Source organism: Lemur catta, chromosome 6 (assembly GCF_020740605.2).
Source record: "Lemur catta isolate mLemCat1 chromosome 6, mLemCat1.pri, whole genome shotgun sequence".
In the NCBI taxonomy this organism is placed as follows: Eukaryota; Metazoa; Chordata; class Mammalia; order Primates; family Lemuridae; genus Lemur; species Lemur catta.
In genome coordinates, this window is record NC_059133.1 from 9,930,052 (window position 1) to 10,059,561 (window position 129,510).

General features: G+C 58.9%; 2 protein-coding genes and 1 long non-coding RNA gene across 4 annotated transcripts; 2 read left to right on the top strand and 1 right to left on the bottom strand.

Annotated features, from left to right (window-relative positions):
• Window positions 1–5,868: 5,868 nt before the first annotated feature.
• Window positions 5,869–49,141, top strand: ELFN2 (extracellular leucine rich repeat and fibronectin type III domain containing 2). Of its 2 annotated transcripts, none has more exons than XM_045552932.1 (2): window positions 5,869–6,053; window positions 43,218–49,141. In XM_045552932.1, the coding sequence occupies exon 2, from the start codon at window positions 43,642–43,644 to the stop codon at window positions 46,105–46,107; it is 2,466 nt and encodes an 821-aa protein (XP_045408888.1). In that variant the 5' UTR covers window positions 5,869–6,053; window positions 43,218–43,641; the 3' UTR covers window positions 46,108–49,141. The 2 variants fall into 2 exon arrangements, with proteins under 2 accessions (XP_045408888.1, XP_045408887.1); XM_045552931.1 differs by lacking the exon at window positions 5,869–6,053 and adding an exon at window positions 33,880–35,228.
• A 40,666-nt stretch (window positions 49,142–89,807) lies between these two features.
• Window positions 89,808–90,891, top strand: LOC123639291. Its single transcript, XR_006735679.1, has 3 exons — window positions 89,808–89,914; window positions 90,118–90,188; window positions 90,496–90,891. It is a non-coding gene; the product is annotated as an uncharacterized LOC123639291 (long non-coding RNA).
• Window positions 90,892–97,080: 6,189 nt separating this feature from the next.
• On the bottom strand, window positions 97,081–127,678 carry CYTH4 (cytohesin 4). Its single transcript, XM_045552933.1, has 13 exons — window positions 127,467–127,678; window positions 118,020–118,102; window positions 116,132–116,196; window positions 115,079–115,145; window positions 113,437–113,555; window positions 112,121–112,201; window positions 110,603–110,715; window positions 108,602–108,750; window positions 103,434–103,545; window positions 101,817–101,893; window positions 101,376–101,447; window positions 100,689–100,843; window positions 97,081–99,410 (listed from the first exon to the last, which is right to left on the bottom strand). The coding sequence occupies exons 1-13, from the start codon at window positions 127,483–127,485 to the stop codon at window positions 99,338–99,340; spliced, it is 1,185 nt and encodes a 394-aa protein (XP_045408889.1). The 5' UTR covers window positions 127,486–127,678; the 3' UTR covers window positions 97,081–99,337.
• Window positions 127,679–129,510: the final 1,832 nt, after the last annotated feature.

The window sequence follows — 129,510 nt, forward strand, 5'->3', positions numbered from 1 at the left end:
CCCTGGGGCCCAGGTCTTCCCTCCTGTCCCCTGACCCTCCCGCGATGGTGTGCTGTGTGGGGTGGACGCCAAGAAGTGGAATTGCCTCAAAGCTGAGCGTCCTTAGCAAGTCAGACCTCTTCAGGGGCGGCGCTGATAGTGCAGAAGGTTAACCCAGTCCTCTTCCTCCTGCTGTCCCAGCCCAACCCGATTAAATTAACCTTCTCCTGGCTCGGTTAGCACCTGGGGCAGAGGCTCTGCCCTTATTACTGGTGACAACGTCTGGGGGGTTGGAATAATAGAGCCCTCTCCTTCGCCCCAGCTCTGCAGACAGTCCCCAGGGAAGCCCCGGAGAGGCCCTGAGGACCGGGAGCCACCTGGGCAGCCTTACGCCTGGGGTGCCTGAGGAAGGGTACTGGCGGCACAATGCTGAGGATTGCAACAGTAATAATTATGGTGATGATAATAATAATGATATTAGCTAATATTCACTGAGCCTCTACTGGGAGCCAGGCCCGATGTGAAGCTCTTTATAAGCAGTGCTCATTTAATCCTACAAAAGGCTCCTGCAGCAGGAACTATTATTATTCCTCATTTCACAGATAAGCAACAGAGAGGTTTCAGACCAGCCGGGACCACACGGTGATGGAACCGAGAACGGAGCCCCCGCAGGTGGACTCTCGCAACAGCGCCATTTGCTGCTGCACTCCTTTGCCCTGTGGGCCGGGAGGCCTTAACCTCTTGGGGGGCCTCTCTCAGTGTGGCCCCCTCTGGACCTTGCTTTGCTCATTTGTAAAGGGGGGCAGTGACCCTGCCCTACAGAAGCTGTGGGTGGGGAAGCCCTTTTTGGTGGCTGCAAGGACAGAGGGGTAGGAAAGGAGAGGCCCTGGGGACGGCTCCTGGGTGTCAATCCCCTCACCCTATGTCTCCTGACCCTATGTCTCCTCACCCTATGTATCCCCCCACCCCCTGACACCCAGTGACCTGTGACGTTCCTTAGGGCAGCTCCTGCTCCCTGGCCCCCCAGAACAGTGCTTGCAGGGTGGGGGTGCTGTCCCAGGATCAGTGTCTTCCCCAGGTCCTGAGTCTGTTGTGGCCTCAGCTGTGGCCCCCTGGACTCCCTTCCTAGGCACACTCCCCGCTCCCCGCCCCGTCGTGCTTGTGGAAGGAACAGCATCTTGGCCTCTTTCTGAGGCTCCAGTTTGTCCCTCTTTTCCTTATAGATGTGTGTCCTGGGCACGCCAGTTCACCCCCCTAAGGCCCTGTTTCCTCGATGCAAAGTGGGGACGATGGTAGGGGCCTAAAGGTCATGATAAAGGTTAAGTAAGAGAAGGCCAAGTGTGCAGCAGTCTGTCTGGCACATAGGAGGTGTCAGTTCGAGTATTTTCCTCCCCCTTCTCATCTGACCCCTTCATTCTTTCCTGGTTCCCTGGCGTGGCCTTGGCTGCATGTGTGTATGTGTGTGTGTGTGTGTGTGTGTCTGTCTGTTTCCTTCTCGCCCCTTCCAGCCCCTGCTTTCCAGCCCCTGAAATGCATGAGAATAGTTTCCTGGCACTCAGGCTGGGGGGCCCGAGGAAGCTCGAGAAGGCCTGGGAGCTGCTGGCCCCCAGCCACAGCGTCTGTGATTGTGTGTGTACAATCACACGGAGGCCTTAGCCTCTTGGGGTCCTCTCTCCCTAGGGCCTTCTCCAGCAAGAGTCTAGCAGTGAATGGCCTGATTTGAGAGTCCACCTGTGGAGGGTTCCGTTCCTGATTCCACCACGGTGTGGTCCCGGGCTGGTCTTGTCACCACATCTCTCAGCGGGGAGTGGGGTTGAATCCCCGGGGCTGCCTGACCAGCCTGCTCTGGGCCTAGCCTGTGACTAAGGCCTGACTTGGTTTCCCTCCTTCATCTCTCTCCCCCTACAATTCTCCCTGCGTCTTAGGAAAACGGAGGCTGTGGGGTCAGCCTTCCTGCCACCCAGATCCTTTCCAGGAGCTGCTTGTTGATGGTTCCCTGTCTGTCTGTCCCACTGCGTCTGAGCTCCATGCAGGAGGAGGCTGGTGAGCCCTCAAACAATACTTACTAAACAGAGCCCTTCCATCTGCACACCCCTGAGGGTGGAGCGATGCATTTCACGTTCAGACGGTGCGCCCAGCCTCCCCTGTAAGCATGTTTCCCCCAGGGAGAAATGCTGGCCCCCAAGGCTCAGGCAGAAACCCCCAGAGAGAGGTCCCTGCCTGGTGGTGCTCAGGGCCCTGGAGGAGCCAGCCCCAGCGTAGGGCCTGCACACAGTAGGGCTTGCTTGACAGATGGTTCTCATTACTCGGTGACCTGCCTGAAAGAGCCGGTGCTGCAGGCCGGAGGCCAGGTGCTGAGCAAGCCTCGCGGGCAGGGCTGGGGCGGTTGGAGAGTCCTGCTCTAGGCATTGCAGAACTCCCTCCATCGCGCACCTGCCATGAGCCAGGCGAAGGGCAAGGCACACTCAATTATCTTGTTTAATCTTGGCTGGAGGATTGCGAAAGAGATCCCACTGGCCCCTGGGCGGAGGCACGCCAGATGGAGTGACTACGTGAGCAGGGTCCCAGAGGCAGGGGATCCTGGCGTGGATTTTGAGAAGATGAGTTTGGACATGTAATTTGAGGATCAACCACACAGGACCATAAACGCTGGGACAATAAATCGTATAGTATTGTCTTTGTCAGGGAGCATCAGCATTGCTCGTGTTTGTTAAAATGCAAATTCTTGTGCCCTGCTGCTGGGATTTGGATTCAATAGGATCGATGAAGGGCCCAGGAACCTGCATTTTTGATGCTTTTCCAGAAGATTAATGCACCCATGTTCACTGGTTGGGTGGCAGCTGAGAGGGGCTGCTGCGTGTCCGGGGGGGTCTCGGGCACTCCCCCTGGACTCCTGGGGAAGCAGCAAAGCCATGCTCATTTTCCAGAGGAGGAGCTTGAGCTCAGAGAAGTGCCTCACCTTGAGTGACACAGCAGCAAGACAGAGGCCCATACTGACTAATTCTGCTTCACACTCCTCCGCGTTCATTGACTGCTGTTCTAAGCCTGTTCAAGGAGTCCCTCATTAAATTCCCAGAACGCTCCTCTGTATCCTTCCTACTGCACGCATGAGGAACCGGAGGCAGAGTAGCGGTGGCGGGTTCGAGGCCGCACAGCGGTAAAGCTTGGCAGGGGCTGGAGAGGGCCTGCCCCAGCACCTTGGACAGAGCGAATGCCCTCCCTCTGCCTCCTTTGGCGCGAGGGCGGGTGGAGCCAGCCTGCGGCTGTGCTGTGCTGTGAGCAGAGGCCACGGGCGGGGGTGGCGGTGGGGGCAGAGAAGCAGCGAGGAGGGCGGAGAGCAGGGAAGGCGTCCCGGAGGAGGCAACGCAGAGCCCGTAGCCCACGGCCGGCGTCGTCCATCGGTTGGCGCTGTGGCCGAGGCCAGACTGGGTCTGACCGGCGGCGGGTGCGATGGGCCGGTGCGCGCGGGCAGGAGCGCGGTGGCGGGCGGGGTGGGCGGGAACCACGGCCGACCGCGCGCGGGAGGGGGGCGGGCGCGCGCTCAGAGCCCTGCCTGGGGCCACGCGCCCCCCGCCCCACCGCGGCCCCCAGCCCGGCCGCCCGCCCGGCTTTCCGCCTTACTTCCCCGTGCTTAGAATTTGCAGCCGCAGCCGCTGACGCTCGCAGCCAATTTCACGGCCTCTGGGCTCGGCGCGGTGCGCGGGATCCCAGAGCGGCCGGCGGGGGCGGGGGCTGGCGGGGAGGCCGGGCCGCTCCGGGCAGGGGCGCAGGGGGGACGAGGGCCCGCGAGTTGTTGGCGAGGGGTGCATGTGCCAGGTGGTGTGGACGGCATGGGGGACCGCACCCTGAACTGCCCTGGGAGTTCTGTGGCGGCGTGCAGGCGAGGCTGTGTGTGCTAGGGGTGTGCGGGCACATGTGCATTGGCACGTGCGTCTGGGAGTGGTTCCGTGTGTGTGGGCATGCTTGGGGCATGTGTGTTTGGCGTGCGAGTCTATGTAGGGTACCGCTCTGCACCTGAGCATGTTTGGGTGTTTGGTGAAACCTGGGGTGGGGGCAGTCCATGGTGCCAAACGTCAGTGTGTGTCTGTGTGGTGTCCCCATGCATGTTGGCACAGGTGTGGGCCTGCGTGTTGGAGCGTGTGTCTGTGTGGGGCACCCCTGCATCCAGGCTCTGTGGGCAGCTGTGACCTGGGTCACTGGGCATATGGGTGTCTGGGTCTGTGGTGTGCGTTTTTTTTGCAGGGGTGTAAAGTTCTGCTGTGTTGGTTCTGTCTGAGTGCACCCTGGGAGGACAAGTGTGTGTGTGTGTGTGTGTGTGTGTGTGTGTGTGTGTGTGTGTGTTGGTGTTGGGGGGTAAGGTATGTATCCCCGGGTGCTTTCCCATTCTTGCTGGCTGCGGGGCTTAGGGTCAAGCATGTGCCCCCATCTAGGGCTGGGGAGCCCTTCCTTGTTCTCTGCCTTGGGTGGCAGTGAGGGAGTTGAGGCAGTGCAGGGCCACGTGTGTGTTTATGTTCTGTCGGGCGCCTCTGGCTGCCAGCACTCGGTGGGTCTACATATGTTTGTGAATGGCAATGCTGAGGGGGCCGAGGTGTGAGCCCCTGCCTGCGGGGGCGGGCCAGGAGTACCATCTGGACTGGTGGGGGTGCGGGGCGGGTGGGGAGAGGGGCCTGCTCGGGAGGGGCTGAGTGTACGTGGTGCACGTGTGTGCACAGATGGAGGCCAGGCCCTGCCGGCCCGTCTGCCGGGGAGCGTGTGTGTCCGCGCAGGTGGAGGTCAGGCAGGTACCGGGCTCTGAGGCTGTGTGTGAGCACACATGGTGGGGAGGTGGGGCGCAGGTATTACACCTGGCAGGGCACTGGCTGGGCACATAGGGGAGGTGTGTGCCAGTCCCGGCAGAGTTCTGAGTAAGAGGGGATGTGCCGGGCTGGGGGTGTCTTTGTCCCTGCAGGGGAGGAGACAAGGCCCAGCTGACGAGGGGAGTGGGTGGTGCTGGTGCTTGGAGTGACCAACAGAAGGGTGACGTGGTTGGGCATTGCGTGTGGGCACTGGGTGTCAGGTGAGTGTGAGCGTGTGTGTGCACACACAGGTGGGTGTGACATGTGTGACCATGGCTGTGAGTGCGGTGTGGGCTGGGGCCATTACTTAGGAGGCCCCTACAGGCTGTGGGGCCCAGTAGGGACTGTGGGACAAGGTAGGGGGGTGGGGGCCCCTCAGTTCCCAGAAAATCCACCCATGTGTTGCTGCCTGGAAACTTGAAATAGGTCCTGTGGCCCCTGGCTTCTCCCCTTGCCCTGAGCCCTGTGGGTTATGGTGGGGAGCCCCCGCCCTCCCTCTGGGTCTCCAGGCCCTTCCCCTTCATCTCTTTCGCCCCGTCATCCTTCTCTCTCTCTTCTGCCATCTCTTTCTATCTCTCTGCCCCACTCTCCCCATCTCTGCCTCCATCTCTTCCCATCTCTGTCTCTCTCTCCATCTCTCCTCCATCTTGTCTATCTCTGTCTCTGTCTCTCTCATCTCTCCCCTATCTCTGTCTCTATCTCTCTCCATCTCTCCCCATCTCTGTCTCTATCTCTCTCCATCTCTTTCCATCTCTGTCTCTCTCATCTCTCCCCATCTCTGCCTCTGTCTCTCTCCATCTCTTCCCATCTCTGTCTCTCCGTCTCTCCTCCATCTCTGTCTCTATCTCTCTCCGTCTCTCCTCCCTCTCCCTCCATTCCTCCCCTCCCTCTGCCTCCTCCCTCTCTCTCACACTGATATTCATTTGTGGTATTTTTGGTTGCCATGGGAAACCTAAGAAAGAAGTGAGTGTACCCTTCAAGACTCCAGCATTTTTCCCTCCTCCCTCCCTCCGCTGCCCCCCTCCTCTCCTCCTCTCCTCTCCCTCCCCTCTCTCCCCCTCGCCTCCTCGCCTCCTCGCAGGAGAGGACTTGGGTGAGGAGCTGCTGCCGCCTGAGCTGGGCCAGGACTGGAGACCCCATTGCTGCTGCCGCCGCTACTGCCTGGGGGACCTACCTGAGACCCAGGCTGGGGACAGAGCCTCGCTGGCCGGAGGGGCTGCCTTTGCCTGCAGATATCTGGTAAGGACCGGGTCCTTTGGACTGTGTGTGTGTGTGTGTGTGTGTGTGTGTGTGTGTGTGTGTGTGGCTGTGTGTGAGCACAGCTCACATGACCTGGCCTTGCAAACCTGTGATGTAGCCCAGCCTCAGCCTCCTGTGAGTCCCTTCCTGCTGGCCTGGCCCCTGCCCCCAGCTGTGGGCACCCCCTGGCTCTCCCTAGCTTCCCTTCCACAGGGCCTTTGAGGCAGCTGGCAGAGTGGCAGGCCCGTTGGGGGCTGGGACAGGTGGGGAGGGTGGGAAGGCAGCCCGAGTTGTGTCAGAGTCCCCAGCTTCTGCCCGGTCACCCAGCGGAGAGGCTGCGCCGGGCCTGGTCTGCACCCCAGCAGGGAGGGGGGCGTCTGTGCACCTGCTGGGGGCTGGGGCTGGCTTCCCGGGGAAGGCCTGGGAGAACATGGCCTCTTCTCCTCCCGCAGGTGGGGGTCTTTCCATTGTAGAGGGGGCAGGGAATGAGCTGGGAGCAGGGGAAAACGCCAGCTGCATTGATGGGGGGCCTGATCCAGTGTCATTGAATTTTGGAGGTGCAGGGAGAGTCGGCTGACACTAGGAGGCTGCAGGCAGGCAGGCAGCAGCAGGAGCTGCTCTGTCCTGGTTGGGGCTGGTGGCTGCCCTGGAGAGGAGAGACTGGGGCTGTCACCGGGGCTGTGTTGGTGGTGGCCACGTGGAGGGAGCTGTTGTCCAGGCGGTGCTGAGTGACGGTGGTTGCCGTGGCGAAGGAGCCGCCTCTGTGGCATTGTGGTCTCCATGGAGAGAGGAGGAGACAGAAGGAGGAGGCTGGCTGTCTGGGCACGGTGTTGGTGGTTGCTAAGGATGGGGAGATGCTGTCTCTAAGGTGCAGTGGTCCCCACGTGGAGGGGCTGTGGCTGCTGAGGTGTGGAGGTCCCCAGAGAAGGGGTGGTGATGGGTGCCCTGGAAGGGGCTGTGCAGGGAGAGGGTGGGGGTGGTGGGTGCTCCATGGAGGATGGTGGAGATGTGGGGGGAGGGACTGCTGCAGGGGACTCCCTGTTACTGTCACAGGCTGAAGTGGGGTTCTTTGCAGGGACGTTAAGGCAAGGTAGGTGGGTCCGAGCCATGCTCATCTTGCCTGTCCTTGTGGCCAGGATGGAGACCCTTTGGCACCGTCAGTGTCCCTGCTCCCCAGGCTTTCTCCCACCCTTGCCTCTGACTTCTGTGGCCACGCTCTCCCCACCTCTGCCTCCTCAAGCCCTCGCCCTCTTCCGGGCCTTTGATCACACGACTCCCCCATCTGGACGTGTGCTCCTTTCTTGTTCCCAAATGACTTCGTCCTCATCCTTCATGCTGACTGGGCGCCGTTGACCCACTACTGTGCTCCGGGGAGCCCAGCATTGACATCTGCCTTTGAGGTATCAGACAGGGGAAGTGACTTGCCCAAGGTCACACAGCAGGCACTGCTGGGACTAGGATTCAGTCCCAGTGCAGCCCCTGCCCCAGCGGCCAGCTCACCAGGCCCAGCCGTCCCCAGGAGCTTGCCCTCCTAGACCATTCAGAGAGAGAGTGCTTTCTCTCCTCCTCGCCCTGAGCCCCCAGGTGTTCTCCTGAGGCGACGTGATAAGACAGGAAGCGGCACGTAGAGCACAGGGTTCTGCGTTTGGATTCTGGCTCTGCCTCTTACAGCATATGGTCTCATGCCTCAGTTTCTCCCTCTGTAAGATGGAGATGAGGCACGTGCTTCATCCACAGGGTTGCTATTATTTGGGGTAATGTGTGTGATGCCCTTAGTGTGGTTCCTGGCAATAGGAGACTCTCAGTAAGTGGCAACCACCACTGTCATCATAATTACTCTTATAAAGGATTTAAACATGATTTTCTGATACGCCTGGGGGACCAGTGGTGCCTTCTCCCCAGAGATCTGCCTCACTGTACCCTTCCCCATGGCCCTTGAGTGGTGGGTGCATTGTCCTGAGTTGGTGGTAACAGGATGGGGCCCGGAGAAGCAGAGGGACTCTGGGTGGCCATGCAGCGCCTTGGTCGCTGAGCCTGGTTGGGACCAGGTGTGGCCGGTCTGTGTGTGCACATTAATCAGGGGCCCTCCCCCCGCCCCAGCTGCTGCCTGAGCCCCCTGCCTGCTGGCTTCCTTCAGGGGGCTCGGGTGCTCTGGCCTGGGGGACGGCGTGTCAGGCATGTGGCTGGTGTGTCCTGGGAGTAACCGATTCAGGGCAAGTCCGTCCTGTCCACCTCCTTGGCACCACCAGGGCCAGGCTAGGCAAGGGGCAGAAAGGGTTACCTAAAGAGGGCCGTGTGAGAGGCTGGGGGAGAAATGGGGCTGGATGCCTGTCTTTCAAGTGACAAGGGTCTGAGTTCAAATCCTGACACTGCCACTTTCCAGGCACGTGCCCTTGGGCACATTTCTTCACCGTTCTGGGCCTCAGTTTCTTCATCTGTACAATGGGGATGATAAAATTCCCTACTTCACCTGGCTGGGGTAAGGCAAGGGGACAAAGTAAAACCTAGGCCCTGGGCTGGGAGGTGCTCCGGGTGGCAGCTGCTCACCTTTCAGGTCGACCTGGGGAAGAGGAGAGAGGGCTGTCCTGGGTGGCCCCAAAGGGCAGACACAAGCCAGGCCAATGAGGCACAGACCTTGGTTCATCATAAGGAGAGACTTTGGTGTTCGACGCTGTCATGGGACGGGAAGGGGAGCTCTAGTGGGTGCTCTGTGAGGTGCGCACGGGTGGAAGGAGCATGGGTTTGGGACTGCTGGACTTAGCTTCATGTCCTGATGTTGCCCTTTATGGGCTGTGGGATCTTGGGAGCCTTAATTTTCTCACCTGCACAATGGGAGGACTAATAATGGAACTAATAATGGACTAATAATGGAACAGGGTTACTTTAAATGAATTAAGTGTGTGGATGAGACCAAGAGACCTAGAATTCACTGGAACCTGCACGGCAGCCTATTTTCCAGAAGAGGAGAGCAAGGAGTGAGGGGTTTAAGGGGTTCCTAGCAGTAACGCCAGCAGCTGCTGTCATCAGGGCATTTGCCATGTGCCGGGTATTTTCCCACGGGCTCCGGATCGCATTTGATTCACTGGGCTTTGCATTCGCTGTTCCTTCTGCAGGAGCTGCTGTTCCTGCTGTGCTCCTTGCTGCGGCCCTGGATGGATGCGTGGCGTTCTCCTGTTCTGGTTAATTGTCACTCCTCGGGGAACAGCTCACTGCCCACCCTGTGTGTTGCTCTTGGCCTCCTCACCCTCCTGTTTCCTTAGAGCCCCCTGCCCGCCACCCTGCTACCGATGCTGTTCTGCGTATTTGCTTGTTTGCTGTCTGTCCTCCCACCCCTGTAGAGTATCAGCTCCCGAGTTTTCTGTCTTGTTCCCTGCCCTGTCCCAAGTTCCTTGACTGGGGCCTGGCACATAGTAGGTGTTCAGTAAGGATGTGGTGGATGCATGGATGGGTGACCCCACCAGCCACCATGGGAGGTCAGTCTTGTCATTCCCATTTTTCACACGAGGAAAGTGAGGCCTGGTAAGTTGCTGTGGACCCGCAGCTGGAAGTGGGTGGCAGGCCTGGCATCTGACCTCAGGCTGGGCTGGCTTCAGGTCCTGTGCTTTTTTCTGCTGCACTATGCTGCCCTGCTAGTAGGCCTTGCATTTCAGGGTAGGGAGTTGGGACTTGACTCTGAATGCAGAGTCACAGAAGGTTCTCAGGTCGGGAAGGCTCATGCCATAAGGAAGAGCTTTTGGTAGCAGCCTGAATTGTCAAAAGAAACCAATGCTCACATGCTAACTAGCTGTGTGACCTTAGGTAAATTACTTAACCACTGTGCACCTCAGTGTACTTGTCTGTAAAATGGGGATAATATCTAGATTGGCTTCTCGGAGGCAGTGGGCTTTGAGCTTTGATTTGCAGACTTGGCTCTGGGGCCTCCTCCTTAAGGTGGAGAAACAGCCTCTGCTGAGCCACTCCAGTCCTGGGAGGCCTCACTTCCAGCCCCAGGGCTACTGGAGAGTCTCATTTCTGAATAGGGGACATTTTACGTGCATGGACAGGCCATTTTCCATCCTGCCAGCCTGCGTTCTCTCACCCCTCATTCTACCGGCCCCACCTCTTACCCCTCCAGGTCGGGAGAAGGAATGAAGGAGAGAGGGGAGAGAAGGGAACTGGTTTTAATTGAGCACCTACTCTGTGCTGAGACTTTCGGCCTCTGCTCCTTCCATGGCCCAGCAACCCTCGCGGCATAGGGATTGTCATGCCCATTTATAAACAGCCAAACTGAGGTCTGGGGAAGTTCGCGGTTAGGGTGCACAGCAGGCGTGTGGACCTGGGCTCAGAGGGTCCTGCCTGTGCTGTCAGGGGAGGGGAGAGAGGAAAGGGGGCGCCTGGGATGGGCCTGCTCTGGGGTTACCTGGGGAGTGGGCTGTTGCTCTCAGCCGTGACAGGATGGAGCTTAGAGTGCCTGGTCCCCAATTTCACAGGCTGGACCTAGAGGGGTTGTGACATGGACAGACTGCTCCCCCAGCCTGACTGCCCACCCCTGCTGGCAGCCATGCTAATCCAAGGAAATAGATCTTGCCTTGTGTGTCGTTGTGCCAGTGTCTTGCTCAACACTCCATTTGTTTGGGGAGGAGAAAGGGGGGTCTGTGGTACCCAACAGAGGTGGGATTCATGGACAGGGCCTGGGGGGGGGTAGCCTGCCTGGTACTGGCCAGGCCTGGAGGAGCGCCAGGGGGGAGGGAGGCCGGGGAGGGGAGGGGCTGAGGCGCGGCCTGGGGTCCTGCTCGTCCCCTTGGGGCAGAGTCCTGCCCCCCAGGGGGCTGTGTAGATGGAGGTGCTAGAAGAGGGATGTGGGAGTCCCACCCTCCTGACTTCCTAGTCTGAGGGAAGGGGAGTTCCCTGTCTGAGGGAGGATAGAGCCTCAACTCCCAGGAGCCCCAGTCTGAGGGCGGAGGTGCTGTGGGTTTCTGGCTCAGTCTGCTCTCTGCGTGTAGGAGGCCCCTGAATGGGGCCCCCTGAGTTCTGGGAAGACTTTTTGAAAGAGGCAGTCCCTGAGGACTAGCAAGGGGTTGGGTTTGGGACGGGGGCTACAGGAAGGCCTGTTCTGTGGTTAGAAGCAGGGTATGGTGGGTCAGATCCCACTGCTGAGTGGTCACGTGCACCTGTCTCAGTTTGCACATCTGTGAAGTGGGGATACTGCCTGGCTCCTGGGGGGATGGCAGGAGATGGAGTTGGAAGGAGGAGCGCCTGCGCACAGTGGGCCCACAGGGCTTCTGGGGCTGCGGGGTAGGGCCCGAGGAGTTCTAGAACCTACCAAAAACCCATCCCTCCACTCACATCTCCACTCTGGATTACCCTTCAGCCAAGCCAGCTGTCATCGTGACAGGCGCAGGAGGCAGAGTGGACTCTGTTGAGCTGTGAGGCAGAGATGCAGGCCTATAGGGCTCCTTCCTGCCTCCAACTTGCTGTGCAACCCTGGCGTGTCCCACACCCTCTCTGGACTTCAGGCTGAGATCCGGCCCCTCTCTTTGAGGACACTGTCTGAGGCCTGTGGGGCGACACAGACCTTCCCTTCCCACCCAGAGCTGGGCTTCAAGGACAGGGGTGGGGGTCTCCAGGGACCCCAGGCATCCTGGGAGGAGACAGGCTGAGGGAGGGGTGAGCAGAGGAGTGTGGGTGGCCCAGCGGGTCGTGGCTCGAGCCGTCCGTCTGCACAGGGCTTCCAGGAGAGAGGCCTTTCCTGCCCCACCAGACGGACTCTTGGCGTGGGGGTGGCGGGTCAGCACAGACAAAGTCCTGGGCTGTGAGGTGGTGACAGAGTGGTCAAGCATGTGGGCCCTGGTGTCAGCTCCCGAGTCTACCCATAACAAGTTGCTTCACCTGTGTGTGCCTCAGTGGCCTCATCTGTGAAACGGGAAGACAACTAGTACCCACCTCATGGGGTTGATAGCACAAGGTGCCTAGCACCGTGCCCGGCGCACGGTGAGTGTTCAGCAGGTGCTGACTCCGCACCCGCTGGGTTTCCCGGGGGCAGGCAGGCAGAGCATCAGCAGCCGCGGCCACCACGCGCTGAGGCTGCTGGAGACAGGCCCTGGCCCGTGGAGTCCCGAGGCCTGGGTGCTGGGCCAGGGAGGGGGTGTGTCTGCCTCTGGGGTCCCTCCCGTCTCCCCACTGCCCGCCGAGCTTCGGAGTGAAGCATGGGTTCCACCCAGCTCGTTCACCCGTCGCTGGCTGCGCGGCTCCGGGCAGCTTACCCCTGAGCCTCGGTTTCTTCACGTGCAAAATGGGACCCAGGGCTGTGCTGAGGATTAAGTGAGATGATGCGGGGGGACAGTGGCCATCTGCTCCTGCTGTTTCCTGTCACTGTCTTGCTCTCCTCTGTGGCGCGGTGCTGGGGCTGAGGCAAGGGAGGGAGGGGCTCTGGGAGCGGGTTCCCAGCTCGGCTGAGGTGGCAGCTGACCTGGAGACTGTGTCCTGGATTGCAGAGGGTGCCGGGCGCTGTCCTCGGGGACCATCTGAGCCCGGAGGGCAGCTGCAGACACCAAGGGGTCTGGGGAGAGGGGGCTCAACAGGGAACCAGGACCCCAGATGCTGGATGTCACAACCAGGGGCCTCCCACCTGCTGTGCACTTGTGGGCAGGCTGCGGCCCGGAGAGGTGAGGCGCTGGCTCAGGGCCACACCGCAGTCAGTGGCCAGGCCGAGGGCGGGACCCGGAACTGCCAGCTTTCAGCCTGGCCACTTTCACTTCCCACAGCCCCTGGGCCAGCCTGAAGTGGCTCCTTCTGAGCAGGGTCACCCTGGGGCCTGAGCTAAGCTTAGCTCTGTTTCTGTCCCTCTGTCTCGTCTTGTTGTCTGTCTGCCACCATCTCTCTGGCTCTGCCCTGGCTGTTTGCCACGGCCTCCTGTCGCTTTCTTGGGCCGCAGGAAGGACCTGGCTGGACTGAAGTTGGCGCGGATGGGCTGTGTGTGTTTGCACGTGTGTACTGGCGATCTCTGTGCATTTGTCGCGTGTTGGAGCGTGTACATAGAAAGAAACGTGCGCGTCCCTGGGCACATTTTAAACTAGGGAACTGGCACGTGCTCTCTGTGTGCAACAGAAAGGATGGGCAGCTCCCTGTTCCTGAGGCCCCCTCCCAGAGGCCATCACTGGCCCTGTGTTTTCAGCACCTACAAACACATGCACACCGTCTGTTCTTACCCACGAGGGGTGCAAAGCCCGTTCTGCACCCTCACGCAGCCCCTGACTCTGCACCCTGGGCCTCTGTCCTGGGGGGCACAGTAGGAGCTGGGTCCAGACCCACCTTGCCATGGGCCTCCCTCAAACGACCACTTCCCTGCTGTGGGTGGCTGGGTTGTTTGCGCTTTTCCCGCTTTTACCAGCAGTGCGTGACTTCAAACACAGGCCCCTCTGACCCAGTGGGCTGCCTGGTGGCAGGGGCGGGGTGGTCTGTGGGAGTCTACTGGGAGGGTTGAGTGTAGACGTCTGGGTTCGTCCTGCAGTGTAGGCTGAGCACTTTCGACAGGAGCCCGTTCTGCATGGGATTCCTGCCTGTGGGGCTCCCTGGGACCTGGGCAAGGGCCAGGCCAGGAAACCCCGACTGTAGCAGATGCTGGGTGACTACGCTGTCCCTCGCAGTTCCCACTTGCAGTGTCCTGGGATCACTGTGCATTGTGCCCCTCAGTGCTAAGGGGAGCCGCTCAGGACCCGGCTGCCCAGGGCCCCCCAGCACCCACAGGAGTGCTGGGGCCTTCCGGAGCTGGGGGTGGGGCATGGTAGGCGAGTGCCAGCCATGGAGGGTGGGGTGCCAGTGGCTGGAGCGGGCCCTGGGGCCCAGCCCTTGCCTGTGCTTTCGTGCCCATCCTGCCCCTGGTCTTCCTCATTGCCTCTCTCTCCTCCTTGGGGACTGAGCCTGGGCCAGTGCTGGGACTTTTTCATTCTCTAGGCCAAGTTGGAGATCCCTTGGTGCTGTAGGGAGAGAGCACTATACAGGGAGTCCTGAGTCCAGGACTTGAATTACAGCTCTGCCCCTTACCCTCTGTGGGACCCAATTCTCAGGCCACCCACAAAGTCAAAGGGAATCATTTATTTATTCTTCTTATTGAACAACACTTAAGTAACACCATATGCCAGGTGCTGTTCTAAGAACTTTACTAAGAATTAACTAAATCCTCAAATCCAATGAAATAGATACTATCATTATCCCTATCTTACAGATGGGGAAACTGAGGCATAGAGAGGTAAAGGATCCTGCCCATGGTCACACAATGAGTCGGTGATGAAATCAGGATTTGGACCTGTCTGAACCCGTCTTCCTTGCTGTGCTGGGTGTCCTTGGCAACCCATGGAAACTGGTTCTCGGGCAGGGCCTGGGCCAAGCTGCTCCGCTGGCTGGAGCCTTGAGAGTGGTTCAGGAACAAGATCCTGGCCCATGGCCTGCGTCAGGCCAGATTTGAGTCCTTGGCTTATCATTTACTGAGCAAGTCACTTGACCTAGCTGAGACTCAGTTTCCCCATCTGCAAGACAGGGTAACAGTACCTTCTTGGCAGTGCTGTTGTGAGAATTTGGTGCAATGAGGCATGGGGCACCAGGCACACAGTAGGTGCTCAGCACATGGTGGGCAGCTGTGATGGCTCCATGACCGGGTATGAGGAAGGCAGTTCAAGGGACACTTGTGCCAGCAGAGTTGAGTGTGTCCCCTGGACTATGTACCGCAGAGCCCGTGATTGGGAGCGGATGGGACCCAGGGCAGCACTACCCGGGCTCTCTCATCACTGGGCACACACCGGTCTGCCTGGTGCATCCACTGTGCAGCTGGCCCAGGACTGGGGACACAGTGGTCATCTGTGTGTGTGTCAACGTGTGGGTATCACACACACATTCTCATACACACACCCACCATCGAGAAGCTACGAGAAACTTGCTTGTGAGGGCTGGAATCAGCCTTGGAGACCACCTCATCCTGTGCTCCCATTGCCGCAATGGGGAAACTGAGGTTCGGGGGGAAGGGATTTGCTCTGGGGCCCATAGTGAGTTCTGATTATCCGAAGTGTAATTGCTGGGTGGGGCCTTTTCTAAAAAAGTGCTTTGACAAGCCCTTCCTATGGTGGCCCCATCACTGGCCCGTATCCCATGGGTTGAGCCCCGCAGAGCACGTTTCTCCATCTGCCAGTGCCGAGGCCCTTGCTTCCTGGTTTAGAGGCTACTCCCTGGCTCCTCCACCGGAGTGGAGCTCCGGGAGCAGAGGGACCTTATCTGTCTTATCCGCAGCTGTGCCTGTGGCGCAGGACAGCGCCTGGTGTGTGCATAGTAGGTGCTCAGTAAGCATTTGCTGAAGAGTAAGAAATTGCTTCTAAAATGACTTCTAAAAATCATCCCCTCCCCGCCACAGTGCAGCCTGCATTCCAGAGGGGCAAGGACTTTTCCAGAGCCGAGCAGGGGCTTGAACCCAGTCCTGAGTCCTCCTGCTTTGTGCACTAATGTACACATCCAACACACGCACGCGCACACAAACACATGCAAATGCAAACACACTAGGGTGCGATCCAGAAGCTTCCCTCTGATCATTGCTCAATTTTCTAGCCTAAAAGTGTCCATCTGTCCATTTCTCTGCCAAGGCCATGGGCTGGACACCTACTGGGGCACTTGTTCTGGGGCCTCCCCCAGCCTGTGGCTGTCCCCAGGATGGGGCGGGAGCAGGAGCCCTGGAGGGGCCCTGGGAAGGTGGGGCTGTCCAGGGTACACCTGACATCAGGCACCTTCCCTGCTGTGCCCAGTGGACTCTCTGTCTCCTGCCCCTTAGTCCCACCCACCCAAGCCTCCTGGTCACCCCTCCACCACCACCCTCCCCTTGCTGGGCCCTCTCAGGCTTTGGGGAAGGGGATGTCATTCCCAGGGAGCAGCCTTCCCCTCCACCTCCCCCAGGAAGTCTGCCCTAATGCCCAGGAGGATGGTAATTAGTATGAGGCAGGCTGATTAGCTCAGAAATTAAGTCTTTGTTTCCCTCACTCCCCAGTTTCCCTAATTGAGCAGATGCAGAGCGGGGCAGGGGAGGGGCTGCTGGGTTGGTCACGGGGCTGGGAGGGCCTTCGTGGCTGTGCGCTTGCTGCAGCAGGAGGTGGGGGTGGGGGTGGCATAGATGGGGGCACAGTCCAGGGGTCCCTGGCTCTCTGCCCTCAGGATCCACCCCTAGGCGCACCCTCCTGGCACTCCCCCGCCCTCTGGGGGTGTCATTGATCCCAGGGGGGATCATGTCCTGGTAGTCTGTTGTGAGTGCTTATATGCATTTGTTTGCTCCTGTGCTCTGGGTCTTCGTCTCCAATCACTGATCAAAACTGCTGTCATTTATTGAGCACCTACTGTATGCAGTCACTGGGCTGGGCACCTTTCATTATCACCTGGTTCAGTCCTAGGATGATGGTGCAGATATGGGACCCTTGTTTTTTAGGGGAGGAACCTGGGGCTCAGAGAGGTGAGGTGACTTGTGCAAAGTCACACAGCTTGGAGAGGCCAGGGCAGGGTTCAGAGCGAGGCTGTTTCATGCCACTCTGTCCTGAGCTGAGGGAGTCACTGGGCTGGCGGAGGGGCATCCTGGGATCAGATGGTGGTGGGTGCAGGTGCCAGGTGCCAGAGTTGGGGAGGCCTTTGTCTTCATTTGTTATGTGGGGATCAGCACACCCACCTTCTTGGATTATTGGGAAAGGTGGTCACAGTAACAGTAATAGTGACAACAATGGTGAATTCTTTAGTACTTGCTGTGTGCCAGGCAGGTAACAAATGCTTCACATGGTTTCTTATTTCATGCTCACAATGATGCCATGAGCCATGGGGCCCATACCTTTACTATCCCCATTTTACATTTTTTTTGAGACAGAGTTTTGCTCTGTCACCTGGGCTAGAGTGCCGCGGCATCAGCCTAGCTCACAGCAACCTCAACCTCCTGGGCTCAAGCGATCCTCCTACCTCAGCCTCCTGCGTAGCTGGGACTACAGGCATGCGCCACCACGCCTGGCTGATTTTTCTATTTTTAGTGAGAGGGGGTCTTGCTCTTGCTCAGGCTGGTCTCGAACTCCTGACCTCAAGAAATCCTCCTGCCTTGGCCTCCCAGAGTGCTAGGATTATAGGCGTGAACCACTGCGCCCGGCCCCCACTTTATATTTTAAGAACCTGAGGTTCAGGGAGGTGAGGGGCCTCACTCTGACCCTACAGTTAGTAAGTAGGGGACCCAGGCTTCAGTGGGGCCTGACTGCAGGCCCCTCCTCCTCGATCACCACTCCCTATGGTCTGTTTATAGCACATAGGAGGTGCCCGGCACATAGTAAGTGCTCAACAAAGGTTAGTGTCCTGACGCCGTCCCTGAAAGAGCTGGTGCTTGGAGTTCCTGTGTCTCTGGGACTTGGCCCAGGGATCCGGAATGGGGCCCTTCTCCCACAACCTATGTGCTAGGTATTGCTTTTATTCCCATTTTAAAGATGGGGAAGTTGAGGCTCAGAGAGGTGAGATGACTTGCCCAGGATCTCACAGCTGGTGAGGTGTTGGGGGATGGCTTTGAACCCAGGTTGTCTGGCTCCAAGTGCTGTTGTGTGGCAGGCTCCTGAGCACCAGCAGTCACTCCCCACACACCTGTCCCTGAGGAGTGATCCTCCCAGCCTGGTCCTCAGCCACTGCTCTCAGAGTGGTACCTTCACGTCCCCGGCTGCTCTCAACAGCCATGCCCAGGGGATGCCTGAGTCTCCATCCTCTGCAGTGGCTGGCCTCTGGCTGTCGGCAGTGGGTGTGGTCACCTGCTGACTGGACACTCTTTTGAGGTGTTCCTGTGGCCCCTAAAGCCAAACCTGTCCCATCATGGACTCTTCCTCTCTCCTCCTGCACTGCCCACTTGCCCCTTCTCTGAGGCTCCCTGTGCCAGGGACACCACCTCAGCCAGCTGTGCAAACTTTGGGAGTCGTCCCTGAACTCCCCCTTGGCTTCCTCTCTCCATCCTATGGGCCACCAAGCCCTGCTCTCAAGCCCGCCCATTGCTTGTCCCCCTGCTGTCCTTACCCGCATCGCATCGAGTCACCATCAGGCGGGGCTACACCACCACAGCTTCCTCCCGGGCTGGCTGCGGCAGCGCCTGTCCCTCTGATTCGCTCTGCACCCTTCCACCTGCTCCAGTCCCCACTGTCCTTGGGCCAAGATCCAGCATCCTTGCCCTGGCTTCTGAGACCCGCCAGGAGTTGGCCCGGCCTCGGGGCTCCTGCCTGGGGCTTCCGTATCCCTCTCGCACACCACGATACAGTCCTCCTGGCCTCATGCCAGTTCCTCAAAAGTGCCACCTTCTGGGTACCGTGTATGTGGTTTCCTCGCCAGGATCACCCTCAGCAAAGCCTTCCCTGACCCCAGGATAGATGAGGCCCCTGAGATGTCCCTGCATGGGGGACGTCCCTCTCATTCTCCTGCGAGCCCTCTGAGGGGAGTGATGTTGCCCATTTCGCAGATGGGGACACTGTGACTCAGCGGGGCTGGCATCTGAACCCGAGGCTCTCTCATTCGGGGTCCTGTGCTCTGCTCGGTGTGCATGTGTGTGTACACGTGTGCGCACATGGCAGGCCCTGCTGTCTGTGCGAGGCCGTGTTTGGGCCGGGAAGATGAGCTGCCTCGTCGGGGAGAGGAGGTCAGCGATGGTCTCTGGGGACCGAGCCTGCCTCTTGTTGTGCCTGGTGGGATGCTACTCATGAACTCGGGTGGGGTTGTCAGCCCCTTTCCTAGACCCCGAGACCACAGCCTCCCAGATCCTCTCACTTCTCTCCCTTTGCTTCCAAACAAACACCCGCGAGCCCAAACCGCCCATCCGGCCAAGGCGCAGATGGAGTCAGAATTAATTAGTCCTGTTGCCAGGGCAACCAGGACCCGGACCGGGATCCAGTCTTCTCTCTCAGCCCGCCCCCACCCTCCTGGCCCCTCTCCTGCATCTCGGGGCCCCACCCTCTCCCCTGTAGCAGGTGGGGGCATTACTGGGGATTCTTCCAAAATTGGGGTGGCAGTGGTAGGGATGTCTAAGAGCTGGGTTGGAGTCCCCACTCGGCTGCTCTTGGCTTGGTGGGACCTTGGGCCAGTCCTTGCAGTGCAGGGGGCCTGCTTTGTTCAGTGGAATGGATGGATGGATGGGTGGACCTGCCTGGGGGTAGGGAGTTTGGGGTCCTGCAGTGGGGGCATTGGAGGCTGGTGACAGAGGGAAGAATAAAAGTGGCCTCAACTTGAGATGTCGTTGAGACTGTAACGGGGATGCACACTGCTCAAAGGCAGGTGTGCAGCAGTGGTGCTGGTTAGGGTCTGGTAGCCTCCTCATGCCCCAGGCCCTGGGCTCCCTCCCTCCTCACCGCCTCATCCTGAGCCCGCACCCGACCCTCGGGCCTCACGGGGACACAGTAGCCAGGGCCTTGTTCTCCATCAGTGCCCACTGCTCTGTCCGTCACTCCACCCGGCTCTGTTTCTTCCTGGTGGCCCCGGGCAAATCTTAGCTTCTCTGTGCTCTGCTTCGTCTGAAACATGGGCGCAGCAGCACCCGCCTTGCAGACTCGCCACGGGCTGCTCAAGGCTCCTGGTGTTAGTCTGTGTGGCCACTCAGGTGCTCGTGCTGCTGCTGGGGGCAGGCTGGGGCGGGGGTGCCCTGGGAGACGGGCTCTGGGGAGGACAGAGAGCACAGAAGCCCACCCTCTTCCTGCGGAAGTTGAGGCATGTGCACAGACGGCCACGTTGCTGGGTGCCCCCTTCATCATCTCCCCTCCCTAAGAAGAGCTCACAGTGTCGGAGCTCACCTCATGGCAGGTGGGGACGTGGAGGAAGAGCTCAGTGTCGGAGCTCACCTCGTGGCAGGTGGGGACGTGGAGGCCCGGAGGGGCTCGCTGTGAGGCAGGGCTGAGCTCTCCAGTGTGGGTGTGGACACGGCTTTCTGGCTCTTGCTGGCTGGTGCTGGCTTCAGGTGAGGGCCAGGGCTCGAGTCTCCCTCTGTGTAATCTCAGGAGTCCACTCCTCCTGCCTGGGCCTCAGTTTCCTCTTCTGATGGCTGAGGAACGTAGCTGCTAGTAAGTGACTGACGTAGGCCGGGGCCCTGGCTTTTTATGCCTTGAGCCAACAGAAGGGGACAATTATGGGCAAGCGAGGGGCAGTTTCTGGCCTGGGCCATTCTTGGAGGTGGACTCAAGTAGAAGATATAGAGGGGACTTGAGGGGGACAGGCCACCTCTAACCCCTGCCCCCTGTGTTTCGGAAGCCCCCAGTGTTGGGCTTGGCACAGAAATGCCACCCTGGTTGGGCATGCCCGGGGTTGGCTGGGACAGGGCCGGGGCAGGTGCTGGCTTCCACTCAGCCCCTCACCTGGTCCCGGAACACACTGAGCTCATGGAGGCTGAACACTGTCTCCTGCCACCTGCTCCTCCAGGTGCCACGGAGGCATCTTCCAAACTGTCATGATGGGACGGGGGCTCAGGAGAGAAAGTGGGCCAAGACTGGTGACTAGACTCTCTCCTGGGTCCCACAGCCCTGCCCTTGGGGACCATGGGCAAGTTGCTGCCTGTTTGTGAGCCTCATTTTCCTTATCTGTTAGCTGGGCCTCATGATATGCCCCTACTGAGATCACCAGCTGGAAAAGCCTCTGAGAGACATAAACGAGGGTGGCCAACTCAGAGGCTCACAGGGGCCGGGTCACTTAAAGGTGCCGTCTGGTCTGAGTAGGGCAATAGGGTGTGGTGAGGCCTGTGACAAATTCCAGCAGTCAGTTTGGATGGCAGTGAAACTCGACTGTGTACCAGCACTGAGCCTGCCAACAAAACTGAACCACAGGCTGCACTTGGAGCTCCCAGCTGCCCCGGAAGGCAACCTACAAGTGGATTAGCTGGGAGGGGTGATGCTTAGCTCTTCTTTACATAATCACAAGGGCTAACGTGTATTGAGGGCCTGCTCTGTGCCAGGAGACAACGAAGCACGTTACTGGGATTATCTCCTGTGATCCTCGCATGGGGTGAGGAAGGCAGTGTGCAATCGCTGTTCCTGCTTTGTAGATGAGGCAGTTAAACCACAGACAGGTTAAGTCTGGAACCCAAGGTCACACAGCTGTGGAGGAGGGAGCAGGGCTCCCCCTGCACCTTCTGATCCTTACCCGGGGCTCTCTGCTCCAGCCCCGCCGGGGCAGGTTGGGGGAGGGAAGGGCAGACCCACCTGGCAGGGAAACACCAAAATTGCAGCTTTCCTCTCACCACCAAGCAGGCTGGGGGAGGGAGGAGAAACAAAATTAAACAAAGGAAGGGTGTTGCGGAGCTCAGGAAGAATAACTTATTTTTTATGAGCTTGTTAACATTTGTGAAGTTAAGTAAGCAGAAATTTATGCCCCTCATTTGCATGCATTAAAGGGAGGGCTGCCAGGGCCATTGCGGTTACTGGGAAACCTCACGTACCTCCCAGGGCGCAGGCCCCGGGGCTCGCATTAAGCAGCTCTTGTGCAGGGAGGGTTGGTTTGGGCTGTTTTAAATGATTTCTTCAAGTCCAGCTGCGGCCCTGTTTCCTGAGGGCCCACTGTGTGCTTGGCGCGGGCCTACTGCGGCTGTGGCCTCCTTTCTCGCTGCTGGGCTTGGGGGCAGCCAGCCTGGAGCCATCCGTGGCTTGGCCCTTAGTTCAGAGGCTGAATGTTCTAGAAATTGTTCCCAGCCTCCCCAGGGTCCTCAGCATGTGCGGGAGGCCCAGAGACCACCAGCTTTGCTGCCCGAGAACTGTGGGCGCTGAGGCAGGTGGCTTCAGCTCCCTGGCCCCGGTGATAGTACGTGCCTCCTAGCTTGTGTCCCCTCCCCAGACACCGGCTTGTGGGGGATCCGTGGCTCCTTTGCTCGTTGACGTGGCTTTTTGGGGACCCTTTGTCTCTGACAGGGCTGAGAGCTAGAAGACCCTTCCTCTAGAAGGCCTTACCACACAGCCCCCCCGTCGGCCTAGGCCACGCTGTCCTGAAGCCCCACGGCCCCCTACGCTCCACCCGCCATTACCGTTCTCCTGCACCACTCCCTTGGAGCTGTGAGCGTCCTCCGGGCAGTGCCACGTCTGTCCTGGTCATCGTGGGTCTCTGTGCCTGCCCCAGGGCTTGGCATGGAACTTGGGCTTGAGAAATGGTATTGAATGAGTGAATGAAATACTTAGCCTGTGTTAGCTTTCACTACTTAGGAATTAGAAGTCTCCTCCGGGTGTGCAGTGGTTTATGGGCTAAAAGCACTTTCAGGCTGCTGCCTCGTTTCATCTCCGCCTTTTGATCCCCTGCAGGGGGGCAAGGCAAGGACTGTGTTCTGCCTCCCTCGCTCACCCTTCTGCTTGCTCAAGGAAACTTCTGAACTCCTGCTCGGGCTGCGTGTTGGATCCTGGGAGGAGCGAGACCGCATCCTTTCCTCCAGGGGCTCAGAGGCTCTGGTTGACGGGCAGGCACAGCGAGGCCAGGGCCAGGCAGCTGAGGGACTCTGCAGGCCTCAGGCTCCCTCCTGTCGAACGGGTGGCAGGAAGAGGTTCACAGCCTCTTCCAGTTCTGACAGGTTGTGGTTCTCATCGGTTCAGGTTTTGTCACCAGCCACCTGCTAGGAGGCCTGAGATGTCAGGACTGTGCTTCCCCCAGCCCTGCGCATGCAGCCCTGGCCCATCTAGGAGGCTGAGGGCCCCCTCGGGCGCAGACAGGTGTCCGTGTGTCTGTACAGGGGTGGGGGGTGGGGTCCGCCTCTGGACAGAAGGTGCAGTCAGACTGGCCCCGGGGTGGGTGCGGTGGGGGAGCTGGTGGGATGGGGGTAGACACGTGGCAGGAGGGTCATCGTCTCTGAGTGGATTGGGGGGAGAGTGACGACCTCACCTTCCCTTACAATCTCTCTCCCACCCTCTCCATCCCTGCCCCTTTCCCAGGGAGCTGCTGGCTGGGCTGGGGACATGGAGGGCTTGGCCTTAGGAGGCAGGGAGGGGGTGGTTACAGGCTTTGGGCAGTTTGCCCTCTCTGTGCCTTGGTTTCCCCATCCATGCCTTGGGGCTGATGCTACTTTGAGCATTCAATGAGCAAATGCAGATGAAGCCTTTGGTCAGGATTCTGCAAATCCTTCTTGCTTTCATTGACGGGGGGTGGGGGGGGTGGGGGGGGTGGGGGGGGGGTGGGGGGGCAAAGCGGCCTTGCGGGTGGCCGCGGCATGTGAGTGAGGAGGAGGTGGAGAAATGAAGCCTGGGAAGGTTTAGGGTTTTATTCTAACCGATGGGAGGCAGGTGGTTCAGGTGACGCTAGAGTTGGTGGAGGCTGGTAGCTGTGGGCCGATGAACTTGCTGGCTCTGCCTCCAGGAGCTCAGGGAAGGCACGGGAGGGAAGAAGTGCGTTTATTCAGCAGACAGTTCTCAAGGGGCCTGTATGGGCCAAGGGCTGTACAAGGTGCTGGGGTCTGGAGCTGAATGAAAGCAGTCCCTGCCGTCAGGATCCCACAGCCAAGCGAGGGGACAGACCTGGAGGCCAGTCCTTAGAGAGTGACTGATGCCTGGTGGGCTGGAGGGCTTCCTGTAGGAGTCCTGTGTGAGGAGGAGCACTCGCCAGGTGGGGGTGGGACAGGAGGGTACTTCAGGCCGTGAGAATCTCCAGGGCAAAGGGAATGAGGCTTGAGAAGCCTCTCTGAGTTCAGATGTCGTGAGAAGCTCACGTGGCAGTGCCTGGGAGTGGGGAGGGAGGATCCAGGAGTTGGGGAGGAGGGCAGGGCCCCTGAGCTCCCAGCAGGCCCAGGAAGGAGCCTGGATGTTGTGACTTCCAGCAGCAGGGAGCGTGCCGGCATTTAGGAGCCAGGGTGTGGATGGTGTGTTCCAGGGCAGGGAAATCCAGAAAGATTTTAAGCAGGAGAGGCAGCGTCAGAGCTGCCCCCTGGAAGGCTCCTTTGGGCTGCTGTTCAGAAGGGCTGGAAAAGAAGGAGGTCCCCGTGGGTGACCAGGCAAGTGATGATGGTGGCCTGTCCCAGCAAAGTAGGGACAGCCGTGGCAGGACTTAGTGGCTGGTCTGATCCTCATCTTCTGGTGGGAGTGGCAGGAGTTGAAGATGATGCTGGTGTCTGTGGCCTGAGCAGCCAGGGGGCAGTGGAGACCTTGGCCGAGTGAAGACGCTCGGGGAAGTGGGCTTCGGCGAGATGAGTTCTGGCCCAGCTGAGCCTAGAGCTTCTGAGGGTTGATCCGTGGAAGCATCTGGCAAACAAGGGTGTCCAGGGGCCACCCTGGAGGAGAGAGCAGATGAGGGCACCATAGGCCGAGGACAGAGCCTGGAGGAGCTGCCGGGCTTAAGAGGCCACGGCAGGAAGGGGTGTCTGGGAGGAGATGGGGCGCGGCTCTGAGGCCTTGGTCAGGGCATCACCTGTTCTGGCCTAAGGGATCTGCCAGCTCTGACCTTCTTCGAAGTGGCCAGAGCGTCTGGAAGTGGCCGGAGCAAGCTACACCAGGGGTCCCGGCTCACGAGCAGCTTCGACGCTGGGGCTTGGAAATGAGCGTGCGAGCAGGGTTTGCCTCGGCAGTGTTTACTGAGCACCTCTGCATGCTGGCCCGCATGTTGGGGGCTGGGGACACGGGGACGTAGCCATCGTCCCCACCCTCGGTGTTCATACTGGGTGTGTAGTACGGAAGCACCCAGAAAGTCAGGAGTATTATCTCACTTTAGGCAAACCCAATCGGAAAATTCAGACTTTTTATAAGAGAGTCTGATTATTTATTTTACAAGATAGTTCACAGGAAGTTTTCCTTAAATAGCAGAAGTGTCCGGTGCATTGGTGAGGGCCTCCAGTTGTCCGAGTCCTGCACGTGTCTGTGAGTGCCTTGCTCATCTTCGTCTCCTCTGCTGTGTGCCCGAGTCCTAGGCCAGGCACACGGTTGTGAAGTTGGATATGGATAGGTGCTTGTTGGATGTGGAGTGTTGGTTGGCAGGATGCGGCCCCCTCGGGGGTCCCCAGCCCCCTTGGGTGGCGGCAGGTCCTCAGCGGTGCCGAGCCTTCCCAGTGGAACACCAGCTTTAGGTGTCGGGGATTAGCCGCACCCACGGCCTCTCTTCTGGCTTCCTGGTGGCTTTGTGGTACTCTTGGTGACAGTAGGCAGGGGCCCGCACCCCGCTTGTTCCCTGAGCACTGAACAGGTGGCTCCCTCCCGTGTCTCCTACCCCTTGGTGATGTGCTGCAGGCCAGAGACTAGTTTGCACGTCTTTGCGGGCCTCGGTGCCGAGCCCGGGCTGGTGTGTCGTGGGCCCATGGGCGCGTGGATGCTGCGCCATTGCTGAAAGGGCCCGTCACAGGTGAGGAAGCTGGAGCCCAGAGACGGAAGGGCCCTGCTCCAGTCCTTGCTGCCACAGAGCCAGCAAGGGGGCGCCTCTCACCCCAGAGGGGCCCCGGCAGCAGAGGGGCCTGGGGAGATCTGGGCAGAGTAGTCTGGGGCTGCGACTTGGTGTGTGTCGGGCTCTTCCACGTCTTAGCTGTGTGCCTTTGGGCAGGTGGCTTCACGGCTCTGGGCCTCAGTTGCATCGTCTCTCAGATGGGTAGAATACTAGTGCCCGTCTCACAGGGCTGCGGAGAGGGTTTAATGACTTCATTAATGTAAAACGCTTGTTAGGGTCTGGCACGTGGCCAGTGCTCAGTGCTGCTTAACTGCTTTGAGGACTTTCCTTCCAGTTGCCGGAACCAGACACGGCCAAAGCCGGGTTCCCAGCCCCACCACTTGCCAGCCGTGACTTGGTGAGGTCACCTTGTCTTTCTGAGCCTTGGTTTTCTCCTCTGGGAAATGGGTCCGGTGATCTTTACCATGCTGTCCTGTGCAGTGGGGTGGCTGTGTTTGCAGCAGCCAGCCCGGTGATGGCCCCAGATGAGGAGTGAAGAGTTCATCATGTACAGTGTGCAAGGTGCCCTGTTCACGGTCACCACAGCCCGGGGGGTGGATCACTCTGCCCTTGACAGAGGCATCCCTGTGTGCCACAGTATCGCTCTGCTGACGGTGAGCTGCGCTGGAGCTGCAGGGAGAACATGCTGCGCTGTCCGCCGCGTGGCACCCACAGTCCGGGAGGGACAGACGCTCGCCAAGGAGGCCGACGGCATGGGAGCATCACCCGGGAGAGGCGAGGCTGCCAGGGAGGACCGCAGGGGGCAGGTCTGGAGCAGGAGGCTGGGCCTGGCCCTCGAGTGGCCTCAGCCTTCAGGAGGACTCTGGCTTCAGCCTGGGGACCATGGAAGCTTCTGAAGGGGCGTTAAGAGAGGGGCCTCGGTGGGTCCGCGAGAGACTGCCATTTGAGAGGCTCTCTGGTAGCCAGGCAGAGGGGGGGAACCCAGGGGATGTCGGAGACCCTGGGAGGCAGTTGCTGCCGTGCAGACAGGAGCTGCTGGTGGCTCGGACTGAGGGGCAGCAGTGGACACTCAGGTGTGTGGCCTGTACAGGTGTTGGGACGGACCGGAGATGAGGGACGAGGGAGAGGGCGGAGTCAGGCATGATTCCAGTGATGGGACTGAGGCACAGAGAGGTTTGGTATTGAGCCCATAGTCACATAGCCAGTGGGTCGAGAGCAAAGCCTCTGGCCCAGCATCCGTAGGATGCGGCAGTGGGGCCTGCCGATGTCGTGGCCCTGTGGCCTGGTGAGCACACTCAGTGGAGGCAGCAGGCGAGTCGGAGCCAGCAGGGTTGATGCCCGCAGTGGCATCTGCATGCTTCATTCAATGCTCTGCTCAGCGCCAGGCATAATGGAGATTGATTGGGGTGTCTGCCAGCGAAGGGGGACCCGTTCTGTGCTGCCCGCAGCTCCATTAGGCAGGAGCAGCATATGGAGGAGGAGTTAGGGACGGAGGTGCAGGGGGAGGGACAGGCGGGTGGGGCGGCCAGGGCAGGTTGGCGGCCAAAGTCAGGGCCTCCAGGTGGTACTTGTGATGGAGCCACTCAGGACCTCGAGTAAGAGAGCCTGGGTTCACAGCCAGCTCCAGCCCTTGCCGGGGAGATGAACTTGACCTCGCTGGCCTCAGCTTTCCCCTCTGTTAGGAAGTTGCTCAAGGAGGGGACGGTGCAGGACTTAGCACAGGCCTGGGCGCAGCACGTGCTCAGGAAGTGCTGGCTGCGGTTGTTGTTGTCTTCCTCGATGCTGTTGTGCGGCGCTGGAGTCTGCCAGCTGGTTGTGGGTCCCATTGGCCTCTCTGGTCTGGGACATGTCATGGTCTGCCAAGCCAGATGAGCCCGGGGACAGATGGTGGCCTCAAGGTGATGGGCTGGTGCCGGGACCTGAGGCCCACTGGCTCTGAGGCCCCGGGCCCAGGTGCAGTAGGGGCTGCTCGTTGGGGAGGACACGGAAAACTCCAGAGATGACAGCACCCCCCTGCCATTTTGAGGAGAGTGGGGGATTATGTGAGTCCAAGAAAGACACATGCAGAGAAGGGACAAAAGATGAGATAGGGCCACTTTGATGAGGCCAGGTAGTGCTTAGAAACTGTCCTTTGCCTGATCGTACTAGGTAAACATGCTGGAAGCCCAGAGAGGGTGAGGGCCTGGCTCAAGGTCACACAGCAGCTGTCACTGGGAGCAGGCCTGCCAGCTGTGGGGCCTGGGTGCTGTTCCCCTCTGTGCAGGAGGGATGTAATCATTTATCAGGGGAGTTTAATAATGAATGAAGTTGAAGTGTCTTTAATGCAGGCAGCAGGCCTGAAGTAATAAGGGACCCTGTATTAATTCGGAAGTTAATGAATATGCAGGTGTGTCTGAATGATTAATGGGGCTCCCGAAGGCCTTGGAGAGGGGTGCCTGAGCTGTTGCTGATGGAAATATGAATATTGCATTCATCTGGGAAGTCGGATAAAGCCAGGAGCAGGTGGGTGTTCATGAACCAGAGGGCTCTCGCAGCCAGAGAGCCCAGTGTGCAGACACGCGGGGGCAGATAGATGATGTCATGGCTAAGCACTCTCACTTTCTTGCAGTGTGATCTTGAGGAAGTCACTTAATCTGTCTGGGCCTCAATTCCCTCATCTGCAGAATGGGTATAAAAATAAGACCTGGTTTCTGGGATCCTGAGCCCTCAGCACGGGCAGGCTCATTGAGAGCGTCTGATAAACACTACTGTAGTCTTTTTAGAGAAGTGGTTGAGGAGAGCCAAGGAAAGTACACCAGTGACAATTAAATTCCCTTAAGATGGACGGCACTTTACCGTTTCTATGGAGATCTCTCATCGGTCTACCCTTTTGCTCCTTGCAGCAGCTGCGTGGGCAGGGGATGATATGGGTCTTTGGGAGCTGAGGCTCAGAGAGGGCTGGTCACTGCCCAGGTCACTCGGCCAGCAAGGGGCAGGGTTGGGCCTGTGGATGTCAGAGGGGGTGGAGGTGGGACTGAGGCTCTGCCTGGGTAGGGCCTTCGGAGTGTTTGTCAGGCCCAGCGCTGAGGGCAGGACCCTGCCTCAAAGCCTCAGTTTCTCTGCCTGTCATGCAAGGGTCTGTCTGCTGCTCCAGGTGATTTTGAGGCTTTGACGAGAAAATGGGACACTGACCTCTCGCCTCTGCTCGGCCTTCGGGGAGTCCCAGACATTCCTTTGATGGTCAGACTGCTGTGTCGTGAGTTTGCACACGTCGGCCCGTCTTGTGCGTGCCTAGGAGCCGTGGGTGCTGGGCTATTGGAGCTGCGGGCCCTTGGGCACATCCCTCATCATCTCTCAGCCTCAGTTTCCTCATCCTTCAAGTGGCGTGGCGGCGTGGTTGGCATGTGTTAGTGCGCAGGGCCTGGTCCTGGCCTGGGCACGGGCGCTCTCGCTCGTGCTCCCAGCGTTCCTTACTCCCCCTCAGCCCGGGAACCTTACAGAGAGCTGCTGGGTGCCGCGTCGGGCCCTGGGGTGACAGGCTGAGTGAGACTGCCCACTCCGTCCCTGCCGTCGATGAGGCCTTGGTCTAGGCAGAAGGCAGGTGTGACACCAGCATCCTGTCACGCAGGCTGGGACGGGGCATGGGAGCTGGAGGACGGCCCCCACCCAGACCTGGGCCGGCGGGGGAATGGGCGCTTGTTCATCCCCCCCCTTCTCCCCCACTAGAGCCCCGCCAGACCCAGACCGTGCCTTTGGCCGTGAGTCCACAGCTCCCTGCAGGAGGTGCTCAGAGAAGGGCTGTTTGAATGAATGAGGGCGTGAACGAGTGAATGGCTGGCTGCTGGGCCCCTTCCCCGCCTCTCCCCGGCTGCAGGTCAGTGAGCTGGGACGCAGCCAAGCCCCTGCCTTGGCTGTCCCACGTAGATCCAGGTCTCTGCCTGGCCCTCAAAGGCCTCCCCCGGGCCAGGCTGGCTGGGGTCAGAGAACTGTGTGTAGTTGGGTAAAACCTAGCAGTCTCGGTCATGGTGCAGCTTGCTGTTGACAGATGAGGAAACCGAGGCCCAGAAGGGAGAGGGGCTGGGGGCAGGGCTGGGTGGGAGCCTGTGCCTTGGCAGCTCCGGGTTGGCCCTGCAGCGTCCCGCCTGGCGTGTATTTATATCCCCACTGATCTATATTAACACCGGCCCTGCCCAGGCCTTTGCAGCCTCTGGCTCTGAGGATGGCCTTGAACCCTCTGGGGGGCTGTGGAATCAGAGCTCACACCCACAGGGAGGGGAGAATGCGGCTTCTCACCTTTCCCTTCACAGCCAGGGGCTCCTGCTGGGCCCTTCACCTGGAAAATCTTTGGCAGCCTGGGCTAGGCTCTGGCCACCCTTCGGCTTCTTTGTCTGGGGTTTGTTGTCACACTTCGCTTCCCTCCAGCTCTGCAGGGAGACTGTGCTTTTGGCATGAGATCAAGAGCACAGGCTGTGTGGCCTTGGGCAAGCCAGGCCCCTCTCTAAGCCTCAGTCTCCTCATCTGTAGAATGGGCATCATTCCCAACCGACTCTTATGTCAGGTGCTGCGCACTCAATGCTTGTGAGCTGGGAGTCACTGTGTACACTCCTCACATCTCTCTGGCAAGCAGTCCTCACTGCCTGGAGGGACTGGAGTGTCATCTCCATTTGACAGATGAGGCAGCAAGACCCTGGGGCAATGTGACTTCCCAGGGCCATGCACCTGTTGGGGCAGAATTCAGACTTGTCAAAGTCTGAATGTTCCAGCTTCGCAGGACCCCTCCCCAGGGCCCTTGGGTCCTTGGGGCAGGCTAGACTCCTCACCCCACCAGCTTGGTTCCCACCCCCTGGTTGCCATGGGAACAGTCCACTAACTCTATGCTTCTCTTACAGAGCAGAGACGACTGGCCGCCCTGAGCGCAATTCAATTCAACAGACATTTACTGAGTGCCTACTATGCGCCAGGCCTTAGGCTAGGCACTGGGAGGGAGGGGCGCAGAGAGGAAGATGGGGTACCATCCTCAGGCACTGGGCTAGGGGGCACGGAGAAGACAGGCAAGGACTGAACAGCTCAGCAGGAGAGAAGCCACTCGGAGGGCTGGAAGCAGCAGAGACCTGAGTTCAAGTGTGTTGCTGCAGAGCTGCTGTTCCCTGCCTGCACCTCAGTTTCCCCACTTGTAAATGGGGGAGGTGGGGTGTGGTGATCTCTAGCACCCTTCCAGGATTTCGTGGGCCATGCCTCAGGGGGTGGGGGCAGAGCAGGGAGCCCATCACTCTCCCTGACGAGGGCAAGTCTCTGAAGGCTTCTCAGGGGAGGAGGCGTAAGGTCTGGGCCCCAGAGGGTGTGCACAGGTGGGAATGGCTCCCAGGCTTAGGAACAGCATGAGCAGGTCTCGAGGACATGTGGGTGGCATCCCTGAAACTCCATAGAGTTCTGAGGAGACATGGGGGGCTGTGAGCTTAGGGATAGAAGGATTCGAGGGCCACAAGTCGGGGAGGCGTGGGCTCTATTTTGGGGCCAGTGGGAGCCATTGTGGGCTCTTGAGGAGGGAGAGTCAGGAACAGAGGGTCCTGCTCTGTCCCACCCACTTCTCCTCCCGCTCTCTCTGGGTGCACTTCAGGGTCATGTTCCTGTGAACCTTGCAGCCACGTGGCCATGGTGGCGTCCGCGCTGTGCTAGGCCCTTTCCACATTGGCCGGCACTGCGTGCCCCCATCAAGAGGCATTAATGGGCCCAATTCACAGAGGAGGACACCGAGGCTCAGAGAGGGAAGCTTCTTGCCCAAGGTTATGATCTGACCCCCAAATTCCCCCTGCTTCTCCTGTTACCTCTTGTTGAGGGATCCCTGTTCTGTGTGACCTCCCCCATCCTGGGGACCCTCCGCAAAGCCCTGGGGAGTGCCTGCTGAGGGCAGCGCTGTTGGGTTTGGAGAATGAGCATAGGAAAATCCCCGGATATTAGCGGGACTGGCTTTCTCCAAGACCTGAGTTTCTGCCCTGGCAGCTGCCGGTGAGATGGGGAGTGAGGTGGGGCTCCTTCCCACTTTACAGATGAGCAGACTGAGGCCCCGAGAGTCATGTGGCTAGTCCAAGGTCAAAGTCAAGGGAGTGACAGCCTCGGCTAGGAACCTGTCTCCTTATCATCCAACTAAGGCTGGAGGGAGGTTCGAGTCCCCTGAGATGTGTGCAAAAGCTGACCCCCACAGACCTCCCCAGGCAGTGGGAAGATTGACATTAGAGTCACAGACCTAGGTTCAAATCCTGGTTTTGTCTGCATGAACTGTGTGATCTCGAGCAAGTCATTAATTACTCTGAGCCTCGGCTTCCTCATCTATAAAGGGGTGAGCAGGCCTCCTTTAGCCAGTCATTAGCAGATCTGAGCACCTGCTAGGTGCCTGGTGCTGAGGGAGAGTCAGGGCCCTTTCTCAGAGAATGCAGTCGAGGGGAGAAAGCAGCAGTTAGGATTCTGCTTGTGACGGAGGAAGCCCAGGGGCCGTGGGAACCCGCAAGACAGACCCCAGCCAGGTGGGGCGAGGCAGGAGGGCAGGAGAGGAGAGCAGGCTCCCGCTCTGCAGGGCCACGTGGGCTGGGCTCCGGATGTCTTTGGAATTTTCCCAGATCAACCGGGAGCCAATGAAGGCTTTTCGGCAGGGGAGTGCCACGCTCAGATTTATGTTCTAGAAAGCTCGTCCTCTGCTGGGTGGAGGGTGGATGGAACGGGGCGGTAGGATTGGAGGTAGAGAGACCAGTGAGGGTGCTGTCAGAGAAATGCATTTTGGGGGAGGAAGGAGGCTGAAGCAGAGCACGGGCAGTGGGGACAGTGGCAGGGAGCCCCCAGTGGGGAGAGCTGGGCGGGCCGTGATGCCTCTCACTGGGTCTGGGAACCAGGAGAGAAGCAGGGGAGAGGATGAATCCAGTTGTGGACATGGACAGGTGGAGTTCCAGGTGCCAGAGAGGGGTGCAGGAGGCAGCTGGGCACAGTGGTTGGCTGTAGTCAGCTCAATGTTGGTATTAAAGGCCTCGGAAGGGGCCCAGATACTCCGGGGGTGGGGTTTGGGGTGGGGGAAGCAGGTTTGAGAAAAGCAGCAAGCAGGACCAGGACCTCAGGGACGGCCACTGCTTAAGTGCAAGGGGGGCGTGGCATGGCCTGGGAGGTCCCCAGCCCCAGAGGGAGTGGCAGGACTTAGGTCCGCCAGAGATGACAGAAGTCACACGTGCCAGGTGCCTTGCCCGGTGCCTGCTGCACAGGAGGGGCCCAGAGGGTCAGCCCCCGCCTGTCTTTTCACTGCAAGGCAGAACCTGAGTCTGTCCCCTTGCCGTCCTGGGGAGGAGGTGCAGCCACAGAAGAGGAAGGTGCCAGGACGGAGGAGAAGGGAGAAACATTTGCATGCATAGCAAGGCTGAAGTGAGGGAGAGAGAAAGGGGGAGAAAGAGAGGAAAAGAAATTACCATACACCAGGATCTTGTTATTCAACCTAATTTTCAAAGGACCACAGCTGTTGCACTGAGATAATTCGTTAATTATAACAGCCATTGTGCTTTGGCAATGGAGAGAAACCAAGGCTGGGGACAGGCTGCAGGCGGGTGGGAGCAGGCCTTTGGGGCGCCTGGCCCTAGAGAGGGGACAGGGATGGGGCAGAGGGGTGCGCTGCCCCCGGGACTGAAAGGAAGGCGCTGTCAGGCCAGGCCTTGCTGTCTTTGCTGCGGCAGTGGGTGGTGAGGCCCTACTGTGTGCCAGGCACGTGCCACGCTCCACGAGCCAGGCCACGTGCAGCAGCCAACTCTACCGAGCAGTTGCCCTGCCCCAGACCCTGCACTGTGGCTCTTCCCTCTACGGCCCTCTGAGGTGGTGCCCTTCTTGTCCCATTTTACAGAAGAGGAAACTGAGACTCAGAGGAAAGAAGTGGCTTGCAGGACCACGGTGTTAAGCGGCAGAGCCTGGATTTGAGCTGGACGTGGCTCCTGCCCTTCCAGGGGCACTCCAGGGAGGGCTGGTCTTGGTGGGTTGGCCGCACTGAGTCAGTGGACACAGGAGCTGTCACTTAGCCACACGTCAGGGCCGTGGTTTCTGCCCAGCCGGTAGTCATGGGGTGGCCCTCCCCCAGGCGTTTCCGGGGCTCCATGTCAGCCCCTCGGCACTGACACAGCCTCCTTTGTTCTCTGGCTGCAGCTGCAGGCCCGGAGGCCTCGAGGCATCCTTCAGTCTGGGCTGGCCGCCCCGACCTGCTCCAGAGAAGTGGGTCTCAGGGCCAGGAGAGGGAATTTCGGCCCATCCCGGGCAGCATCTGTACTGCCCCTTCTGACCGCCTGGTTCAAGGTTGTGGCCCAGGGAGGGGTTTCTCAGCCTGGTCCCGGAGAGCTCCAGGGCCCTGGTAGAGGCCTGGTTGAGGCAGAAGGTGGGGTGGCAGGCAGGAGTCCCAGGTGAGCAGTGCAAGGGGGCCCGAAGTCTGCGAGGAGAAGGGTGGAAGCAGGGGGCCATTCCGAACCCTCAGAGCCCCTCGGTGCAGGCTCTTCTCTGGGGTGAGCTGCGCTTGTGGCTTTAGGAGCCGGGGCCTCAGGCCTCCTGGGGTCCCTAGCAGCCTTGACCAGAAACCAGCAGTCTTACGGGGTGAGAATCGTGTTTGGGGGAGAGTAACCCTCAAATTCCAGCAGGAGCCCAAAACTTGAGCCAGTAGGGTTTTGAGGGGCCAGAGGAGACGCGGGCCTCACAGGGTGACAGACAGGCCGGGGGAGGCCATGTGGGTGCTCCCTTGGCTTTGGGCCTCTCCCTGGTGGCCTATTTGGAGCTGAGGGGAAGTTGTCGGGGGGTCAGGGCAGCTTAGTCTGGTAGAATTGGCGGCCCATAGAGGCCAAGACTCAGTGGATTTTTGGGACCAAATTGTAGATACATTCTAGAACCCCTGAGCCCCAGACTCATAACTGGAGACCCCTGAAAACGACAGATCTAGGATGTTAGCGTCCTAGAGCTAAAATCCCGGAGCCGCAGACCAGGCAGGATGGGCGGGGGTACGGGGTTAGGCAGGGGTCGAGTGCGGGTGGCAGGGATTGTGGCACCCCTGGGTCCCAGACTGAGAGGCTCATGGGATTCCACCATGCAAGCTGGGCTTCCCTCTTGTCGCTGGCCTCACAAACTCCAGCGTAGGGTCAGCGGGCCACCCAAGCCAGAGAGGCAGGGAGGAGGCTGGGTGCCACCTGTGTCACCCCTGTCCTGGCAGGGAGGCAAACCCAGGGCAGCCGGGTTTTCCGGGTTTGTGGGATCCCAGAGATGGGATTTTTGCAATACTCTACCTCCCAAGTTTGCAATATTGGCAGCTAATTAAAAAAGAATTTAAGACCACTGTCCACATAAAACAAGATCCCACAGTATCTCTCCTCGCTGGTGCTAGGGAGGGTGAAAACCATTGCGTAGCAGTTGTGAGACCTCAGTTTCCTCATCTGCAAAGTGGGAACAACTGTACTGACTCACAGGTTGTGCTGATGATTACATGAGTTAACGTGAGAAGTGCTTAGGCCCAGCCCGTGTGGGCACCGATGACTCTTCACCTTGCCCGAGGCTGCCCCTCCCTCCCCTGCCACGTGACTGCTGAGTGGGCTGCGTTTTCTGCCACCCAGAGCCCCCATTTCTCCTGTGGGTCCCCAAATGTGCCACCACTGCCTTGGGACAGCCCCGAGGGTGTTAGAAGGCAGGGAAATGTTCACCCCTTGGGACCCTGGGGGAGGAACAGGCGGAGGAGGCAGAGCCGGGAGGGCGGGCCTAGCCGGTGCCTGGTACATAGTAGGTGCTCCATAAATGTTTATTGAATGAATGAATGGAGGCCGTGCAGGCAGAGGCGGCCGTGCGTGGCAGGCACTGGTGAAAGAGCGGGTCCAGTGGAGACTGGTGAGTAGTGCCCAGGGGTGCAGCTGAGCGGGGGAGGTGAAGGCCAGGTGGGGAGAGGGCAGGGGCCAGGCGGGGGAGGTGGGGCCAGGTGGGATGAGGGCAGGGGTCAAGTGGGGAGGTGGGGTCAGCTGGGGAGGTGGGGTAAGCTGGGGGAGGTGGGGTCAGCTGGGGAGGGCAGGGGTCAGATGAGGGAGACAGAGTCAGTGGGGGCGGCGGGGTCCAGGAGAGGAGAGGTGAGGGCCAGGTGCAGGAGAGGGGTGGGGGAGGCAGTCCCCTGAATAGCCTGGAGGATTCCAGGAAAGCCAGGTGATGACCCCTGGGTGGTGCCAGGAGGTGGATTTTAACGCAGGTCATCCCTGGTTGTGGGCCACATGCTGTCCCTAGGTGCCTGGCAGTGGGTGGGTGGGGTGGGGGCACCAGTGAGGGGGCCGGGTGGCTAGAGCTGCCCACAGCACCCAGGCCGGGCCTCTCCCGTCAGGCCGTGGGTGGGTTCCCAAGGCCAAGGCCTTTGGTGAAACCCTCTGTCCTCTGCCTCTCTCCTTCCACTGAGGCCTGGACACGGAGGAGGACGGATGGGATGCCCTGGGAGCAGGGGAAGCACAGGACCAGGTGTCATGGGGGTGACGCAGTGGCCAGTTGACAGGGCTTTGGGGCAGCCCCAGCAAACCAGAGAGACACTGGTGCACTGCTGTTTTCCTCCAAACAGATGAGGAAACTGAGGCCCAGAGAGGTGAGGCACTGACTTGCCCAAGGCCCCACAATGAGCCAGTCAAGTGTGCCTGACTCGGAGCCGCGGCTTCTCCTGCAGCGGCCTGCGGCCTGGCGGGAGGGGCCGAGGTGTGCGCTCAATGCCTCAAGGCCGCGCAAGCCCACTCACCCCGCACCAGTGTCAGCCGTTGCGGCTGTGGATGTGTTGTTCTCATTAAGCTCTTTTGAGTAAGATGGCGAGGGCAAGGTGAGTGCACCGGCTGCAGTGCCGGGCACGTAGTAGGTGCGCAATAAATACACATGGAATGTGAAGGAATGTAGGCGAGAGGGCAGCTGGTGTCAGTGTGCCCCACCGAGCCCGGGGTCGTGCTCCCTGGCCCGGGCCTGGTCCTCGTTTCCCTGTGGCACAGATGCACCCGTGGCCCGGGGCAAGACGACAGAGCCGGGAATGGGCGCTGAGGCAGTGAGGGGCAGAAGCTGGCTCCCCGACACCAGAGCAGCTGGCGTGCAGGGCTGAGACGAACAAGACGTGACTGAATGGGGTGGGTGAAACCCGGCACCTCGGGTGAGACCTGAGCAGGCACTGCCCAGAGCTGCCGAGGACGCTGCGAGGGCACCGGGCTGCCTGGCAGTGTGCGAAGGGCCTGGGGGTTTGGTTGACATCTAGGACGAGGTGAGGACACAGCGCCGGTGCACACCTGTGCTGCAGCAACAGGAGCAGCGCGCCGGAGGGTCTTGCCGGCCGTGTCACACTGATGCCTGGCTCCAGGCGACACATTGTGAGAGGGACCCTGACAGCCAGCAGGACCTGGGGCAGCTGGACCCAAGGGTGGGAGGGACGTGACACCCAGCTCAGGAAGAGCAGATGGAGGACGTGGGGCTGTTTAGCTTGGATAAGTGGAATAATGACAGATCAGCAGATATCGGAAGGCCCTTTGTGGGGTACTGGCCTTGTCCCCAGTGGCCTCAGACAGCAAGCTGGGACCTATGAACAGAGGTACAAGGAGGCAGAATTGGCTTTGTGATAGAAGTTTCCAGCAATCAGAGCTGTGCAGGAAGGGAATGGTGGGTGCTGAGCCCTGCCATGGGAGGTCTGCAAGTCGTGGGAAGTCATCTCTGCAGGGATCCTACAGAGCCTGGTGGTGCCGAGAGCTCAGGCTGGCCCTGGTTCCTGGCTGTGTGGTCTTGGGCAGGTCACTGCACCTCTCTGAGCCTCAGTTCCTCGTCTGTAAAATGGGAGGCCTAAGAGAGTTGTGAGGCTAAAAGGGAGGCTCAGCATGTTTCTTGATGTGGCAGGAGCACCCCATGGGGGATCCCCTTCTGATATTTAACACCCTGACTTGGGGGCGTCTGGGATCTCCCCATCCCCAGCCTGAGCTCTCATTCCACACTGCATGCTGAGCCCCACTGTGTCTGACTCTGTGCCAGGCACCGGGCGACAGCAGTGAACGAGACCAAGTCCTGCTTGGCTTTTATGCTGGCAGTGGGCTAAGCAGGGGCGATGACAAAGAACTAAGTCATGTCCGTGTTGAGTGCTGCGGGGGGACGAAAGCCAGGGCTGGGTGATGAGTGACTTGTCTTAGATTTGGTGGCAGGGAAGGGGGTGGGGTGGGGGCAGCTGAGCAGAGAACTGAATGGAGAGGGTAGTGGGTTGTGGGGATATTGGGGGAAGAACATTCCAGGCAGAGAGAAGAGCATGTGCAAAGGCCTGGGGCGGAGGTGGGCCGAGGGGGCTGAGGAGAACAGCTGGCCTGGACTCAGCACTTCCTGACTGATGGAGGAATCGGAGTCTCTCGAGGCTTGCTCGGGCTTGCGCACGTTCCTCTGATAGGGTGGGACACCGGGGCAGGAAACCCACCAGATGGCCGGTGCACGTCGGGTCCTGCGGTGGCCCCAGCCCTCTGGAGGGCTCTGTGGAAGGAGAGGCCCCAGTTTTCTCATCTGCGCAATGGACTAACGGCACCAGCGTGCAGGGTTGATATGAGATTCAGGGGGCATGAGATATCAGACACAAACAAGCCAGAGAGGTTAATTAATATGCCTGACGTCACACAGCTCAGCATCCAATCCCAGGACCCTTTGCCCTCAACGTCCCTGTCCTGCAGCTGGAGCTGATTGCACCTGAAATTCAAATGGTTAACTTACCAAACGGTAGTTCAATGGCCAAGGTATAATTATCCCATTTTACAGATGAGGAACTGAGACCCGGGGCAGCCTGCCCAGGAACCCCAGTGAGGTGGAGGCAACGGCAAGACCCAGTGTCCAGCCCCCGGCCTGGGTCTCTGCCCTGAGGGGGTAGCAAGCTTTGTCCCTGAGGCCAGAGAGGTCCCTGGGCCTGCTGGCCTGGTGCTGTGTTTCCAACAGCGAGGTGAGGCACCGCCTGCCTGAGAGCGCTGGCTGGACCCCAGGAGTCCCCGGTTCTCCTAATCCTGGGTAATGGCATTGACACAGACAGTGACAATGACACCTCGGGGAGCCTGGGCCAGCCTGGCCCGGGGAAGAGCCCGTGCCAGGGCCTATCAGCTGCTGCAAATGAGATTTCCCCGGCTGAGCCTCACGTCCGTGCTCCTGGGAGGCCGGATACAGACTATACCTCCCTCAACTTCTCCCTGGAGCTGATCTGTGTCCCCAAAGGAGTGTGGCCGCATAAGCAGGAGCCCAAGGCGGTGCATTTGTGGGTCCTCCTGCCCTGCACAGAGTGTATTGGCCTCCACCGTGTCTTAGGGTTTTGTGGGAACCCTGGCTGGCAGTCACCTTGCCACATGGGGAGAAACTGAGGCTCAGAGAGGGCCTGCCTGAGACTCACACAAGGTCTCAGAGCTGGTCAGGCCATGTTGTCCCTGCTGACCGCCACTCCCCGCATCCCCGGCTCCCCATCCACCCCGAGCCAGGCGGATGCTCAGGCCAACCTTGCTCCGTCCACACTCTCATCCAACCCGGGGAGGGGCCGAGGCTGCGGAGCCCTCGCACACTCCACGGTGCAGGGAGGGCTCTCCTTGGGGCGGAGAGGCCAGGGCTCCCCTGTGGCTGGGGAGCTTGGTGGGCAGCCTGTAGTGGGGGACCTGGGAGGATGTGACCTCAGGGTTCAGCGAGCCTGAGTCCAGGGGACCCTCACTTTGGGTGATGAGGGTTGTGAAGAAATAGTGGTAAAACCCACATTAACAACAGTGGCTGCCATTCGCAGAGCCCGGCACCGAGCTAGGCACTGCATGCACACGAGCTCACCACACCCTCACAGAAGCTCACCCCTTCCTGGGGAGGGAACTGAGGCCCAGGCCTGGTGTCCCGGGTTAGTTGGCAGAGAAGCCCTTGTCAGGGGATGGTGAGATCCCAGAAGGGACTTGGGGTTGGCAGATCAGGATCTGTCACTGGCCCCTGGGTCCTGAGCCTGACCTGCTACCAACTTGGTGTAGGACCCTGAACACGTCCCTCCCCCTGTCCTGGCCTCGGTTTCCCCTCTGAGAGGGGCTCCAGCTCTGGGGCTGCAGGACTCTGAGTCCAGAGGGGCCGGGAAACCTGTGGCACCTGGGCAGGAAGGGCACAAAACCAATTGGAGCTATTGGCAGCTCACTACAACTGGAGGCCCGGAGGGGGTGGCATCTGCCCAAAGTGACCCAGAGGTCTGTGCCCAGCTCTGTTCTCAGAGCAGCAAGTGCTTGCTGGGTTTCACTGACTCCTCTCCCTCTGCTCTGCCCAACAGTGTGTAGCCGGCAGACCGGGGCCCTGCAGAAGATTCCCGGATACCATGATGCCCCCTGGTTTTGCCACATCCTTTTCTCTGTGGTGGAAGTAGAGCGACCCTTAAGAGTGGTGCTGGTGGGGCACTTGGGACCCATCAGGGGGACAGGCTCTTGCAGTGGGGGCAGGGTCCCGGTCAGGCCGGGGCAGCCGGGAGCACTGCTGTGTGCTCAGGAACACGGCACCCACAAACACCTGCTTCCCTGCATGGCTGCGCCGCCCCCCAGGCCGCGCGGGGTAGGCCAGCGCCGCTGAGGCCCTGGGCAGGAAGGGCCTCTGCTTGCAACAGCTGCTCCTGCCTCCCTGCTCCCTCGGTGCTGGTCGCAGGCTGCATCTTGGTGGCTCAGCCAGACCCAGTGTCATCTGTCTCCCTGGCCCCTGGGGGGCTGAGGGCAGCAGGTGCCCATGTCCCTCGCCCCGTCTGTCATCTGTCTCACTGTGATCGTTCCTCGACCTCAGGCGAGTTCTCCGTCTCTCCCTTGCTCTGCCGCTCGGCCGGCCGGTAGCTTTGCTGTCCTGACCTCAGCGCTCAGCTCCTCTCCGCGGCCCCCTCCCCTCCATCCCTGTCTCTCGCCCCTGGGGTGTGGGGTGGTGCCTGTGTGTTGGAGGATCACCCTCATGGGAGGAGGGGGAGGGCGTGACCTTGCCCACTGATCCCTGGGACCCTCAGCCCCAGGCCTGAGGGAACCAGGCTGGTGCCCCCCAGACCCCCCCACCTTGAGTGGGTGAGCAGCTGGCTGGGGGCCAAGTGCTGCTGTCAGTGCCTTCTCGGCCTCTGGTTGCCCTCCCGGGCTGTGTCAGGCTTCGACTGGCGGCAGGCAGACAGCCCGGGGACGGGGACAGGGCGGCTGACGCACTCGGGACAGGGTGATGGAAACCTCCCCTCCGCGGTCTGAGTCACGGGGAGAGTGGGAGCCGGGCCCTGGCCCAAGGCATCCTGGGGACAGAGAGGAAGAGGAGAGAGGGCCACGGGCAGGGTCACCTTGAGGGCTCAGGCGGCAGAGCTCAGAGTGGCTGGGTGGGGGCACAGAGGGCCTCTGCCCACCCTGGGCTGTGTGGGCAGGGCAGGGCTGGGAAGGCTTGGTGGCCTGGGCCCCTTCTCCTGCCCCTCCCTCTGCCCTCAGCCGCCTCACAGCCCGGCAGGGCCCGGCTCTCCCAGGGCTCCCGCCAGCTCGGCTTCGCCACACGCGGCCTGGCTGAGGGGTCGGTGGTCTGAGCAACTCCGATCTGAGGAGGGGGGTGGGGGTGGGGGCACGTGTGCACACGCACACACACACATGTGGAACACACGTGTGCTTTAACATGTCAACTATAGTATAGGCGGGTGCCTGAGTTCCCCTGGCGTGCCCCTGACACACACATGTTCCTGCTCCTCCACACACGAGCATGTGTTCCCGTAGCGGGTGCACAGGATGTGCACCTGCACATACGTGTGCGCACGCGCCTCCTGCACCTCGTCTGCTCGGACACGTCAGCACACCCCTGCATCGGCACTCTGAGCCACCTGTGCGTGCACCTGCATACAAATGCGGTCCCCGGACATTCCCTGGCAAGGAGGAGGGACCGCACTGGAGCAGACAGGGCTCTCTGACAGGCCGGCTCACGCATCCCTGAGGCAGCAAGTGTGGGGGCTCAGCCTCCTCCAGTGCAGTCTTTTGGCCTGTGGGAGGGGAAACTGAGGCCCAGAGAGGGCCATAACTGGCCTGGGGTCCCCCAGGAGCCAGCAGGCCATGCTGGCCAGGAGCTGAGACCTGTCTCCAGCCCTGAGACCTTTGCATGGCACAGCCAAGGACAGAAATGCTGTCTGCTGCCTGGGCACCCCTTCCTGCCCGGCTGCCGACCCCCAAGCTGGTCGTACAGGGCAGCAGGAGGGGTGAGGCAGGCTCAGAGGTCCCAGTGGGTCATCTAGATGCCCTGCTCACCTGCGACCTCCTCGACACAAACAGCTTGCCTTGGACTTCTTTCAGCTTCTTCCCCCACCCCGCTTTTCTTGCCTCTCTTCCAACCCTCTGGAGCTCAGTGCTGTAAATTGGTTTTGCTTTCACGGCAAAGGTTCAGAATTTTTTTCAAAGCACTCTCTTTCCTGGAGTTTCCCAGGAGGAGGAGCAGGAGGCGGAGGTGGCACTTGTGAACAGTCTCCAGCTTTCTCTGTCCAAATGTGGATTTCTCAGGCCTAATCTTCACATCCCTGGCCCCTGCCCAGGGCAGAGGGAGGGAGCACTGAGATCTCTCTGTCGCTGAGAGCACAGGGTGGCGGCTGGGGCTGGGTTCTGGTCAAGAGGCTGTGTCCAGCCTGCTGGGCCACTCAGGCAAGTCTCCCCTGGCCCTGAGGCTCAGTTTCCCCAGTTGGAAGGTGAGGGTTGGTGAGATGGTCTGTGAGCTGTGAACCCGCCCCCACCTGCCCCGTCTGCATTTTGGAGATGGGCAGCGTGAGTCACCTGTTTTTCCCCCTGTCAGATGGCTGCGCAGGGGCCTGAACCCCACTTTACAGATGCGGAAATAGACTCAGAGAGATGGTGCGTTTACCTGGCTGGTCTGCCCGGTGGTCGGGCTCTGGGCCTCCTGACTCCTGGCTTGGGCTCACGCGGTTTGGGAGCCTTGATCCTGGCCTAGGCTGTGCTGTGTTACTTGGAGCAACTCTCTGTCCCTCTCTGGGCCTCTGATTCTCCAGCCATGGGGAGGGGTGTGGGGCTTCAGCCATGCTGTTCCAGAGGCCTGAGGCCCCCCTACAGGATCCAGATGCTCCCTGGGAAAGCAGTTTGGGGAGATGCTATCGGGAGTGTCTCTGGCTTCCCAGACTCTTGTCCCCTCTTCCCCTGGGCTCTGCTCTCCTGTAGGATGAGTTCTCCCAGGGCCTCCCCCTGCAGGAGACCCTGGCCTCTGCCTCCCCCCGCTTGAAGGGGCCCACAGCCGAGATGCTCTTCCCCCCTCCCCCATGGAAGCTGAGACAAGGGAATTATTTTTGGAACAAGAGCAGTTACACAACAAATGAATTATTTATCTTTGGGCATGGAGGAAAGGAGGCATTTTGCTGGGCTGTTTAATCCTTTATCTGGATTTGGGGGTGCCCACTTGGGTATGTGGACATGTGTGTACAGGCCTGCTTGCCGTATGCAGATCGTGGGTGTGCTCGTGTGCGTACCTGTCCATGTGTGCATGCCATGGGGTTCTGGCTCACGTGGGGGCGTGTGGTCTTTGTGCGAGCCAGTGGACGAGTGTGGCCTCCAGTGTGCCCAGCGTGCGTGCGAGTGTGTGTACCTGTGCCCACCTGTTCCTCTCCAGGGTCCCTTCCCTGCCTGGTCCTCAGACCCTGTCCCCACTCCCCGCCATTCCTTGTCCCTCCTCCTAGCCCCTTGGGCCCCTCCCCCTCTTGCCACCCACCAGCCCTCCCTTCTTTTATGTAACAGGGACCCCAGAGTGCTCGCTGGCACAGAGGCCCCCGGGACGGGGTGTGGAGAAGGGACTGAGGCCTGCGCTGGAGCTCAAAGGGGCTGCCCCGAGCCCTCGCACTGACCCGGCCCCCCTCTTGGTGCTGCCTTTCAGGAACCAGGTGCCGATGGGTCTCTCCCTTCCTGCCCCCGTCTCTCTCGCTCCCCCTCAGTGCTGCACGCTCCAGCCTCCTGTGGGAATCGTCTGAAGCTCCGAGCCCAGAAGCCAGGGAGGAAGAGGAGGAAGAGGGACAGGAAGTAAAGCCCCGAGAAGCTGTTCACCTTCCGAGCAGGAGACAAGGAGCAGGCTGTGGGCCTCCATCCCTCCTGGGTCACCTGCCCTAGCACCCCAAGAGGCCCCCAGCAGTTGGCACTGGCCGTGCCCGCCTCGCCTGGGGCCCCTGTGCTGGGGGTCGCCCCCAAGATGGTGGCGGCCCCGGGGAGGACTGTGCTGCCAGCCCCAGCCTCCGGCCACTAGGCCCCCAGCGTCCCGGCCCCTCACCCTGAGCCTGGCCCTCGAGGGGGCCGAGGCCAGCGCCATGCTGCGCCTGGGGCTGTGCGCGGCGGCGCTGCTGTGCGTGTGCCGGCCGGGCACCGTGCGCGCCGACTGCTGGCTCATCGAGGGCGACAAGGGCTATGTGTGGCTGGCCATCTGCAGCCAGAACCAGCCGCCCTACGAGACCATCCCGCAGCACATCAACAGCACCGTGCACGACCTGCGGCTCAACGAGAACAAGCTCAAAGCTGTGCTCTACTCCTCGCTCAACCGCTTCGGGAACCTCACCGACCTCAACCTCACCAAGAATGAGATCTCCTACATCGAGGACGGCGCCTTCCTGGGCCAGTCGAGCCTGCAGGTCCTGCAGCTGGGCTACAACAAGCTCAGCAACCTGACCGAGGGCATGCTGCGTGGCATGAGCCGCCTGCAGTTCCTCTTCGTCCAGCACAACCTCATCGAGGTGGTCACGCCCACCGCCTTCTCCGAGTGCCCGAGCCTCATCAGCATCGACCTGTCCTCCAACCGCCTCAGCCGCCTGGACGGCGCCACCTTCGCCAGCCTGGCCAGCCTGATGGTGTGCGAGCTGGCCGGCAACCCCTTCAACTGTGAGTGCGACCTGTTCGGCTTCCTGGCCTGGCTCGTGGTCTTCAACAACGTCACCAAGAACTACGACCGCCTGCAGTGCGAGTCGCCGCGAGAGTTTGCCGGCTACCCGCTGCTGGTGCCCAGGCCCTACCACAGCCTCAACGCCATCACCGTGCTCCAGGCCAAGTGCCGCAACGGCTCGCTGCCCGCCCGGCCCGTGAGCCACCCCACGCCCTACTCCACTGATACCCAGAGGGAGCCCGATGAGAACTCGGGCTTCAACCCCGACGAGATCCTTTCGGTGGAGCCGCCGGCCTCGTCCACCACGGATGCGTCTGCGGGGCCCGCCATCAAGCTGCACCACGTCACCTTCACCTCGGCCACCCTGGTGGTCATCATCCCACACCCCTACAGCAAGATGTACGTCCTGGTCCAGTACAACAACAGCTACTTCTCCGACGTCATGACGCTCAAGAACAAGAAGGAGATTGTGACGCTGGACAAGCTGCGGGCGCACACCGAGTACACCTTCTGCGTGACCTCGTTGCGCAACAGCCGCCGCTTCAACCACACCTGCCTGACCTTCACCACGCGGGACCCTGTGCCGGGCGACCTGGCGCCCAGCACCTCCACCACCACCCACTACATCATGACCATCCTGGGCTGCCTCTTTGGCATGGTCATTGTGCTGGGGGCGGTTTACTATTGCCTGCGCAAGCGGCGCATGCAGGAGGAGAAGCAGAAGTCCGTCAACGTCAAGAAAACCATCCTGGAGATGCGCTATGGGGCCGACGTGGACGCCGGCTCCATCGTGCACGCCGCTCAGAAGCTGGGCGAGCCCCCTGTACTGCCTGTGTCCCGTATGTCCTCTATCCCCTCCATGATTGGGGAGAAGCTGCCCGCCGCCAAGGGGCTGGAGGCCGGGCTGGACACACCCAAAGTGGCCACTAAAGGCAACTATATCGAGGTGCGCACGGGCACGGGTGGGGATGGCCTGCCTCGGCCTGAGGATGACCTCCCTGACCTCGAGAACCAGGGCTCAGCCACGGAGATCTCCACCATCGCCAAGGAGGTGGACAAGGTCAACCAGATCATTAACAATTGCATCGATGCCCTCAAGCTGGACTCAGCCTCTTTCCTGGGGGGCAGCAGCGGTGGTGGGGAACCCGAGCTGGCCTTTGAGTGCCAGTCCCTCCCTGCAGCCACTGCCACCGCCTCGGCCGCTGCCCCTGGGGCGCTGGAGCTGCCCAGCTTCCTCTCACCCCCCTACAAGGAGAGCTCCCACCACCCGCTACAGCGGCAGCTCAGTGCCGATGCCGCCGTCACCCGCAAGACCTGCAGCGTGTCATCCAGCGGCTCCATCAAGAGCGCCAAGGTCTTCAGCCTGGATGTGCCTGACCACCCAGCCACCACGGGGCTGGCCAAGGCTGACTCCAAGTACATCGAGAAAGGCAGTCCCCTCAACAGCCCGCTGGACCGGCTGCCGCTGGTGCCGGCGGGCAGCAGCGGGAGCAGCGGTGGGGGTGGGGGCGGGGGCGTCCACCACCTGGAGGTGAAGCCGGCCTACCACTGCAGCGAGCACCGGCACAGCTTCCCCGCCCTGTACTACGAGGAGGGCACCGACAGCCTGAGCCAGCGCGTGTCCTTCCTCAAGCCGCTGACCCGCTCCAAGCGTGACTCCACCTACTCACAGCTCTCCCCCAGACACTACTACTCAGGGTACTCCTCCAGCCCCGAGTACTCGTCGGAGAGCACGCACAAGATCTGGGAGCGCTTCCGGCCCTACAAGAAGCACCACCGGGAGGAGGTGTACATGGCCGCCGGCCACGCCCTGCGCAAGAAGGTCCAGTTCGCCAAGGACGAGGACCTGCACGACATCCTCGATTACTGGAAAGGGGTCTCAGCCCAGCAGAAGCTGTGACCCTCTCTTCTCCCCGGTGAGGTCGGAGCTGGAGGAGGGAGGCCGTTGGGGGAAGGGCCCGGGCGGCCTGGCGGGGGCAGACTGGGGGCCGGGGCTGAGAAGGGGACGCACACGCACACCCGCACGCACGCACCATGCACACACCTGACCACCACCTGACTGTGAACAAACCAACATCCGACAATAACGGACAGGAAAACAAAGACACATTTTCCTTAAAGTTTACAAACTGATACCGAAACCAGTCGTCTTTACTGTGCTGCCCAGGGACTCTGCAGGGGTGTGCGGGGCTGGGGGGCAGCAGTGGGTAGGCAAGGAAGCCAGAAGAGGGTGTCGGGTCTGGAGCTAGGGCCAGGTGTGGGGCCAAAGGAGACTGGAGTAGAGAGGGACCGAAGCCCCTCTGGGGCAGGGAGAGGCCCCCCAGCTGGGGGACGGGTCATTTTTAGATTTGGCACCAGGTAGACATTGGGCATCATTTCCCTCCACTTCAGGGGTGGGGAAACTGAGACCCAGGGAAAGGAAGTGTGAACCCCGGGTCCTGCAGGAGGTTAGGCCCAGAGCTGTCCTCAGCCCTCAGCAGCTCCCTGTGCCCCTCATCATCCCACCACCCCCTTCCGAAGCTGTGGTCTCCTGGGGCTGAGGGACTTGAGAATCAGGCAGGTGCTTTTCCTTTCTAGAAAGCCCTACAGCAGTGCCCAGAGTGTGGAGCTGTGATTCCTAGTCCTGGGGGGCCCTGGGAGAGGAGAGGGGTCCTGCTGACAGAAAAGGAGCCCAGCCAAGGGGACATCCCACCAACCCCCTTCAAGTGTCTTCCAGGGGGTCTGGGGAGTGGCCTGTGGGGTCTGAGGAGAGGGGTGTGTGGTGGGCAGGCCGGCTCCCACGGCATCTCAGGTGCAGGCCCCCGCACCCCCAGCCCCCAGCTTCCCGGGTCCTCCAGGACCCCTACCCACCCCAGAAGGGCAGCAGTGCACTGTGATGCGGAGGCAGCGGGGGCGGCTGTAATGGGGACTCGCTGCCTGGGCCCCACATCCTGGGATCTCAGGCAGGTCCCAGCCTGCCCAGGGGAAGGAGGGCTTTCCCACACACCCATCTTGGTGGCCCATCCCTGCCTCACCCCCTGGTCAGAGGGGCTCCCGTGTTTCCATGGAAATGGCCATGCCCCTCTTTCTGACCCCCACCCAACATCGAACAAAGCACAAACCATGAGGTCCCCGCCCACAGGGGTGGGGCGCCCCTCCCCCTCCTAGCCGCCTCTGTTGCCATGGCAACCTGGTGCCTGGCAGTTGGTGCCCAGAGCAACCGTTGGGCTCTGGGGCTCCTCTCAGTGTGGGTGGCAGAGGGGTGAGGGCAGGGAGGGCCAGGTGAGGCTGCCTGTCTCAAGAGCAGGGGCTTCCTGGGGCCAGGGCTGGGGGGCAAATTGGGGTCTTGAGACCGTAGGGTCTTGGACTGTCAGGATCTGAGGAGCCAGAGTCCATCACTCCCTCACGTTCGGGTGGGAGATGGGCCAGTGGGAGTGGGCACAACCTACTGGGCATCTTTGCCTCCTGCCCACATGTCCCTGGGCTCTCCACCCAACTCAGGATGGGGGGAACCCTCAGCTCTCCCCGTCCCTGCCGGAGACCCCCCAGCTCCTAGCCTGTCGCCCACATGGGTGTCTGAGGGGTGTGGCCTGAGGGGTGAGGGTGGACTAGGGTGGGACCAAGACCTGTACTGGGGGGCTCTGACCAGGCAAGCTAGTGCCATCCCTTGGGGGGCTCCAGACCCTCCCGCTGGGTTGGGTGTGAGGAGGGCGGCAGGGCTCTCTCACACCTGCTCTGGGGTGGGCCAAGCCCAGGGCTCACTTTGGGGGGTGACATTTGCAAAGAAAAGACTGTTCTCCTGGGGAGAAGAGGGGAGGAGGCTGACATGGATACGCATAGCAGACCTCCCCCAGCCCCCCAAAACCTGCCCCACCCCTCCTCACACCCAGTTGGCACAACTGAGAGAAGCAGGCGGGCAGAGAAGCCAGCGGTGTGAGAAAGCAGATTCCCTGTTATATTTGCATGACGATTTTACTGTATTTTTCTGAGCAAACATCTGTCGTGTATGTGCCAGTTTGTCCAGACTCCCCCGCCTTCCCCCAACCCCCCACCACCCTCCCTTCCCAAATCCCCTCTGTTGTGATCTGACGAGCAGCTCTTGAAACCCAGGGAGGGGCCAGCTCTGCAAAATACCTAAAACAGGTGCCACCAAGACACAGCCCTGCCCCACACCCACCTCCTGTCTTTCTGGGCATTGAGCCCACAAGTGCCACCCCCACCCATCCACTGCCACCTCCCCTGCCCTGGTTCCAGCCCCTTCCCTGCCTGGGCCAGGGTGGGCAGCCCAGGGACACTCCAAGAGCTCATCTCCCAGCAGAAGGGATATGATGATCCTCTTACTGTCCCGCTTGTTCCCATTTTGCAGATGAAGAAGTCAGGGCCCCCAAAGAAAGGTCTGTCAATTTGGCCAGCCAGGTGGGGAGGGCAGTCACACTGCTGAGTACAGGAGGCCAAGAACTTGGGGCTTTGTGGGAGGCTTCATGGCAGGCTTGGGGCCCTGAGGGAGGACCCATGGCAGGAAGGAGCCTGGAGTTGGCCGGGCCTCACTGGAGGTGGGGCTGCCCCCAGGGAGGGCTCCGTCCTTGCCGGGTCCCCATCCTTCCTGGTTGAAAATGACCCATAAAAGCCTCAACTGTCTACCTGCAGGGGAAGGGCCCCATCTTTACCTGAGGACCCTGACACGCCAGGAGGTGAACCGACCCGCAGGATGCAGGTCACTCAGTTCCTTGTGAGGCAGAGCCAGGTCCCCAGCTGTCCAGGCCAGGCCCCTTTGGGGAGGAGCCCACCTGGAGGCTCTCGTGTGTCCTGCCTCCCATTCAGGGTGGGTTTTCCCCAGTGGGAGCGAAATATTTGCAAAAGATGAATGATCGTCTCCATCAGGGAGTCTGGCTGAGGCCCTGTGTTTGTCATGGTGACGGGCACAGTGGGCCTGGGCAGGTGGGAGGGAAGGGGGCCATGGGCGGAAGGGGGGTTGGTAGGGTGGGGGCAGCAGCCAGAGATGTGGGCGCTGCACCCTGGGCCTCCCAAACAAGGTTGTGCCTGGCTTGCCTGGCCCCGTCGGAGCTGTCCTCTGAAGCCTGTTCCTGAGAAGTGGCACAGGTGTGGTCACTCTCTCCTAGAGGGCATGACAGGCTCAGCTGACCCTCTGTTGGAATTAATGACCTTTCAGAAGCAAAAAGTGGAGGTTTGGCAGGAAGAAACCTAAGTCTGGTGTGGACACCTCCTCAGGGGCCCCGGGCTGGCATCTCCCTGCCCAGGAGGGGTTTCTCTGTGCCCACCAGGGCCCCTCACCTCTGCACCCCTCCTGGGGGCAGCCTGTGCCCAGGCAGGAGCCTGTGTCTGGGCAGCTCTTGGGAAAGGGCTGGGAGGGGTGGGGGTGGGGGTGGGAGTGGGGAGACCCACTGGGGAAGTCCAGGCCTGAGTAGCTCCAGAGAGGCACCTGGGGGCCAGGATGGAGAGTCTGGGGCTGGCCAAGGGTCACCCAAGTTCCCAACTAGAAGTTGGTCACCTGCTCTACCTCCCTCCTGGAATTTAACTGAGGGGGAAACTGAGGTGCAGGAAAGGAAAGGAAAGGAAATCTTCTAGGGCCAAGATGGGGACAGGCGGTAGGGACGACGGTGACGGGTCCCAGCTTAAAAGGGACCAAAATGGAGCAAAGGGACAAGCACGGAATGTTCCCCAGTGTGGGCAGGTGGGTTCTGTGGGGAATTAAAACAGGGTGATGGGGGCAGGGGCTAGGTGGTCAGGGAGGTCCCTCAGTTGAAGTGACAGGTGGCCAAGCTCTAAGTGACAGGAGGAGCCAGAAGATGGGTGGGTATGAAAGTGAGACTGGATCGAGAGGGGCTGCAGTGGCCGCCGTCCCCCCAGCACCTCCTCTGGTCACCCCACCACGCTGTCCACCTGGATGGGTTGGGCAGAGCATGGGAGGAAGCAGTGACCGGGGCCTTACGGGGCAGGCTGGGAAAAGGGCACAGCGCCTGACCCCGTTGCTGCACTGCTGCTCTGGCCCCTCAGCCCGGGAGAGGGGAACTTCCCCAGCCCTGATGCTCAGATTCCCCCCTTCCTGATACCCCCTCCCCTCCCTGTATCCCCCCCAGACAGAACCAGTATTTACACCGCTGGCCTGGCTTCTCCAGGCTGCCTCAGGCCCCCACTAAAGGGAGAGGAAGAGAGGCCCCAGCGGGGTGGGCCAGGAGGGTCCTCTTCCTTCCCCTGCCCCTCTGCCAGACAAGCACAGGGTGGGGCGGGGCTTGGAGTCCTGGGCCGCGGTGCCGCTTCCCTCCCTGCCCCCTCCCCCCTCAGGAGCTGCCAGCCCCCAAGGGTGCTGCGGTTTGGCACCTGGTTTGGGTCCTGCAGAGCTGGCCCGTGGCCCTGGACTCTGAACCTGTGAACCCTAGCTGTGTATGGACCTTTCCTCCTTCGGGGGGCCTTGAACCCTCTCCTTTTCTTCTTTTGGGGGGTAACTTCGTTTATTTTCTCTTTCCTACATCTGCCTCTCCCTCCCTCCCTGATTTCCTGTTTTAAACTGAATGGCACGAAATTGTTTTCCTCAACTCGGAGATTCCTGTATGGAGAGAATCAATTTCTATATTTGCAATAAATTTCTTATTTAAAACTACAGGGCCAAAGTCTGTATTGAATCACCCCCCAGTCCCACCCCCGCCGCCATGTTGGACACCCGGCACCCGCCGGTTTCCGGGCCCCTTTCCCCACTTCCCTTCTCACCGGGAGCCTGGAGCTGGGGCTGAGGCTTGTGGGATGGGGTGGTCGCTGCCCACGGTCAAGGGAAACAGAAAGGTCTGCCAGGCGGAGGACGGGCCTGCAGGATTGCAGGATCACTGTGCCCCCCAACACCACACAGGCCTGGCCGGCTGGGGGCCTCACAAAAACCTGGAAGCCCCCCTGCCCTGCGTCCTCTCCCCTCTCCTGCTGTCCTGGCCTCCCTCACCCCTGTGTGGAGAGAGGGCCATGTGGGCATCCCAGGGTCCCAGCTGCTTCCCAGGGGAAGGTCCCCTAGTCGGTGACCATGACTCCAGCTTCTCAGAGGCTGCCCCTCCTGCTCCTGCTTGGGTGGGTCCAGGGTTTCTGAGGGACCCTCTGGGGCTCCTCCAGGCCCGGCCCAGGCAGCCTGTCCTGGGCCCCTGGCCTGTCCCTCCCCTGTGCCCTTCCCCATCTGCTGCCCCTCCCTCCACAGCTAGGAACCACCTCTGCTCCTCCTCAGAGTCAAGAGACGCGCCTTGTCTCTCTGGTCAGGCCATGGAGCTTGGGCTGAAGTGCCCAAGCCCTCGATCAGGTGGCTCTGGAGCCCACTGCCTGGCCTCAGCCACCTGCCTCCTAGAGCCAGAGCCCACCGGCCCTTTGCTCAGACCCCTGTTCTCCAACTGCTACAAACTCCTTCTCCGGAAGTCCCCTGGATTCTGCCTGGATCGCTGTTGGGAAACTTTGAGTGGAGTCCCGGGTCTGAGCTACCCCCATGACGGAAGTCACACCGTGGCACTCGGCAGCTCAGCCCCGGGTCAGTGGGAACTGTGCCCTGGAGGCTCTGGTGTCCTGCAGGGCTGTCCTGCTCCCTTCCTGCCTCGATCGGAGTTGGTTGGACTGTGGGGACCGACCGCCTGGGATGGCCCAGGGCTGGGGACCTCACCCTTCTCCTGCCTGAGCCCCAGCTGGCCTCCTGCCCCCTCCCAGTGCCCTCAGCCAGGCTGGGTGCAGCTGTCCCCAGGGGGCTGCAGCCTGGCCACCGTCTCCCCCTGGCTCTGCTCCCTGGCTGTTCCAGCAGTGGCTCCATCCTCCGTCCTGAGCCCCTGTGGTCCTGAGTCTGGCCCGGGAGCACTCGGGGGATTTCCTGCTAGCTCAGGAATTCTTCCAATTCTTCTCAGGCTGGAGAATCCAGTTCCGAGTTGGACTCATGCCCCACTCCACCCAGCGCCTCTGGAGTACAGGCCCCATCCGCAGCTTCTGGCCTCTGCGTCTGGGGTCTCCCCGCTGGGTAATGGGCTGGCCTCATGCACGGCCTTCATGAGGCCCGTTACCTGCACAGCCCAGGTGGCAGATGTTAGCCCAAGGTGAAGGTTCTTGTCCCCACCCTCACTGCGTTTCCATCCCTACACCTGTGAGTCCCGCCTGGGCCTGCTCTCTGGCCTTGTTCTTCGGGAGCTCAGCTGTGTCTCATCCCTCAGGCCCCCACCTCTCAGGAACAGGGTGTGTTTCTGCCTTCCTCATCACTCCTGCCTGGAGGGTGTCATGGCCTGACCCCCAGGGCCCAGCCTCCAGGCGCGGTCTGGCTGCCCCTTGAGCCTTGGGGCCCCTTCTCCTTCCCTAGGCCTGGAGCCCCAGCCTGTCCCAGTCCTCTCTCCTCAGGGCCCAGTCTGCCACACCCGTTCCTGCCCAGCCTCACCATGTAAACGGGAAGCCCCCACCGCAAATCTCCCCGTCTTGGCCTCCTCTAAAATAGCTCTCACCTGCACGTCCGACAGCATCTTCGGTCCCCATGGTTCTTGCCAAAGAAAGCAAGACCATGTGTGAAGGAGTTACTGGTGACAGCAGTTGAGACACAGGCAGCGATAGTTTCTCAGTCCTTGTCCTCAATCGTTCTGTCTCTACTTTCTCCATTTTTCCTCCTCCAGCAGTGTCCCCTCCTCCACCACTCAGCTACCAGAATCTGCACCTGTGCAAGAGACAAAACCCACCCACCTGCTCCTGCTTCTCACTTTCACAAACAATATTTATGGCCACCCGTTTGCTGGGCACGAGAGCTGTAAATGTATGAACTTCAGTCTGGGTTCTCTTGCAGAGCACAGAATTCTCTATAGCTAAATAAGCAGGAAACGATGCATGAGAGGAGACCAAGCGGCGGACAGCATTGTCAGCGAGGCCAAAGACCAGACTCGAGGTGTGCTTTGAGGACTGACTTTCAGAGTAACAGGGCAGAACTGGGCCACAGTCACAGCAGCTTCACGGGTGCCCCATGGGAGCCGGTGACGGGCTGCACGCCCCTGTCCTAGGGCCGGGACCGTGGCTGCAGAAGCAGAGGCATTCCATCTGCCCCGGTGCCTCCTCCCAAACCTCTGGAAGAATATCTGATCTGCGGAGCCCAAACCACATCTGACCCTCGGCTTCAGGAAGGACTCCGCAGGGTCGTTTTTAGCTTTGCAGCCCCTGCAGGAGGCTGGCTGAGCCTCACATCCAGTGCACAGGCTAGGCGGCATCTGACTCCCGCAGAGGCCCCATGCAGCGGGAGCTGTTCCACACTGCGGGGAACGGGATGAGAGACAGAAATTTCCCTGCCCTGGCACAGCTCACCAGAGCAGGGCTGGGATGGAACCCAACCCGCTTTCCTCTCCAGCTTTGCTTGTTGCTTTAGCTTCTCCCAGACATCCCCTAGGGGAGGGTCCAAAGGCCTGAGTCCCAGGTTGGGCACTGCAGAATGTCCCAACCTATAGGCCAGCAGAGAGCTAAGGGACATCAACCTTACAATAGGCCCAGGGCCTGGGATGGCCCTCTCAGACCCTACACTCGGATTCTTGCTGCTAAAGTTCTGGTTACTTCTAGGATATCTGCTCCAAATCCTTCATCTAAAGATGTGATGAATGAGCCCAGAAAATAGGGCGTGGAGGGGAGCGCCTTCCCCAGGTCATAGGAAGCATGGCCTGGGAGGATGGAGACCAGGTCTTGCAGTATCATAATCAATTTGGATTCGACCCCAGAGACGGGAGGGGGAGGAGGCAGATGGGACCAGGGCCTAGAGGGGCCCTGCCCCAGGCCACGCACACGAGAAAGACCCGTTCTGACCCTTCCCTGGCTCCCAGCTCCCTCGACAGGGGGATGAGTCTGCAGGGCCCATGTGCATGCTCAGACCCTCCCCACTCCTCAGCCACACTCTAAACACCTAGGACTCCAAGACTTTCTGCCCAGTTGTCCCCAGGCTACCAAGGCCTGTCCTTCCCAAGGTGGACTGTGCCACCTGTGTGGGAGGTGTGGGCAGAGCTTGGGCCTGTGGGTTGGGGGTCCATGTGTGTGCATGCCAGACCCCGTATGTTGTAGGGTGGTGCTGGGGGCAAGAAGAGAAGAGGGTGTGCTATTGGACAGGGAGTGGGGCCTCACTGTCCCTGGGCCAACACATTCAAAGAGGCCATGAATTTGAAATTCAAACCTGTTGTAGGTCGTTATGAAGGTAAATCTGTCAAGGCAGGAGGATGTTCTAATAGCTTGCTAGCTTGACTTATAACTTTTCAATATTTAGACACATGGTATTTGAGCTTCCCTTCGAGTTCTTGCCCAGGCCTTGTGAACATTAGGGATGGGCCAGGGCTCAGGGGTGACGGAGTCTGTGGGTCGAAGTCAGATAGCGCGGGATGGGCCCACCGTTTGGAGGAAAAGGCTCTATAAATGATGTTGGAAGAGGAAATGTTTTTGCCTTTTCGTGTCTGGGCAGGAGCAGGGTGGGCTTGGAGGCCTGTCACAGAGGAGGGGTGGGGAGGGGAGATGGTACGACTTGGGCCCAGGCGTTGATGGGGCCCAGGCGTTGGTGGGGCTGGCACTCATGTTTCCTGGGGGAGGCGGGAAGTGGTCCTGGCTCTGGACTCAGGGTGGGGAGAAGGGTGGTCGGAAAGTTAGTTTCCATTTGGCGTTTGTCTTCCTTTTGCCTTTTCCAGCTAAGTAAAAAAGATATTTTTTTCTTCTCTCTTCTGCTGCTCAGCAGAATCCCACAGCCCAGCTGCTCTGTTTAGTTTCTCACACTGCAGTTCAGCCCACAAGGCTTGCCCTGTGTGCCGGCCGTCTGGGGCACCAGCCCTCTGGCACCTGCAGTGGGGAAGCCTAAAGGAGGCACAACCTCTGTCTCTCGAGAGCGGTCTGGATGTGGCCATCCCTTAGCTATTTATAAAGCTCCTTTCACCTTCTGTAGGTGACGATTAAATGCTGGAATGTAACCCTAGTACTCACTGGGGCCTCATGTGGCTCAGTCTCTGCAGTGGATACCATTCCAAAAAGCACAGTCCAACCGGCAAACAGCAATCACAGAGGAAGGCTACGCTTCCCTCTGCTCTCTTGAAGAACGTCTGGATCACATTTGGGGTTCGTGGCGATCCTTGGCATAGGCCCTTCCTTACCTGCTCATTTGTCTCCTACTCAGGAGCCACTACCGCGCCCTGTCCTTCCACTTCTCTGGTGTTGCTGCGGTCCGCGCCAGTTGCCGCTGAGAAGCGGGGAGGGTCTAGGCATGCAGGTAGGCCCGCTTTGGGCCCGTGGGTCCTCATTTCTCAAACCCTTCTTCTCTAAGAAGCTTCCCGACTTTGGGACCTGAGAGTGGATGTCTCCCCACCAAGGCCTTGTTGACAGTTGCCAATCAACTCCCCTTAGTCAGTCCCTGAGCTGCCCCTGGGCCAGGCCTGATGGAGGCTGCTAAGGGCGGGGGACAGAGAGGAGTGAGCCATGGTGCTTGCCCTGGAGGACTTCGCTTAGGGACAAAGCACCTGCCGTGTGCCAGCACTGGGCTTGCACACAGTGCTAGCCACTGAAACCTCTCAAAGGCGCCACGAAGTAGGTGCCAGGCCGTTTGATCTTTGCCAGTGAGGTAAAGGTAGTTATCCTAATCCCCAGTGTACGGACCAGGAACTGAGGATGAACCAATGCCGATTAACACAGGCCAGGCCAGACTGCCTGGATTCCCTGACTCCCACAGCTCATGCCCCCGTGCCAGGTTTGGCCCCCCCTAGACCCACAAATCTGTGTTGAGACATCCCAGGTCAGGCTATGAACCAAGGGCTGGACCGACTGTCAGGGTGACCCTAAGAAGGGAGGGAGCATGGCGGCCAGGCACTGAACTTGGCGTGCTCATCTGAACCCTAGAACCTCAATTGCCACCTCTGAAATGGAGCGAGCTACGCCTGCCTCCCAAAGCTGTAGCGAGGGTCGCAGATCTGAGAGCCGAGACACATTCTCACCAGCGGCCTGGCCCGGGGAGGCAGCTCAGGAATGCTGGCTGGAAGGAGGCACATATGACAGAGGGCAGACGCAGCAGTGGAAGTATGTGCTTCATCCAAAGAAACAGACCCCATAGAGGACAGTGGGAGCAGCTATGAGCCGGGAGGGGGAGAGGCACAGAGAACCTCCAAGTGGGATAAAAGGACAGGGCCAACGGCAGCAGCCTGGTGAGGTGGGAGCCAGCTGCTGCCTGGCCAGGGAGGCCAGGTGAAGGCTCTGGGATGGACCAGCCCTGGCAGGACAGAGCTGAGCCCCTTGTGTTGAGGTTCAGTGACCAGGGCCTCGCACCATCCCCTCCTCTTGGAGATCCTTCTCCACCTGCATTTGATTAGGTCATGGGGTCGATCCCCTGCAGGGCCTTAATCCAGGTCTCCCTCCCTCCCTCTCTCTCTCTCTCTCTCTCTCTCTTGGGTTCCTGCAACAGCTGAAGCAAAGGAAAGAGGCACAGAAATGTCCACTCATTTACTTAACACACTCCCCCAAGTCCCAGGGTTGCATGTACCATCCATATGTTGATGACTCTCAGGTCCGAGCCTACCCCAGGTAATCCAGCGGCCCCCCAAGTCTCCTGCTCCCTACCTAAGTGGCAGTCCCCAGGCCCTCAAGCCAACACTGTGGGTAGACCTTGCTGAGCCATTCTTCGCCTTCCGCCCGATGCTGCAGCGCGTCCTAGTGACTTTACCTTGAAAGCCCATCTCAAATCTGACTGATCCTCTCTGTGTCCCCCTGGGGTCCAAGCCATGTCACCCTTACCTCAGTGACAGCAGCAGCCTCCTAATTGGCTTTTTTGCCTTGGCTCATCGCAGCAGCCAGAGGGCCCTTAGTGGGTACGCATGTGGCTGTGCCCCTCACCTGTTAATCAGCCTCCTCCAGCCAGGCTGGGGAGGCCCCTCACCCACTCGTGCCTCTGGACCTTGGCACTCTCTGTTCTTTCTGCTGGAGGTTCCCATGAGAGGTCTATTTCTCCCCTTCCCCTTCCCTAACAGAATCCCCATTTTGTTCAAGACCCCCCCACCAACGGACATCACCAGCCCTGGGGGAGGGGATGGAGGATCTGGGCTGGGCTGAGCCAGTCCTGGGCCTCCCCGCTTACTAGTGATTGGTTTAGAAATGGCCACGTGACCCAGTTCCAATCAAGGACGGGAAACCTGTTGGTGGGCTTCCAGCGGAAGGAATGTCGGTCTTCCTCTGGATGTCCTTGCATCTAATTGGGATGGGGATGTCTGGAATCTTTGAAGTTTGGAGAGCAGTAGGGCCCTCTCTGTGAGTAAGGCTGACGCCCGGGGATGGCCAAGTGAGAAGAGAACAGAGGTCGTATTTGAAGAAATGGTGGTGCTGAGGATCACCCTGGGCCCGGGTCCGCATGCCTCTGCCTTCTCGCTGAGGTGATGTCTTTTGTGCTTGAACTGGCCTGGGCAGGGGTTTTGTGTTACTTGTAGCCATATGCAAATATACACCATTAGCGTGCACTCCTACTGGAGATTATGGTAGATTTGGGTTCAGGGTGAGGTCACAGAGTGACAAAGCTGCTCCCAGGGCTGATGCAGCCATGGGCCACATTAATAGAAGCATAGGATCCAGGCCAGGGGAGGTGAGGGTTCTGTGCTCTTCTGTACTGCCCAGATGGTACCTAGAGAGGCTGGGATCAATTCAGGTGACTATTTCAGGAGGGAGATTGATCCACTGGGGTCTGTCTGCTGACAATGATACCATTTAGAAGCATTTGGAAACCCTGTCACATAAGGGACAGGTGAGAAAATAGGGCTTTTTAGCCTGGCAAAGAGATGTCACAGGGGAGGCCTCGCTAGTCTCTTCAGATGCCTGTGGGCTGCGAATGGAGGACAGACTGGCCACGTTTGTGCAGCTCCACATGACCAAGAGGAAGTCAATGGCAGTATAAAGAGAGTCTGTTAACAATCTAGGGCAGACTCAAACTCTAGTCAGTAGCATTTTCACCCAGGGGACTTCGGAAAAGCACAAGTGCCAGGCCCTGTCTTTCCATGAGCCTGGACCTCCAAGGTCTTAACACCCCAGGAGATTCCAGAGTGGGCCAACATTTGCCAGCCCTGATTTGGGGGAAAGAAGCCAGCGTGGTGGGGCACCTAACACGAGCCGGGTGCTAAGCTGATTTTGGCTCAAATGTTTAGAGCCAAGCACTGTTACAGATTGTTTTGGGAAGTGGTGAGTTTCCCATAAGAAGCGTACCTAGAAATCAGAAAAGGATAACCAGTGCAATAGAGAAAGAAGAGTATGGAACGATAACTCCTAGTTGAAGAACTAGAAATGGCCAAGAAACCTGTGCAGAGCTACTCCTTCCTCCGCTGTGGCAGAGATCACAAGCTGTTCTCCAACATCCGCCTTCCCTTCGTCCACAGGAGCAGAATCCTTGACCTTTGGCTGCGCATGTGCTGTACAATAAAGACATTCCCCAGTCTCCCATGTAGGTGAGGCTGCACGCTCAAGTTCTGGCCAGTGAGAAGCAGCAGATTCCAGGAACTTTCCTTAAAAGACAGCTGGTAGGTGCTCTTGGTTTCCTTTTCCTTTAGCTCTTCTTTCTCCCTGCGGCTAGAAGACGAGATGTTACAGCTGGGGCTCCAGCTGCCGCATTGGACTGTGAGGAGATTTTGGAACCAGAGATCACACACAGCAAAGTAACAAGAGAAGGAGCCTGGGTGACTGACACCATGGAGTAGAGCTGACATGCCGGCTCTGGACTGCCAGCCTCTAGATTTTACGCAAACAAAATATTTCTGGTTTGTGTCTCTGTTACTAATATTTGTATCCATGCCTACTCCTATCTGAAAAGAATGACAATAGACAAATGCAAAATAAGGCAATGAACTATCAAGTTTCACTCATGAGATGGGTAAGAGCTAAAAGATGGTCGTGTCATTAGAGCGAGCCTGGTGCTGCCATTAATGGACTCCTGCCCTGGACTTCTCAGCTATGGAAACTTGGATGAAGTGTGTCACCTCTGCGCCTCACCTTCCTCACCTAAGACCTGGCCATAGAGAACAGCACCACCCCACAGAGTCCCCGCGAGAAATCAGTGCTTAGAACGGTGCTTGGTCCTGAGCATGCAATAAAGTGTCTGGTGACCATGACTACTTAGCTAGCACGTCTGATGCCGGGGTGTGGTGGGGATGGGACACGTTCACACAGAAGGAGTGTAAAAGGTAGTCAGCCATCTCGGAGGGCTGTGGCTGTGTCTAGTAAAACTTTAAAACTACAGACAAGACTCCTCCCAGGGTGCCCCCTCTAACCCAGCAATTCTACCTAGGAACCTAAAAGCCTTGGGCCAGATGTGTTTCAGCTTTTAGGAAGGTAACGTGGTGCATATGTCCTGTTCCGTGTCACTCTTCCACAGGGCCTGGGGGTGCCCTATGCTGCAGGCCACTTGGGGTGTTCACCTCAACTACAGCTGGCAAATTCTGGGGAGTGAAGGCCCCTGCGGGTAACCCTCAGCTGGGAGGACCCAGGGCCAGGTGGGCGAGTGCCCAGCAGCCTCCAGTCCTTTAGGGGAGCAGCACATGCTTTGCAGGAGGCCCCAGAGGAGTTGACCCTCCTCCCCCAGTGCCCTCTGCAGTGACCTCCATAATGGCCCTTGTATTGGCACCTCCTTATCCCTGTCTCACTCTCCTTGTTCCTCCCTCCTGCTTCCTGCTATCACCTTCCAAGTAAACCACCTGCATCCAAGTCCTGTCTCAGGCTCCGCTTTTGGGAAACTCAGCCCAAGACAACCCCCTAAAACACATGACTATTTATTCAGCAAGCTGCACACACATTCACAGGAAGTGGGATAAACAATGGTCTTGCATCAATTTGGGTCAGGTTTGCTGCCAAATAGGTAAAGAAAAGGAGTATGATTTTCTGAGCATTTGGATTCCACGGATGTGGACAAGGGATTGGTCTGTATTCACTGGTGCACAAAGATGCACCCTTTCCCGTTCACTCCGTGTGGGTGCAGAACTTCCCACGGCCACAGACTGCACCTAGAAGACCTGAAGAGACAACTGAGGGCCCTGCCCTCAAGGGGCTGACATTCAAGCCAAAGGAAACCATGCACAACACAGATGCATGAACAAGGTGATGTGGCCTCTGGTAACACTGGGAAGGAGATCCCTAGGGTGGGGTGAAAGCAGGCCGCATTCGATGGGGGGCCCAGGGGTGGCCCATCTGGGGAGGTGATGTCTGGGAAAGGATCCGGTGGAGCCTAGGAGCATGATCCAGGCAAAGAGAATAGTAGGTGCAAAGGCCCTGAGGCAGGGTAGGGGTTTCTTTGAGGAGGAACAAGGAAGCCAGAGAGGGAGGTGAACGAGCTGGCAGGTGGGAGGAGGAGCGCAGGCCACTCCATGCCTTAGAGCCGAGAGTTTCTAGCTTTGAAGAACCGATATGTACTGAAGAATGCCTGGGGGCACCGCCCTGGGATGTGAAAGAGCCTCAGTTGTTGCTGGGGTTGTGGGTGGTGTATTAGCACCAACAGGGCAAATGCAGAATCAGCCGGGTGGGGTTTGCTGCCCACCCAGCACCCATGCCCTCTTTGTCCTAACAGTACCCACAGCCCCGCCACTCAGCACAGCGGCTTCAGGGAAGGAGAGCCACCTCCACCTCCTCCACCACGGGTGCTCCTGATTGGCCTATGGGCGACCGCACCCTCTGCCAGTGATAGATCAGGAGTGGGCATGTGACCATGCCAATGAAACATCAGGGAGGGTGGGTAGGTCGCCTTGGACACAGCTGGCCTGAGGGGCGACTCTGGCCTGCCAGGCCAACCCCAGGTGGGGAAGAGAAGAAAGGAGGACGCCACTTCTTTCATCCAGGAACCGGAGTCCCCTGGGTGCTCCCGGCCGGGCAGAGCTGTGGATGTGCTTGTGGCCCGCGTGAGACTGAGTGGGGGTGTCTGTCACTTGCGGCAGAAAGCCCCCCACCGCACAGCAATCAACATGTCCATCAGAAGGGAGGGACTGACAGATCATGACACGTTTGTTTTAACCCTGACATATGTAGGGGTCCATTTTCCATACGTGGAAACTCAGGCATTCCCTGAATGAAAATATTTTGAAATAACTTAATTGTCTAAGATTTTGCTTTAAATATTGATACTTTGAAAGGAGCATTAGAGGGTACATCTTACTTTTATGTATTTATGGTAAATATTTGTGAAAACACTGAATTTGTTAAATGTAAAACTCTTTTTTTCCAAATGTTTTTTCCCCATCCCGATTTTTTTCTTTTTCTTTTTCTTCTAATTAGCGTAAAACAATACTGAAAAGCAAAATTTGCCCTGGAAATAGGCTTTATCTTAAAACTCAAACAAAACAAGCATTTTACAATAAGTGGAAATCTTGCTGCCGTTGACAAGTTCCTGATAAAAGTAATTTACATGAAAGTGATTTCTCTCTCAGTGGCGAAAGGGAAACAGAAAAGGGAAACAGGCCTGTCAAAAATACGCTGGCTTGGGAGTTAGGGCATTGGGGAAAAGTACCAAGAAGAGGTTCTGTGTGTGTGTGTGTGTGTGTGTGTGTGTGTGTGTGTGTGTTCCAGTTTACGTGTTTAGACGAGGTGCTCTTCAGTTTGGGGGATAGCAATTCTCAGTTTGGGAGAGTTAGTGAATGGTAAACTTGTCTAGAGATCAATTTAGGAGAAGTCTGAGGAAAGCAGATTGGCAGTGAATAGGCCATGATGAAGTGGGCAGTAAGAGGGAAGAACACGTTATTAACTGCTTTATTACCCTATTCTAGCAGAAACAGCCACTTACATCTAGAACGTCTTGATGGGAAGGTGAGAGATAAGGAGCTTATGAACAGCAAAACCATGCTGCATTTGTAGTTTACTAGTCCTTGTTTTCCCCCTACCCGGGAAAATTAAATGGGGGTTTCAGTAAATGACTCTATCTCTTATTCTTTCCTCTTTCTGGCCAAATCCCCAAATGACAGAGGGAATTGGCCATGTGGGTGACAGATGAGACTGAAGTGATTGTCTACTGCACTCGTTCTCAGCTGGAATTGTGCATTACGGTGACCTGGGGAAAGTTTTAAAAAATCTATAAGTCTGGGTCAGGCACAGTGGCCTGTAATTCTAGCACTCCGGGAGGCCGAGGTGGGAGGATTGCCTGAGGCCAGGAGTTTGAGACCAGCCTGAGCAAGAGCAAGACCCTATCACTACAAAAAACAGAAAAATTAGCCTGGCCTGGTGGCATGCGCCTGTAGTCCCGCTACTCGGGAGGCTCAGGCAGGAAGATCTCTTGAGCCTAGGAGTTTGAGGTTGCTATGAGCTATGATGATGCCATTGCACTCTAGCCCAGGTGACAGTGCAAGACCCAGTCCAAAAAAAAAAAATCCACAAGTCTAGGGTTTCCTTTGAAGATTTTGATTTAATAAATCTAATAAGGACATGTATATATTTAAAAATATTTCCTTAAAGCCAGGCACGGTGGCATGTGCCTGTAGTCCCAGGTACTCAGGAGGCTGAGGTGGGAGGATCACTTGAGCCCAGGAGTTCAAGTCCAGCCTGGGCAACATAGTGAGACACTGTCTCTAACAATAACAACAAAAAATTTCCTCAAGTTTCTGCTACACTCCTGTTTAAGAACCACTGAATAGGTAAGTATAATTTATTAATTCCCATAGCTCAAAATCTTAAGAAATCTCTAGAAGAATTGAAGTTTGATGGTTGGTACTTCCTTTAACTCTCTCCTTTCTAAGAATATTACCTTGACTTTTATCTGTCTCTTTGTTTGGTAAAACCTCAAACTGTTTTAACTCTGCTCTCGCACCATAACACTTACCATCACAGAAGACTTCTGTGACCAAATGTGGGGGTAGTGGTTTCTCCCCACTACCAAGGAGCCATCAGTTCTGCAGCGGACACTGGGTGGGTGTCCTCTGATTCCGTTCTGACACTATCTACCTGGAGGCGGTGTCAGATCCCACAGGGTGAGGGCTCAGTCCTCAAGACTGCCCCCTCCCACCCCGACAGCAGCCGCAAGACTGTGCTTCCCGAACTACTGGCCGATGGGCTTCAAGCTGGGGCCCCCATGACCCCCTCCTGGGTCTGACTAATTTGCTGGAGTGGCCCGCACAGCTCAGGGAAACCCTCACTTGGGTTTACCATCGATAGACCCTTCAGGAACCTCCGTGTGCTCAGCTATCCGGAAGTTCCTCGTTCTTTTTACTCTAAATACTTCTGCAGTGGTTTAGTTTTTGAAGTCAATAACTTTTCTGAAGTTAATCATAATTGAAGTTAATATATATGTGTATACACGCACAGAGAGAAAGCACACAGATCAAAAAGATGGATTTTTCACAAAGTGAACACCCCCAAGACCCGGGCTCCTGGTGAGGACCCAGGACACGAGGACCTTCAAGCCCCCGCCAGCCCCCCATCGAGGGCTGCAGGGCCAGCCCCTCTCCTGAATTCTCGTCTGTTCTGAGCTTCGCGCGAGCAGACTCGCGTGGTACGTACGTCTGTGTCCGCCTTCTTCCCGTCGGCGACGTGCCTGCGAGGTTCGTTCGTGTTGAGTGCAGCGTTCATCTTGGATCATTCTCAGCGCTGTGAAATACACCACAGTTGATTTATTCATTCCACCGTTGATAGACATTTGGGTTAGTTCCAGTTTGGCACCGTGATGAATGAAGCTGGTATGAACATTCTTTCACAAGGCTTTCGGTGGGCATATGTACGCATTCCTGTTGCGTGTAAACCTAGGAATAAATCGCTTAGTCACAGGACGTATGTGTGTCCAGCTTCCCTAGATATGGCCAGAGTTTCCAAAATGTTTGTACCAATTTACGCACCCATCAGCTGCCTTGTGGCCAAACTTGATACATTCTAGCCATTTCATTTTAGTCCCTCCAGTGGGTGTATAAATTGCTAATCACTGTGATTTTAATTTGCATTTCCCTGACAATGAAGTTGAACACTTTTTCGTATCTTTACTGACCATTTGGTTATCCTCTTTTGAGCAATGCCTGTTTAAGCCCTTTGTCCATTTTTCTGTTTGGTAATCTCCCCTTGTCTCATTGAGTTGCAATTAAGAGTCCTATTGCAAATGGCCTTTTCCACTCTGTGGCCTGCCTTTTCCTTTGCTTACAATGCTCCATGCTGTCCCAGACCCTGGCATCACCCAGGCTCAGGTCATAGAAGGGGCCTTTTGTAAAGTGACTCAAGGCTGCGAAGAGAACAGATGCTCTTAGCGTAATAAGCTGCAGGAGGAAAAACAGCTGGAGGTGAATCTTTGCAGTATGAGCGGGCTGGCTGGCTTTTATAAAAGTACCACTGTTGGACTAGACCCAAGAGGGCCTCTGCTCCTCCCTCTCCTTCCCTGGGGCCCTGACCCCCAATCCCTTCACCACTGAGCAGCAGCAGAACCAGGTAAAGCTGCGACTAACAGCCCATGCTGGAGACTGGATGCAGAGGAGGCGGATTGGTGGAGAGAAGGAATCACAAGGAACAAGTTTTGGAGGGGAGCAGGGGAAATGAGGAAGGGAGAGGGTCCCGGGAAACGGCTTCCTGCTCTCATGGGCAGGACACATTGAAAAGACCCCACCCCGTGGACTCTGTTTGAGCCACTCCTCTGCTCCTCCACGCCGCCGTGCCGTGCCCTGTCTCTTCCTGCGTCACTGTGGCATCCTTTAACTGGCCTCCTGGGGTTTGCTCTTGCCCCCTGCCCTCCGTCCTCAACAGCCCTTCTGTGCCAGCAGCCAGGGAGCAAGGTCACATAAAAGAACATCAGAGCACATTTCTCTCACACTTAAAGCCTTGGGTGGTGGCTACTGCTTGCACTTCGAATTCGTCACGAACAGCTTCCAGGAGTCCACATCCAGGCAGGATGTGATCTGGGGCAGACAGTGTCTCCCACCACTTTCCCGCTTCAGCCATTCGGGCCACCTGTTCCTTAAACAGCCACACGCACTGCAGCCTCAGGGCCTTTGCACTTGCTGCCCCCTCTGTCTAGAATGATGTGCCCCAACCTTTTCACAGTAGCTTCTTGTCACTCAGGCCCCATCTCAGTGCCGCCTTCCCTGGGTGTCTTCCCTGAGCCCTCTTGCCTGGCCTTCCCCAGGTCATTCCCCCCGCTCTCTGGATCATTTCCTTCATGACATTGGTCACTCTGAAATAATCCATCTTCTTATTTACTCGCTTGTAGAATGTGAGACAAGAGGACTTGTCTGTGGGGTCCCCTGCTGTGTCCTCGGAGTCCCAGCAGGTGCCTGGCCACAATAGGTGCTGATAACGATGGTCCCTGAAGGTCGCTGGAGTCACCCCTGGGATCCTGTGCCGGGTCCACCAGCTGGACAGTGTGTGCTTGGTAGAGGACAGCAAAGGCTACTTGGGGTTACCTATTATCTGAGTAATAAGTAAAAATAATTATGCAAAATAATAATAATTACAAGAGAAAACTATTAAGCTGGGTGATTTGGATGGGAGCAGGTGGGGCGGGGGGGTGCATCTCTCACTTCCGGGGCAGGGGGGCACCCTTAGGCTGCGGCCAGGAGGCCCTGGTGGCCTGGACTTGGGTTACCTGAGTGGGTGGCTCCAACTCAGAGCCGGGCCCGAGTGAAGATGAGTGAGGTGGCTCCTGTGACAGAAGGAAGGAGATCATCTGTGAGGAAGCATTCCTAGTCAAAGCAACCAAAAACGGGGCCAGCCAGGTTTGGAGCAGGGCAGGTATGAGCGACCCAGTGGCAGTCCACTGCGCTGGCTGGAAAGCTGAAAGGTCCGGGTGCACAGCCTGCGACAGAGGACTCTGGGGTGGAACCTGACTTTACAGGTCAGTGAGCTGAGCCCAGAGAGGGGACAGGCCAGCACACAGGCCTCTGGACTCCCAGCCTGGTGCTCTTTCCTGCAAGACTTGGGAGGGGATGGTGGCGGATGGGGTGGGGTAGGGGCAGTGAGCCACCTGCAGGCCTCGCAGGACAGGGCAGCGGGAGGAGTGGAGTCCCCGCCAGCACTGGCCCTGTCACCAGTGAGCGGGGAGGGGTGGGGCGGGGGCAGGGCCGGGGCATTAGGATTCCAGGCAGCTCCCGACACCCAATTTTCCAGCTGGGTGCCCTAGCCGGCTCTCCAGCCTCCTGCCACAGCTGGTCTAATTGACAGGAGCAAGGAGGCTGCTGGAGGCTGGGGCGAGGGGAGAGGGAAGCGGGCAGGGAGGGATGGGGGAGAGGGGAGGGGGAGCAGGAGGGAGGAGGGAGCAGAGGAAGCAGCTGGACCCTTTGGGGCAGGCAGGTGGACACCGGGCACTGCAAGGGAGGACAGTTGGCAGATGATGCAGCTGGGAGGGAATCAAGAAGTGCCACCCCCTTGTTTAAAGCAGGAGGAAGCAGGCCAGAGACAAGCAAAGCGACTTACCTGGGCTCCCGGGGCCAGCTGAGGCAGGGGCAGGATAAGGTGGAAGAGCCTTGGTTCCCGACTCCCAGGCCCGGGATTGGGGAGGGGGGATGGAGAAGGGGTGGCGATGGGGGATGGGGTGGGGTGGGGTGGGGGAGGGCCTTCTGGCGGCTGTTGGAGGTGGGGAAGGAGACTGGAGACCTCAGGGGTCATGGGGGGCACCGCTCAGTTGCGTGGAACTGGGGTGACTGGCGGTCCTGGCGCTGTTGGTGGAGGGCTGGGGTGGGGCCAGAGCTGCCCGCCTCTGCCCCTCCATCCCCCATAATTAGCGCTAATGACAGGCCTGGGGGCTCTGTTATCCCACATGCACAATCTCTCTCTCTCTCAGCCCTGCAGTGTAGGGAGAGGGCCTGGGTCTCTCTCAAATCCTCTCGGCAACGGCAACGTGGGGCTGGTTGTGGGCCCCAGTGCGCCGCCCCCCGGCCCCCAGGTGGCCAGAGCTCACTGAGGCCACTGAGTCTCCTGTGGCCACGGGCACTGTCCCCTCACTGAGCTGCACACTGTGGTGGCAGGAGGGACCTCCTTCAGGCTGCAAACTCAAGTGGCAGAAATGCAACTTCCAGGAAGGAAACCTAATCTTTTCTTGGGTCCCCGCCTCGCTCCTGCCTCTTGCTCTGCTGCTCTGCCCCTTCTGGGCTCGCCCTGCCCAGGTGAAGAGTCCACCATCACGTCAGGCCCTGCTTGGACCCCTCTCTCCTGGGCGTGGGTCGGTGCCAGCTGTGGGGCTCCCCTCCCACGAGCAGCCCTCTGTCCCCCAGCCCAGGTGGCGCCCACACCCCGCCCCGCTGCCCCCAGGACCCCCCGGGCTGCCAGGTGCCGCCCACGAGCACACACTGCCCCTCACTGCTCTTGTCCCAGAGCTCACAGAGGTGTCGCTAGGGGCCCAGACCCCTGCTCCCCCTACCTCCCCACTGTCCTCGGGAAAAGCTGGCTTCCCCGGGTCCTGTGCCCAGGGGTTGGGCCCCCATCTCCTTTCTCTTGGTGCTGTTCTCTCTGACACAAGTTTTACATTTTTATTTCGAAATTCAAAAGCTGAGCCTTAACTACTGTGGGCACAACCACACCCTGAAAGCAGTGAGTCTAGAATGTTCTGGGCTGGAGGATGCCGGAGGGTATAAGTTGGTGGTGGTGAGGGTGGGGTGTCAAAAAAGACAGCATGGGTTGCCGTGTGGGCTGGGGCAGGGCCCCTGGGGGCCTCTCGGGAACCTCCACGCATCCTTGAGCAGAATTAGGCCGGACTGCCCCAAACTGGGGCAGGTGCGAGGAATCTGGGCCGAGGGCCTGGCTGGTCCCCAGGGCTGCGCCTCGTGCGTGCGCTGGGGCCTCTCTACCGCCTGCCCCTGCGGGAGGGGCCCAGGGCAGGGATGAAGGCCACCCCCAGTCAGTCCCTGGCTCTCATATGTGCACGGCCCTTTGCCGCCTCCTGGCTCCATTTGTGACCACAGGGTGGCTCAGTGGCAGCTCAGTGGCAGGGCTGGGATCTGTGTGCTCCTCGACGCTGGGGCGTGGCCTTTCCCAGGTGTATTACATTGCGGGGGAGCCAGAGACCCAGCGCTGCCCACCAGAGTCACCAGCCTGGCCCAGGCCGGGGCCTGGCACATAGGTGCTCCATAGACTTTAGGGGGCCATTTGGCTGATGGCGTAAAGCACCCGGCATGTGGTAGATGCTCAGCAAACGGGAAACAAGCCAGCGGGCCTGAGCGTAACAAGTGCGGACGCAGGTGGCTCCCAGGAGCCAGGAGCCCTGACTTGGGCAGACCACCCAGCCCTCGGGGCTCACTTCATACCCATCTCCCCCAGGACTCCCACCTCACCCCCACCAAGCAAATGCCACCTCTCCCGGCCTCCGTGCTCTGCTGCCCACCCTTGGGGCCTCCCCTGCTCCACCTGGGTAGAGCTCAGCTGCCCACCTGGCAGGGCCTGCTTGACTTCCACGTCCTCTCCCGCTGCCCCCTCCCCAGCTGCCCCTTTAGCAGGAGGGCTGCGCCTTCCTCAGCTAGGACACGGATTGGTGGGCCCTGGGGCAGCCCCTGAGCGCCCTCTCCGGGACAGCCGGTCTCCAGGAGAGAGAAGCCCAGACCAGGGGGAGGGTGGGGACAGGAGTCCTGTGCCTACCGTGCCCTGAGGTCTGGCCGGGCTGGACCTCACCTTCTGGACCTTGCTTTCGATGCATGGCCAGGGCTTGGGCTGACCAGCTCAGAGACTCCCCAGGAAGGCTGCCTGCCCCTTCCTTGAAGTGGGGTCCTTATGCCCAGCCCAGCCTCCTTTCTCCTCTCTCTCTTGTCACAGGAAGCCCTTCATCCCTTCCCTGCCCCCTGACACAGGGCTCTTCGTCCCCACCCCCTACCCTGGCAGGCCTGTCTCTGTTGAGCTCGGAATCCCATTTAGGACACACGTGTGCAGGAGGCTGCCTTCTTGCCCTCACCTGGCACTCCCAGCCCCTAAGCGCTGCCCACCCCCAAGAGGATAGCCCCTGCTCTCCTCCCCAGCCTACAGTCTAGGTGCCGCACACATGTGCGTATGTGTCTGTGAACTTCCAAGCTCAGCGTGGCCCACAAGGTCCTCTGCCCTTGGCCAGTAGGCCTGGAATGAGGAGGGCATCACAGGTGGACCTCTGAGGCTGGGGCAGCCAGAAGAGGAGAGGGCTTGGAGCCCCAGGGTGGAGACCCAAGCAAGAGCCATGGTAGGAGAAGTGCTGGAGGCCAGAGTTTAGCTCAGCATAAGGAGGGACTCTAACCTCCACAGGAGATCAGAGATGGGCAGGTGGGAGTGAGCTCCCTGGCCCTGGAGGTGTGCAAGTACAAGCTGAATAGCTGGAGGCAGGAATATTGTAGAGGGGGTTCAAATATCAGAGTGGTTGGACTGGATGGAATTTAGGGCCTCTTCAATCCCCATATCCAAGGAATTTGGGGGGTTCCCTGTCTTAGGGTGTCAGACATTATGACTTTCCCAGGGGAATCGTGCAGATGCAAAAGAATGGATTGAGAATGATAGACTGGAGCCTCAGTGACTGTGTGCGTGTGTGTGCTGCCATCCAGCCAATGTACAACCTTGGGTGAGCACCTCACCCTCTCAGCTCAGGTTCATCTATGACATGGAGGTTGTGGTCCCAGGCCTCAGGCACAGTCCCAGCAACTGCTCAGTCTGTCAGGGGCTGCTGGGGCAGCAGTGATACTGAATGCAGATGCGCTTAAGCAGCAGGAGGTGATGCGATCATTGTCCAGCCAGGCAACAGGGAGCCTGTGAACGTTCTTGAGCGAGGCAGTGACATCTGATCCTGAATACTTGCAGCTTCAGATCTGAAAAGGACCTTTGGGTTAGGGGTGGTAGTCAAGGCCTCCCAGAAATAATGAAGATGGGGTTGGTCCAAGAGTAGGATGCACTGGGATGTGGGGGCGGAGGCAGAGAGCTGGGGTGGAGGTAGTCCGGGCACACCCCTCACTGCATTGCTCCGGGGGCTGGAGGGAGGGGCTGCAGATGCCCATGGGGTGGGTCCAAGGTGCTCCACCGAGCAGCGCTGCTTGTGTGCATATGTGTACACATATATGTGTGTCTTGGTGTGTACAGTACATGTGTATGTGTGTCTTGGTGCATACAGCACATGTGTATGTGTCTTGTATGCATATGTGTGTGGTTGCATGTTGTATGTGGTGTGTGTGCGTGTGTCATGCGGCTGTGCCTCCCTGTGTACGCCTGTTTCCTGCTGTCACAGCAAGAGCACGCTCAGGGGCCACAGCATCTGGCCGGGGGCAGAGGAATTCTTTATTTCCATGGCCTTCCAAGGTGATTAAGTCTCCAAACTTTTCCTTAACCATCATTTCTTCAAAATGAAAAACCAAATTGCATCTCCAAGCAGCTTGGAAATCGATTTCTTTCAAAATGAACTGTTGGAGAAGTGATTCCAAAGAGAAATAAGAGGAAGAAGGTGGGAGGAGCCTGTGGGGTGGGGACAGAACAGCTGCCGGGGCCGCCGGGGGCCTGGCTGGGGGAGGAAGCCGGGCAGGCAGGAGGCGCCAGGCCAGCAGGCACCCTGGGTCCCCGGCTGGGCTGGCCTGGCACGGCCAGCCTCAGTCAGGAGGGGACTTGCATCAGCCTCAGCCGGGCTGGGCTGCTCCGCTCCATGACGATCCTTCTCTGGGGGCCTGGTCTGGGAGACTTGGGGAAGTGCCCAGCACGGCCTGGCCTGAGCTCCTCGGGGCAGCACAACAGCGGCTCTCCACTATAAACCCAGAAGTGATGTGGCCGCCAAGTCTTGAGCCGAGCTGGGCCAAGTGCTTCCCCACATTATCTCACTTAATTCTCACATCAACCCCAGGTGGGTGTGATCATCCGTCTTAGTGATGAAGAAACTGTTACAGCAAGTGTTACAGCGAGTGGTCCCGAGGACAAACCGAGTGGCACATAGAGAGTGGGAGAAAGGCTTATTCGCCGGCGGGCTCAGAGGGGTCTCGCCACCAAATTCTGAGCCCCGTCTACCCAATTTTTCCCATTTTTATTAAGTTGAGGTGATCCAAGGGGAGGGGTCTCAGGTGACTAATGCCCGCCAGGTAATAGGTTTAGTGTTATGCTGATGTGCCAGATGTTAGGTCAGTGATATGCTAATGTGTCAGGTGTTAGGTTAGTAATATGCTAATGTGGGTCTTCCCTGAGGGGTGGGGGTCTCAGGTGGCTGCTGTGCTAAGTAATAGATGAGGGTTTTCCTTATCAAAACCAAGAGCCCACGGCCCAGAGAGGCTAGTGAGTTTTGAGAGCACAGTGGAGAGGATGGGTGGGAGGGGCTCCACACCGTGCCTGGGGCAGTGCGGGCCAGCAGATGTCAGAATCCTTGGCACAGGAGGGCCACGGCCAAGGATGACAGGAAGGAGGCCCTGGCCCTGTGTGCCTCAGGGCTTGTTGGGTCAACAAGCCCTGGCAGAGGAGTTTATTAACTCATTTTATCATAAGGAACTAAAGCTCAGAGAGGTAGAGCAACCTGTCTGAGGTCACACAGACAGGGAGAGAACCCAGATCATCCTGGATCCAAAGCCTGTACATCACCACCCAGAGCATCTGGGGAAGGCCTCCTGGAGGAGGTGGCTTCTGAAGATGAGGAAGCAGCAGAGAGGAAACTGCACAATGACAGGCAAAGGGGGGAAGATTGAGAATGGCAAGGACAAGGCCAGCGTGGGTGGACTTAAGGCACTCAAAGATTGGTGGGGGAAGCAGACAGGTCCTGTGATGCGGGCAGCGCTGAGGTGGAGGGAGGCCCAGAGGAGAGAGGCCTGCTCTGCCAGGACTGTCAGGGGAGTGGCCCCATGGGGACAGCCACCCGGGCTGGCCCCGATGGGGAGACTGGTGTTAATGGCAGGGAAGGGATGGGCAGGGCCGCCTGGCAGAGGGGATGGTATGTGCAAGGCAGGGAGGGGCGTGGGCTGGGTGACGCACACTGGGCGGGCGCTTACCAGGTGCTGGGCACCGCTCTGAGGCCTCATGTGAATGAATCCAACCACCCAGTGAGGTGGGTGCGGTGACGGTGACCAGCCCATTTTACCATGCGGGAATGGAGAGGACACAGAGCTAAGAGGTGGCAGAGCTGGGAATCTCGCCCAGCCTCGGCCCTCACTGTGGCTGCACTACCCGAGGAGCAGGGGGAGAGCAGGAGTGGACGGGGACAGGGTGCCCGGGGCTGAGGGGACCCGTGGGGTGGTGTGGGGAGAGGAGACGAGGTCGGAGGGCTGACTTAGGAGGACTCTGGAGGCCGTGCTGAGGATCTGAGGATTTGGGCTTCTGCCGAAGGCTCGGGCGTGGGAGTCTCCCGGAGATGTGTCCCCTTCCTCTTGCCACCAGCACAGGCACCAGGACAAGGACCAGGGACAATTTGTTCCCAAGGATCAAGGATCACGGCAGGCCAGGCCAGGAAGGCAGCCTGTCGGGACAGCAGAGGTGGGCTGGGGTGCAGAACTTCCCGGGTGCACTCAGCCAGGGCCTGGCCAGCGGCAATGCTTTGGGGATGCGGTCAGGGCTCCTGGGTAAGTAGTGTGTGTGTGTGCACTCATGCGTGCATATGGTGGGTGGGGACACAGGCCAGCCTGCCCAGTGCAGGGTGTCTGCCACTCAGTATTGGGAGGGGGCTATGGGCCCTGGGACTGGGCAGTGGGAGGGGTGGTGGCTGCCACCGCTGCAGTGCAAGAGCTGATTCTGACTCTGACCTTTGGTCCTGGTGGCCAGGTGGAAGCGGGCAGGTGCGTGTGGGCAGGTGGGTTTGAGCAGTGGGTGAGCCACGCTGTAAGGCCTGGACCCCTCCACCCACTACCCTGGCCCACCCTGTGTGTGGCACAGCCTGAGGGTCCCAGGGGTGTGAGGCAGAAAAGCGCTAGGGGAGACTGGGGAAGAGCAGGGGCAGGATGGGTGGGGAGGGCTAGAGGGGGCTGGAGGGAGCTGGAGGGGGCTTGCAGACTGGAGGGTGTGGGGGCCTGGAGGGGCCTGTGGGGGGGCCAGAAGGGGCGGAAAGGGGTTGGGGGTCTAGAGAGGCCAGGGGTGGGGGGGGACTGGAGAAGGCTGGGGGGGCTGGAGGGGCTTGGAGGGGGCTGGAGGGGGCTGGGGGTGCTGGAGGGGCTTGGAGGGGGCTGGGGGGTTGGGGGGCTGGAGGGGGCTAGAGGGGGCTGGAGGGGGTCTGAGGGCCTGGAGGGGTGTGGAGGTCTGGGGGCTGGAGGGGCTGGGAGGGGGTTAAAGGGGCCTGGAGGGGGCGGGGGGCTGCAGAGGGTGAGGTGAGCGCTGGAGGTCAGTGGGAGGCTGGACGGGCTGAGGGTCGCAGAGGTGGCGGGCGTGGCAGGCGGGCTCTCTGCGGCTCCCTCTGGCTCCCGGCTGGCAGCGAGGTGGGTGTGAGCTGGGCGCCGAGCAGCGGGAGCTCTGGGGAGGGAGCAGGACGGCGTGCAGCGAGGAGGGAAGCTGGCCAAGGTGGAGGCGGAGGAGGCGTGAAACACAGACAGTGGCGCCTGGGGTGGGGGCTGAGAGAGAGACAGAAACCTCAGACTGGAGGCGGCGGCCGGGCGTGTCCTCCGTGCCGTGTACCCTCACGGCAGACCCAGGAACGGGCTGGTCGGCGCCCACCTCCGGTGGGGAGACTGCTCAGGGAGGGCAGGGTCACAGAGCCACCCCGTCAGCTGGGACTACGGAGCCCATGATTTGGGGGGCAGGGGAGGGTGGCAGGGGGAAGGGGACCCGGGGCGCCACCCGCCTCACTCCTGGGGCTTCCTTGGGCCAAGGAAGGAGCTCGGCCTGAGGGCAGAGCCTGCAGGTGTGGCTCAGCCCTGCCCTTGCCTCACTGTGTGTCTCTGGCAAGTCGCTGCCCCTCTGGGGCCTCAGTCTCCCTGTCTATGAAGTGGGGGAGGCCTTGGACAACCATTTGCCTTCCAGCTTTTGTGACTTGTACCTCAGGGGACCCTTGCCATCATTAATGGGGTGCCAAGTGGGCACGGCTAAGCTATCCCTTAGCTGCTGTGCAAAAATGGGCAACTCTCAAGCTCTCTGTGCCTCAGTTTCCCCCTTCTCTAATAGGGGCTTGAAAGAGGCCTGGCACTGGGTAGTGGGGTGAATACGGCTCCCTGCCCCTGCCATTCCCTGCTCCCCTTGCTCCTTGCTCCGAGCTCTTGGAGCCTCCTCAGGGGACAGGGGCTGGCTTTGATGAAAGGTTCATTTTCCTTTCATTGTGCAGGTGACAAATTCTGCCACCAATAATCACTTGCGAAAAATCAACAGTGAAGCCCAGCGGCTCCCAGGCCCCCGGAGAAAGCTCGGAGAAATGAGTGGATTTCCGGTCGAGCTGGGTGGAAAAAACCCAGGGGCAGCTGTGGGACCTGGGAAGGAGGGGGCAGAGAGGGACGGCCACACTCAGCAGAGTGCAGGACTGGCCTGGCACTGCAGGGGTGCGACTCCACCAGGCCCCACCCTTCTCATCACACCACAGAGACTTAGGTCCCTCTGCCTGGAACAGCCCTCTTCCTCCCGCTCCTCCATAAGAAGATGGGGGTTGGCTGTGGCCAGGGACATGTTAGGGACACAGATGTGGCTAGAGAAGAGGGCAGAGAAAGGGGAATAAGGGAGAGAGGGACAGAAGGGCCAATTCTGAAGGGCCTGAAATGCCTCAGAGAAGTCAGATCATTTATGGGACCATAGGGAGCCATGGAAGGTATCTGAGCAGGAATGCGCAGATACCTTGAAGATAGCTTGGTTTCACCCCCTCTTCTAGGGGCCTCTTCAGGATACGGCCTTCTAGGGGGAAGACCTGGTCAGTCTCCAGGGACCAAACCCTGATCCTGTTCAGGGGAGGGGTGTGAAGCATGCATGGAGGTGGGGGGGGTGCTAACACAGATAGTGTGCCACCTTGCTCCAGGTTATCTCAGGGTCAGGGCTCCCACAGGGGTTGCAGGCGTAAGAGGCAGAGCCTGACTTGGGGCCCATGTCTGTCTGGCAACAGGGCCCCAGCAGGAGGAGGATCGTGGCAGTGACCTGCCTGTGGGCAGAATTCCCCTAAATGGTCTCATTGGTGCATCTTCCTCATTCTGAGGGAGGGGCTCCATCCTCACTGACCCATTTTACAGATGAGAAAACCAAAGTCTGGAATTGTCAAGGATTAGAGGTCACTAAAGAAACCAATATTTCTGGCTTCCAAACCAGTGTTTGGCACATGGCAGGTGAAAGGATAGGAAAGAATAGGAGTCAGGATTTGAGACTTTGCACTCCTGAATCAGTTCTCTCCAAATAGTGCTGAAGAGCTCTCTCTGAGCTGGGGCTGTTCTCAGACAGTGTGAAATCCCAGAATTAGAAGCATCTGGAAAATGTTCAACCATCTTGAAAATATGGCCCAGAGAGGCAAAGTGATATGCCCAAGGCCACACAGCACACCAGTGGCAGAGCAGGGACCAAGACCCAGATCTTCAGACTTCTCCCCTCACTTTGGGCCGAGGCTGGTGGGGACGGTGGGGACTAGGGTGGGTAGGAAGGGCGGGCTCTGCCCAGCTGTGCTGAGCACTCCCTGGCTCCGCAGCTGCTCAGGAGGGCCTGGGATGAGCAGGGGGGACAGCAAGCACCATGACAGCCAGTCAGTGATGGGGCAGCAAGACTGCAAAGGGGACAGCAGTGGGGTGGCAGGGACTGAGCTCCCTTAAACCCCTACCCCAACCCCACTGTGCAAGCTGCAGTCAGAGCCCGCAGAGGCAGGCCTGGCCCACTCACAACTGCACTTCTTCCCTTCCCTACAGCCACATGGAGCCACTCGGCACCCAGTTTCCATTTATACTGCTGCCTGAGGCTGTTGGTACCCATCCTCATCCTCCAGAGCCTTCTCCCTCGCGCTCTCCCTCTCTCTCTCCCTTTCTCTCCATTCCTCCCTCTCTCTGTCTCTGTCTCTGTCTCTCTGGCCCTCCCCTCTCTCTCAGACTTTGGCATCAGACAGATGTGGTTTCAAGGTTCCAGCCTGGGCATTTCTCAGCCATGTGACCTTGGCCCTGTCCCTGTGCCTGTTGCCTTGCCCGGCCTCACTTTTCTCATCTGTGCCGTGGGGTTCAAACCCGTGGTTCTGGCCTCAAGCTTTTCCATGTCTGCAGAGGCCCCTGAGCATTCAGCAGGTGCTCACTCAGCGGTAGCCGCCAGACGTGGAGTCTGTGATAGAAATCACTGGACGCCAAGCCGCCTCCCCGCCCACCCGCCACCTGACACCCGCCTGGCTCTCTGCATCGCCACGAGCAGGCCCGGCTGGCTCCCCACTCCCTGCTATTTCTTCTCCGAGCTTCCCGGGGGTAACGGCAGCTTCTCACCAGGGTATTTGGCTTTTTTAGGCGTCTCCTCTGCCTCTCTCTTCTCTGTGAGGATATTCTCAGGGCGCCTGTGGTGGAGAGGGAAGGAGGGGAGACTCCCCAGGCGTTTGCCAGCTAAGGGGGGCACTTAGGGGTGGGTGGGAGGCCAGGTCTGGGCAGGACTTGGGCAAGGCAGTGCCCTGTTTCCAGAACAGCTCCCAGTGCTGGGCTGGGCTTAAATGCAGTAGAAGCAGCTCCGGAGTGGGTGGGGTCACAGGTCCCACCTCGAGACGGTGGGGGCATCTCCGAGCCTGCTGGGCGTTGGTCTCCCCTCCTGGAAGTGGGTCCGGCCGCCCACGGCTGCCTCCCGAGGAAGGGAAAGAGCTTCGCTGAGTCGCAGATGGAGGTGCCGACAAGGTGAGGGGCCGGGTGATGGGGGAGGCCAGTGGAGCCCTCGGGACCCCTCTGGCTCCACAGGGGTCCCTGGGCTCTTCTGCTCTGTCCCGCCCTGAGCTCTGGGCTGGCCCAGGGCCAGCAGCCCTTCCACCACTGCTGGCTCTGCACAGCTCCTCGTGCCCTCCCTGGCAGGACCCCAGCAAGCCTGCAGGGTGGGAGGGTACACCTCTGTGTGTGTGGTGGGGAAGGTGGGAGGGGTAGCTGTGTTTTAAGTTGTGGTCAAATAGAAGTAACGTAAAATTTACCATATTAACTTATGTATGCAATCAGCAGTGTTAAATACACTTCCACTGTTGTGCAGCCAGCACCATGAGCCACTTCTGGAGCTTTCTCACCATCCCAAACAGAAACTCCGGACTCATTAAGCCATAACCACCCCTCCCACCCCAGCCCCTGGTAACCGCTGTTCTTTATCTCTATGGATTTAACTGTTCCAGGTACTTCATACAAGTAGAATCATAAAATATTTGTCCATCTGTGTCTGGCTTATTTCACTTGGCATGATCGGATGACCCTCTTTTAACATATGGTAAACCGAGGCACAGAAAGGCTGTGGGACTTGCCAAGCTGTGCCCTTCTCTCATCCTTTGCACCCCTTCTCTGCTGTTTCCCTCCACCCTGGAGGGTCAAAGCACTCCTGCCTCGCTCCCATGTCACTGAGGGAGAGGGGCCCTGAGGTGCTACCTGCCCCCAGGGTTGAGACTCCAACCTGGTGCTCACACGTTCAGGGGAACCCTGCAGCTCTGCCAGTGAGGGGCCAGGGCTGGGCCAGTCCCCAGGTTTGATGGGGACCATGCCAGGGACCTCCATGCCTCTTTGCAGGTCTCTTTTCTGAGGCTGACCCTGTGACCAGGCCCTGCAGGCTGCCTTGGGCTATGCTGCCATCGCTCCCCCTGGGGCTCTCTGGGTAAGGGAGGGGACAGGCCCAAAGCCAGAAACATGGCCCTAGAGGCCACCTGGGGCAAAGAAGAGCCTGATATGGGACTCTGGCCTCCTGGTGACCCACACTGCCTGACACAGCCTCCACCCCCACAACCCCCACTGGGTCTCCCAGGCTCAGTGTGTATGTGCTTGGAGTGTATGTGCTGTGGCGAGAGAAGGGAAGTTGAAAGATTTTCCCTGGGCCACACTCACCTTCTTACCCTAACACTTAAGGTCTTTTGTGATCTGGCCCAGTTCATGTGTTCACATGCAAATCCTGCCACCCGCTCACTGATCCTTCCACAGATTCAGTAGTGTTCACTGGGGGCGGCTATGCCCCGGCACGGCATCAGACACGGGGGCCACAGCTGCAGCTGTGAGGACAGATGTACCCTGTCCTCTTGGAATTCCTGAGCTGGGACTCCATGGCAAAAGCCAACATTAAGCGAATAATCAGATGCTGCGTAACTGCAGACAGTGCCCAGGACTTTGGTGGTGAAGTCCGGCCTCACGAGGGACTAGGAAGCAAGCTGGATTGAGACTGGAGTCAAGGAGGGCTCCCCTGAGGGGCTGCTGTGCAGAGGGCTAGGTGAGCCCACCGGGCGAGGGCTTCCGGAAGATCCTTCCAGGCAGAGGGAACGGCACATGAAATGGCCCAGAGGTGCCAAAGATCTCGGTGAGACTGAGGAACCCAGAGAAGGTTTGGGAGCAGCAGACATGGTGAGGCGAGAGCTGGGGGCAATGAGGGGGGGGGCAGGGCGGCCCACTCAGGACTACTTCATATCACTCGGGGTCAGATGAGGAACCAGAATCAGCAGAGTGAAACGAAGGGACTTATCATGGGTGGTTGGATGCACAGGTGATTAGAAGAGTTAGAAGGGGACAAGGAGGAGAGATTAGCACAGGGAGGAAGTCGCTGCTTCCCAAGGCCAGGGGGACAGAAGGAGAAGGTGGTATCACTGGACTCTCAGCGCCACGGAAGCAGGCCAAGTAATTCCGGCAGTAACTTGCTCCATGAATGTGGCAGACTTGGCCAGAGCCACGCCCGAAGCAGACAGAGAGCGGGAGAGAGACCCCGGAGCTTCTCCCTTCCTCCTGCCCTCCAGGCTCCCACCAGGGTCTCCCACTGGCCAAATCCAGCTGGGAGCCCGCTGAAGTGGCAGTCCAGAAATGCAGCCCATGAGGTCTTGGAGAAATCTCTTTCTCTGAGTCTCAGTTTTCTCATCTGTTAAAGGGGCCCATCACAGTGCAGGTCTGTGGTAGAGGCTGAAGCGTGGGCAAGAAGGCTGTTTCCTGTGGGGACGGGGACGGGTGCTGAGTGCTGCTGTACATCGGCATCGTGCTCAGCTTGAGGTTTGACCTGCAGAACCTGTTGCTCCCCTGCCCTGCAGGGCACCCTTGGTCCCAGGGGCCCTGAGGACTCAGAAATGGGTCAGCCCCTGGCCTCTGTGTTCTCCACTAGGCTAGGCTGTGGTTGCAGAGTGTGCAGCGCTCTCACAAAAGGCGGGCGGTGAGGACTTGCAGCTCTCAGAACCGAGAGGAAAGCACAGGGGTGGGGTGGGGGGTTAGGCCTCCAGAAGGGAGGCTGAGCCTCAGAGGCCAGGGAGAGCCTCAGAGGCCAGGGAGGACCTCCAGGCAGAGGAAGCAGAGAGCATATTCCAAGAATCGGGAATAAGCGGGTTTGTGTGGGGATCGGGGTCATGTAGACAGAACTATAGATGATGCCAGGGAGGGGTCTGAATGCCAAGCTTCCCGATTTTACGTGGTCCTGAAGAAGGAGAGAGAGGGTGGGGCTAGCAGATGGGCATTGGGCAAGACCCGCTAAGGCTCAGCCCAGTATCTGGCTGGAACAACTGGCAGTGGGGATGGCGGCTGGAGGGGGTGAGGCAGGGGACAGGAAGGCTAGTGAAGAGGGTCTTTCTAGGTATCCCTAGACTGAAGTCATCTGGGTGCCCAGCCAGCCCCACCCCTTGGACGAGCTTTCTGGGCTGCTAGAGTGATCCCCCTCCCCTGCCACAAAACACCTCCTCCCAGTTCCTGTGTGCCTTGAGCCACACTGCCACAGCCTCAGACTGGCCTCAGGCACTTGTTGCCATCTCTGGGCACCTCCTTGTCAGGACCTGAAGCTGAGAGCTGGAGGAGATGGGGAGGGAAGGGGCTTGTCACTGAGAAGAGGGCCAGTGGCTCTGCAGTGCGCAAGTGGGACGGGGTCTTGGGTGGTGCTGCGACTGTGTGTGCCTGTTGGGGGCATATGTTTTGGGGGGAGAGTGATCCACTGGTGGCTTCACCTGCCGTTTTTCACTACTCCCTCCCACCCTTTCGCCCATCAAGGGTTAAATTTGGATGCCACAGATGTGAGGTGGGGGGTCCCTGAAGTGGACTGGGCATCCCCTGCCAACTGGGGTCCCAGGGACTGGTGGGAGGCTCAGCTGACACCCCCTGCTGCAGCCCTGCTCCTCTTTCCTGTGTCCTGCCACCCTCTGAGCAGATGCGGGTGGGCAGCAAGGTGCCCCAGGCGCAGTCTGGACTGCAGGGGCGGGGGTGGGAGGCATGAAGGAGTAGGGGGAGAGGAGGACAGAGAGCTAGTGAGCAGTGACAATCAAAACACAAACGCTTTAAGGAAACTTCGTGAGCCTGTCTGCTTCACACACAGTATCTGCCTTAACCCTCACTAGCATTATTATTAAAGTTTAGTTTTGTAAATGTTTGTGTTTTATTTTATTTATTCATTGGAATTGTTAATGCATTTATACATTTCAATATTTAAAAGGCGCGTGTGTGCAATACCGAGTCTCCGTCTCCTCCCTCCTCCCCCGAGACAAGGCTCCCTCCCTGGAGACAGCCAGCTTCCCTTCCAGGGTGTCTGCACAGAGACGCGCAAACACAAGCATGGAAAAGCCAATATATACACATACATTTCCCCTTTTAACCCATTAAGGGTGGCATTCCATCACTTGGGGCTTCTGATTTTTTTCCCCCACTTGAATCTAGGCTCGGAGAGGTTAAGACACTCGTCTAGAGCTACACAGCAGGGGTGGGGAGGTGGGCAGAGACCGCAGTCAGCCGGCGGGGTGAAGAGAGGGGACCGGATCAGTGTCAGTAAGAGGAGGCGGGGAGAGCGCCGGGAGCCGGGAGGCGGCGGCGGCGGCGGCGCGGGGCGGGCCGCGGGGGATGGGTGCCCAGCCGGGCGCGGAGACTGGAGTGCGGGGACGGGAAGCGGCGGAGGCGCGGGCCGGGCGGGGCTGCGGCTCCCGCTGCCCTAGCTCTCGCGGACGCAAGTGGGAGCAGGCGGCTCCCGGCGCCCGGGCCCTTCTCCACGCCCCCAGCCGTCCTTTCCGTCAGGCAGGGGGTGGGAGCCCCTTCCAGGGTGCCCGCCGCTGTCCCGCGCAAGTTCTCCGCCAGGGGCCTAGCAGGTGCTCACTCACCACCCCCCAATTTCCAGTCTCTCAGTCAGGCCTGGAAACCGGGCGGGCGACGACCTGGTGTTAGCACTGCCCTGGTCGCCTGACCCTGGGCATGCCATCTGCAAAATGGGTGTATAGTGTGTGCAGGCGGTGGGGCAGAAAGGGGGAGACGGGGGTGCGTGTAGGGGGCGGAGAGCCTTCTCCCTCCGAGATTTTGGGGCCGTTCTGTGACGTCGCCCCCACTCCGGTTTGATGCTCCCCACCCCCCGAGTGCACTCGCGCCCCTCCCGGCTGTTCCCGGGCGGACGCGGGTCTGGGCAGGCCCGGAGCGCCCCGGCGGGGCCGCCGCGAGCAGTCCCCGCGTCGCTGAGCTTTAATGAAGGCCCCCGCGGCGCCCGGCTAATGAGCTCAGGGCCCTGCGTGCGCCTCTCCGCTGGCTCTTTTGTGCGGCGCCGGGTCCTAGAGTGCGGCCCCCCACCGACAGATCCTGGGTTCGAACCGGAGCCGAGGCTTTTCTCGTTGATCTCCAGCAGGCGACCTCTGTAAGCGGGGTGGAGCGGAATAGGAGAACCCCGCGTAGGATGGTGGAATGAGTAGAAAGAAGTAATCCATGCTGATTGCTTAGTTCAGTTCCAGGACTTAGTAAATGCTCAATAAATGTCTTCTACTATTATTATTTATTTCTGACTGCAGCTGGACTGGCAGGAGGATTCTGGAACCAGAATGGACCTTGGAGAGACCTCCTTCAAATCCCAGCAGCCCCCTGTTTATTTTTAGGGATGGAGGGGGAAATTACTCAAGGTCTACATCTAACACTGGGGAGGCAATGTGGCTCCCAGGTGGAAATTCTCTGCTCTAGATCTCTCGGCAACCCTTTCCCTCCATGACAGGGGTGCTCCCCCGACCCCGGCAACCTTCACTGCATATTCACCTGCTTCTCTGAAGTGTCCAACCTGGAAGGGCTGTTAGCCATCATCTGACCTAACTCTGGTTTGCTGTGTGACCCTAGACTAGCTGCTCACCCTCTCTGGGTCCACATCCACACCTGTCAACTGAGGGGCTGCGCTAGCCCGGCAGTTCCCCAACCCCAGCCGCACAGTAGAGTCATCTGGAGAGCCTTTGGAGCCATGCCAGTTCCTGGCCCCTCCTCAGACCTGGAGATCCAGAGCCCGGAGGGGAATCTGCAGCCAGCCCAACCCTGGCCCCTGACCTGTGCCTGGGAACACAGCCTCTCGGGCTCCTGACCCTGAGCCCCTCCCCGGGTCCCTCCTGAGACCCAGAGAGGGCAGGTTTCCAGCAGAGCTGGAACTGAAGCCCAGTGTCTAGCAGTCCAGCCCGTGTCCCTTCTTGCAGGCCGAGGTGCAGCATCTAATGACCAGACTGTGACCAGGGTGTGAGCAGGGGTGGGGATGCAGGCAGCCGGACCCTGCCTCTGGCTGCCAGTCCCTGTGCCCTTGCCATCTAGTCCCACCCCAGGGCTGGGGGCCGGCCTCGCTTTTCTGAGCCCACAGGGTAGAGCCTCTTGGATGCTCCTCACGCACTGGAGCCCTTGTGGGAGAGGGACGACAGGCAGGCAGGAGAGGCTCATCTGTCTATGGCCTTGAGGGGCTTGTGTTCTCATCCTGGCTCCCGAGGAGGAATGGTTTGGGAGAGGAACTGATTGAAATGTACTTTTCGTTTCGGGAAATTAAAGTCCTCAATTTGAGAGCGTGGCGGCAATTAGTGTTTAATCATGGGAGGATGGAGCATGGGGGAGTGTGCCCAGGCTGGGAGGACGGGTGGGCTGATTACCCGCCCTGCCTCCTGCTGGGGTGCTGAGGCCCATCCCTCCCCTTTCCCAGGACAGATTAAAGGTGTAATTGGATGAATCAATTTGTTATCTGGAGGAGAGAAGGGGAAGCAGAAATATGATAATAGCTGGGAGCACTTGCTCCACGCTGTCCTACAGGAGTCATCAGAGAGGGGCTGGGGGAGGAGGCAGGCCCAGTAAAGGTGGCCCCAGTGTCTTCCTTTAGGTATTGCCTTTGAGGTCTCACACACCTGAGTTCAAATCCTGGATCTGCCATTTACCGGCTGTATGACCTTCCACCTACCTCTCTGTGCCTGCATTTCCTCATCTCCAAGAGGGGGCCAGCCCAGCAGGGGAGCTGGCTAACATTTGTAAATGTGCCTCATGCAGTGCCAGCACTTAGTAGGTGCTCAGTAAAGAAGAGAGGAAGCTGGGGTCAGGGAGGGTGGGGCTGAGCTGGGCTTGGGGTACATGGTCAGATGGTTCTCTGTGCAGCACCCTGTGTGTCCCGGCAGACAGGGCACCATAATGGGGGACTTCTTGGCAGAAGGTGACAGCTCCACAGAGTGAGCAGCAGGACCAGCTGCGTGGTGCTGGAGCTGGTCTAGTCTCTTCCTTCCAGAAGTCCCCCCAGCATCCTCAACCAGGTCAGATCCCCCAGCATGTCCCAACATCCCCTCAACTTCCCTTCTGCAGCTCGTGAGTGGTGGGCATCTGCTGTGCCAGGTACACAGCAGGTACTCAATATTGAGCACAGTGAAGAGCTGGGCAGTCATGGTTCAGGGTGACAGGCTCCGGCTGGAGCAGGGCTGGGCCAGGGGAGGCTGGGCCAGGGGTGGCTGGACTGTGGCAGAGATAGGCCAGGCCTCAGTCAGACAGAGCTGGGTGGGAATCCCACCCCTTCCTAGCAGTGCCGGGGGTACATAGCCGCCCTTCTCTGAATCTCACCTGTAATTTAATGTTTCCTGGGCTGGTTATTAAGAATAGTAGCATTTGCCTTCTGCCTCTTCTGGAGGATGAATGCCTTGGGGGAGCCTCAGCTCAGCTCCAAGGGACAGTTTTGGGTACTGGGAGGGGACAGAGATGGGAAAGGGGCCTCACCTTTACTAAGCACGAGTCACATACCAGGCCCTGGTGTTAGACTGTCTATGCCCTTTGACTCCTCATTACTCCCCTATGAGGCAGGGACTATGATTCCCATTTTCCAGACAGAGAAACTGAGGCTCAGAGAGGTTGCCTGGCTTGCTCAGACTCACCAGGGAGGAGCCAACTGTTGAACTCAGGGCTCTCTGACTCAGAGGCTTGGCCCTGTCCAGTCTTGGCCGGCAGTGTGGGGAGGAGGGGACCGGAGCGGGAGGCTGCAGCTGGGCGTGGGTGGGCAGGCGGGCGAGCCCATAGATCTTGGCTAATGGTCCCTGGTGGGCCTGGAGCTAATCGGCACTGGAAGTGCCAGGCGCAGACTTGGGAAGGCAGGTGCTGGCTGCAGCGGGGCCAGGGACTCTTCTGCCCTCCCTTTCTTGGCCCCCATTCCTCAAGCCAGGGAGGAGGGTGCGGGGTGGGGGCTCAGGGAGGGGCATGTGCCCAGCTTTGCTGCTAGCTCTACAGCGGGACCTCAGCTGTCCCTTCTGCCCAGTGAGTTAATGATCCCTGCTCTCAGGGCTTGCCCTGAGCACCGAGGGCCACAGTGTATGGGGATGAACCTTATACAAATCAGGGGGGCAACTGGAGTGGTCGCTTCCCCCCACCCCTGGAAGAAAATGCTCTCTTTTGGAGGAATCCCAGGGTTGGGGGGATGCAGGCCAGTGCTCCCAGATTATGCCAGAGACTCCTTTCTCTCCTCTCCGCACCCCACCCCCAGTAGTCCTAGGTGAGGGACCTGCACAGCCAGGCCTGAGTGGGTGGGTAGGTGGCGCTGGCTCAGCTAAGAAGTGCCTGCCTCTGATTGGAGGGCTGGTTTCCATGGCGACCGATTGATTGCCCGAGCTGCAGACTCAAGGGGAATGAGCAATGGGCCTTTCTCCCAAGCTGGACTGCTCCGGCTTGCACCTGGACGCCAAGGCAGGGGTGACACCTATATGTCCTCTTGGGGCTGAGTGGCTCCCTAGGGAACATGAGGGAACCTCTGCTCAGCCCAGAAGCCACTGAGTGCAGGTCCTGAGCTCCCAATGGAACAGGGGGAGGGAGGCCTAGCATTTATGAAGCATCTACTACATGAAAACGAAGCTGCTGGGACTCGAAGCTGGCCCAACAGAGTCCTGAGCCTGTGAGCTTAACCACTAGGCTACAACACTTCTCCAGGATGTTGGTGAGGACTAAGCACGTTTATAGGGCACCGGCATGCACCCCTGGACCACCAGAATGTAACCCTGGTTGCATCAAACTCTGAGGGTGAGGAAGACACAGTCATTGCTGAGGGATTGGAAGGGTCAGGGACACAGCTGGGATTAATTAGGCTTGGAGGGTGAAATGTTTGGGGTGGAGGTAGGGAAATAAAGACACCCCAGGTGGGGCCCTGGCTTGGGCCAGGGCAGGGAGGTAGGATGCCCAGGGCAGGGGGCAGGAGGCAGGAGTAAGCCCCTGCACCTGTGATGTGGACTTGAACCACAGGGTGGCAGTTGTCTCTCTGGTTTGTTAGCCACAAGTCTGTGCCAACCACACCCTGCCTCCCATCTCACCCTATCCCCAGGCCTACCCTCCTGCCTCCCATCTGGGTTTAGACACAGGGCTTTCTTGCCATCACTGGGGCCTGGGTGAGTCCTAGCCTTCTCTGGCCAAGTGGTCCCACCTGCCACAGGAGAAGGTTGGCTCCGGTGGGACTGCCTCCAGGACTCCAGCGTGGGTGGCTCCCACCTCTCCTCTCCCTGCTCGCGCTCCCCCTGGATTCCTGCTTTCTCTGCAACTCCTTTGCAAACTCCCTCCTTCCCTCCCCTGGTCTGGGACATCCCTAACTCTCTCATGTGCTCTCTTCCTGCCTCTGGGGGTGATTTTGTCCTGATCCCTGTCCCAGCCCCATCTCCATCATGAACCCCAGCCCCTGGTCCGGCCTGTTATGGCTCCTGCCCTCGCTCTGTCCCCATCCTGAGCTCTTGTACTAGCCCTTGCCCTGCCTGGCTCTGCCCAATCTTCATCCCAAACTCTGACCCCAGCGCTGCCCCTCTCCTACTCCTGCCTCAGTCCTGCCTGCCCTGTCTCTGTCCAGCCCCTCCCCAGCCCTGTCTTCATCTGAGCCTCTGCCCCAGCGTTGGGTTCCCAGATGAGCTCACGTAGGTCGTGGGCCTCATTGTCATTCTGTCCACGGCAGCATCAGTCACTGGCTGCAGGCACTGTCGGGGCAAGGGAGAGAGTGAGAGACGCTGGGGCTGCAGGTTGGGAGCTGTAGGTCTGCTCCCTGAGCCTCCTCTCTGGGTGGGAGGGCTCTGGCCAGGCTGGAAGTAGTAGCCCATTATTGAGCACCTACTGTGTGCCAGAAACTTCAGATAACAGCATAACCCTCCAGCAACCCGCTGAGGCAGGTGTTACTCTCCCCTTTACTCCAAGAGGTGAGGTGACGTGTCTATAGTAGACATTGGCAGGATTCATTCTGGATCCAGGTCCTCCTGGCCAAAGCCCCTGCTCACTGCCTTTTGTTGTGGGGGTTGGGAAATGTGGGAGTAGTTGGCCCCCTACTTCAGGTGCCCCTGTAAGATCTGTAATATCTTCAAGGATGGCCAGGGCTCCCACGGGTGCAAATGGGGCTGAGTGAAGAGGATAAATAGGGCGGGGGAACCTGCCTGAGCACATGCCTGGAGGTCGGGGCTGTTTAGGGAACACGGGCCTGGGGTTTGCGATGAGGCTGGAGGTGGACCAGAGCCACTTCGTAAAGGGCTTGAAGACTCGACCACAGGCTGGGTGGCTGGCCTTCACAGAGCCGAACTGGGGAGCCTCTGAAAATTGGGAGACAATTCCGTCTGTATTAATTCCTTCCTTCCTTCTTTGATTCATTTCTTAAGAATTTATTAAGTGTCTTCTCTGGGCCATGCCTACTATGTGGGACTGGTGACTCGAAATACCACTCACTGTCCGGGCCTTTGAGGGGTCACGGGCTCACCGGGAGAAACTCACGCACCTTCATAAGGGCACCGAAGTCCCACCGGTACCAGGGTAGCTTTGCACACTGGGGCAGTGGGAGGCAGCGGAGAGCTCTGGAAGGGCTTCATAGGATCAAGGCCTAAACTGGGTCTTGGGGGGTCAAGTAGAGGATGCTGGGCCCACTGGACTGGGAATAAGGAAGAAAATTCCAGGCAGAGGAACGGCTTGGCAAACACCTGGAGGCTTGATGCAACCTGTTGGGTTCTGCCAGCAGTGTGGGTGTTTTGGTAAGAGAGAGGGTGTTGGTAGTTCAGTGCCTCGTGTGCCCCACTGGGGAATGTGGCCTTAGGGGAGAGGGCAGTGAGGGGCCAGGGAGGAGGCAGGTCACGCTGGCTGCGGAGTGGGAGAGGCGATGGAGACAGTGAGAGGGAGACAGGGAGACTTGGCAGGAGATGATGGAGGTCGGAGCAGAGGGGATGGACAAAGGGAAGACTGCAGAGTACCCACCTGTCCGTCCATCTAGAAAGCATCTGCTGAGTGCCAGCATGTGCCAGGGACAGTGCTGGGTCCTGGCTGTTGAGCCCGTCAGGCTTGGTTACTGACTGGGGCGGGGGGTAGAGGCAGGGCTGGAAGCATGGAATGAGGACAAGCAGGACTGGGGGGCAGGAGATGAACATTTTGAGTTCGAGGTGCCCCCATCCCAGTGGCTGTGATTGTGGGGAGGGGCGGCAGCAAGCAGCAGGGGCTTGGCAAAAATGAAAGTATTTCCAACGGGGAGTGCACCGGAGCTAACTTCTTGGGGCTTCACCAGTCTTTTCATTTAATCCTCATTTAATAGTATTCCCACTGTCCAGGTGAGGAAACTGAGACCCAGAGACTTCAGCCCTTGCCCCATTAGTGCAGTGGTGGGCAAACATTTTCTGGAAAGGGCTAGGTAGTAAATATTTTTGGTCTCATGAGCCATACCTCTTGGTCAAACTACTCACCTCTGAGTAGTTTGGTAGTGGCGAAGCAGCCGTAGACAGTACCGGAAACGGATGGGTGAAGTTGTAGCTTAATGAAACAAGGTAGATGAACACGGAAATTCAAATTTCATGTAATTTTCACATGTCAGGAAATAATCTTTTTCTTTCCTTAGTATTCAAAAATATAAAAAAATTGCTTAGTTCCCGGTTTTGGCAAAACAGCCAGTGGACAGGATTTGGAACTCGGGCTGTAGTTTGCCTGCCCCCGGTGGGGACGGTTGGGAGGTGGCAGAGCTGGGGTTCAAGCCCAGCTCTGCAGGAGTGCAGCGCACAGCGCACAACCTCAGCGCCCTCTGTCCGGGTGGCTTGGCCCTGTCTGCACCCTGGTCTGTCCCTTGCCGTCTGGTTCTCTCATTTTGGGGTGCACAGTGTATCGTGCTTCCACGCGGCCAAGAGCCGGGAAGAGGCAGTGTGTGCGTGGGGAAGGCCACCCTCTCTGGATTCGCCAGCCGGGAACCGTATCCCCACCCAGCCACGCACCAGCTGGGGAGACCTGAAACCTCTCTGGGCCTCAGTTTCCCCATCTGTAAAGTGGGGCGTAGTAGAGAACCCACCTGCAGGAACGCTGTGAGGCCGCAGTGAGAACGTGCCTGGAAACGTGCGCCCCCTTTGGCTGCCTCAGTTTCCCTCCTTGTCTCTGAGCCTGGTCTACACGTGTGCTGCGGCCTGTCCCCGCCTCCCCGCTCCGTCGGCCCCTCCTTCGCGGGGAGAACGACGTCCTGGGTGTCTCCCAGCCGCCTCCCGCGCGCGGAGGGTTTCTCGAAAGCTTTTAAAAATGAGGCTTCCTCCCGGGCGGCGGGGAGGGGGGTGCCCGCCTGCAGGAGCTTCCCCGGTGGGCGGCGGCCGCTCCCAGCCTTTTCAGATCTACCGCTGATTATTATGGAAATCAGGCCCCGGCAGCGCGCTCAGGTGGCGGCGGCGCGGGAGTCGCGGCGCGCGGTTGGGCAGGCCCGGAGGCCGCGGGGCGCGGGACGCTCTGCCAGCCAGGGGGAGATGCGCACGGGGCGTCGCAGGCCCCGGCGCTGCGGGCACAAGCGTGGCCTGCTCTGGCCAGGGAGCCTGGGTGGCACAGTTCCCGCGCAGGGCTGATGGCCTGAGCTGCAGCCGGAGGAAACCAGGGCGCACGGGAGCTTCGAGGCCCTGGGGTTCTTTTCCGCCGAGCCCTGAAGACTTGGGGCTCCCGGGGCTGGACATTTTCAGTCCAGACCAAGGGAAAGGCTGCGGGGTTCACGCCAGAGCCCTAGGAACAGAATTGGGAACAACAAGCCCTGTTGGTAGATTTGTTGGGCGTGTACGTGGCCCCAGCACTGTGCAAGTCCACTGGTGGCTGTTCTGCTCCTGCCCTTGACTTGGACGTCATCAAGCCCGTTTTACAGATGAGAGCACAGAGACTCGGGAGAGGCAAAGCTCCCACAGCCGAAGCAGTGCAGGCGAGACCCGAACGGGGTTGTCCAGCTCCGTGGGCCAGTTCCTACTCCCTTGATCACCCTGTCTCCATTCCGGTGGCCTGTCCAGCTGTGGACTGCGGTGGCCTCTCTGGAAGGGCACTGCAACATGGCTCTGTCTGGGACAGAGCTGAGGGCCCCGGTTCCTGACTGTGCCTTCTGTGGTGACCAGAGGGTTTGGGGGGAGCCAGCACTCCTCCCACCCCCAACCTGCAAAAATCCGTTTCCTTCGTATTTGTCACCTTCTGGAGAGGGCTCCAATCTAAGCTTAAAAGTGACAGAGGAAATAAACGTGGGGAAGTCAGACGGATTTGGTCATTCTGTAAGCCAGAAAAATGGCCCCAGCAGACAGGCAAGCAGCAGCCTTGGAAATATCTCTGCAGAGAGTGAGAACCACCTTGGGGTGGTTCCCTTTGCTCTGTGATGGGCCCAGGCGGCCAGCAGGAAAGGCGGAGAGACCCGCGGGTGAACAGGTGAGGGCAGGAGAGGATGATTCACTCCAGAAACACATGTGCTTAACCCGCACATGGAAAAACTCCATTCCCACTCAGATATAAAAGGAGTGGAAATTTTAATAAATGCAATTCCATTCAAATTAACAAATATTTAAAAACATGAAGTTATTTAATCTACCGCTGAATAACTATACCTATCTCTAACTGAACTCTCCTTACAGGCCTTAGGAGTCCTCTAAGAGCTCTACGACTGCTAGTCTGCGCTGATGCTCTCAATGGCTCCAATTCACAGGTAGGAAACTAGGCTCAGAGGGGCTAACTGCATAACTTGCTCAAGGTTAGACAGCTGGTGAGTAGCTGAGTGGAGTCACCTGTCAGGTTCAAAGCAGGGGCATTTGACCCCTGGGACAATCATTCTTAAAGTGTGGTCCTGGGGCAGCAGCATCAACATGACCTGGAAACACCTTAGAAATGCAAAGCTACGGGTCAGAGAACTACTGCTCTGGGCTCCAGGTGAGTATGGAGAAAGTGGCACTTGCTCGTGCCGCAGAAGGCAAGTCGTGTTGGTCCGACTCTTTTGAATTATGTGTGGACAACAGGTATCCCGAACCTGAAAACTGGCCAGTGATCGTGGACAAGGTTTTCTTCAGGAAGATATTTAATGCAAGGTATTTATAAACGTGTAAAACTGGAAGCAGTCTAAGTCTCCAGCAGGAGGGGACTGGGGAGAAAAGCTACGCCTGGTTTTCAGCATGGCTCCTGTGCAGTGTTGCAGGTGAGTTTGTGAAGATGCATAACCTGGTACGATGAGAGCGAACGACTCCTCCTGGGCCCCCCGGGACTTTCCCAGTTTTAGCACTAGAACTGTTGCATTCCCGAAAACTCCTTGATCCCGAGCAAATGGGGACAGTTGGTCACCCTAGGTATAATTGGCATTAATGCTACACACCAACCATTTCTGTTCTCCCTTCTTGCGGGGAAGGCGGTAGGATGGTACTTCCTCTCCTGTTGAAGTGAGGTGGCCCTGTGACTTGCTTTGGACCATGGAATGTGAGCGGAAGTGATGCGTCACGTCCAGACAGTCCTCCTGGCAGCCCACGCCAGGATGGCACCTCCTCAGCCTGAGTCGTTGAGTGACTGTGATAAGCAGGGGACCCCCATCTAACAGCACCCCCGCCGGACATACGGTGTGAGCAAGACATGACCTCTTGTTACATGTGAAGCTCTTGAGATTCTGGGGGTTATTTGTTACCACAGCGTAACTTAACCTTCCCTGACTGGGACACACGGGGATATCTGGATTCCATGGCATTAAGGCAGACACAGGTCACAAAATTGTATTTGTAGTTTCACTGCAGAGAGGTGGCACATAAAGCATGTAGACGTGCTGGAAACATTCTGAGATGTTCATAGTATCTACTTGAGGAGTTCTGGGTCTAAGTTTTTTCTTCCTCTTCAGTGCGTTTTCCAGTTTTGCACAATGAGTATGTTTGAATGTTTTTTAATTGGAGACATTCTATTAAAAATAATTTCTTTGGATCAAAGGTAGATTCTCTCTGGGCTCTTATTTATTGACTGAAAATCCCTGGGGGAGGGAGAAAGAGAGGAGAGTTAAGCTTTAGCCACAAGGATCAAAGGGGCTGGAAAGGTCAGAGTTAATCCTCCACTTCTGCTGGAGCCACCCTGCCAGTTGCTGGGTCCTCCTGGCCTTAGCAACTCGATCAGATGCCACTTCTTGGCCGTGCCCAGAAAGTGACAAACTTTCTGGGCCTCCAGATAGACCCTCACTTATTAAATGGGAATAATCCTGTCTGCCTTGTGGGCTGCTGGGAGGATGAGCTGAGATGGAGGACGTTCAATCGATGTTGGTGCCTTCTGCCTCGGTCTTCCTCACGGAGCCCCCGTGTTGGGTGACCTGGGGCATGTGCCTTAGCTTCCGTGGGCTTCAGTTTGCTCATGAAGGAATGGGAAGGTGACTTTACAGGTCCAGGCGTCCCTAGCTGGGGCTGGAGGTCCCTGTGCAGAAGCAGAAGAGGTGGAAAGGGAGAGGGCTTGTAGGCCTTGGAGTCCAGTCGCAGAGCAAAAGCCTACACCCTTCCTGGAGTCTGGCAGCCCCAGACCACGAAGCCAGCTCTCCAAAAGCCAAACTGAGAACACTTAAGACTGGAACAAAATCAGGTGCCGATTCTCCTTTGGAGGTTCCGGGGCTGGCACACCTGTCTTTCTGAAACCTCTGGAGTCTTAAAGTAGCCCTGGGAGCTGGAGTGGTCAGAGGAGGGCTTCCTGTAGGAGGAGGGCTGCCAACTGCTCCTGGAAGGATGGGATGGACAGCCCCTGTTACCTGTGGTGGTTCTGTCCAGAGCCTTCCCTCTTAGCCATCCCTCACCCCCAAGGGAGACTCCATCAAGAATATAATAGTGACAGCTAATATCTGCCGTGGGCTGTGGTAGACCAGGCTGGCTGAATTCACTAGCAGTCCACACAACGCCACTTTGGGGCAGGACCAGGGGAGACTCAGCCAGGAGAAGAGTTCACTGGAGTTGGGGGGGGGTGGAGGGCTGGATACTGCAGGTGCCCTTTGCTTCTCCAGGGTGAAGCAGCCACAGGTCACATCCCTTCCAGTCCACAGGGCCACCTGGATGACCCTGCTTCCTTGCTGGGCTCTTGAAGATCTGTCCTATCTCCAGGGTGACCACGTGTCTTGGGGTATGTGGGGCAGTCTCGGTTGGCCCCTCTCATCCCCGCAGCCCCTCAAATCCAGCATTCCAGCACTCTTAGAAAGGTCCTATTTGGGACAGTGAGTTTGTGGCCACCCTAAATCTAAACAGGTTTCAGGTCAGACGGCCTTGGCTCCATGCCAGCTCAGGCCCTTCTTGGCCGGGCCGCAGGGAGCCTCGGAGTCCTTATCTGTGAGGTGGAGAGTGTCAGGAGGTTGGAAGCAGCGTTGGCAGATGGCCTGGCATTCCCAGTGCTCCGTGGTGGGCAGCTTTGGCCATGACATGTCGATGCTGGGTGTGGCGGGGCGTGGGCAGGGGTGTCCAGGTCAAGTGTGGAGCACTGGGTCTTTGTGGGCTAGTTCTGAGGGTTACCTGCTGCTGAGAATCACAGGAGAGAATAAAAAGAGACCGCCAAGGTTAAGTGTCTCATTTGGGGGCCAAGGTGCCCGGGTTTCCCACTCTGGTCATAGACCCAGCCCAGCACTGCAGGCCCGGGAGAAGCCAGGTGGGCTTGGGAGGGGCAGGGACTTCAGTGACCCATGCAAGTTTCCACCTCTTCCTCCAGATCGGGCCCAAGGTTCCAGTAGCCCCCTGCCTTCCAGCCCGTGCCTCAGGTCACCCTGGAGACTCTGGGACCGTGACTGCTGGTGGGAGCCCTGGCCTCTCGTGCAGGAGTCGCCACCCACAGCTTAGAGCTGAGGACATGAGGTCCAGAGACAGCGGAGGGTCTGGCCCGGAGCCATACAGCTGAGACTGGAACCCAGGACTGCAGCAGACACCAGGCCTCAGGTGCTTGCCGATATACCACCGGGCCGGGACTGGGTGACCGAGGGACAGGGAGGGGCCGATAGGGCAGAGGGACAGAGGGGCATGTGGGAAAGTGGGGGAGGGGAGGCCGAGATGACAGGGTGCAGAAGGGGGAGGTAGGGAGGACCTTCTGCCCAGCCCGGGCCCTTGCCTAACTTGGAGGTGAAGACCTCCACCCGGGGTCACTCAGTGCGACAACCTGTTCCCCTCCTCTCTCCCCCACACCCCCCCCCACCTGCCTTCGCTGGGCGGTGGGGGGCTGCGCTCACCTCCATAAGCCCTGGCCCTGACCCAACAAGCTTCTTTCCTCTTCCTCCCCTCCCAGGTACTCTGCTCCTGCCCAGCCCCCGCAGCCCTCCCTCCCCTCCCCCAGCCCCGTGGCTGCCCCCCTACCCCCCAATCCAGTCCCGGGCATCTCCAGCCACGGGCCTCTCTTCCACTTTGAACTCTACCCCGGCTCCATTGCCATCCTGGTGGAGGCTGCCGTGGGCTGGCCAGTCTGGTCCTGCTTCTGCTCCTTTCCAAGTCCTGCTGTTCCAGGCAGGCCCCCTCCAGGCCCCCCAAAGAGTTCAGTGCTCCCCAAATGTGCCCAGCTCCTGTTTGGGGGCCGCATGCATTTCCCTGAGCCGTCCCTCACAGCAGGAATGCCCACCTCCACCACCTGGCAGATGTTTGCTCCATGCCCTCTCCTCTCTTCTGCTCCCCGGACCCCTCAAGCCCCCTTCTCTCATCCCTGCTGTAGCCCCCCAGTGCTTTCCCCACGGTGAGGTCATTTCACTCTCCTGTGTCTGCCCCACCTCTGGCCTACAGCCTCTGATTCATCCAGTTTCTCTGGAAGCCCAGCGCCTGGAACCAGTGCTGGAAGAGCATGTTCTCCCCCAACGAGGCCCTGTGGACTCTGGCTTCTCTCCTGCAGTCGGTGGATTGTAGGCAGAGGAGGCTGCGCTCTGCTGTCTAGACTGAATGGGAACAACACTGCCAGGCAGGGACAGGGAGGTGGGGCCTGGGTTGGTGGGGATGAGTCCACCAGTGAATGTGGGTCCAGAGAGGGTTAGCTACTTGTCCAAGATCACACAGCAGTTTGGGGCAAGGCCAGGATTTCTACCCAGATGCGTCTCACTCTGAGGCTCAGCCATTCTGGGTGAAGCCTGCAGGGGTTGTGGGCGTGCAGGCCAGAGTGGCTGGGTCTCCGGTGCCCCTCAGAGGCTAGGCTCTCAGGACACTCGGGGGTGGTCCTCTGATTACAGGAAAGGAGGGGCTTGAGGCTGGCAGTGCCCTGGTTGGGGGAGGCCTGTCTTTGATTCTTTGATGCTCACATTTTCGGACCCCTGGGGAAGGAACGCCTGAGTCATCGCTGAGCCGGCAAACATATTTAGCTCCTTTCATCGTCCCTAATAAATCAATTTCTCCAGGTCTTTCACACCTGCCGCCTGACTCGGGCTGCCGCCCCCCATCTCCTGCCCCCTGGCATCCGGGCAGGGCCCCAGTGCCAGCTCTGGGTGCCAGGCCTCAGGGTGGAGGGGCTCCTCCTCCCAGGCGCCTGGCAGGGATCCACCTTGCCTTCTCAGAGACCCTTGCCCCTCCTACCCCAACCCAGGTGTCTGTGCCAAGCTTGCCCGCCCTCAGGCTGGGATGGCTGTGTTCGGCAGCCACATTACTGGATGCCCCCGTCAGGGCTTCGTGCAGTCGGAGCTGCGGCCTCAGAGATGCAGGGATTGCAGCGTCGTGCCAGGCCATCATCGGGCTCCCTCAACCTTGCACCTCTTTGGCCCACTGAGGTTTGTGTTTGGGGCCCAGGGGAGTCGCAGAAATACCTGGCCTTGTCCTGCCTCCTGCTGGCCCACTGGCTGGAAGGCCCAGACCCCCACTTGGCTTATATTTCATGAGCGCCTCTTCCAAGAAGCCTTCCCAGATCTCCCCTACCTACTGCTGATGTGAATCTTTCCTCCCTCAGTGGCCCCAGCCCATCTGTATCTCCATGAAAGCAGGTAGGCAGTCTGCCTTGTGGCAAAAATAATAGTGACACTTAACCCCAAATAGCTGCCCAACACTGCTCTAAGCATTCTGCATATGTTTAATCATTCTCATGTTTTCAATGGGGAATCTGAGGCCCGGAGAGCTTAGGAAACTTGCTTAAGAACAGGGTAGAGTTGGGCCTCAAACCTAGGCCCCTTGGGCAGCCCTCACCACTGCCCCCGGGCCCTCTCACAGTACCTGGCTTTTGTGGCACCTGCTCACCCCGTCCCCCGTCCCTCCCAGGGCTAGAACTACATTATACCCATGCCTGAGACCCCCTTGCACATGGAAGTCCCCACTAAGGGTTCATGCCATGGAGCTCACCTGGCCCAACCCCTCAGGAGGAAAATCGCATCCAGAGAAGGCAAACAGCTAGATCAGAGCTCCACAGCCAGAAATGGAGACAGCCCGCGTCTTCAGACTCCAGGACCCAGTTCAGGCCCTGCCCGGATGACTGCTCTGCACGAGGGGAGGGGGAGGCTCGTGCTCGTGTGTGTCCGTGGGTCTCTCGGGCTGTGCGAGCCCGCAGGCCCCAGTAGGCCAGGAGCCCCCCCATCCCCAAGATGCCCAGGCCAGGGCTCCACTCCAGACAGAGGCTGGCATCCCTGTAAGGGGTAGTTGGTCCAGGCTGGGCCCTAGTCTGGCGGCAGCATGGGAACCTCTCATCCACGTGTGGTGGGAGCCCCCTGCTGTCCAGAGCGAGGAGTGGCAGAATGGCGGGACGGGGACAGAGGCTGTCCCGGGAGGGATAAGGGGGCCAGTGAGTCACACTCAGTTCCTGGCCTTGTGATGCAGCCCCACCTGCCTCTCCAGCCACTGCTCCATCCCCAGTGGCACCCACATTCTCACAGTTCCCTAGGCCTCCAGACATGTGAGCCTGCTGATGCTCAGGCCCAGAGAGCCTTTTATCAGCTAACTTCAATTGAGCCAGCTGCTATTATGCACCCACTGTGTGCCAGGCACTGAGCAAGTGTACAGTCTGACCGACGAGGAGCTCACAGTCCAGAGGTGAGTTTGTGGTGTTGTCAGGTGTGTGTCCTTTCCCTGGCCTGGCTGCCAGCACTCAAGCACCCTCCTCTGAGAAGCCTCCCCGGGTTGCCCCTCTGCCCAGCCCAGCCCTGCACTGCCCATCTGCCCACTCTGTTACAGCACGTGTCAGCCGGCCTGTGATTGGCTGTTCACAGCTGTCACCCCAACTAGACTTGAGCTCCTTTCGAGGGCGAGGGCTCCATGCGGGAGCGTGGTGCGCAGTGGCAGCTCAGCAAGCACGGGCCGGCTGGAGAAAGGTATGGAAAGTCGACCAGTTTGGCTCCTTGTGGTCTTCAAGGGGTGACTCCAGTGGTGGAATCTCAGGCAGGGGGCGGGGTGAGGGTGTGGGGGTGACCTTGGTGCACTACCACCTAGGCTGCCTAGAGTCCTAGAATTCAGGACCACTAGAATGTGAGCCCCATGCAGGCAGGGCTTCTGTCTTGTTCTACAAGTGCCTGGAACAGTGCCTGGCATACAGCAGGTGCTCAATAAATATTTGTGGGAAGTACAAATAAATGAGGATCACAGAATTCAAGCTCCTCTGTAATCCCCCAGATGATCATTGAAGAAGGTGGTGCTGGCATTCCTCCAGAGACAGGGAACTTACTACCTATCTCCTGGGGCAGCAGCTCTTTCTATCTTTATTTATTTAGTTTAATTCAAAATATTAAGATGGTACAAATGTTTTAGGTTACATAGATTGCTTTTGTAATGCTTGAGTCCCAGCTATAGGTGTGTCTTTCTATCTTTAGACAGTGGTGCCTGCTGGAAAGTTCTTTTGCCTTTCCCTGGGCTTGGCAGGACATGCTAACCCTGCCCCTGCTCTGAAGGAGCCTGTTGAAAGTCCAGCCCCTGGGACTTCTGTCCAGCATGGCAGCCAGTGTCCTGAGAACGAGGCGCCAGGGCCTTGGGAGTGCCCACGCCTCCCTCGCTGGCTCTCCCGCCTCAGCTGGGAAAGGGACGAAGGTGAAGGCCAGGCTGGGGTCAAGGATGGCAGACTTGGTCACGGAGAGGACAGAGCCCCACTCTCAGGTGGGATCCTAAGCTTCATTTTCTCTTTTTAGTGACTCCTAGAACAGCCGCTCACGCCTAGAAAATCACCGATCCCACCCGCTCCCTGGCGGGGGAAGCCGAGGACCAGAGAGGGGAAAGGAGTAGGTTAAAGTCACACAGCCGGTGTGTGCCAGAGGCAGGAGGGACCTCTGACCCCCTGACTCCCAGCCCAGTGTTCCTTTCATGACCCCCGGCTACCCCTCCACAGGCCAAATGAGACAGCAGAGGTGGGGCTCAGCTCACAGGCTGACATGAATCTGTGGAAATCCTCAACCAACCAGCAAGGCCTCCTTGTGTGGGCACCAGGCCAGACCTTCTCCAGTGCAATGTCACTACCAGGTACTTGCACACCTCCAGAGACGGGGATCTCACCGCTTTACAAGGCAGCTACTCCATCCTGACCCCGTGGAAGGTATGCACGTGCCCGGCGAGCTACAGTTCCTCCTGGGGAGTCCACCTGCTCCCGCTCACTTGCCACTCAGGCTGGCAGTGGGGCAGAAGCAACCCCATTTCCTGTTCCAATGCCAAGGAATTTCCCTCTAGGGGCTCCCTGGAGCCTGTGTGAGAGGGTGAGAAGTGCTTCCAGCTAGTGGAATCTTCCCCGAGGCTGGGCCTCCCCAGAGACGGAGCCGTCTGCCCGTGTATGGAAAGTCAGCCCTACTCTGATGCTGCCGCAGATGGCCTTGAGATGCTGGGACCCACTGGGCTGCCCCTCACCACCGTGGCACCGCTGGTCCTGCTCCAGGGGAGCCATGGCCAAGACTCTGCCTCTCCAAGCATGAGCCCTGTGTCACTTGTTGGCTCAACCGCTGCCTCCAGGCAGTCCTCCTGGTAACCACAGCCCACAAAGTTCTCTCTTCTTGGTTTCTTGGTTGTAGTGCCCATTCTGCTTGAGTCCCATCCATCTGGGACACTCGCTGTCATTTCCTTGAGGGGTCCCACTTGCTCCTCTTCCCCAAATGGACGCCGTTGAGGGTGGAGCCCCCTCTGCTCTCCTCTTCCCAGCAGTCTCCAGAGTTTCCCGGGCTCAGTGAGCAAGTGCTGCATTTCCAGCCGGACGCTGGGTCCAGAGCTAGCAGGAGCCAGGACGTTTCTAGCCCAAACACTGCAGTCTTGCAAGATCCAGAGAGGGACCATGACGTGGCAGAGAGCACACAGTGAGTCAGAGGCAGAGCTGGGACAGACTGAGCGGTCTGGGCTCCCAGTCCAGTGCTCCTGTTGTCTCTCTGGAGTCCCGTCCGTGGGTCTGAGCTGTGTGTGCGCAGACATGTGTGTGTGTGCGTGTGTGTGTTTGTGCTGAGCCCTGTGTGTGTGTCCAACCCTGACCTGAGGACAAGGGACGAGCTGGCAGAGATACCCTCTGAGCAGGAGGAGGAGCAGGAGGGCAGGAGCCCCCAGGGACCCCTGGCCCCTACTGCTTTGAGGGCCGACAGCACTTCTGCGTGCAGGGAGCTACTTCAGAGACGAGGACTCTGATGTCCAGAGGGAAGACGGGTGCTGGGTTCTGGGGCTGGTTTCTCTTCACTTCCTTTTCTCCCCCTTTACTGTAGTGGACTTAGGGCGGGGGCCTGGCGGCCTTTCTTGGCTATGGCTGGGTGCCCAGGGCCAGGGGGCCTCCCTGCCAGGCTCTGAGCCCCCTGAGGTTCCCACTACCCTCCTGGGCTCCGCCTCCCCCTCTACAGTCAGCCCAAGTAATGTGGGGAGAGGGAGGATGTCTGCAGCCAGGAAAGTGTGCGCCACTGCGGGAGGTGGGTCTCCAGGTACCTGCCCAGGTCACAGGTTCCCAGGACACCTGGCCCCAGCCCCACCTCCAGGAAGCTCACTGCTTGCTGGCAATCTTCTTCTTCCGAGCGGAGACCAGGTCGTAGAAGGGGACGCGGGTGATGCTGGCTCTGGAATGAGAGTAGGAGGAGAAAAGGTTTCAGGGCTGGACTGGCCATCAAGGGGGTCTGGTCTCCCAGGGCTGCAGTCAGGGGCATGAGGCTCCCAGGGAGGTGTCCTCCTGCTCTGCCACAGCGGAAAGGCCAGGTGACCCCAGCAAGGGCTGAGCCCTGCTGAGTGCAGCCTCACCGGCCTAGCTCAGCGTCCCGTGGGCACTGGGAAGGGTGAGGCCTCGGGCCAGGAGCTGAGAGTCTTGGCAATTCTACCCCAAAGCGTCCCTGGACCCCTCTCCTGGCTCCCATCGGAGACCCTCTGGAGGAGGGGAAAGAGCGTGGGGTGGGGCCAGCAGGCCTCCTTGCCGGGCCCCACTCTGTTCCCACTGGCTGTGTGGCCCTGGGCAAGTCCCTCCCCTCTCTGAGCCTCAGTTTCCTCATCTGTAAAATGGAGATGAGAATGGCTCTGGCTCACAGGGCTGCTGCAGGCCTGGGTGAGAAGACCCTGCAAGTGTCTGGGACACGGCCCCTGGCCCAGCGGCTGCGCCTGTCTTCCTCTGGCCGACGGGTCTTTCCCTCACCGATGTCTCTGGCTGGCGCAGAGTCAAGCCTGAGCAGGTTTGTCACCTTGCCCCTTCCCAGGTGTCCTTTCCCTGCTTCTCTCCCCAGTCAGTGGCCACATCAGCATCTCTCGCCTGGACTGTGATGACAACACTGCCCCTCCACCATCCACCTTGGCACTTTGGAAGCAGCCCCTACACTGTGGCCTTCCTCACCTGGCCACCCCTCCCCTATTGACCAGTCTGTGGCTCCCCAGGGCCCCCAGGAGAAACCAAAGCTTGTTGCCATGGCAACCGTGGCCTTGCCAGCCTCAGCCCCCACCCTGCCCGACCTGACCTGGACTCTGGGATGCTGTCCAGGTGGGCCACCTGCTGACTGGCCCTCTTGTCCTTGTCCACACTGGCCCTTCCGCCTGGAAAGCCCTGGCCTCCACCTCCACCAGGCCCTTCCCAAGGCCACCTTGGGGAGTGATGCCAACAAGGGCATCGTTCACGGGCACTTTCTGCACTCCAGGTGCTGCGCGAGAGCCTTCCATGCAACACCTCACTGGTCTCTCCCTCCACTGTGTCCCCACAGGAAGTGCCCATGGAATGTGGGTGGCAGGGGTTTGCAGCCCAGAAACCCGAGGGAGAGTCCTGAGTCAGCGCCCTTTCCAGACAAGGGGACAAGACCCAAGAGAAGCAGGGGCTTCTGGAGATGACAGGAGGCCGTCCCCATGGCCTGGGCAGCCCTTACCGGATGGCCGCGATCCACTGGTCACGCTCCTCTGCGCTGGAGGCCGAGATCCGGTAGGACTCGTGCTTGCCCTCCACCACTTTGCCGTCGCCGTCGGTCTTGCAGGCCTTTATCTTCTGGCCCCGGCAGCCGGGGCTGTAGAGCTCCAGGCAGAACTGCGGGGAGTGGCGGGTGAGAGCGGAGCAGGGGGGACAGGGGGCACGCGCCTGGCTCTCCGGGAGGCTCCGAGAGGACCAGACACTGGGCCAGACAAGCAGCCGGTGTCCTCGCTGCAGGACGCCCCCACCTGCCTGCTCCCTGTGTCAGGCGGAGGGGCAGGAGCTGCCACCTGCATTGAGCACTGACTATGTGCCAGGCTCGACCTAAATCCACCATCCTCCCCCAAATCCCCGTGTGACAGGCGGGGACACTGAGGCTCAGAAAGGAGAAGTGGCTTACTCAAAGTCATCCAGCCAGTGTCAGAGTCAAGCTCGAGAGACAACTGAGGACAACCATGCCCTTCGGTTGACATGGACCCCTCCCCACGGTCCACGGCCCCAGCAGTGGGAGGAAGGGCAGCCCCGAGCCATGCAGAAGGCATCGCGGGCACAGTCCAGCTGCCGGCAGAGCCCGGCCCAGCCGCCCTGTCCCCTGCCCTGTGTAGGAAGCTCCCCAGCACCTCTGGCCTGGCCCCCACCCAAGACATACTGGCTTCTTGGGGTCGTCCACCTTCTGCACCGAGAGGTTCTCCAGGGGTATGATTCCCCGTGGCTCCTTGTCCTACGGGAAGAGGGAAGGAAGGTCAGGGTCAGCAATGGAGCCTTGGGGCCCAGGGCAGGAAGCGAACTTGTGGGGCTCCCCAAACCCAAAGAGGAGTGCGCCCATCTTCCAAGACTTGTCCAGCTGTGGGGGTGGGGCCGGGCAGCATGAGCAGAGCTCTGGCTGGGGATTAGAAGATCTGGGTTTAAGTCTGGGCTCTGCCTTGGCCCTTGGCCCAGCCTTTCCTCCTCTTTGCACCTCAATTTTCCTCATCTGTAAAATGGGCATGAGGTGGACCGAATGATCTCAAAGGGTTCCAAGCTCCATTAGTCGACTGCTTAGTGGGAGTTGGGAGGGGAGTAGGGCAGGGAGGCAGGGACCCCTGCTCACGGTGGTGAACTCGAAGTAGTAGAGGCAGTTGTCGGTCAGGATGAACCAGCGCCGTTTCCACGTCTTCACGCGGCCCCCTGTGAAGACCAATAGGTAGCAGGTTAGTCCTCCTCCTGGGCCGCTGCCACCCCTCCAGGGAACAGCAGGGCCAGGATGCTTCCCTGGGCCCCCACCTGAGCCCCCTAACCCCCTACCCACTGCAATTTCCCCCACACCCATCCCTTCCTTGCACAAAAGCCTTAGCAGCTCTCGTCACCCCCAGGCTTCCCCGGAGCTGGCATTCGGGGCTCCTCCCTGGTCAGGTCCTGGGCACAGCAGCTGGCCGTTCCCTGCTCTTTCCAGCTGCCATCACCCCAAGTTCGTCCCTTCGCCTGCCCCCTGCCTGGCCCGGTGCTAAGCATTTCATCTTGGATGTGCCAGGCTCTGTCCTAGAGGTTTTCAATAGTATTTACTGACTCCTCTTCACAACCACCTGCGAGGAGGGGACCGTGGTCAGCCCCATCTTACAGATGAGGAGACTGAGCCTGCGGAGGTTAAATCGTCCGCCCAATGTCCTGCAGCAGAGCTGGGATTTGGACACTAGTGTCCTTGTTCCGGAGCCCCACTTGCTACACATTTAACCCTTGAGGGGATCACTGTCCCCATGCTACAGCTGCAGAAATGGAGGCTGAGGCACCTGGCCATCAGCATCCGGGTGGAGGAACTGGGGTTTGAACCAGGGCCGTACGAATGAGGCCCCTCTCCTGCCTGAGTCAGGGTGTATGACTCAGAGCTTGCAGGGGCTGAGAGCAGGCGGGTGGGCAGGACAGGAGGCCGAGTGGTCTGAGGAGATAGGCCGGGGAATGGGTGAGGAGAGATGCCACGGTTGGGGGCGTTTGGGGGCAGGGGCAGGACTGGCATGACCTTGGCACACAGTAGGTGCTGGAGCTCTGCACGGTGGGAGCTTGCCCAGGCTGAGGCCCCTGCTTCGACATGGGGCATCTTTCCTTGCCTGCCTTGGAGGCACTCTGTCCCTGGCTGGGCTGTCCCTGCTGGGGAAGCTTCTGGAAGTGTGTGTGGAGGAGGCAGGGGCAGTTGGCCAGAGCCGGGGCTCCCCTGCTGGATCCACTGCTGCTCCCACCCCCGCTGCTCTCTGCAGGGTGGAGGCCCTCCCTGCCCCAGCCAGCTTGAGGCGAGGCTCCCCTGAGCCACATCCTGCTGCCCTCCCTCACCCTCCCTCAGGGATACCCCACCCTCTGTGCCCCTAAAGCTGTCACTTGCTGGCCGCGTGGCCTTGGGCAGATGGCCTGGCTTCACAGAGCCTTGGCTTCCTTGGAAAGGCCACCCAGAGCCCGGCTGTCCTAGGGACCAGCACCCTGCCTGCACTTAGTAGGTTCTGAACAAATGGGACTTCCCTCTAGGACTCCTGTCCCCACCCCTGGGGAGAGAAGCGGAACTGCAGTTGGGGGGGGCTTGTCTGTGGCTCTGTCTGCCTCTCGAGCGCCCCACATGGCTCAGCCCCCTCCCTCCCTGCCCTCTCCCTTCCCTGGATGGATGCGTGCGTGTGCATGCGTGTGTGTGTGCGTGTGTGTGTGCACGTGTGTGTTGGGGCGTGTGCTGTGCCTGGTGGCCTCTCACCCAGCTTGAGCAGCCAGCCCTCGCGGTCCGGGTTGAAGAAGGTGTGAGTGAGGTCGTTGCCGTCGTCCTCAGGGATGGAGAAGGGCTCACTCTTGATGCTGTCGAAGAGGTTCTGTCCCGAGAGAAGGGGGGAAGGACCAGGCTGTGAGTCACCTGAGTCCAGGGCCTGGGGCTGGCCTGTGTGGCCTCAAGAAGGTCACTCACCCTCTGGGCAAACTCTTTTGTCACTGGTCACCGGTTAGCTCCGCGTGGCCCCTGGGCCCTTCTTTCAGAACCCTCCCGAGGTCCCCAGGCCCATTGGTGCTTCGCCTGCTGCCTGGGCCTGGCCTGGCCACCCCCCACGTCGTGCCTCCCCCTGCGCTACCGTAGAGCAGAGTGAGCGGGGCCGGCGCCTGAGACGCGTGTGTTCACACGCATGCACACACACGTGCACACACACGCACAGCGGCCAGAGTGAGCACCTCCTTGGGCAAAGCCCATTGGAGGAGGGGCCCTCGCGTCTGCTCAGCTGCGGCAGCAGAGACTCCCAGATACACCTGGGTTGAGGGGGTCCCAGGGAGCTGCCGGGGAGGAGGGATTGGCGGCTCCATGTTGAGAAGCCATTTGAAGGAGAGGCCCAAGGTGGGATGCTGAGCGGCTCTCAAAGGCCCCTCTCCTCTGGATGGGCAGGGGTGAGGTGTGGGGAGTTCCCAGAAAGCAGACTTTAGCTTTCCATGGAAGCCTTTCTGGCAGTACGAGCTGGCGAAATGTGGAAGGAGCAACCTTGTACGGTGATGAGCTCTTTGTCACTGGAGGGATGCAAGCCACAGATGGGACCTCCCTGTGGGCAAGGTGTGGATGCTGGTGCTAGATCACCCCTGTGTGCTTTGAACCTCCTGCCAGGAGGCATTGTGTTCCCTGGACAACCTGCCCAGATTTCCAAGTGTTTGGGAAAACATTCTAAACTGTCTGCTTGGTAAAACCAGACACAATGTTGTTTAGGATAATGAAATCATTTCTTTTGTTGCATTTGCATGTGCTGCTGTTCTGATGGTTTCTTTGAGATTTTAAATGAAATTGTCACAAGTATCGTTTGATTCTCCCAGAGTGTTAGAAATGGTGCTTGCTGCTTCTTTAAGTTCCTTTCTAGCCTGAGAGAGTGCTCAGGGTCTGGAGTGAGGGACAGGCCAGAAGCGGGTTTCCCTGAGCTCAGCCTGGCAGTGGTGGTGTGGAGGTGGGGAGGAGGGAGACCAGCTCTCTTTTGGGAGTCCCCACACCCTGCTCCTGGCCAGGCCCAGCCTCGCCCTGGGAACTCCCAGGTGGCTCTGGCTGGTTGAACAAGGGCCTGGGACAGGAAGACCCAGCAGCAAAGCTATCAGCACAGACGAATGTTTGGAAGGAGGTGTGTTGGGGGGGGCTGTTAGGCGGGGGGCCTCAGCCCCCACAAAACCCACAGGAGGACCCGGCAGCTCCTGTGGTCACCATATCAGCCTGCACATTCCGCCCCACAAGAAAACGGCTCAGCTCGCCCACGTTTCCTGTACCTTGTAAACACCAGCCTGCCCTGTACGAAAATGCTCAGCTGTCTCCTGGCTGGGTGGACGTGCAGAATTACAAGGGCCCCTTTCCAGTGGCTCTGTTGGCCTTGTCTGGGTCTGTCCCCCACCTCCTCAGTTTTCCTCTGGGGGGTCACCTCCCCTCTACTTTCTGTCTAGATTGCTGGGGGGGAGGGAGGGGGTTGCCACTCACCATCCCCCACTTCCAGGCCCCACGAGGGGGTGAATGACTCACATCTGGCTGATCAGAGCATTTCTTCCTGCTCACTGTGGTTCAGGGAGGGACACGTAGCTCAAGCCAGCCAATACCCCTAACCCCGGGACTTTAGTTGAAACTGCCGAGAAGGAGGACTGCTAAGCAGCCTGGAAGCCTGGGCCATTTCTGCCACGCCCGGGCAGAGCTTGTTGAAGAGGGAAACCAACACAGAGGAGGGCGTGGCTTAGAGAGAGAATGACTGGATTGAGCCCCGATGTCCCTGGGTACCTGGATCTAGCCGAGCCTGAAGCCAACATGGCTGCAGGCAAATGGATCTCTGATCTTTTCAGTGGCATGAGTTGAGATACCCTAGCCAGGGAGTAACTGGCAGCTGGGAAACACAGCCAACCCTCCATCCCCAAATCTTGTGTCTGGTCTCTGCAGAGGGAAGGACCCCTCACTAACTGTGAGACCCTGGCCAGCTACTTCTCCTGGAGCTCTCCTTAACGAGAACATAAAGTACTTAGGACTGTGCCCAGCACACGGGCCATTCTGACCGAGAGGCTTGGACAAGGACACATGAGGTCCAGGGCTGCCTACAGCAGAAGACGCCCAGAAATGGGAGAATGTTCTCCTGCCCAGGCCTCAGTTTCTCCACCTGTAACTCCAGAGGGTGGAGTTCTTAGCCCCCTTGCCTCCTTCCCCTCTTACCCCCCAGCTCCGTCTCCCAGCAGCTCTCCCAGGGTGGGCGATTCCTCTCCTAGCTTTTCTCAGGTGCCTGCCAAATGCCAGGTGCTTGACTGCTTCTCCGGAAAACAATGTGAGGTCAGTGTGATCAGCCCACTTCTCAGATGAGGAAACTGAGGCTCACACCCGAGGCTGAGCAGCCATAAAGGCAGAGCTGGGCTTGGGTTTCCCATCCTGCGACTCCAGACCCTGCACCTTTGCCTGAGCCTCTGGGGCACCGTGTCCTGGCCCCATCTGGACGGCCAGGGCAAGACCCGCTCAACCTGCCTGTCCCGCCACTGCCACCAAGCGCCCTCCACAGCCTTTCCCAGCTCACACCGCCGTGGTCCTTGTGCCCTTGGGATGACCTCTGTTTATGTAACATATCTGTGTAAATTCAATTTTGTAATTTAGGCCACTTAAAAGCATTATGTGTCCTCATGTGCTGGGCCAAGCTGGAGTCACTTCACGGAGAATCCCGCCAAGTGGTGAATGCGGAATATCTGAAGGTGCTTCAAGCTGAGTCCTTGCTTTACATATGGGGACAATGAGGCCCAGAGAAGGCAAGAAGACCCCCAGATCCACGCAGCCGCCTGTGAAAGTCGTGGACGGCATGAAGCAGGCCTGTGTGGTTCTGACTATGCCCTGGGAAGCTTCAGGATTAATCAGCCGTGCCACCTGCACTGGGCACCTTGCTAAACACCTTCCATTTCTACACCAGTCCTGTGAGCTGGGAGCCGGAGAGGTCAAGCCACTTCCCTAATGTCACACAAGCAGAAAGCGGGTGGCCAGGGCTGGATGTGGCTCTGACCGGCATGCTGTTCTTTCCCCTCCAGCCTGGCTCTCCAGGATAATAGGCCCTTCCTAGACCTCCCAGGCAGGTTTTGAAGCTAAATTGGGACAGTAGAAGCCACAAGTTCTGTACAGATGCAGCGCACTGTTATTAACAAAAGGCTTGAAGTGGGAAAATACCCAAGGTGGTTCTGAAGAAGGCCCACGGGGGCAGGACTATGCAGGGGAGGAATTAACCCATTGCCTGCCAGACGAGGTGTGCCCAGCATGGCTCCAAGAGGACCCCGGATGGGGTGAGTTCGCGATTCTCAAAGGTCTTTTATGTTTCAGGCATTTTACTAAGTGCTGGGCTTTTTTCATTATTAATTGTTCTTAATAGTGACATTAGCCACATTTAGAGCCTGTGTGATGTACCTGGCACAGGCTCTGCCCTTTGCATTTTAAAAAATTACTACCCACTGCCGTTCTCTGACACAGGCATTATTGTCCCCATCCTCCTGGTGGAGGGAGCGGTGGCTCAGACCCCAGTGAGTCATTGCCCAAGGTCACCCGGCAGGCAAACGGCAGGGCTGGGACTTGACCTGAGCCCCAACCGGCTCTCAAGCCCTCATTGTACGGAGTGGCGCCTTCGTGGTAAACTTCCTCTCTTGGGGCCAACGTGGCCGTGGGCTAAGGCTGAGACAGTTCTCAGACTTATGGGCACCAGATTCATTCCAGACCAGGTTCCAGCCCAGCCTTTGAGGCAGGAGGTGTGTGTACACACGGCGCTGAGCTGGGAGGGTGGCGTTCATGCCCCTCCTCGCCTCCCCGCTGGGCTCCAACTACGGAGGGCACCGAAGCCCTCTTGAGCTCTCCATGTCTCTAGTCCTTGAAATGAACTGTGTGTTCATTTTTGCTAAGCAAGGCTCTGATTCTCTCCCTCCTGTGACCACAGATTGCTCCGGGCTCTGTTCTGTCAGCAGAAAATAGGTAAACTGTCCTTAGACACCCTGGCCCTGCCCTGCCACCCATCGCTGTCTACACATACCCACACCTCGCCAGCCACACTAGGTGACCCGCCTCTCCCCTCCCAGCCAGGCCAGGCCTGGGTTCTGACTGTTTCTTCTTTCTGGAATATCCTTTGCCTGTTCTCCTCTGGGGATACTCCTGTGCAACCTTCAAGGCCCAGCTCAGAAATCACCTCCTCTGTGGAGTCTTCCAGGATGGCCCCCTTCCCCTGCTGCTGGGAGAATAATAGTGTCTTGTGTGTCCCCACAGCTACGTTCCCATAGCCAGCATGGCGTGAATCATGCCAGGGTGTAATGCACGTGCATTGACATATCATCTTCCCACCAGACCCTGAACTTGGTTAGGGCAGCACCTGTGGTCGATCTATCCCCAAGTCACCTGTGCCAGGCACAGGGCCTGGCACAGTGGCTGGGGGCTACCGGGCAAGGAGACAGGAGGCTGGGGTCCTGCTTGGCTTCCGCGATAGCGCAGGGCCTGTGGAAGACCTCGGTTTCCTCCTCTCTAAAGGACTGAGGCGTTTGAGCAGGCTCAGGATTTTCAGCCCTGACATGCTGAGAGTCTAAGGACCTGGGATTGCAAGAAATAGACCTGGGCTACATGAGGTGCCCGTTTTGGAAGGTGTGGCTGATGGTGCCCAGACTCTCCCACAGGCTTAAATCTGGGAGGGCCTCCGCGGTGGGCTGTCTCCAGACACCCTGTGCAAGGTAGGGGCCGCTCTTGGGAAGGCCTGTCTCAGGACCAACCTCTTTGTGATGGTCCCTCTTAAGACAGCTGCCAACCTGGGTGGCCCATCCCGGCCGAGTCCTCCCTTGGAGTGGCCTCTCTCAGAGGAGGCCCTCTTGGCCATGCCTCTGGGGACAGCCCCGCCTGGATGCCCCGGGACTGGGCTGGGCGGGCTGCGCCCCTCTTACCCGAAGCTGCTCCTCGGGCAGGTCGCTGCCGTTGTTGATGCCACGGTTCATGGACACGAAGCGCTCAAAAGGTGGCCTGTCCCGCACGTTGGGGTTGTGGAGGCTGGTGTTGAGCATGATGATGGAGAAAGACAGCACGTAGCAGGTGTCTGCAGAGGGGCTGCATGTCACAGTCCTGGCCCTGGCCACTCTCCCTGCCTCTGCTCCGACCCTTTCTAGGGGCCAAGAATCTGCCGCTGCAAGGCCCTCAAGGTCAACTCTGTCCCTCGGCTTGGCATTCGCGGCCTGGCCTCACTTCCCACTCTTGTTGGACCCCTGGCCCAAACAAACCTCAGTGGTCCCATTCCCAAGCCCCTCCCTGCCTTCCCATCCTCCACTTTCCCTCCAGCTGGGCCGCCTGACTTTCCTCCTCTGCCCACTTCAATCCCCCTCTTCCTCCGCCCCAGCTCCGGGCCTCCTCCCGCAGAGCCCTTCCGGCCCCTGCCCACTCTGTTCTCTGCCTCCTCGGAACTCGAGAACACTCATTGTTGGCAGCACTGTTCAGGGATTAGCCACGTGCCGCTTTGTCATCGTGCTGGCATTTGGCGGGGGGGCCCCCGAGCTGGTGCTCCTGTTCCGTTATTCAGACGGCCACGTGCTGGGGAGTGAGGCTGGGCTGAGGGTTTGAGGTGAGGTGGCTGCTGCTCCGACTGCATCCAGAGCCAGGGAAGTGACCCCCCCCCAACCTTCAGCTCCCCATCTGTAGCATTCAGAGGTTAATCTTGGAAGTAGCTCCTGACTCCCTATTCTAGAACATCGATGATTCTTCCTCTGATAACTGTGGCACGTGACTGTCGGTGCTCGCCCTGTGCCGAGCTCTTTACGCCCCACGACCATCCTATGAAGCAGGTACTGTTACCACGCCCATTATACGGATGAGGAAACCGAGGCCCCAGGACGTTAAGTTACATGCCCAAGGTCTCAAAATTAAGAAGTAATCGGACCATAATTCAAACCTGGTGCTTTACAAATTCCTTCCTTCCTATCTACAGATATTTATTGAGTACCTACTCCATGTTGTGGGCCTGGGAGCCACTGGTGATGGATCTGACATGGTCCCTGCCCTTGTGGGGCATTTGGACTCGTGGAGCTGACAGGTAATACATGAGCAAACACGAAATTAACATGTAACTACAAAGTAGGGCAAACGCTCTATAGGATCCGTCTGTGGGTACAGCCAAGAGGTGGCGTGGCCAGGGACAAGTCACTTCATCTCTCTGAGGCTGTAATTCTATGCTTCAAGAAGGGAGGAGACTACTCCTGACCTCTCAGAGCGGATGTACGGACTCAGTGACTTTGTACCTGTGAAGCACTTGGCACACAGGGACTGCTTGATAAACAGAACTGTGATTATTGGCTGTTACGGTAACTCTCGATCCAGAGAAGAGGCCAGGACAAGTTGGTTGTGATGGTCTCTCACCCACCCCGTCCTCTGGGTATCTCTGCTTGGGCATTTGGTTAGCCCTGGGAGAGAGGGGTATGCAGGACTGACCTTCGTTGATCTCCTTCTATACCCCTGTGCACCCTATACCATGTCCTGGCTGATTCAGGGCTTCTGGGCCTTTGTTCAAACTGAAACTCCTGCCAGTAAGTCCCTTTTTCCCCTTAACCCCCTGGAGAACTCCTAGTCATCCTTCAAAACCCTATTCAGACCCCACTGCCTCCAGCAAGCAATTCTAGACCTGCTGATTCCTCTACCCTTGCCCTCAGACAGGGGTTCTGCTGCCTTAGCACCCCGTGCCATCATTTCCTCCTCTCCCAAGGACCATGTCCTGAGGCAGCCCTGCCAGACAAGTACCCAGCAGAGGGGCCGGCATGGACTTGGCATTCAATGAGAGCTTGTGAAGGGGTCTGGGCTCCCAGCATCGGGGTGCTTGGGGGAAGCCTGAGGGGTCTGTGAGATCTGTGCCTGGCAGTGCTGAAGGGGTCCCAGAGCCCCGGGTCCCACCCCACTCCCAGCACCTGTGGACTGGAAGACGCCCGGGTTGCAGAGGCAGTATCGAGTGGCAAAGGTCTCCATCATCCGGTCAATCTTCTGCGCCTCCCCGGGCAGCCGGAAGCTCCACAGGAACTGCCTGGGGGAGGAACAGGCCATGGGCAGGGGGGGTAGGGGGGCTCCTGGTGGGTCCCCAGACAAGCTGCTCTGCCTCTCCCAGGCCTAGTCTCCTTATCCGGTGAGTGGGAGGATCTGCAACTGTCACTAGGCTCACGGGGAAGGGTCCGTGGGATGTGCACGTGTGCGTCCCAGGCGAGCGGGAGGTACCCAGGAAATGCCTTCTCTTCTGGAATACGGCCGAGCATGTGCTCCCCTCTGCCCATCTGAATCCCAGCGCTGACCGTGGCCCAGTCGGCCTTAGCCCATAAGGAGGCCTCGGCCCTCCTTGGGTTTGCCGCTGCCTGGTCTGGCTCCCGGGCCCTGGGATCCGGCTGTGCGGCCCCGGCAAGAGCCTTCCCCTGGCTGGGCCTCTCTGTCTTAGAACCTAAGCTTCTCTCCAGCTCTGGAAGTTGGTGATTTCCATAGCTTCAAGCTAAGTTCCCTGAGTGCAAGGGCTGTGCCTCTTCCTCTCACATCTCTTCCTGGGCCTCACACAGGCCTGGACACCTAGGAACTGCTCAGTAATCCTTCAGTCACTGCTGAATAAGTGATTGAGTGAATGAATGAATGAATATGAGAGGCTACGAAGTCACCTCCCCTCTCCCTTAAAGAGGATGGGACTTGGAGGGCAGGCCGCGCTACCTGGATAGTGGTAGCTTCTTCCTTCTCTGTCTTGCAAACTCCTACTCACCCTTCAAAGCCCACATCAGATGCCCCTTGTTGGGAGCTGAGTTTCCAGGCATTACTAGCAGCAGCAAGACTTACTAAGTATTTACTATGTATCAGTTCTAAACACTTTCTCATTTAGTCCTCACAACACTATGAAGTTGGAATTATTATCCCCATTTTACAGATGAGGAAACTGAGGCACAAAGCAGTATTATTGTGACCTGCTCCAGGTCACTCAGGGGGTGAGTGGCAGAGCTGGGATTTGAACCGTGTAGTCTGGCTCCAGAGTTTGTGCTCCTAACTGATACACTGTACTGCTTCTGTAGTTATAAAAATAAGAGTACAACAGCAGTATCCTAATTAGAAAATAAGTAATAATAAATGTTATACATACTAAGCTGCACGAATGAAATAAATAAAACAAGCACTAATCCAAAAAGTAGTAGGATGAGGGTAAAAAGTAATAATTATTATAATGATTAAGTATCATCATAATGATATTAATAATACTAGTAGCAGTAGCAGTGGGCCAGGCCCTGTGCCAGGCAGTCTACCTCAGCCCTGGGACACAGGGACTGTCACTAATTCATTTTTGCTGCTCGCTTCCTCCTCTTTGCTCCCAGCCCTTTGTGCAGTCAGCTGTGTGGGTCGTGATGCCCCCAGCCCCCCTGCTGTGCCGCCCTCAGGGCCGGGTCCCTGCCCCCCAGACTGCTCACCTGAGGGCCTGGACGAGGTTGAGGTTGGCGAACTCGTGGCAGTCCACGAAGGCCTGCAGGACCTGCAGGTTGACGGAGTCCCTGCGGAGGGGACAGAAGGGAGGGCGGGACACACTCGGGCACTTGCTGGCAGCCACCTCATGGAGGGGGTTGAGGTGGGGGAGGGAGAGGAGATGAGACACGTCTGTCCTTCCGTGGTCCAGCCGCCATCTGGTCTCCTCACAACCGTCCCACCCATATCACACCCCGAGGGCACACCCGGGTCCTCCCACGCAGCCGGGCACTCTCACACCCCTTCACGGCCCACCGGCACCGAGCGGGCCACGAGGGGAGCTCTGGCTTCGAAGTGGCCTGCCCTGAGTCAAGTTCTTCCTCGTTACTTCCTACCTGGGTGACCCCGCTCAGCCACTTGACCTCCCCAAGCCCCAGTTTCCTCATCTGTGCGATGGGGAGAACCAGGCCTCCCCATTTCCTGCCTCTTCCCAGCTCTTCAATGGGGAAGGGCCGCCCTTCTCGCCGCCCGCATTCCCTGCTCGCCCAGGAAGGGAATTGTGTCTCTGGGGAGCTTGGGAGAAGGATCACTGGCTCCTGGCCCAGCTCCACCCTTTTCTCCTGCAGCCTACCTCATCCACCAGCCAGACGGCGGTCTCAGAGCACTCCCGCAACCAGAGCCCTCCCACGGGTCCCCACCTTGTTGTCTACTACTTCCTCCCACTCTTGCCCTCTTCCAGTCTCGTTAACTTGCTGTTTCTTGAGCCTGCTTCTGCCCCAGGGCCTTTGCCCTTGCTGTTCCTCAACGGCTCTTCCCCAGTGTTTGCATTGCTCACTCCTTCAACACCTTTAAGTTTCAGCCAAACATCACCTTCTCCGTGAGGCCCTTCCTGTCCACGTTATTTAAAATCACAGCCCTATCCATAGTTCCCAGCACTTCTGACCCCTCTTCCCAGCTTTATTCGTATCCCTAGAGCTTATCCTTTTCTAACATACTTTGCATATATTGAGATTGGTCTTTCCCATTAGGAGGTACCTCCCTGAGGGCAGGAGCTGGTCTGCCCTGTTCACTGCTGTACATCTGGGGCTTAGGACAATGCCTGGAACACAGTAGACACTAAACAATATTTATTTATTGAATACATGAATGAATGCATGAAGGCAGATGGGCTTTGGCTCAGAATCCGGAGGAGAAGGTGAGCAATTAGCTCCCTCAAGCCCTAGGCATTACGACTTCCCTGACATAATTCAGTCTCCCACACACTGGCACATCCACACACCTGCACACCCTCATTTACTGCCTCCCTGAGGCCCCGCCCCCTTACCTCTCCCCCAGGTAGGTGCCAATGGCTGTCTTGTTGAGGCCCTCGCCCTTGTACAGGAACCGGGCGATGTCCTGGACGTCGGGGGTCAGCAGCTTGTGCTCAGTGAGATACTGGATGCCCTGGAGGGGGACACAGAGCCCGTGAGCAGCCCCTGCACAGCGGCAGGCCTGGGGGGAGGGAGGGTGGGAGGGAGCCCCCGTGGCCGGAGCCCTGGGGCCCGGCATTCTGGCACCGGCACAACTTGTTCTGGGGAGCTGTGTCCCCTCCTTAATAGAAGCTGCCTCTGTGAAGTGCTGATCTCCCCATCACTGGAGGCGTGCAAAGAAAGCTGGGCTTCCTGCAATGAGCCAGGTTCATGCCAGGTGCTCCCCAGGGTCCCCATTCAGTCTGACATTCTCTGATTATATGCTTCAATGGTTCTATGAATTCATAATTCTAAGATTCAGTGATTCAGCCATTCCTTTTGTTCCCCTAAAACTCATATTATTCAAAAATAGTGTTTCGTTCTTTCACACAAGTAATCTATGTCTATTGTATAAAAGATAGAAAAAACAGCTAAATCAAAAGGGGAGGAAATTGCCCCAGTCCTGCACTCGGAGGTAGACACTTTCCGTCGTGGTGTCCTTCCTCCTCTTGCTATACGACAATGAGAGAGGACCACGCCTGCCACACTGGAACCTGCTTTTCGGATTTGGCAATTTCGTAAACATCTCTCCTCACTAGCCAGGCACTCACAGTCCATCACCCCGATTTTAGAGGTGGGAGGGGTCAGCCCCTGGTGTTCTGTAATGATTCCTCCTGTCCCACCGCCGGAGGTGGGTGCAGACTGTGGGGGGCTCGGAGTGACAGGCAGAGGGCACGGGGGACCCCCCAGTGGCCCCCCACGAGCCGGCGTGGGAGTGTGAGCTAGTGTGAGTGTGTGTGTGGGTCTGTGTGGACGGGGGTGGGGTCTGCGGGTCTGTGGCCCTGGGAGGTGCCCGGCTGTGGCTCTGGGCCTGCAATGGGGAAGGGGCGGCCTCTGAGCCACAGCAGTCAATCTCCAGAGCCCCAGCCTGGCACTCCCCACCGGCTGCCCTGGCCCCACCTTGGCGTGTGGCTTCTTCCTATCTCTGTCCCTGCAGGAGAGGGAGCCCACCTGCCACCTGGCAGGGTGAGGGGTGGGGGTGGGGGTTCTCTGAGGCCATGGGGGTGGGGGTGGGGAGCAGGGTCACCCAGCCCTGAGCCCAGTGCTCGGTGCCAGCAGAGGGGGTGTGGGCTGGCACTGAAGGCTGGCTCTCCCCCAGCACATGGCTGGAAGACACTCTGGAGACCAAGCCCCAGATCTAAGGGCCTCACTGCCCAAGGCCCTGTTCACAGAGGAGAAAGCGGAGGCCCAGAGAGGGGAGTGGAGCGGCTCAAGTGCGTGGACACCACAGACTCCCCGTCTGCCTGGCTGCCACCTCGTGCCCCAGGGCTGCTATGCTGTGGCGTGGACAGACAGCCGGCCACAACTGGCCATGGGACAAGGTGCTCAGCCCTGCTGGGCCGCAGTGTCCTCCTCTGCGGGGTTGCCGTGGCAGTCCAGGGGAGCGAGAGGACATTGCGGAGGTGTCCGGCATGCCGCTTCCCCACCCCACGGCCCAGGCCCCCCACGACCACCCACCTTGGTGGGGTCCATGTTGAACTTCTTGCGCCCGATGCACAGCTCCTTCTCCTTCTGGGCCATGCGGCTGCAGACACGAGGATGTCAGCCTGGACTGCCCCAGGACCCCGAGGCACTCCCCCTATCCCCAGGGGCCCTCTCCCTGCGGGAGCCCATATTCCCACAGGCCTCCAGGTGGGGTCCTGGGCCCTCCATGGGGGCGAGAGAAACGCAGGCTCTGGGCTCCTCCCCCGACTCCTCCGATGGGCCCAGCATGAGCACTTAGCAGCTCTCAGGAGAGGAGCCCAGAATTGTCCTGGGAGAGAACTTAGAGGGGGCCCCGTGCAAGAAAACGGGAGGCTGGGGGCGACAGCACAGGCTCTGGAGCCAGGCTCGTGGGCATGTGGTTACCACTGTGGCTGGAACAGGGAGGCTGGAGACACAGGGCCCTGCGTGTGCGCACGTGTGAGCGGGGAAGGAGGGGCCTGGGGAGGGTGGGGACACCAGATGTAGGAGTCAGTGCTCTGGGGCCCTAGGAGATTGTGTAGGAACCGGCCTCCTCATTGCACAAATGGGGAAACTGAGCCCAGAGAGGGGCGGGACCAGCCCCAGGTCACGGAACCAGTGGGAACCCTCCCAAGGCAGGAGCGGGTGGATGACGCCCTGTGAGTGGTGAGCGGGGAGGTGTCCGCCCGGGCCCCACCCCTGCCATGTGAGGCCTGGGCTGCCTCGTCCTTGTCCTTGGGGCCGAGCTTCCCTTCCCCACCCCCATCCCAGGACGCTGTGGCCAGCGATTCGGCAGGGGCTGGGCTGGGGGCCAGGGTGAGACTTTGGGCGGAGGGGATGGGAGGACGGGTGTCTCTCAAGAGAGGGTCAGTCTGGAAGGAAGGACCAGCTTTGACTGGGCACGGGGACGGGGCCACCCTGCTCCTGTCTCGTTGCTGCCTCCTCCTCCTGGGCCGATCCCCAGTGTCACCAGACCTGGGGATCTGAGCATGGCCCCTGCTCCTTCATGGAGTGCAACGTGCTTGGGAAGCAACCGCAGCAGCTTCCCTGGGCCCCCCAGCCCCTCACCTCTCCTCTGCGCTCTCGAAGCAGTCGATTTGGGCAAACACATCCGCGATCTCATCCTTCAGCTTCTGCGGGGTGGCAGAGGGCAGAGGGCAGAAGGCGCGATCGGGAGGGGCAGGGGCAGAGGCCAGGACCCGAGGGGTTTTATGACCCTCCCATAGCAACCACTCACACCCCTGGGTGAGACTCCTGACCTGGCCCCCTCCCTGACCTCTGTCCTGGGCCCCCAGTCTGAGGCACCCTCGGCCTGACAGATCCCCTCCCCAGACGTCTCCTACCCTCAAAGTCCCACCCAAACCACTGCCTCTGTCGGCACCCGTCCCTCTACTGGCTCTTGTCTTGGGGGGCGGGAGTCCGAGGCCCCCACCCCTTACCCAGTCTTCCAACCTGTCCCCTCTGCAGCAGGAAGTCTCCGGCCTCTAGTCAAGCCCACTGGACGTGCCTGCCCCCACCTGCTGGCGTCCCTCTGGAGCACAGCGTGGAGCCTGCCCCCATCCTGCGAGACGCCTCCCACACTCCCTGCTGCCCCCCAGTTCCACCGTCAGACCCCAGCTGGTCTCTGGCCTCCCTCCATCTACTCCTAGGTGCTGAAATGCACCAGGTACTATGGGGAGACCAGGGCACAGGCAGGGCAGGCCCTTTTCTTGGGGACGTTGCAATTCCTGTGGCAGTTACAGAAGAGGACGCTGAAGCACAGAGAGGTGGCGCAACACGCCATTGTAGGACTCCACCCCACGCCTCTTTCATCTTGACTCTGGAGGAAGCACCTGGTGACAGAGGAGACCTCCTGACCCCTCTCCCTGTAACCACCACGACAGGGCGGAGGGCGAGAGGGGCAGCTGGTCCAGCCCCCTCTGCGGGGCAGTGGGATGAGCACCTGGCAAGTGCCCCCTAGAGGGACCCCAGCCCCTCCCTCCTCAGGGCTTGGGGCCAGCTCGGGGCCAGGGCACTTACATCTGAGCCCCGTCCACTCCTGTCCATGCCGCCTTGGCTGAGTCATGGAGCGGCTTCCCCACAAGTAAAATGGGGATTCATTCGCAAGTACTAACTGAGCACCTACTGTGCTCCACTAGTGGGCTGGGGCTGCAGTGGGGGTGGGGGGCAGGCAGGCCTGGCCCTGCTCTTGTGCAGTGCACAGGCTAGTGGCGCTGGGCGCATGAGTGGCCGAAGGGAACGACTGTGCAGAACATGGCTGAGCAGTGGTGTAGAAAGAGCCCGACATGGAGCAGGGCTCAGCAAAGGACAAGCTGGCGAATGATTTTGTGCCTTCCTCCCTCATTGGACTCTTGTGCATGTGGGAGTGGGGACACAGCACCTGTAGCCAGGGTGGTCAGGGCAGCCTCCAGGAGGAGGTGGCATTAGAGGTGACAATAACATAATGAGAGGAGACACGAAGAGGGCTAGGAGAGTCCAGGTTGGAGGGAACTGCATGTGCAAAGGCCCTGGGGCAGGACGGAGCAAGGCAATTCCAGGAGCAGGGCCCAGGCCTGCCTCAGAGGATTGCTGAGAACCAGATGAGCTGATGTCTATGAAACTGACAGCTGAACTCCTGACCAAGTGGTCCGCAATTTAAGGGGATGAGGCCTGGCTGAGGCCACACAGCTGGGGTTAGCACCTGCCATGGGATGAGGCTGGTAAAGGCCTGAGTGGGGCTTGGCACATAGTAGGTGCATTGTTGGATCGCTGTCCTCCCTCCCCCACTGACGGGTCCTTGGGATTCTGTGGTCTCCCTGCTCTCCCTACTCTCCTGCTGCTGGGGCTGGGCTGGGCTGGCTGTGGCCGGGGTTTGGCTGTGCTCTCTGGCCAGGCTGGGTGGGGAGCGAGTGGGGAGGCGTGCGAGCGTGCGTGTGTGAGCGTCTGTGGACACGGGCACGTGCACCTGTGCACTCACCTGGATGTCCTCCAGAAGCTGCTTCCGGTGCCACTTGATGCGCTGCAGCTCCTCTGCCTCCCTGCTGCTCAGCTCCACCGGGTCTGCAGAGAGAGGAACCGGCTTCCTCCTGCCTCACTTGCTCCAGCCACAAGTCAGGCTCTGCCTTCCCGAGGGTGCTCTTCCCTCCGGACACCCAGGACTCGCCCGCCTCTTCCCTGGGGCAGCCCCTCCCCCTCCCTTCCTGTCCTGCTTGCTCTTTCTCCCACCGACCCCCCCATGGAGACCCCCGAAGTATCTTGTTCACGTGCATCTTCTCTGTCCCTCCCAGTGGGCCCTCAGCTCCACGAGCGGAGCGTTCACCTGTTTTGCTCTTTTGCTCACTGCTGCGTCCCAGCACCGAGGACGAGCCTGACACGTTAGTACCCGGTAAAGTACTTGCTGCAGGCGTTCCTTCTTCCCTGGAACTTGAATCTACTCCTTCACTGGCTCCATGCTTATTGTTCATTCACTTATTCACTTGCACAACCAGGAATGGCACACCATTGGCCTCACACCCCATTGGCCAGGATGTGCTCACATGGCTACACCTAGCTGCAAGGGAGGCTGGGAAATGAACCCTTAGTACAGGGTCCTGGTGTTTTTACCAGGTAAGGTGGAAAGGCTGGATTTTGGGGGACAGTTTACAGTCCCTGCCCCCAGATACTGAGGCTCAGAAAGGTGAGGTGACCCAACCAAGGTCTCGCAAGGACAAGGTTACTGAGCTAGGACGGGACCTTGGATTGGGCGACTACAAAGCCTGTGCTCTTTCGTCTTCACCTGGAAATGAGCTAAACGGGATGTGTGTGGTGGCATTCTGTGCAAAGTGCCATGACGATTCCCACACTGGCTCAGCTGTGCCACCTCCACTCCGCGTTGTGGCTTCTGTTCCATCCAGAACACTCTCCTGGTCAAAATCCCATGGACTTCCTATTAGTCAGAGAAGAAGTCCTCACCCTGGCCCTGGGGCCTCCACCATCTCCCCAGCATCCGCAGCCAGCCTCGTTCCCTGCCACTGCCAACCAGCGCCTTCTAGTCCAGCCTGCCGGCTCCTCGCCGCCCCCGAAACGTCCAATGCTCAGCCCCACTTCCCCGCTTTGCCCAGGCGTTCCTCCACCCTGGGGAGTCTTCTCCCGTCTGCCCACCCAGCCCCTCCCCGGCCTGCGCGCCCCAGCTCTAGGAAGTGCCTGGTCACATTTCTTAAAGGTGCTGCAAGCACAGACATCAGCTCCCCCATGAACTCAGAGGGAAGGCCAAGTGCCTCCGTGTGCTGCGGTGGAAGCCTCGTGTCGAGCTGGCAGGGGGCCGAGCGAGAAGGAGCCTGGGTCCCCAGGCGGTGGTCTGGGGAAGAGTCATCAAATTCATCTCGACCACCTGGCTTGCCCATTTGACTTTTCCAGGAGAGGGAAATGAGTTTTGAGAGTGTCTCAGTCGCTGTCACTCTGTCTGAGTCTGTCGCAGCAGCTGAGCCTGAGACTCCTTATCTACGAAATGTGAGCACAGCCTTCCTTCAGAGGGCGGCTGCCAGGCAAACATCCGGCAAGAACCCAGCATTCGGTAAGGGGCCGACACGCGTGCAGTGGATGCTATGCTGTGCCAGCCCCTCCTCCTCAGGACCAAGGCGCCCATTCCTGCTGTCGGCTCACAGTGAGACCCTCCCCAGCCGCTCACCTGGGAGCCCCAGGGCACCCCTCCTCAGGGCGCCATTGCAATAAAGAACCAAGGCCCCTTGCCTAGCTGTCAGATCTGACCCAGTTTTCACGGCCAGAACTATTGACTGAAGGAGAGCCCGGGTCCCCAGGAGGAAGGGTCCTGCAATACTGTGGCAAGGACACGTGGCAATGATTCTCTGGCCCTTCCCTCAAAACACCTGTGGCCTTTTACTCCAGTGACTGCATGCTGGGGAAAGGGCGACATCCAAACGTTTGGAGGACTGCTGGACACAGGATCCCAGCTGACACTGACACTTGAGACTGAAGCGTCTCCAAGGCCCCATGAGGGTGGGGGTGTACAGAGGCCAGGTGACAAACGAGTCCTGGCCCGGTCCCGCTCACTAGGGCTCTGTTGGGTCACAGCCACGTCCTGGTCTGCAGGTGTGTGACTGGAACGGACACACTTGGTTCTTGGCCCCACACTGGTACCTCGGCTCGTGGGCTCAGGACCCCACTGTGGTGGGGAAGGCTCCTGGGAGTTCCACGAACCGCCTCATCACTCCCGCAGCTACGAGAGCAAATCAAAAACAATACTGTAGCCTCCGGGGAATGGCAGGCGTTAGTGCCACACTTGGGACCTGAAGGAGGAGGGGTGGTGGCCCTCATCACATCCCCAAGCGCTTCCCCAGTCTGGAGGATGGCAGCAGACCACCACGAACTAAGCAAAGGAGCCCCCCTACAGCTGCTGCGGCAGACGTGGTCCCTTTGCTGGAGCACCTGGACACGCCCGGCACCCGGTGTGATCGTCCGTCTGGCAAACTGGTTGCCTTCCGTCTGTCAGGAAGGAGGATCAGAAATCGTCTGCACTCGTGTAGGATCCAGGGTGAACCCGACAGGCTTGCCCCAGGGTCCCGTGAACTTTCCTGCCCTCTGTGGTAACACCGTCTGGAGACCCAAACATCGCATTGGTCCCCCATATGGGTGACAGCAAGTGAATCGAGCCAGATGGGAGAGAGGTGGCCCTGGTAAGACACAGGAGCTCCAGAGAGTGGGAGGTGACTCTTACAACGATTTAGAGGCTTGCCACATCCGCAAGCTTTTAGGTGGTCCCATTCGTTCTGGGACCGCCCTTCCAAAGTAAAGGACGAGCGTTTCCCTGTTGCATCTTCCATCACTTAGAAGGAAACATGAACACTCTGTAGGCCTCTTGGAGTTCCGAGGCAGCATATCCCACCCCTGCGGGTGCTGTTCCAACCCATTCACTGAGTGACACACAGGGCTGCCAGCTTTCAGCGGGCCCAGGGCAGCGCAGGGCGCTGTAGCATGTGTGGGCGAGGGCCAGGCTACCCGATATAAATATGAAGCGTTAGCAGTATGCCCATGAGTAATTCATGGGGGCTCCAGCAGGGGACTGGCAATGCCAGCCCCTGGAGTTTGGGAGCAAGGCCATGTCCTCTGCAGCAGACAATTATGCACTAAGCAGAAAACAGTTGCTGGAATGCCCCTGGGCCCTGGTAGAGACAGAGGCCTGCCCGTGCAACACCGAGAAACCAAGCTGCCCAGTTGCGTCTGTCTGACCCACCAAGTCACGACGTCAAGCGAGCCCCACAGCAATCCTTTTTAAGTGGCTCACCCCAGAGCAGGCATGAGCAAAGCCAGAGGGCTCCAGCAGGCTCCATGGACAGGTGGCCCAGCCCTCATGTCACCCACCGCCATTGCACCAGGGCCTGTTCCTCAGCTCACTCCGTGTCTGCGTGGGTGGGCCCCTCATGACCTGACGACAGAGGAAAATGCCCAAGTTTGGCTGCAGGACGGGCTGGCTTGGTGTTGGAGCACAAGTAAAAACTAAGCAGCTATTGAACTGCAGCCCTGCTCAAAGGTGGCCCTGAAGGACAGTGGCGAGAGGACCCCCCAGAACTGCGAGCAGTAAGACCATACGTGCATTCACGTGCAGTAGGGACTGGCCACAAAGAAGGCAGGTTGGAAGGTTAGAGGTCTGGATGGAGGCACGTGGGTGACCCTGAGGGAGTGGCACAAAGTGTGGAGCTTTTTGTAAAGCGTGTTAGTGTCCCTTAGCAAGTGTCCAGCACCGGAGAGGCACTGAAGCAGTGAGCCAGCGGGGCGACTCGGCCCGCCAGTGGCAGCCCCTGCCGGTAAGAGCGGGTGCGTGGATGGGGTGCATGGATGGGGCAGCCCGGCGGGGGCTGTGTGGGGACCTGCTCACGGAGGCCCCCTACCTGCTCCACTCTGCCAGCGGCAGAGCCCAACGCTGAGCCCATCATTTCTCTAAAATACCAACCAGCAACTTAGTGGCAAAGTGATCCCATCGAACCCCTTCTATTCTGCAAAAGTCCGCGATTCATCTCGATTGGCATCCACACATGTTCCGGTATGTTTACCTTCCCTGCCCACGGAGCCTCAGCCAGCACCACCATCCCAGGGCTTCCAGAATGTTTGACCCACCAGCACAGCACACCACCCGGCACCACATCAGACCAAGGGACCCACTTTATGACAAAGGTGCTGTGAAGGGAGCGTGTGGCCGTGGGATCTACTGTTCGTCTCTCCCATTTCACCACGGGAAGATGCCGGCCCGATGGAGCGATGGGGAGTCTTTGGAAGGTGCAGCTGCAGTGTCAGCTTGGCGGCACTGTCCTGCTCGGATGGGGCACCATCTACCCGGCGTCACCATCCACCCCAAATCAATGGCCACCATAGGTCACTCTCTCCAGCAGGGAGTCCACGTGGTGCCAGGAAGCAGGGGCTGGGAGCAGTCATGGCTGCACATACCACTCCTCCTGGCCACCACGGGGAGCTTCTTTCTGTGCCTGCAACTCTGAGCTCTGCAAATCTAGAGGTCCTGTTTCCGGGGGAGGGGGCAGGTGGCACTTACACCAGGGGACGAAGCAAGAGCCTCATTAAACTTTAAGCTCACAAACACCTACTCCATGCCGGCAGCTCTGCATAAAAGATGTTTAATCCTCGCAACTCTCTGAAGTAGATATTTTCCAGTGTAAGACGCTGAGGCTCAGCAAGGTGAGGTGACTTGCCCCAGGTCACACAGCCAGGACGTGGCAGTGCTGGGATCCAAACCCCGGTTTGCTGACACTCCAGCCTCTGCCCCAGGAGAGGGCCAATGATCAGATTCTTTGGTTTTGCTGCTGGCTGGGGCGTGTGTCCCGAGGGCCTGTTTCTGGCCGGGCACAGCTGCCAGGGGAGGCCAGGCGCAGACAGGCTGCCTGTCCAGAGAGGCCAGGGGGGCTCTGGCGTCTGTGTGGACGCTCTGCATGCGCGTGGTCAGGAGGTGAGTGTGGGGCCCCCATGACTCAGCCCTAGGCCGACACCCCTCTCTCCTTAGCCCCTAGCTCCTCCCATGGGCCAGGGACTCTCACACATCCTCAGTTCCAGCCCCTCGTCTGAGCTTCAGATCCGACAACCCCCCACATGCTGCCACCACTGCTCTTGTCATTGTGCCCAGAATTGAACCCCCAAGAGTCTCCCTCCACGCAGCCCCCTTCCTGAGTTCCTGAGCTCTGGAAATGGCCCCCAAGCCCCCCAGGAGGCACCTGACACCCACCTGTCTCTCACCCCTTGGGTCTCCTCCATGAACAAGTCCCATCTATTTTCCTTCCGTTTCCACGGCTCCACCCTCATTCTGACACTGTCACTTTGCTCCGCAGACTGCAATGCCTCCCGATGCCTCCCTGGCTTCTCCACCTGCTCCAGTCCAGCCTCCCACAGCATCCCATTGTCTGGGGACAAGTCCCCCAGTCTTACTGGGCTCAGTGGTCCTGCTCGTGTGTCCCTCCACCCTCCTTTCACACTGCGGCCCCACCCCGCCCCAGGACTGAGCTCTGCTCAGCCTCCCTGGCCGCCCTTGCTTCCCTGCCCTGAGCTCTTGCCCTCCAGTGGGCTTTGCACAGGCTGTTCCTGTGCCCGGAATGCTCTTCCTTTTCCTCTTTGCCTCGCAGCTCCTGCTTACCCTCTGGCTCTCCTCCCAGCTGCCCTCCTGGGCCCGTGGGGACACTGTCCCCTCCACCGCCTCCTTCCCATTCCCCAAGCCTTGCTGGGATCGAGCCTCGCCATTGGTTGAGGAAGGGCATGCTGGGCGCGCACCTACTGTGTGCCAGGCCCGGTGTGCTCCCGGCTGTCCCATCCACTCCCAGCACCTCTCGAAGGTATTTCTCATGTCATTCTATAGATGAGGCAACTGATGCTCAGATAGGTTAAGTGCCCTGCCCCAGGTGACATAGCTGGAAGGTGGCAGAGCTGGGATTCACATCTGGGCCCAGCTGGGGCTCTGAGGTGACAGCCCTGATGTTGATCTTCCAAAGCCAGATGTCTCCACACAAATCATCAAATCCAGCAGACACTAAACCTGAATGTTCTCACATGGTGGCATGTTTGAGAATAAAGACAAGATGCAGAATGTCGCCTACAGTCAGACCCCTCTGCCCCACTGAAAAGCCAATATCGTAGAGCTGTGGAAACTGAGGCACAGGTGTGGTTGGAAACATGCACAGCAACACAGCTTCCCCGGGCAGTGGGGTTGCGTGGGAATACTGAGGGGGTGCTTGTGTTTTTACTTCATACAGCTGCGTTCATGCTCCCTCACGGTTGACAAGTATATCATGAATTCTCTCATCCCACTGTCCCCTTCTGTTGGGGTCCGTCCCGTCCCCAACAGGTGGCAACCGGCCAAGTGCTTCTGAACCTACGTAACTGCGCCGATGGCCCTGGCCCGCGGTAGCCGACATGGTGCACGTGGTGGGCACCACGCCTTCCGACCCTGCATCCGACTGCTTGTTAAATATCAGATAGTCTCCCCGTGGCAGAGCTGAGGACACCGAGGTTCAGGGAGGGTGACAAGGACACACCCTGGGAGTGGCCACTTCTGATTCTAAGCCCGGTGATGACGGAGTTGCAGGCACTGGTGGAGGCTCATGGAGGTGGGTTGTTGGTAATAACAGTAATAAACACAAAATAATAAAATTAGAATCACCACCCCCAGGGACCTCCATTTACTCCCCACTTAGCTCTGGGCCTCTCACACCCCACCAAGGCCCATCTGGACCCGGACGTCTCTGTGCCCGCAGGCGGTGGCAGCCCTGGCACCCGGCCTGGCTGCGGGCATGATGCCCCCGACCTCTCGGCAGCTCCTCCCACTTCCCCTTTGCCCTTCCTCTTTCCCGTCGTATTTTTAGAAATCTCTGCGCTTGCAGCCCTGCTTCCAGGACAGCTGGCCTCACTTCCCCTTTCCAGGGCAGCAGGACGACGCCATCTTGGGGCCCTAGTAAAAGAGGCCCCTCGAAGTCTCAGTGTGAGGGACGCCGGGGAGAACGGGGTGGGTGGAGCGCTTCCCGCCCTAGTCCCTGATGCCCAAAGGTACCCCGTGTGGCTTCCTCTCCCCCTGCTGAGCTGCCTCTATTTTTAACTGTGTGTGCACCAGGCCAGTGCCTGTCTTCGGTCACGCTGGGGCTTTGTCACCTGGACCTCTTGCCTCCCCGCAGGCCCTGGGGGAGGGGACTTTACCTGCTTCCGGACACATGACCAAGGCAGGAGGAGGAGGGCAGCCCTGGGACAATCTTTGCCACCGTCCTGTCCATAATCAAGGTGGGAAAACGGAGGCCCACAGAAGGAAGAGATTCACCATAACCGCTGGCAGGTCGGAGCAGAGCCGGAACCTCTCCAAATCCCTGTGCGTCCTCCCCAGTTACCCAGGCCAGGCCAGCGTGACAGATCGGAACTCAGAGAGGGAAAGTCACCTGGCCATGGAGAGGCTCCAATTAAGATCCAGTCTGGATAAGAGGGGAACAACCTTCCCTCCCTCTTTCCCCTCTACCTCCTCCAGGAAGTCTTCCCAGATCTCCCTGCCCTGGTGGGAAAAGCCACTTCCTCCCATCTCCAGGTCTGTTTGCACATCTGGGTCAGGTTCTGTAGGATCTGTCTTCCCCCGCACCCCACCTCCAACATCCCACTGTCTCCCCCGGTCTCCACCTCACCCCGCACATCCCAGACCAGTGCTCCCCGCAGGCTGAGGCCCACGGTGGGGTCACTGCTGTCCCCAGCGTTGTGCAGCACACCGGAGGACTGTTCACAGAATGAATGAGAAGACGAATCGCTCAATGGGAGGCCCCAAATCTCCCAATAAACTGCCTGCACTGACCCCATTTCATCCATTCTGCCCCCGTGGCAGCCTGAAGCAAAGCAGAGTCCCGACCCCACCGGGCCCAGGCTCCTCCCCTGCGCTCTGCACAGCCCAGGCTCAACCCTGGGCGCTTTCTCTGCTCAGCTTCTTGTCCCTGCTCTGCCACTGACTGGCTGTCTGTCCTTGAGCAAGTCAGTCCTTGCTTCTGGTTCACCTCTGTGAGCCTCAGTTTCCTTATCTGCACTGCGGAGACAGACACCCCTGCATCCCCAGTGTGTCAGGACACAAAGAACAAAGCGCTCATGGTGGAAAGACAGACGGCGGGGGAGGGGGTTACTCCTCAGCAGGTGCTCCCACTGCCTTGTTGCACCCTCTCGTCTGCGGGGCAACCTTGAGCCGGACACCGCCCCTTGCTGGGTCTCTCTTCGCCTTCGGTTGCCCCCGGATGTGTTCACTGAGCCTGTCCAGTATGGGAGCCACCTGCCCCCAAAAGCCCACAGGAGAAGCAGGGGCAGGGAGAGAGCACTGGACAGGGAGTCCGAAGATGGGGTGTGGTCCTGCCTCTGCCTTGGGATGATTTTCGCTCTCTTGGTTTCCTTTTCCCATCTGTAAGTGGGCAGCTGTTGACATGGATTGGTGGTTCTCTAACTGTGTTCCCTGGAGCCCACGGCCTCCCCCCTCTGGGGGTAAGGGGACGCCCAGTGGGCAGGGTCAGGTTCTCCACGGTGGGTGTTGTTGAAGAAAGGGCGCTTTGCTGGACAAGGTTGCAGTCACCTGAACCTGGGAAGCCGGACGGTTCCTACCAGGCCTTTTGTTCTGGAATTCCAGGCAATTCTGGAACATTCTGAAACTCCAGTGCAGGAACTTGGCCCCTCTTCTGACCCTTCCCTCTGCCTCCTAGAAACACGACCTGTCCTATTCTCTCCCCCCAGCAACTGTGCAGCCTCTTCTCTCCTCTCTGTCCCCAGACTCAGGGCCCTGGCCCCCTGCTGCTCACTCCTGGCACTCTGCTGGCTCTGAGGGTGTCCTCAGCCCCCTCAAGGCCACTCCAAACCCTAAAGGCCAGAAAGGGGCCTCAGGACCCTTGAACTGCCAAGACAGGCATCACCGTCACCAACATCACAACATTGTCATCCTTATCGCAACAAGTAAATTTTCTCAGTGCCACCTCTGAGCCTTTGCACTGGCTGTTCCTTCTGCCTGGTATGTTAGTTCCCCAGAAACCACCAGAGATCACTTCCTCCCCTCCTTCAGGTCTCTGCTCAAAGGGCATCTCCTCCTGCAGCCTCTCCCCGCCACCTTCCTTATCCTGCTTTACTTTTCTCCATCCTACTTGCCACCAACAGACATATGACATGACATTACAGTTCCTGTCCGTCTCCCCCACTGCAGCACAGCTCGGGAGGGCGGGCACGGTGCTGCTTTGCTTGCTGCTCTGCACCAGCCTCTGGGACACAACTGCACACCCAGCCTGAGCTCATACATGTCTGTAGCTTTTGCTGCATTTCCCACCTGTGTTCTGTCCGTGTGCACATCTATTCCTTGCAAGACCCTGCGAGGCTGGCACCATTGTCCCCATTCTACAGGAGAGAACGCTGAGGCCCAGAGAGGTTGGCCCCAGGTGCTTACCTGGGTGGCACAGGTCCATCTGAAGCCCTCAGGGGAAAGGTGGCCTGTGCTCCTGTTGTCCCACTGACCCAGCTGCTGCTCGGGCTGGCCAGGCAGGGGTGCGTCACCTTGACTGTAAGAGGCCCCTTCCTGCTCGCCCCGCCCAGCCCTGTGTGGGGAGGAAGTGAGTCCTGGCCGGCTGGGGTCTCAAGCACAGGCTCTTGACGCAGCAGCACTTCCTAAAAACTGGCGGAGTTTCGAGAAGCAGGGACCTTAGCAATCGGGGTGTGAGCAAGGGAGGGACAGAGACGAGAGACAGCTGGGGAGAGGGGAGGGGCCGATAAGAAGAGCAAGACAGTGACACAGAGAGAAATATGCACACGCGCACACACACACATGCACACGCATGTGCACACACTGAGGAAGACAGTCACTGATGAACCTTCTCCAGGGGACCATGGGCCTTTACCTGCCACCTCCCTACATATAAGCCAAAGGATCACCCAGCTTAGCCAGTCCTGTATATTTCGCCCCACAAGCTCGCTTTCAACTCCCACATGAGAAAAAGACAAATTAATTCAGTGCTAGGAAGGACTTTACTTCCTTTCCAAGAAATATCTGGCTTTTTCCCTGTCTAGTGACCAGTCGGTAATACGTTCAGTCTCTCTTTTCCCATAGGCTGCCAGGAAACTCCCTGTCAAATGTGAAGCTCACCCACGGCTGTTCTATTATGCCATAAGGACTCTGGGGCCAGACTCAGCTGTTTGGCTCCCAGCTCTGCCCTCAGGACTGTGTGGACTTGGGCCAGTCACTTATCCGCAGTGAGCCTCGTTTTGCTGACCTGTGAGAGTGGATGGACAGTGCTCACCTCAGGGTATGGAAAAATAGAGTGAGATGACATGTGGGAGATGCTTGGGACAGAGTAGGTGCTCAGTAAACCCTTTCTTCTTTGGTTAAAATTAAAAATGTTATTGCTTGTGCCTTTTCTGGCAGATTGATTCAAATCCTTTATGGAAAAAGGTGTGGTGTAAAGAAATGGCTGTAAAATAAATGCCCAGTCACTGTAACCTCATGGTACATATTGGTCTGTTCATCTGTTTCCCCCTCTGTCTGGAGGCCCTGGGAGCGCAAGGCCACCTTTGTGTCCTGGTGTCTGGAAAAGTGCTGGGGACATAGTGGGTGTGGGAGTGTAGAATGAATGAATGAATGAATGAAGGGCACACAGGGGAGACAGTGTGCTTAAGCAAAAACTGGCTATGTCCACTCTTCTGCACTGTGAGGCTGCCACTCCTCTGGGGTGCGAGGGGAGAAGTCTTTCTTCTTCCCGGGAAGCCGAGCTGGCTTCGAGCCCTGGCCGTGAGGCAGAAATGATGTTCCTTGACTTTCGAGGCTGAGCTGTAAAAGGCCTTGCAGCTCCCACTCTTGCCCTTGGCCCCCGGCCCTGCTGCCACGAGGCGCAGGGCAGAGCAGAGCTGCAGACCTCCACGCTGGCTATTTTCGGTAAGTTTTTATCTTTTTAGTTTCTCTTATTTTTGTTATACCCATGATCCCAGATTATATTGATTAACATGGAAACTTATCTTGGACACACAACTGAGAGTGTGTGTGTTCACATACAGCGGGGGTCAGGGGCCCAGACGCTGGAGCCAGACTGCCTGGGTTCAAGTCCCAACCCTGCCACTCTGCCCGGTCTCACCATGTTCTTAGGAGATTGACTTAACCTTCCTGAGCCTCATCAGCAAAATGGGCATGATAGCAGTGCTTACCTCATATCATTGGTGTGGGCATTAAATGAGTTAAGCCTGGAGGGAGCAGAAGGTCTCTTGCGGGCCCAGGAGGCAGGGTTGTGGGGTGCGAGGGGCTGAGGCCCCAGAGAAGCTGGAGGCAGTGTCCTGTTGTGTCACACCTCCCTCGAGGTCACCAGACACTGCTGCAGTTCCAGGCATCTCATACTGACTCAATGGTGCTCACACGGGCTCCCCTCGTCCCCTTCGGTCCAGTGGGCCGGTGCTCACATCAGAATGCAAGGGGTCCTGGTCAACGGAGCCCCTGGCGTTTGCAGCAT

Coding starts and splice junctions, on each gene's coding strand:
- ELFN2 (XM_045552932.1), top strand. CDS start 43,642: ATGCTGCGCCTGGGGCTGTGCGCGGCGGCGCTGCTGTGCGTGTGCCGG.
- CYTH4 (XM_045552933.1), bottom strand. Junction 112,202..113,436: donor GGCACCTACCTGGGGGAGAG/GTAAGGGGGCGG, acceptor TCCCCTCCGCAG/GGACTCCGTCAACCTGCAGG. Junction 101,448..101,816: donor ACTACTTCGAGTTCACCACC/GTGAGCAGGGGT, acceptor CTCTTCCCGTAG/GACAAGGAGCCACGGGGAAT.